The sequence below is a fragment of the Hylobates moloch genome, unplaced genomic scaffold, assembly GCF_009828535.3.
Source record: "Hylobates moloch isolate HMO894 unplaced genomic scaffold, HMol_V3 SCAFFOLD_23, whole genome shotgun sequence".
NCBI classification, from domain to species: domain Eukaryota; kingdom Metazoa; phylum Chordata; class Mammalia; order Primates; family Hylobatidae; genus Hylobates; species Hylobates moloch.
The window spans coordinates 21,064,160-21,208,338 of NW_026652298.1; the positions used below are offsets into that span (position 1 = coordinate 21,064,160).

Here is a 144,179-nt window from a genome sequence, read left to right on the forward strand (position 1 = left end):
CTGTTTTTGTTGTTTTTCACATTGTAAAAAATTTCAAACAAATACAAGAGTACATAAAAGAGTACAGGACTACCTCATTTGATTGGACTTCGCAGATTTTTTTTTTTTTTTTTTTTACAGATGAAAGGTTTGTGGCAATCCCATGTGCAGCAAGTCTCTTAGTGCCATTTTTCCTACGGCATGTTCTCACTTTGTGTGTCTACATCACATTTTAGTAATTTATTGCAAGATTTCAGTCTTTTTCATTGTGATTGTATCAGTTATGGTGATCTGCAATCCGTGATCTTTAATGTTACTGTTGTAAATGTTTTGGGGCACCATCAACCTTGCTCATATAAGATGATGAACTTACTTGATAAATGTGTGCACTCTGACTGCTCCACCCACTGGCCATTCTCCCGACTCTCTCCCTCTCCTTGGGCCTTCCTATTCCTTGAGACACAACAATACTGAAATTAGGCCAACTAATAACCCTACAATGGCCTTTAAGTGTTCAAGTATAAGGAAGAGTCACATGTCTCTCACTCAAAATCAAAAGCTCACTTGAAATTAAACTTAGTGAGGAAGGTGTGTTGAAAGCCCAGACAGGCTGAAAGCTAGGTTTCTTGTACCAAATAATTAGCCAGTTGTGAATGCAAAAGAAATGTTCATGAAGGAAATTAAAAGTGCTACTTCAGTGGATACACGAATAATAAGAAATTGAAACAGCCTTATTAGTGATGTGGAGAAAGTTTGAGTGGTCTGGATAGAAACCAGCTACAACATTCTCTTAAGCCAAAGCCTAATCCAGAGCAAGGCCCAAACTCTCTCCAATTCTATGAAGGCTGAGAGAAGTAAGGAAGCTTCAGAAGAAAAGCTGGACGCTAGCAGAGGTTGCTTCATGAGGTTTAAGGAAAGAAGCCATCTCCATAACATAAAAGTGCAAAGCGAAGCAGCAAGTGCTGATTTAGAAGCTACAGCAAGTTACTCAGAAGATCTGGCTAAGATCATTGATGGAGGTGGCTTTGCTAAACAACAGATTTTCACTGTAGATAAAACAGCCTTCTAGATGGAAGACCATCTAGTTCTTTCACAGCTAGAGAGGAGAAGTCAGTGCCTGGCTTCAAAGCTTCAAAGGACGGGCTGACTTTCTTGACTTAGGGGCTAAAGCAGTTGGTGGCTTGAAGCTGAAGCCAACGCTCATTGACCATTCAAAAAATCCCAAGGCCCTTAAGAATAATGCTAAATCTACTCTGACTGTGCTCTAGAAATGGAACAACAAACCTGCGCGAGAGCACATCTATTTATAGCATGGTTTCCTGATTATTCTAAGTTCACTGTTGACACCTGCTGCTCAGAAGGATCTCATTAAAAATATTACTGCTCATTGACCCAAGAGTTCTGAGGGAGATGTACAAGCAGATTAATGTTGTTTTCATGCTCACTAAGATAACATTCACTCTGCAGCCCATGGATAAAGGAATGATTTCTATTTTTAAGTCTTATTACTTAGGAAATGGATTTTGTAAGACTATAGCTGCCATAAATAGTGATTGCTCTGATGGATCTGGGAAAAGTAAATTGAAAACCTTCTGGAAAGGATTCATCATTCTAGATACCGTTAAGAACATTTGTGATTCGTAGGAGGAAGTAAAAACGGCAACGTTAACAGGTGTTTGGAAGAAGTTGATTCCAATCCTCTTGGATGACTTTGAGAGGCTCAAGACTTCAGTGGAGGAAGTAACTGCAGACATGAAGGAAACAGCAAGAGAACTAGATTTAGAAGTGGAGCCTGAAGTTGTGATTGAATTGCTCCAATCTCATGATCAAACTGGAATGAATGAGAAGTTGCTTCTTATGAATGAGCAAAGAAAATGGTTCCATGAGATGGAAACTACTCCTGATTAAGATGCTGTGAACATCGTTGATATAACAACAAAGAATTGAGAATATTTCATAAACTTAGTTGATAAGGCAGCAGCAGGGTTTGAGAGAATTGACTCCAATTTTGAAAGTTGACTTTTACTGTGGGTAAAATGCTGTCAAACATCATCTCATGCTACAGAGAAATCTTTCATGAAAGGAAGAGTTCAACTATGCAGCAAACCTCACTGTTGTCTTACTAAGAAATGACTACAGCCACCTTAACCTTCAGCAAACACCATATTGATTAGGCAGCAGGCATCAGCATCCAGGCAAGACCCTCCACCAGCAAAAAGATTATGACTTGCTGGAGGCTCGGATGATCACTAGCAGTTTTAAGCAGTAAGCAACAAAGTATTTTATAATTAAGGTATGCACATTGTTTTTAAGACATAATGCTACTGCACCCTTAATGGACAAGTATAGTGTAAATGTATTTTTGTTTTTTAGATGGAGTCTTGCTCTGTTGCCCAGGCTGAAGTGCAGTGGCATAATCTTGGCTCACTGCAACCTCTGCCTCCTGGGTTCAAACGATTCTTATGCTTCAGCCTCCCAAGTAGCTGGGATTATAGGCACCCACTACCATGCCCAGCTAATTTTTGTATTTTTAGTAGACACGGGATTTCACCATGTTGGCCAGGCTCGTCTTGAACTCCTGACCTCAAGTGATCCACTCACCTCAGCCTCCCAAAGTGCTGGGATTACAGGCGTGAACCACCACGCCTGGTCCATAAATATACTTTTATACGCATTGGGAAACAAAAAGATTTGTGTGACTCACTTTATTGCATTATTTGCTTTCTTGCAGTGGTCTGAAACTGAGCCCACAATGTCTCTAAGTATGCCTGTATATGAAACCCCATGTATCTTTCATCCAGCTTCAGTGATTATCTACTCATGGCCAATCTTGTTTAATTTATACCCCCCACTCACAATTCCCCCAGTTGGATTTTTTAAAAGCAAATTCAAGCCATCAAATAATTTCATCCTAAAATATTTTGTTGTGTATCTTTAAAAGATAAAGACTTGAAAGAATTAGAACACCATTATTATACCTTAAAAATTTACAATGATTTTTGAATGTCATCAAATACCTAATCAGTGTTCAAATTTCCCCTATTTTCCCCCATCTCACTCTCTCTTATTTTTTCTTCTTTGTTTGGTTTGAATCAGAATCCAAATAAGAATTACATTTTGCCAATTGCATCTTAAATTTCTAGCTGTTTCATACTACATTTTGAGAGGCAGATGGTTGGCAAACTATTCATGGTAGCAGATTCATAATTATTAAATTTTACTTTCCAAACAAATATGTTTTACAACATTTTTCTCCTTCTCTATTAGTTCCCTGAAGCCCTACTACTTCCCTGGTATTAAAAACTTATATTTTTCCTACTTTTAGAATACTATTAGGGATTTTTCTAAAACCAGACTTAGAAAAAAGGAGAGAGAGATATTTAAATGACTGTTTAGTTGAGAATTATCTGTTGCAGAATAATTTCAAGAGTATCGGGAAACCTTGGCAATCTTCAACATATTTGGCTTGGTCAGTAAAGCATTTTAGAAAAAAATTTTCCTTCAGGGATCATAAAAACTCCTTTGAACATCTCAAAAGCACGAACCAGTCTCCTCTTTCAGAAATACAAGAGCAAAGCCCCTTGCTTTACATTAAAATATTACCTGATATAATTTACCTCTCAGATGTTATTGACTGTGGGCCTCTTATCAATGAGCTCTCAATTTTTTGAATTAAAAACGAATATATTTTCTGGACATACCTACAGCTCTTCCTCTGAAGGTGGATATGAATAAGTGTATCTGTGTGTATTCACCTATACCCTTATTATGGAATGTGATTTACGAATTTCTTGCCCACTTACTGCTTGTAAATCATCAAGAGTTTTACGTCCCAAGCAGTCAGCAGTGGTTATAAAATCAACAGAGGGATGTACTAAATAAACCTTTACTGGATTGCTCCTAAGGAATTGATGACAAGTCAGAAAGTGCAGACAACTCCACCGAAATGATTCTCACCCGCCTCTGGGAAAGCACAAAGGTCTCAGTTGGGGAAATTTTTTTGTCTTGAGCTTTTAAGATTAATTACCAGATGATCCGGTAAGGAAATTAGTTTTCTAGGTTCCAGAAGTTTTCTATAACAAAAAAATTTGCCCTCTATCACAAAGCCTACACACGTGTAAATCATAGATGCAAACAAATATGTGCTCTGGAATTTGTGCTTATATACAAGGTATGAGAAGATAGAGATTTTCCTTTTCCAACCCTGCAATTCACTAGTTTAAAAGAACTAATTCAAAAGGGATATAGATACATATACACACATGTGTATACATATAATATATATCTATATGTGTGTGTATATACTCATTTTTTTCAAATATATGAAATATCTCTTGAAGAATACATAAGAACTAGTGATAATTATTTCTGGGGTGGAGGATGGGAGACTCATTTTTCACTTTACTTGATGGCAATTAATGATTTTTTTAAACCGTGTTCATATATTACCTGTTTATAAAATTATTTTTAGAATAAAGGAGGAAAAGAAGGAAATGATCTGTCTCTGTGTACTTCTGTTCATCTCATCTTCTTCAGTCCTGGCGTTTTCACTGCATCATCATGCCGCCGCTTACATATGTCATAGGTAAACACGCAAGACACATAGATACAAATGTGACATGTATGCATACATCTACGTGGACACAAATACATTGTAATATGAATAACACTTTTACATGGACACATATACACAAAGCCTCTTGGGAGGGAGCAGAGGTTCATGTACATGAACGGTATTTCACATATATATATGTTGTTGCTAAAGTCCTCTGCTAGCTAATGACAGTGTCACAGCAGCACACACACAGAATATCAGATCAGATTACCCCATGAGTCTTTCTTTGATAGATTTCCCAACCCAGCCCTCGCTACCACACCTAGAAAAACTGTTCATTCCCGGCAGACGGTAATTCATTTACGGGGAGCCACCACCTTTGTACCCTGAGAGGTGAAGCTGAAAATAACCTAAGTAATCTGATTCTTCAGCAGAAGGTGGAGCGCAGGGAGGAACTCTGCACGTCTCTCTCTCTCGGGGTGTGAGAGGCAGAATCAGTGGCCGCAGTAGCTGCACCTGCCCCCTGGCCCCCTGGTTCCTCTGGCTTGGACTTCTCCTCCTCTCTCTGGGGCTGGTTTGATCCCACCTCAGCCATGAGGGACACCCCGATCTCTCAACAGCCTGAACAGGACTCACGGAAACATGCTGGGCCTGTGGAACGCTGGGACCATGGTGAAGGCTCTTTGCCGGCCCAAGTTGCTCTCGTGCTCCCTTGCAGGTTTCCCATCCCTGATTCTCTTGGGCTCTGTTGGGCCCTGGCTCTTGCTCTCCTCCTTCCCGCTCTGGTTCCTCCCCAGAACTATGCATATCCTCATCATTTAGGGAGCTGTGTGGATCCCAGGTGAAGAACTCTTGTGGAAACCTCTTTTCCAAAGGGTGACGTAGTCCTGTGGCTTTACCTATCATTTGGGACTAGTGAGTCTTACATCTCCTTTTCCATTTCCCCCAAAGTGAACTCAGAAATTAATGGGCTCACTTTGAAGGAATGGAAAAGACTAGCCTCCCTTCCAGGCTGTTGAGGCAGAGAATTCTATTTGTATACCTAGCATCTATTCCCTGACATCAGCAGTTACCAAAGTGTGGTCCAGAAGTCCCTGGGACTCCCTGAGAACTTTGTTTGCTTTTGGCAGAGGGGTTTGGGGTGCATGTTATGCAAGGTCAAAACAAATTAAATAATAATTCTAAAACATTATTTACCTTCTTGATTGAATGGACATCTGCACTGATGGTATAAAAGCAATAGTGGCTCAAACTGCTGGTGTCTTAGCACCAATCACAGCAATAGCACTGTAGCAGACTGAAAAATGTACACCAACCAACCCCCCACCCCCCACCACAAAGATATCAGGACCTAATCTCTGGAACCTAGTAAATGTTGCTGTATTTGTAAAAAGGGTCTTTGCAGATGTGATTAATTTAAGGAGATGGGAGATGATCCTAGATCATCTGGGGGGGTCCCTAAATGCAACCACATGTATACCTATAAGGAGACAGAAGGAAACTTTACAGACAGAAGAAGAGAAGGCCATGTGAAAATAGAGGCAGAGATTGGAGTGATGTGGCCACAAGCCAAGGAATGCTGGCAGCCACAGAGGCTGGGAGAGGCAAGGAACAGACTCTCCCTGAGAGCCTCCAGATGGAGTGTGGCCTTGCTGACACCTTGACTTCAGACTTCTGACTTCCAGAGCTGTGAGAGAATAAATGTCTGTTGTTTTAAGCCACCTAGTTTGTAATAATTTGTTAGAGCAGGCACAGGAAACTAATACAAGCACCAAACTGTCTAGCAATAACTGTTCTTCATCACTGTGCACTCACAGTAAAAACAATGAGGTACAATGAAAATGGCCAGTTTCACTTTTAAATGCCCTTATTGAAGCAGTAAAAATTATTAATTTTGTTAAATCTCAACCCTTGAGTACATAGCTTTTTAACAGTCTGTGTGATGGAATGGGAGGTACACATAACATGCTTCTGCTGCCTGCATGACTATAATGGTTACTTGGAGGGAAAGCAGTTCTGTGAGTTTCAAGCTGAACTAGCCACATTTCTCATGGAACGCCATTTTTACTTGGAAGAGTGACTGCTGGATACACCATAGTTATTCAGATGGGTGTACTTGGTAGATATTTTTTCAAAACTGAACAAAGTGAGCCTGCCACTTCAAGAGAAATATCTGACAGTATGAGTTGACAATGATAACATTCAACCTTTCAAGTAAAAATTAGAATTTTTGAAAACTTATGTTTGTCATCATGAGCTTGACAACTTCTTGGAAGTGTTCTTTTCTTGTTAGATCAGTGGTAATATTTTAAAATGTGATTTAAAAATTATATAATGAAATGTGTCAGCATTTGAAAGGTCTGCATAATTCATTAAACAAACATTTTCCATATAACTATTATGTGATATTGCAATATCATGTGTGGTTAAAAATCCATTCACTATGCAAGATATCCCAGTGAATTTTAACAAAACAGAGTACAAAATATTCATTGATATGGTTTCAGATTCTACATTGCAACTAACCTTTAAATAACTACCACATGAATTATGGTATCGTACCAAAGAACAATATCCGCAATTACCTGAAAAAGTTTTAAAAACACTTTTATATTTTTCAGTTACATATCTGCATGAGGCCAGATTTTCTCCATATAATTCTAGCAAGATGTCATATTGCAACAGAGTCAGTGTAGAAGCAGATATAAAAGAGTCTGGCTGTCTGCTATTAAGTCAAACACTGAAGAAATTTGCAAAAATGTCAAACAATATCATTCTTTTCACTTTATTTTTTTTCCCTTGGAAAGTATATGTTATTTAACATGTAAAGGGCATACAAATATACTTTTTAAATGAATAAACAAATATTTTCAGATTTTTTGGCTTTAATTTCTAATATGGCAAATACTAATAGATATTACTCACATAAATAAAAGCTCTTTGGGGTCCTCAATAATTTTTTAGGGTATAAAAGATATCAACCTTTTTCAAGACCGAAAAGGTTGAGAACTGCAGTTCTATGTTACTGAGAAGGGGGGCAATGTGCCTATTTAAAAGACTACATTTTCCAGATGCCTTTGCAGCTAAATTTGGCCATGTGGTAAGTTCTGGGTAATCATATATAAGCAGAAGTTTGTAAAAAGGACTTCCTGAAAGCCTACATGGAGAACAAAAGGCTGGGAAAATTCCTTTTTTGACTTTCTGCTTTTTCTCATTCTCAGAGAATACATTTGTATATGATTGTGGAAGCCCTAGTAGCTACCTTGAACTATGAGGTGACCTTGAGGATAGAAGGTACTTGTAACCAAGGTGAAAAAAAGATTAAAAAAAAAAAAAGGCTGGATCCCCAATAACTATGATGTTGCCTGATTATCTACTCCAGGCTTCTTTTAAATGAGAGACAAAAAACCTTTTACATCTTGTTTAAGCCTCTATTATTTTTATTTTTCTGTTACATGTAGCAGAACCTAATCCTACTCTTTCCTTTAAATGTGACAATATGCTAAGACCAACCACCGAGGACCTAGTTTTAGGATGTGTATTATATAATGATTTCTTCTGTATTTTTAAAATGGGGTTTTCTTTCCATGTCTTAATGTGTGATACTGAACAAACATTATTCTTCAGGATTAGTAATAAAGGCACTCAGAAATGTGTTCAACTCTGAGCAACAAACACGTCGGGAGCTCATGCTATTGGCATGCAGTGAGCCAGGCTCTGAGCACATGTGTCCTCAGATCCCCGTGGGTCATGGGGGGAAATCACCTCCCTCCAGGGCCCAGCACTGTCTTCACAGCCCTGCTGCAGGCCCCACTATCGGGTAACACACTATTCTCAGCATGGAGAGAGAAGCATACCTCTTTGTCACTTAACTTGTGTTTCTGGGGTAGGACTTAAAATTCTTTTGAATAAATTTGTCATCCCCACTCCTTGAACCAGAATGGCCCAAATAAACAAAGAGGCTTCCCTCTTCAGAATTTTGATGGGCTGACATGTCTAATTTCCCTGATAAGCCATGTCATTTGTTCAGTGTTCTCCCATGCTACCATTGTCAATATAGTAACCAACTGAATTTGAAAGTACAGTTGCAGTAAGTCAACAGATCTTGTCCATGGACCCACCCTGTAACTAAAATCTTCAAAGCAAAGATAACTTTCTACAGAACGTCAGATGGTCTCTTTCCTTGTGTTACACAGAATCTATTGCCATTAACTGGGGGCATCATAGGTGATGGGTAGGTAAATGAGAGATATCCAAAAGCCTTACTCACAAAAACCAGGCAGATTCTGTAAGGGGCAACATGTTTAGAGTAAGCAAATCTCTACCACACTCCTTGGGTTCAGGATGAATTCAGGCTAGACCTAACCACTGCACAGCCTGGTGAGGCTAAAACATGATAATATATGATCAAAAACTGTACAAATTCTGCAGAGCTGTATGTCAGCTATAGTTATTAACTTGTGCTCTCTTGATAGGGAAAGAAAATTCAGTTAAAAGTATAGGCTGAATTAGAACTTTGCCACTTGTTTGCTGGGTCACTTTAGGCAAGTTGCTTCACCTTGCTGAGCACAAGAAATAATTAGGTACAGTCCAGGGGTATCCAATCTTTTGGCTTCCCTGGGTCACATTGAAAGAAGAATAATTGTCTTGGGCCACACATAAAATACACTAACACTAGGATAGCTGATGAGCTAACACACACACACCACATACACAATCTCATAATGTTTTAAGAAAGTTCACGAATTTGTCTTGGGCCGCATTCAAAGCCATCCTGGGCCAAATGCAGCCTGTGGGCCACAGGTTGGACAAGCTTGATGTACACCTTTTCAAATAATGATGCTCATTTTAGCAGATGGACTAACATGGGTAAAAAGGTGCTAACAGGGTTTGAAAAATGACTTTTTAAAAAAATCAATTTTACCCTAATATAACATTTAGGGTTAGATTTGTTTTCTTTTCTTTCTTTCTTTCTTTTTAAGATGATGTCTTGTTCTGTCACCCAGGCTGGAGTGCAATGGCACGATTTCAGCTCACTGCAAGCTCCGCCTCCCAGGTTAAGCGATTCTCCTGCCTCATCCTATCGAGTAGTGGTATTTCTGGTGTGCGCCACCATACCTGGCTAATTTTGAGTTGAGACTGGGGTTTCCCCATGTTGGCCAGGCTGGTCTCGAACTCCTGACCTCAAGTGATCTGCCTGCCTCAGCCTCCCAAAGTGCTGGGATTAGAGGCGTGAGCCACAGCACCCGACCTAGATTTGTTCTCATATAACTAAAAACTCCGCATAACTTTAACTTAAAGAAGATCAGTTTACTTCTCTGTCACATAAAGAAAGTCTAGAGGTCAGTATTAAAGCACTGCTCCCTCTGTCCTCAGTGGCCTAGGCGCCTATCTTCCTCCTGTGCCATCTTCCTTCAGCATGTGGCTTTCCTCTTGAAAGTCACCTCATGGTCTAAGATGGCTGCTGAAGCTCCAGCATTATGTCCATGCTCGAGGCAGAAGGAAAGAGAAACAGACAGGAAAAAAAGAGCATACCTCACACCTGATTCAACTCTCTTAAAGAAACCCTTCCTGGAAGCTCCATGCTATACTTAACACTTCCACCTTCTGACCAGAATTTGGCCAGATGGCCACACTAAGCTGCACAGGAGTCTGGGAAATGTAGTCTTCTTGGTTGCTGTTCTGTTATAAAGGAAAAAGGGCAGAATAGCTTTTAGGTAGGCAACTAGCAGCCTGTTCCATACTTGGTTTTCTCTCTGTGTCCCTGTTTCTCTCTCTCTCTTTTCCTTCTGTCTGGATTCAAATACCTGCTCAAGAATTTGGAATTTAAGAAAAAATGTTGTTTTGAATCCTTCTGCTGAACCAAAAATATTAACTTTGAAATGCCGAGTATAAATACACATGACAGATGCAAGGTTTTGGCTAGAGAAGTTTGTTTTGTAACTTTAGAATAACAGATGCACTTACCAGCAGGAGAGCCGTCAATGAGTTACAGAGCATCTGAGCTGTAAAACAGGCAAGCTTTAACTAAACCATGACACCAAGGACTTGTTTGTATCACATATTTATCTCATATGGCTGGATTTTTGTGGGATTTTTTTTGATCCCCCATCTTCCCACTTGAAGGACATCAGTTGTTATGGACACAGTGACATTAAATTCATATGGCAAGATTTGACATAAAGTAAAGTAAATTCATTCCAGAGGCTGTGACTTAATAAGCTTGAATTTTCCAGAATTTAACCTGGTCCCTGAGTTTGGTGGGGACAGGATGGCAGGGAGGAACAGTAGGAAGCCAGACACCTTTAGGAGCTGCTACGAGTTCTTTGGGAGCATTAGAGCTATATTTGGTGCAATTAAGTTGCTAATTCAGTAAAAACTACACAGTTCCCTTGAGGCCTGGGAAAATAAAATGCAGCTGCTAAAGGTGGCTGATTTACAAGCTGGGAATGGCCGAGGTACCAGGGGAAATGAGCCAGATTCTTCCAAAAGCCTAAATCACTCTCTTAGGCGATCAAAACAGCATGCTCACTCTGGGCAGAGCACCAGAGTTGGGCAGCCTCCAAAACTGGTCTTGAAAAAAATCCCAATTTTTCAGCAGGATTAGACCCTTGCCTCTCCTTCATTCCTCAGAAGGATGCAGGAAGTGTAAGGGATTCCTTAAAGGATCAGAGTTCAGTACCTACACTTTCCCAAACCCCAATCCCGACCCAAGGGAAAACAACATAAAAGGCAGAGAGGTATGTATTTAGTCTGTGATCTGTTCCACTAGCAAGTTCAGGTCATTGGGGATTGCATCAGGCCAATTGGGGTGGGCAGGGCTCATCTGAAGGGCTATGCAGATTACGTACCACACATCCTCAGTGGGCACCATTCACAGCATAGTCTAATTAACTGGTTCTCAAACATGGTGGGTGCATATTAGAGTCACTTGGGCATTTAAAAAAATCCCAAGCCAGGCTGCAACTCAGAACAATTAAATCAGACAACCTGGAGGAGGGACTAAGACATCAATAATGTTTAAATCTCCTCCAAATGTTTCCAACATGCAGCTGAGTTTAAGGCCCAGTGGTCTCATTCATGTACTTTGATGTGAATGGCACTCCCTGTAGCTGTGCTGAGTGTGACCTGCAAAGACATATTTCATAGTCCTGGGTGGAGGTGGAGATGCAAAGAGTTAGCGGAGGACAATAGGGAGATGGGGGTGCCTTCTAGGGCAAAAAAAGACATGCCAAAAGGAAATCTAGAAAGTGGCCCTCACACCAGCCTCCTGTGACTAGGGTTGCCTGTAGACTGGGTAAAAAAAAAAATAAGGCATTCTATTATCTGGGGCTCCTGAACAGTTTACATGATCCCGGATTTCTCTCCTCTTAATCTGCTGTAGTTCCTAATCTTCATTTCTTGGATATTGTCTAAGATATGTATTTTATGTAATTAAAATAGCAACCAACAAACACTCATGCATCACTTCAGAGTTTGCAAAGCAGTGTTTCAATGCCCATTATCCTCAGTGGGATGACTCATAAAATCTCTGCCCCCTGTCTGTGGAGTCCAAGTCCCTTTCCTTCTCAGATCCAGGTACCATTAGAACTGGAAGATTGGTTTTTCACCAGCTTCTACACAGACGTTTGCCACCTACGGTGTCTGCTGGGTATTTTTTTTCTTTGCTGAATTTTTAATTACTATGGAACAACTTGGAGCATGAGTTTATGGGCAAAATCAGCATTTCCAATGTGGCCTCATCCTTGCTCAAGGTAGGGCCCCAGGTCAAATGGCCGTCTGATCTCCACTAAAGGCCCAGTGTTAGGCACAAAGGAGACACTCAGCAGCACTTTGTGGAACAAATGCAGAGTGGATGCTGCGTTGGCAAAGCATGCAGGCAGCCACCGGTCAAGAGGAAGTCTCTGGGTGCTGAGGGGGAGACTTAGGGCCACAGAAAAGAATGGAATATTCCAAGCTTAAGTAGTTTTAAATTTGATTGAGGATTCTGGTCTTAGCCCATCTTCAGCCTTGTCAAAGGCAATAGTCAAAGGGGGCTCCCGAAACTGTCCTGGTGAGCCAGCATGCAGGCTGAGTTCACAGTCTGGGTCCTCGGGTGGCCTAACACTCATGTGCAGTCACCAGGTCTCTGGTCCACAGGCAGTAGGAGCAGAGCAGCCAACTTCCTGTAGCCAAAAGACTTGGCCCCTGACTGGCTGAGTGGCTGTGAACATGTCTCTGAAAATTTTCATGCCTCTGTCTCTTTGATCCAACAAGTGGGGTTAATAGTCCCAGCCTCTTAATGTTGCTGTGAGACTCAGCTATTGTTTAACACGGCGCTCCATAAATGGTGGCAGTGGTATTATTGCAGGCTCCAGTCTATCTCCGATTTTACTGCCTTCACCAGTGAAAACCAGCAGGTGGAGCCTGGTCTCCTTCCTGTTCCCCACGGCCTGATCTGACGGGCCCTCTATCACCGGGCCATGATGTGTGCTTGTTTCATGGATCAGGAGATAACTAACACTTTTAGCAGAATATATTTGAACTGTAAGGTTCCAGTTCAGTCCTTTTCTTTAAGGACCTAGAATAGTGATTAAGAAAATAGGTTCTGGAGTCAAAATGGGCTCAAAGTTTTGCTCTACCACTGTGCTGTATATATAGCCTTGATGATACGGTTTGGCTGCATCCCCACCCAAACCTTACCTTGAATTATAATCCCCATAATCCCCACGTGCTGTGGGAGGAAACTGGTGGGAGGTAATTGAATCATGGAGGCAGTTTCTCCCATGCTGTTCTAGAGCTAATGAGTGAGTTCTCATGAGATCTGATGGTTTTATAAGCGTCTGGCATTTCCTTTGCTGGCACTCATTCTCTCTCCTGCTGCACTGTGAAAAGGCACCTTCTGTCATGATTGTAAGTTTCCTGAGGCCTCCCCAGCCATGTGGAACTGTGAGTCAATTAAACGTCTTTTCTTTATAAATTACCCAGTCTCAAGTATTTCTTCATAGCAGTAGGAGAATGGACTAATACATTTGGGCAAGGTTCTTGCCCTCCGTAAAGTGTCAATGTCCACATCTGTGAAATGAAATTGATGCTACTGTTTATGGCATAGGTTTATTGGGAGAATCAAAGGATGTAATGCCTGGGACATAACTGGCATGTGATATGGGCAGTCCTGTTTATATCTCCCCTCCCAGTGATCTAGGACTAAAGGCTCTCTTAGTAAATTCTCCCATGGTTTCCCATGGCAGTTCTGGCCAGCTTCAGCTCTGTTCAACTCCAAGGATGCCGGGAAAGCCCTATTTTCCAGGAGTTTTCATTCCAACGTGTCCTCACTTGATGGAAATTTCTTAACTCCAAAAAGAGCTCTTAGGGCCAGACACAGTAGCTCACATCTATTATCTCAGCATTTTGGGAGGCTGAGGCAGGTGGATCACTTGAGGCCAGGAGTGTGAGACCAGCCTGGCCAACATGGTGAAACCCTGTCTCTACTAAAAATACAAAAATTAGCCGGGCATGGTGGTGAGCGTCTGTAATCCCAGCTACTCAGGAGGCTGAGGCCGAGAATTGCTTGAACCTGGGAGATGGAGGTTGCAGAGAGCCAAGATCACACCAGTGTACTCTAGCCTGAGCAACACAGCGAGACTCTGTCTCAAAAACCAAAAACTAACCAAACAAAAAAACCTTACCAGTTTTCACACAGGTACACACAGGTAGTAAGTAATAGAGCTGGATTTCAATCCAGGCAATCTCCTTATATAATCAGCATGATGTGGGGGTGGACAGAGGGAGGTGGCATTAAGCAGTTTAAAATTTGACTTGATAAGGCTGGGGATACCATGCTTAGCCTGTGGTGAAAGTATAGAAAGGATGAAACTAGTTCTGGAGGGTTCTTGCTTTCTAGGGCAATAGCCATCCTTGAAATTATTCTAACATTTGATCACTTGTCTTAGTGTGCCACTTCAAGTCACCTCTCTCTTCTTCTCCCATTGTTCCTGCAGGTAGATCATGTCCTGTTTCAGTAGGGATGATATACCTGTCCCAATTCACCTGTGCTATTTAGAACAGACACTTTCTGCCAAGTGTACCACCCCACACCTTGCCAGACTGCTCCACCCAAAAAGCAGGGCCTGGGGTGGGTGACCCGCATAAGCTGGCAACTCCTAAACCTACTAATAACTCCTACCCTGTGGGGTGAACTATTTTGTGTTCATTCATGGCCCCAAGCCCCACCCCATCAATTTGACATCACTTTTTCCACAGCAAATAGTAATCTTCAAATGCAATAAGGCAGGAGCTGTGAGTCCCGCAAGAGGCAGCCAGATGAGACCAACATGTTCCTTAAACAATGGACACAGTGGTGTGGTGCACTGCAAGCCTGTGTCTTATGTTCCAGATGACTTCCATGTCTCAACCTGTGGTTCCTCCACTAACAAGGAATGAGAAAACCTTGCCACTACGAAAACGTGGCAATATACCACAACATCACATGTCCTAAGACAGTAGGTATTTATATAGATAGACATAACTCGCATTGTAAAGTTAAGATGTATTAATGCAACCCCGCATCTGGAGCACGTGCTCATCCTCAACATTTCAAAGTAAGTATTTGGACTTTAGTTCTCTTTGGAATTTACAATAGACTCTGGAGTGTTGCTCTCATTTGTTGTAGGCAGCTCTCACTGGGCACCCAGGATCAGTTTCCTGGGCCACCTACATGTGCATTGAGATGCTGAATACAAGCTCCTTAAGGTCGGGGCCCTGTATTGTAACAAGTGCATGGGGTCTTACACATAGTAGGTGGCTATGTGTATAGATGAACAGGATGACATAGTGCTACTTAAGGGAGAATGGAATCCACAGGATAGGTTCTATCTAAACACATTTAAGGGCATTCTATTCCTGGAAGTCCTAAAAGGATATTAACGTATCCTTGACTTCACATCTCAAAGTGTGATCTCCTGACCAACAGCAGGACATCACCAGGAGCCTGTTAGAAATGCAGAATCTGCCTCCACTCCAGGCCTTTTGAGTCAGTGCCTTCATTTGAACAAGATGTCTAGGTTGGCTGGGCATGGGCCTGTAATCCCAACACTTTGGGAGGCCAAGCGGGGTGGATCACTTGAGGTCAGGAGTTTGAGACCAGCCTGGCCAACATGGTGAAACCCCGTCTCTACTAAAAGTACAAAAATTAGCCGGGCGTGGTGGCACACGCCTGTAATCACAGCTGCTCGGGAGGTTGAGGCAGAAGAATTGCTTGAACCTGGGAGGCAGATGTTGCAGTGAGCCAAGATCACGCTACTGCACCCCAGCCTGGGCAACAGAGCAAGACTCCATATCAACAAAACAATAAAAAAAGATCTCCAGGTCATTTGTTTGCACGTCAACATTTGAGAAATCCTGGTTGGTCTATGACAACACTGTCATGTGGATGGCTGAGAGCAGTGTTCAAATAACGTTCTGGGGGTGTGTGAGAGAGAAGGAGAGAAAGAGAGAGAGAGAGAGAGCAAGAGAGAGGGAGAGGTGCCACTATTAATAACTAAGATGTGTTGTGTGCTTCCCATGTGGGAGGTGTCTCGCATACACTATCCCATTGAATCCTCACAGGGAGCCTGAGAGGCAGGTACTACCACTGTCCCATGTGACTAGCTAGCAAGCTGTGGAGACAGAATCAAACCTTCCGATTACGTCCTCTTAGCCATTATGTTATATATACTAGAAGCTGTAGAAATTAATGAAGTTCGCTATTTCTGTAATACCTTGAGAGAATTCTAACTTACAGTCAGATACTGCTTCATACTGAACCATCTTACACACTGGTGAGACTCAGAGCAAAAATCCTCTAAAAAAATGTTATCGGAGTAATATATGCTTACTGTACAACAATTAGAAAATGCAAATGAGCACAAAGAAGGAAAAAAAACCACCCTATAATGACAAGATAGCTAAAATTGTGTTATACATTCCTCCTTCCATCATTCTATATATATAATACGAGTGTCTGTATGCATGTGTATATATTCACTTACACTTTTAACAAAAAAGGAATCATAGTAGCCATACTATTTTGTGACTCCTCTATTTCAAACTGCCTTTAGAATTTTAGGTTTCTCTGGTCTAAACCTTCTCCTCTTCTCTGAACGTGTTTTAATTCCCACCTATCCTTGAAGGCTCAGCCCCAGGTACACCTCCTTTCAGGAGCCTCTCCTGATCACCCAGCCCACGGGTGCCTGGTGTTGGTGGCCACCTCTGCCTGAGTGTTGGTATAACCCACATTCCCCAGCCAAAACCACTCAGAACAGGGTCTGAACAATGTTCACAGGACATTGGTCTGAGCCTCCAGCTCCTGCTCAAGGAAATGCAGCAGCCACAGACAGTTCTTTCCTTTAGGTTCAAGAGCTCTTTGGGGTGGCTCGTGCATATGTGCCCTATCTGTCCTCTGCTCTGATCCAGTGTCTCTGCCCTCCCCATGTGGGCTACTCCTGCACTTACCTAAGACCACTGTGCCAACCCACCTTGTCCCGGATACAGCCGAATGCTCTGCTGCCAACCAGGGTGAACTAGAATGAACAAATGAAACTGCCAATATTCTACTGTTTATGACCTATCTCATTGGCAATTTCATGATGTTCACATTCTACCTCCTCTCATGCATTGGGATGTGACCACTCCTAGGTTTAGCTCCGAGAGTTGTTCCAGTCAATTGGAGGAAAGACTCTGTCCTCATCTGCCTTAAAACTCCACCATTAGGGCACAAAGCAGAGCAAACTCTCCTCTTGGTTTCCTTCAAGCTTCTGAAAGAGTAGGTCTTTCACGGACTTTCTTTCCGTTGTTAGCACCTTCTCCTTTAGAAGCACACCTAGTGGCCCTGGATGGGCTGGACAATCTGAGTCACCTGTTCTGGGCAGACTCAGAATGGTGCCTCTTCATTGACTGCTCACCTGTGTCCTTGACTGGCTTGGTTACCAAAGGGCCCCAACCTTATCTGGCCACTCCTTGGGAGATTAGGAGTGCCCATGCTTCCCTGCCTTTAGGGGATGGTTTTAGGCCTCATTACCGTCTTCCATGAGGCTGCTGCCCCCAAGCTCCCTTCATGTCTAAACATCCCACATTTCTCAGTGGGTGTCAGGATGTACCCTTGTTTGGGGCCCTTGCTGTAATGAGCTTTCTTTCCCGCCACCTTTCTAGATAGCACGAGTGGGATTATACTGCTGGACTCAGCCTGGTTTTGAGTTCTGGCTCCAACGCTTGCTAGCCAGAGTGAATTTCTTTGGCTTTTCAGTGTTGTATTTTTCTCATCTGTTAAAAGGGAATAATAGGAATGCCCACTTCCATGGGTCATTTTGAGGATTAAACAGAATCATCCATGAGAGATGCTTAGAACAGTGACTGGTACACAGAAAAAACTTAACAATATCTTCCTGCTGCTGTTAACTGTTGCTGTGATAAGTTCCTTGAAGGCACCCACAGCAGCTCCCTTCTCTCAGCCCTTTGCTCTGTGCCTGAACACATACTTACTGGGTGAGGGATGAGCGATGAACAATACCTCTAAGAAAATAGAGGCAGTGATGCCTGTGTGAATTATAGAGAAAGAACACTGCAGTTGAGGGAGGGGAAGTGAGCGTGTGGGGAAATAGAGTCCGTGTTGGGGAGAGGCTGTGCCCCAGTCTCTTAGCTCCTGGTCACACCTGCAAACGCCAAACCCCGCACTCCCCGGGTGCACTTGCAGGCAGCAGGTCCACACACTCAGGCACCTGTAGGGCACTTCTGGAAGCCTCAGGCTGGAGCAGTGTGAGTTTCAGAACCTTGAGAAAAAGTGGCTTCACTCCATAAAGGGATCTTTTCAAGCCCCAAGAACCTGGGAACAAACTGCAGAGAAATTATAAAGGTCAGGATCTGACAGCCTCAAAAGCAAATTATTCAGTCCCAAATACATACAAAGACTCCAGAGTGATTTATAACTTCTGAAGATCTATGCAAATGAAAGGCCAAGGAACATGAAGGGGCTGCATCTGCAGAGAGAAACACTCCAAGCTGTCAGCACTAGGCGAGGGCTGGTTGCTTCGAGGTAGCTGGGCACGCTGTGATGCATGTATTACTGCTCAGGGCCCTCTTGCACTTTGGAGCCCTCTCCATTGGAATTCACCCAGAAATATCCCCCTCAGCAGCTTTGTTTCATTTCAGCTACCCCTTCTATGTGCCACCGTGGTTTTCATATTTAGCTTTATAATAATACATATTAAGTTTATATTTGGTTCTATTTTCATGAAAATGATGTTTGTAACCACCCCCTTCATCAAAGGAGTATTACAGAAATAGGATAGCACGAGCAAACATGAGGTGGTCATGATGCATGTAACAGTGTAGTGGGCTTGGCTGTGGTTAACCTTCTCATCAATTGCTCAAGCTTGCTTAGTGAGGATTTCCCCTAAAGGTATGAGGCTCTTGAAAATTCTGCCACATGGGGATGGTGGAGGCATGCATTTTAGCAGGACTAGCCACATAATTTGCACATAAGTGCAAAGTGAACATGTAGCGTTCCTTGTTCAAAAGTTATTAAGAGTTTCAAGGTGGTGACAGCAGACCAGTAAACCAGTGTGGGCTCTTTTAAGTGTGGGACTCTGTGTGATGGCACAGGCCTCGTGACCACGTAGTCAACCACATCCTTGAAAGCACAATATAAAATTTAAAAAAGTGACATTCCTTTAGTTCCCCGAAACAAAATTTAGCCTCCAAAAAATCAGAGTACTCCTTTCCCCAATCCGGGGAGCCTGTGGGAATTCTAGGCTTGTGTGAGGCTAGAACATGGGAGGGAAAGGGGCACAGCCTTCGGCCTTGGGGTTGCTGCCTTTACCATTGTGCCTCTGGCGGACCCCAGGCCTCCCTGCCTGTCTGTCAGGCACTGCTAGGGGGCTCAGAGAGGCCCTCACAGCTGTCCTCCTCTCACTGACTCCAGGCTTGGCATCTACTAGCTGCCAAATCTCAACTTCCTCATATTCCCTGGCCCTCTGTTCCCCTCTCTAAGTCTGGGAGAAGTCAGAACCCTCTCTGAGGATCGGGCTACTCCCTCAGCTCAAGGCATGTTCCCTCCCCTCCCTTCCATGATATTTCCACATTAAACCCTCACAGACTTTAGGAAGTCACAGCCTTCAGGAGGACACTGCTGCCCTCTTTCCTGAGGTAGGGGAAAGCAGATGCCCACCTCAGTAGGGCAGATTTTTTTCTATTCTTGCCCCTTTCGGCATCATCAAGGTTGTGGTGGGACCTGGGCTTCATGTCTCCTGAGTCTTCCAATCCCTTTCACCCTTTGCATCCCACAAAGGACTGGGTGGGGAGCCCAGAAGGAGATGGGCAGTGGGAAGGAGGTAAAGAATGCAGAGTAAGCCAGAGACCTCGCCGAATTGACTCTATGGCTCTCATTGCTGTGACCTGAATTTCCTTGTCTGTGCAATGATCAGTAGCACTTGCCTCCCATGATGACTGGGATGAAGAAATCAGACTGAGAATGTAGGGGGTTGGCAAACTGCCTATACCAAAAAAGGAAACCTAGGGAACAAAGAGAAGTGAGTATATCAGGGTAGGCCAAGTTTTGCTACAGTAACAAATAACTCTTCAATCTCACTTTGTTTTCATTCGTGCAGTCCATTGCGATCCAGGTGACTGTCCAGGCATCTGTCCTCCACTTAGTGACTTAGCCTGTGTTCATCCTGTGACTCCACCATTTCCATGTAAGGCCTCCACGTTAGCTGCAGCAGGGGAGGAGGAACCTGGAAAACCACACAGGGGTTTTCACTGCCTCAGTCCAGAAGCAATGTGTGACATTTCCATCCACATTACTGAACAGAACTAGCCGCATGTCTCTGCCCAACTACAAGGGATCTGAGAAGTCGATGCCAGTGCACGCCCAGGAAGCAGGAGAGATGAGGATATTGCTAAACACTAGTCATGCCTCCTGCAGGGAGGACCCTAAAGGAATTGCTCTTGTCAGCCTAGGCTGTCGGGGTTTAAGACACTCTCCCCATGTTCAACTCTGAGAAGCTCCACCTTGACTTCCTTGTTCTGAGCTGGGTTTTCTCACTTCTAAGATGAGGAACTGTTCCTACATTTGATACAGAGTGGATGTTCCTTGAAATGGCCATATATGCAAAGCAACCCCCAAATGCCGAAGGAGCCAAGAAACTCAAGAATGAGGCAGACAACCATAAGGCTGAGATAGATCTCCACACTGCAACTGCCCACAGACCCAGGGCTTTTATCTTGGGGAAAGTATGTGCACTCTGGAAGAATACATAGGTGGCTACAGGCATCACATCCTATGACTTCTGCAACAGCATCAAGGATTGTTTTGGAGGAAACTTGAGAGTGAACAGATGTTCCTACATAAAGAGTAATACAACTTGACATTTTGGAGGCATTCCCAGAGTCGGGGTTAGTCAGGCGGATTAGCATTTAAAATAAAGTAACTCTTGTCCCCACAGTGGACATCCAAGGAAATGTAATGAAAAAATATCAGCTGAGTCCCTTCTGAGAAACACAGGGGAGACACACCAGGGAAGTTACATGGGCCTTGAGGCGATTGTCACTTATACACCAGGTGATGGCTTTATTTGCTTTGAAACTCCCACAAACCAGAAAGAAAAATCTGTTGACATTTGGGCCTATGTTGAGATCTAATCAGTTATCATTCCCAGAGCTCAGAGCCCCTATGCTCAAGGGCATTTCTTGAGTTCTGGAATGATAAGACACAGTGCTGGAGTGCTTAAGAGCGAGAACCTGGGAGTAAGAGGGGCTGGATCTCAAACTTGGTTCTGCTGTCTACTGGCTCAGTGACTTTAGGCATTATACTCTTGCCTCATTTCCCTCATCTCTAAGTAGTATAATAGTCTTTCTTCTTCAAAGTGTTGCTTTGGGATTAAATCTGTTAATGTATATAGTTTAGAACAGGGCCCGACAAGCCAGAAACACTCAGTGTTGCTACCACAGTGATTATAGAAGACTCCAGCACATATCCCATTTCTGAGCAAAACTTACAAGAGAAGAGGATTGAAGATGACTGCATCATTTTTTTTTTTTTTTTGAGTTGTTCTGGACGAGACAGGATGGAGTTTGGTTTTTTTACCAGTCAATACAAAAGCATATAATTAAAACACCATACTTGTGAGGACTAAGGAAGTTCCATGCAAAATGGAGAATGAAATCCAGCAGTAAAGTTTTGTCAATTAAAATAACAGCATTTTTAAATGAGAATAGAGCTAAATGTACCTTTATATTGCTATTGTTCTTCAAAAGTGGTCATATGCAGCTTTGTCTCAACATGGGAAATCAGACATGCAGCATGTTTTCAATTGTTTTTTAAAATGGGTTATAAGATCTTACAATAATTTCTGAGTCTGTTTAGTAAGCTCATTTTTATGCAAAGAAATTATATTTGGGGCTGGGTGTGGTGGCTCATGCCTATAATCCCAGCAATTTGGGAGGCTGAGCCGGGCAGATCACTTGAAGTCAGGAGTTTGAGACCAGCCTGGCCAACATGGTGAAATACTTTCTCTACTAAAAATACAAAATTAGCTGGGCATGGTGGCGTGCACCTGTAGTCCCAGCTACTCGGGAGGCTGAGGCACAAGAATCCCTTGAACCCAGGAGGCGGAGGTTGCAGTTAGCCGAGATGGTGCCATTGCACTCCAGCTTGGGCAAAAAGAATGAAACTCCGTCTCTCTCTCTCTCTCTCTCTCTCTCTCCATATATATATATATATATATAATATTTGGAAACAGAAAACCATCTTATTTACCTAAGAAATCATTTCACGATACCAGATCGTGGTGATGTGCATTTCTGAAACTCATAGCAAACTGGACCACTATGGGAAATAGATATCTGATTCCACTCTTCCTTCTAATTACACATAAACTTCTTTCTATGTTAATTCCTGCTATTCCTGAAAAGTAAAGGTCCATTCCAGCCAGCACATTTCATATTTCTGCCCACACCTAACATTCACATTACAGAGTCACTCTTGGCCTTGTCTTCTTATGATTGACTTTCACCTGCATATATCTGCAAGTTGCCCTCGAGTTGCTGAAATCCCTTCCCAATTTCAAGAATCTAAGCCTCACATTATGATGCCATGTCCTGGGACCAGAGCAAAAAGATCGGGACCTCCCTAGCTGAAAAAAGCAGGTGCTCCTCAGAACCTGCACCCTCTTCAGAGAGAATATGGTGACAGGCTCGCAGGGGACCCTGCCCGCAGCACCCATCTTTTAGGGAGCTACTAGGGCGTTCGGCAGGAAGCACAGTTGAGACGACTCACGCAGCGAGGCAGGACTCACGCCTTTGTTGCCTTTGCCCATCAGACCTGGTGGATTCTTTTGGTTCTGCAGGTGGAGCCACCAAAGCCCAGTCACCCTGCTGCAAAATCAGGGTCCCTCTCCGCCTCGTCTTTCCCTCTCCCGTAGCCCTAGGGCTGGACAGTCCTCCTCTGTAGAAGTCCGCCCTTTCCTGGCCCCTGCCCAGGCTCTCCTCTCGCTGGCCCATGTGATCCTTTCCGGCCAGTCTCCCCTGGCTCCAGCTTCCTCCACACCCAGGTCTCTGCCCTCCGCCGGTCCTACCTCCCGCGAAACTGCAGCGGCTCCCCCTACAGGACAAAGGAGGAAACGCGAGCGGGGCCCCAGAGCCCTCTCCAAGGGGACCCAAAGGGACACATCCCGGCACAGACCCTCCCCACACTAAGGCAGAGCCTTTCGCAGGGCCTATCACAGGGCGGAGGGAGGGACGGAGGGCGGCAGGAGGGCTGCTGGCCTGAAACTCTGCTTTCACAAAGAGGTTACACTTCGAAGTTAGACCTCATCTGCAAATGAGGTTATGGACACGGTCCCAGAGAAGCTGACAGAGGTTGTGACTTTATCTCTGGCCCTGCTTTATCTCTGGCCCTACATTGATTGTGGGGAACTGAGTTAATATTTTTTGTAAATTCTGTAATATTTTTTCAGAATAGAACAATTATATAGCATGTTTTGTGTTTCAATAATTTAATTGTTCAACGTAAACATATTTTTTAAAGACTACAGGTGGGCGTGGTGACTCACATCTGTAATCCCAGCACTTTGGGAGGTTGAGGCCAGTGGATCGCTTTTAACCCAGGAGTTTGAGACCATCCTGGCCAACATGATTTCCACTCCGTCTCTACCAAAAATACAAAAATTTGTCAGGGGGCTGAGGCAGAATAATCACTTGAACCTGGGCGGCGGAGGTTGCAGTGAACGGAGATCACACCACTGCACTCCAACCTGGGTGACAGAGCAAGACTCAAAAAAAAAAAAAAAAAATGAACTAAAAAGGCTACAAAAGTTTTCACCCCGTTTGAACATTTAAAAAATAGTTTTCTTATTCTGCTCTCGTTTCCTTTTAAAAAACTTCCGTATGCAGAATCCCTTAAAACCAAACCAAATGACCAGGCTTTTTTCCTTGTCTCTGCCCTGCGAGTGGTTCTCCTGTCCTCCCCAAAACCGTCCTCTCCTTTGAGATGCTGTTCACTAGCTGGGCGTGGTAGCTCAGGCTTGCAATCCCAGCATTTTGGGAGGCCTAGGCGGGTGGATCACCTGACGTCAGGAGTTTGAGACCAGCCTGACCAACATGGAGAAACTCCATTTCTACTAAAAATACTAAAATTAGCTGGGCATGGTGACAGGTGCCTATAATCCCAGCTACTCGGGAGACTGAGGCAGGAGAATCACTTGAACCCAGGAGGCAGAGGTTGCAGTAGGCTGAGATTGTGCCATTGTACTTCAGAGTGACAAGAGCAAAACTCCATCTCAAAAAAAAAAAAAAAAAAAAGAGATGCTGTTCACCAAGCCCCCACTGCCCAGAATTCTCTCCTGCCTGCTGAGCTCAGGTCAGGCCTCACCTCCCAACCCCTCAGCCCTCCTACCAAGGCCACAGTGCATGAGCCCTTACCGCCCCGAGCTGCAGGGCTTGTTGGCCCCTGTTGTTTAGGACTTGGCATAAACTATCTTGAATTTCATATTATCTCTCTTTCTGTTCAGTTGAGTCTTTCCAGCTCACTGCATGTCATCTTCACTTCTGTGCCCACAGCATGTCTCAATGTGCTCTGCACACGCAGATGCTCCGGAAGCCCTTCCTCAGGCTGCTACGGATCAAGCTTACTGTGCCTGTTGGTGGCCTGCCCTGAGAGAATGTCCTTCAGGATGACCATTCTTAATCAAGCATTCTTGGATGGGCTTCAGGGGGCTGCATGAACCCTCCAACACTGCAAAATCTTCCGTGCATGTGCAGTTTTATGGTGAGAGGGTTTATAGCTTTCACTAGAGTCTCAAAAGGTTTCATGGCCTCAAAAACATGGTGAACTCCTGCTTTGAGGTATTTCAGTACACAGCAGAGAAATGAATGAAAGAGCTCAGTTACCTCATTTGGAAAATGGGAATCACGGTGGGTGCCTGTATGTGAGGAGGGCTCAGTAAATACCAATTATTAGTATCCCTGACCTGGTCCCAGAAATGCCTCACAGATAAGACTGCATCACCTCGCCCCCACTACCATGCCTTAGATCAAGGGTTCCCAAACTTGGGTAAGCATTAGAATCATGTGGGGAGCTTAAAAATACAGATTCCTGGGTTCACTCCTAGAGCACAGGAATGATGATTGCTGGGAGAGGACCTAGAGCTCTGTATCTTTATCGAGTCTTCCCCTTGGTGGTTCTGACGCTGAGCAAGGTCAGGGCTGGGGCCAGGGGTCTTGCACAATGCCCGGCCTCCAAGAGGCATTCTCACGCCCTGCCTTTACTCGTTCTGGGAGGTACATGTGTTAAAGGAAACTGCCCAAGCCTTTGAGGGAATAGTGGGCTGCAAAAATCTTTCAGAACAAAGAATTAAGTATCTTTATAATTATATCCAGGCCTATATTTAGGCCATGGCTCATGTGGCCTCTTGAACTTTAAATAAATACCTATTCTGTTCCTTGTTTAAACAGGTGCAACAATATCGGTGGAGACTAGATTTATCCAGGCAGGAAGGCGGCTCCCACAGCTGTCAGAAGCACACGGCCTTTTCATTCCTCACAAGAGGGGGATCTAATTATACTGTGGTAGAGCAAAAGAAATTTACAACTTCTACCCCTTAGCTCAATGAACCACTCAGGGTAAACTCTTCCCTGAGCTGCTCTCTGGCAGGATTCAGGGCCCACTCAGGAGGCACATGCCCTCAAAAGGCTTAGAGGCCACTGCAGTGGGGCGATTCTGGGCTGGCAAGATCTGCTCTCTCCAGAGTGTCTGTGCTCTCACACTCACACACACATATGCACACACTCACCCACCACTCACACATGTGCACACACACTCTCAGACATGTATATACTCCCACACACTAATGCATACTCACACACACATACAATACTCGCACACTCTCAGATTCACACACAAAATCTCTCATGTACTCTCTCACACACACAACTCATACTCTCACACACATGCACACACTTGCACAAGTCACACACCCATGCACACACACACAATCTCACACACTCACACATGCACAAGTGGGTGCAGATGCGCACACATACACCCACATGCACATACTGGTGCAACACACACACACTCTCATGCTCACACACACACACACCCTTTCTCTGATGCAGGGTGCTACCATCTAACCATGACAGTTTATTCCTGGGGACCTCAGACTTGCAGTTCCCTGTCAAAATGCCTGAGAGTTTTCTGATTTTAGCACTTTAAAGTCTCCCATCCTGAGAACACATCCTTTGCCCTCAAAGCCCTGGGCGAATGAGGATGCTGGTCACGTCAAAATGCACCCTTCCTGGGAGAGGTCTGTTGTGCTTTACCAGCCACTAGCATCCTGTGAATGAGGCTCTCACGTGCTCTTCTGTGAGGGGCACTCAGGGACTCCTGTAGTTCCTGTGGTTTCTGAGCCAACAGGCTGGCACATCCAGATAAGCACACACTCTGGCAGCAGGCATCTACCGCCTGGGGAGATGGAATAGTCCCTTGGGGCCCAGGCCCCACTCTACAGGGTGGGGTTTAACTGGCTGGGGTGGGGCATGGCCACGTGCATGTGTCTCCAGCTTCTGAGATGATTGCAATGTGCAGCTGGGGTTGAGATTCACTGGATCCAGGCAAAGAGGACATCAGCCAAGTCTTCTCTGCTGCCTTCCTTACTCCTCACCAAGGAAAGTGGGGCTTCTGTGTAGCCAGCACAGGGCTGAGTTGCTGCTGGTCGTAGACACTGAATCTCCTCCATCCTGGGCTTTAAAATTGATATTTTATCGTATAAAGCAATGCACAGTTCTGTGCATTAACTGAATCTAAGTCCAGTTTACCAATAAAGAATTTCTGATTATGCCACTGAGGAAAATTTAACCCAAATCTTATTTGCAACCAAAAAGGGCTTTCCAACCAGTGGTTTTGACTGTGGCTCACTACCTACAATGGCAGGAATCCCCACGAAAAGGCAGTTCTCTGACTGAGCCAGCATTGCCGTGGCTGCTCTCTGAGAAGGGGTGGAGGAAGCAGTAAAGGCTTTGGAATCCACTGAAGTTGAGTTTGTATCCTTTCTCTCCACCTATCAGCTATTAATATTTAGCCTTGGGGAATTTACTTATCTATTCTGAGCCTGTTTCCTCCTCTATAAAAAGTGCAAAAGAACACTTAACTCAAAATGTTCTTGCTAATATATCCATAACTAGCACACGTCCTGGCATAACATAGGCAGTGGACAAATGACAAATGACAGCTAAATAAAAAATAATAAGTCGGGATGCTGTTTTATTCTTCATGTTGTACCAGAGGGTCCCCATCAAATCCAAAAGGTGTTCTTTTCTCAACTTCTAGAGGCTTCCTACATTCCTTGACTCACCATCTCCCTTCATCTTCAAAGCCAGCAGCTTAGCATCTTCAAATCTTTCTCTGACCCTAACTCTCCTGCCTCCCTCTTCCACTTATAAAGAGGCTTATGATTACATAGGGCCTATCCAGCTAATCCAGGATAATCTCCCCATCTCAAGATCTATAACTTAATCACATCTGCAAAGTCCTTCTTGCCTTGTGAGGTAACTTATTCACAGGTTATGGGGATTAGGAAGCGGACACTTGGGGGAGGCCATTATTCTGTGTGGAGTGCTTTGTTGATTTCAAATTCGTTATCTTCCAAAAGATTTTCTCCAACCTATGACACCTGCTTCCACGTGCCTGATAGCAAATGTTGGTGGAAGGCAAAAAAGAAGAAAAAAGAGGGCTGGCGAGATGGCCAAATAGGAACAGGTCTGGTCTGCAGCTTCCAGTGACATCAATGCAGGAGGCGGGTGATTTCTGCATTTCCAACTGAGGTACCAGGCTCATCTCATTGGCACTGGTTAGACTGTGAGTGGGTGCAGCTCACAGAGGGTGGGCAGAAGCAGGGTGGGCTGTTGCCTCACCCGGGAAGCACAGGGGGTCGGGGAACTCCCTCCCCTAGCCAAGGGAAGCCATAAGGGACTGTACCATGAGGAATGGTGCATTCTGGCCCAGATACTACGTTTTTCCCATGGTCTTTGCAACCCACAGGCCAGGAAATTCCCTCGGGTGCCTACACCACTAGGGCCCTGGGTTTCAAGCACAGAACAGGGCAGCCATTTGGGCAGACACCAGGCTAGCTGCAGGAGTCTTTTTTTCATACCCTAGTGGCACCTGGAACGCCAGTGAGACAGAAACGTTAACTCCCCTGAAAAGGGGGCTGAAGCCAGGAAGCCAAGTGGTCTAGCTCACTGGATCCCACCCCCATGGAGCACAGCAAGCTAAGATCCACTGGCTTGAAATTCTCGCTGCCAGCACAGCAGTCTGAAGTCGACCTGGGATGCTTGAGCTTGGTGGGGGGAGGGGCGTCCACCATTACTGAGGCTTGAGTAGGTGGTTTTCCCCTCACAGTGTAAACAAACCCACCAGGAAATTCAAACTGGGTGGAGCCTACTGCAGCTTGGCAAAGCCGCTGTAGCCACACTGCCTCTCTAGATTCTTCCTCTCTGGGCAGGGCATCTCTGAAAGAAAGATAGCAGCCCCAGTCAGAGGTTTATAGATCAAACTCCCATCTCCCTGGGACAGAGCACCTGGGGTAAGGGGCAGCTGTGGGTGCACCTTCAGCAGACTTAAACGTTCCTGCCTGCCAGCTCTGAAGAGAGCAGCAGATCTCCCAGCACAGCACTTGAGCTCTGCTAAGGGACAGACTGCCTCATCAAGTGGGTCCCTGACCCATGTGCCTTCTGACTGGGAGATACCTCCCAGCAGGGGTTGACAGACATTTCATAAAGGAGAGCCCCAACTGGCATCTGGCAGGTGCCCCTCTGGGATGAAGCTTCCAGAGGAAGGAACAGGTAGCAACCTTTGCCGTTCTGCAGCCTCCATGGGTGATACCCAGGCAAACACAGTCTGGAGTGGACCTCTAGCAAACTCTAGCAGACCTGCAGCAGAGAGGCCTGACTATTAGAAGGAAAACTAACAAACAGAAAGGAATAGCATGAACTTCAACAAAAAGGATGTCCACACAAAAACCCCATCCGAAGCTCATCAACATCAAAGACCAAAGGTAGATAAATCCACAAAGATGAGGAAAAACCACCACAAAAAAAGCTGAAAATTGCAAAACCCGGAATGCCTCTTCTCCTCCAAAGGATCACAACTCCTCACCAGCAAGGGAACAAAACTGGACAGAGAATGAGTCTGACGAATTGACAGAAGTAGACTTCAGAAAGTGGGTAATAACAAACTCCTATGAGCTAGAGGAGCATGTTCTAACCCAATGCAAGGAAGCTAATAACCTTGAAAAAAGGTTAGAGGAATTGTTAACTAGAATAACCAGTTTAGAGAAGAACACAGATGACCTGATGGAGCTGAAAAACACAGCATGAGAACTTCCTGAAGCATACACAAGTATCAATAGCCAAATTGATCAAGCAGAAGAAAGGATATCAGAGATTGAAGATCAACTTAATGAAATAAAGCATGAAGACAAGATTAGAGAAAAAAGAATGAAAAGGAATGAACAAAGCCTCCAAGACATATGGGACTATGTGAAAAGACCAAACCTATGTTTGATCGGTGTACCTGAAAGTGATGGGGAGAATGGAACCAACTAGGAAAACACTCTTCAGGATATTATCCAGGAGAACTTCCCCAGCCTAGCAAGACAGGCCAACATTGAAATTCAGGAAATAAAGAGAACACCACAAAGATACTCCCTGAGAAGAGTAATCCCAAGACACATAATTGTCAGATTCACCAAGGTTGAAATGAAGGAAAAAGAGCAGCCAGAGAGAAAGGTTGGGTTACCCACAAAGGGAAGCCCATCAGACTAACAGCAGATCTCTTGGCAGAAACCCTACAAGCCAGAAGAGGGTGGGGGGCCAATATTCAACATTCCTAAAGAAAATGATTTTAAACCCAGAATTTCATATCCAGCCAAACTAAGCTTCATAAGTGAAGGAGAAATAAAATCCTTTACAGACAAACAAATGCTGAAAGATTTTGTCACCACCAGGCCTGCCTTACAAGAGCTCCTGAAGTAAGCACTAAATATGGAAAGGAAAAACCCGTACCAGCCACTACAAAAACATGCCAAATTGTAAAGACTATTGCACCACAAGCAGTGGGGAAAGGATTCCCTATTTAATAAATGGTATTGGGAAAACTGGCTAACCATATGCAGAAAACTGAAATTGGACCCCTTCCTTATACCTTATGCAAAAATTAACTCAAGATGGATTAAAGACTTAAACGTAAAACCTAAAACCATAAAAACCCTAGAAGAAAACCTAGGCAATACCATTCAGGACATAGGCATGGGCAAAGACTTCGTGACTAAAACTCCAAAAGCAATGGCAACAAAAGACAAAATTGACAAATGGGATCTAATTAAACTAAAGAGCTTCTGCATAGCAAAAGAAGCTATCATCAGAGTGAACAGGCAACCTACAGAATGGGAGAAAATTTTTACAATCTATCCATCTGATAAAGGGCTAATATCCAGAATCTACAGGGAACTTAAGCAAATTTACAAGAAAAAAATAAACAACCCCATCAAAAAGTGGGTGAAGGATATAAACAGACACTTCTCAAAAGAAGACATTTACGTGGCCAACAAACATATGAAAAGAAAAGCTCATCATCACTGGTCATTAGAGAAATGCAAATCAAAACCACAGTGAGATACCATCTCACACCAGTTAGAATGGCAATCATTAAAAAGTCAGGAAACAACAGATGCTGGAGAGAATGTGGAGAAATTGGAATGCTTTTACACTGTTGGTGGGAGCATAAATTAGTTCAACCATTGTGGAAGACAGTGTGGTGATTCCTCAAGGATCTAGAACCAGAAATACCATTTGACTCAGCAATCCCATTACTGGCTATATACCCAAAGGATTATAAATCATCCTACTACAAAGACACATGCACAGGTATGTTTATTGCAGCACTGTTCACAACAGCAAAGACTTGGAACCAACCCAAATGCACATCAATGATAGACTGGATGAAGAAAATGTGGCACATACACACCATGGAATACTATGCAGCCATAAAAAAGGATGAGTTCATGTCCTTTGCAGGGACATGGATGAAGCTGGAAACCATTATTCTCAGCAAACTAACACAGGAACGGAAAACCAAACACCGCATATTCCACTCATAAGTGGGAGCTGAACAATGAGAACACATGGACACAGGGAGGGGAACATCACACACCGGGGCCTGCTGGGGTTGAGGGGCTAGGGGAGGGATAACATTAGGAGAAATATTTAATGTAGATGACGGGTTGATGGGTGTAGCAAACCACCATGCCACTTGTATACCTATGTAACAAACCTGCACATTCTCCATATGTTTCCCAGAACTTAAAGTATAATTAAAAAAAAAAAGAAGAAGAAGAAGAAGAAAGAAGGAGGAGGAGGAGATTATTGAAAAAATTGGCCTCACCAGAACATTCAGAAACTGCCAGTCTGCCAATCGGGGAATTCAGTAGTTTCCTTTGTGCTTGTAATTGTGTGTGAACCTGTTTGCTTGTGGTTGTGATTTTACAGTAGATGACATAACAGGGTCATAGTTTTTGCTTGTAAAATTGTTCCTAGGACATTTGAGGGGACTAATTGGTTACACGGTGCCCTGCAGAGATGACTGTGACTTTGCAGGTACTTGATCTCTGACTAGTCTGAGGATCACCCCCGGGGGCTGCCAGGCTTGGAACTTTACAAGATTCCCCTTCCCCGGAGAGGGAGACCACTGGCAACCTGAGCAGAGAAGAAAAGACTTGAATATGCAGCAAGCTCAGAGTATGTGATTTTTTAATGTTCTTGAAATGAGTCAAGAACTCAAATCTGGAGTTTGAACAGGAAACTGGAACACAGTGGGAGGTCTGCTAGGGTGGAGGTTGGGGTGCTTCCAGGATTTCAAAACACAAAACAGGTGGTTTTCAGTGTTGTTGGCTGGCTGGGGGAAAGATGGAGAGGGGAGGGGTGAATAGAAAGTAGGCAGGCTTCTGGGTGGATGGGGCCCAGCACCGACAGCCTAGGCTGGCTGCCTGAGAGTAGAGAGTGACAGGTAAGGGCTCTGAACCTTCCTGCGTGCTGCCCAAGGAGCGCCTAGAGCTACCAAGAGGCCCGGGAAGGAACTTTGGGACCTGACTGGGAAAGGCTTTTCTTCTGCAAAAGGACCACTGCTCAGGCTCAGAGGCCATGGGGTGAAGTGCACACAAAAGTGGGCATCCAGCCATCCTCTAAGCCCCTCGAAGATGAAGACCAGGGAGCAGCTTCCTCCAATGAAGCAGCAGCAATCAGAGGACCAGGAGGCTGAAGCCCTGAGCCCAGCCAGAGGCAGGATCAGCCAAGTCTGGGACAGGCTTCAATTATTTTAGGGTAAGAAATCTGTGCTTTGTAAATATGCCAGATATCTTTGCTTTGGTATATTTTAATTTTTTGTTTGTTTTACATTTTGTTGTTGTTGGTGTTGTTGGTTTAGAAAAACTCGAAGTAAGAAAAAGGTAATGGGATCCTTGTTCATGTCTGGGAAGGCCCAGTGAGAGAGTCAAGGAATCCTCCAGCCGCTGAGGCCCCTGGTGAAGTGAATGATGGAAATGTGACAAATCACAACCCCAGAAGAGGCTGCTCTGGAGCCCCCTGGGAAGTCTTTAATGAACTCTTTAACACATTGCATGAATGAAGAAAATGGTGATTTTAGTGACATTTTAGGTATTAGGGACAGAAAGGGAAGCATCTTCCTGGCAGACATCAAAATGGACAATTTAGACATGCCCCATCCTGTTCATACAGGAGGATGGACAAAAATACTTTCTAAGCAGCTGGGACATAATTCGAAATGCCTCTTGGCTCACCCAAGGGTCTTGGCTGCCCAATTTCCCTTTACCCTCTCTAGCCCTTATGCAAAGAACAAAATAAATAGAAGTCTATAGTCTTCGGTCTTTGCAAACAGACCTGCCTGACATCAATTAGCACTAACCTCTGGCAAGTGGCAATCCTCAAAAAAAGCTCCAGGATGTTTTCAACATGAGGATTTTAATGTGTTCTCTAAATGAGGATTCCAATGACCATTTCCCTGACAAAGCAACCAGGCTTGAGACAGTACATGGTGACACTCTTTAAGTGGTTCTGTGAGTGAGGGATAAACTTGTGAACGGAATAAGGTCCACGGGCCCCCATTCCCTGCCTATTCCATTAGCCATTGGAAATCTCCAGTCAGCCACGGCTGCAAATGGCTGTCCCAGGGCTGGCAATTGACTGATAAGTCCCAGAGCCCTCATTCCAAGCTATTGTTCAGAAAACATCCCCACTGTTCATATTTGAGGAGGGCGGGGGAGTGGCAGCAAAGAGAAGGGGCAGGTAATTTATTCAGGAGCTGGAAGCTGAGAAACGGATTTGGTAAGCAAATACTTCAAAGCTCACTAGAGAACTCCCATAAAACAGACCTTCTGCAGCAACCAGGGAGTGATTTAAATCCAGTTGGAATTTCTAGGGAGAAGGAGTAAGACTTATCAACTCAGTTCAGAGCCTCATGAATAATTTCACCTGACACGGGACACTGAACCAGCAGAAATCTGGGATGTCCAAAGAAAAATAGATTTCAAACTAATCTTTGTTCCTCAAGTTTTATTCCTAAGTGGGGAACCGGGGTGGGAGAGGGGAGCCCAGACAGGAAGCTCGCCATTTTTAGACACGTTATATTTTGTCCTTGTGTGAGAAATGTTGGATGGGAAACACATTTTCTGGCAGCTGAAACCTCGCTGGCTGGGCTGGCTAAGGGAAAGGCCACGAACCCACGTACTACCAGGATGTGGAAGTCATTTGTAACTCCCTCTAGGCTAGTACAGGCAGTGAAAGGGGGAACTTAAAATGAAATAAACACCTAAGCCCGGAGCTGCAAAGCTGGGACTACGTTGGTTACTCGTGGTGCCTTAAACCCCAAGCTTTATCCGCCCCATCTCCCACCTCCTCACTGCAGACACCCTGCCCTCCGTCCGTGCATAACCACGTTCTCGTTCACGAAGCGGCCAGCCTCGCGGCGCTGGGGAGGTTTCCTCCTTGTCCTCACTTCTGGGCCAACAGCCTTAGATGGGGGCGGGCGGTGCGGAGCTGCCGAAACCTTCTCGGAGATCTCAAGGAGTCTCTGTCCCGCAGAATCAGCACCATCCTCCTCGGAGCGCAGCTTTTCTTCCCCGCCCAAGTGCGGTGCACCCGCGCACCACCCAAGTGCCCAGCATCGAGGGCGCAGCGGCCGCGGCCAGGGCGGCCAGGGCCCTCGAGCGCCCGCCTGTTTTCCCCCGATGGCCGCAGGGGGGCAGGAGAGAGGAGCCGTGGCGCAGAGCACGCGGAGAGGGACCCGGAGCGCGGGAGCCAGGACTGCGCAGGCAGCGGCGGAGGCCGCGGGGCTCCCCAGAGAGTGGAGTGCCCAAGAATTGGCCGGGGTTGGAGAGGTCCGCGGGAGACGATCCCCGACCTCCGGGAACAGGCCTGCGGTGGGCCGCCTTGGCACCCGGGCTCTGCTGCCCCCAGGCGACTCGGATCGAGACCTGGAAGTGGCCGCAAGGGACGCGAGGGAGAGCAGAGCTGTGAACCAGCCAGAAAGTCACTCCAACCCCAGGGAATTCCGCTCCGGGAAGAAAGGGGGCGAGCTTCTCCCTGCGTTCCCCTCCACCCCCAGCCTCTGAATGCACCTTCCCTGGGCTGGCGACCAGCTGTCACCCCCATTTTGCAGCTACTGAGACTTGAGACGTTGGGAGCCTAAAAGACGTCATTTAGAACATAAAGTAATTATGGTGATTCTGAGCTCTGTGGTCAGAAAGTTTAACTTCAGGAGACAGACATATATATTTGAATGGCCACCTTTTCTTTTTCTATTTTTTCCACGTCAGATCTTTCATCTCTTAGTAGAGACTTCTACACCTTTCTGTCATTCCACCCCAAGAAGTTATGGTCACCTGGTTCTCTTTTCTTCACCAAATCGTCTCCATTTTTCTTCTCCCTGCTTCCAAATTTAATTCTCTCTCTCTCTCTCTCCCACACCCCCCCCACAAGATATGTTCTCACTTTGTCACCCAGGCTGGCGATCTCAGCTCACCCCAGCCTCAACCTCCTTGGTTTAAGTGATCCTCCTGCCTCAGCCTCCAGAGTAGTTGGGATTACAAGCGTGCACCACTACACTCAGCTAATTTTTGTATTTTTAGTAGAGACAGGGTTTCGCCATGTTGTCCAGGCTAGTCTCAAACTCCTAGGCTCAAGCCGACTGCCTGCCTGGGCCTCCCAAAGTGCTGGGACTACAGGCGTGAGGTACTATGCCTGGCCCAAATTTAATTCTTAACTCATTTGAACCAAAACTAGCCAAAAGTTCCAGAGGGTTCCAACCCAAATGAAAATGGCCCAGGAAAAGGAGGAGGGGAAGAAATACACCTACCAAAGATCAAATAACATCTTGTGGGTCCTTACCAAGAGTAGATGTGAAATTGTCTCATCAAATAGTCTCTGGTCTTTTGAAAAATCTTTGCTCCAAAATGACTTGCATTGATTTTTTCACTGATGATATTTATTTGGAAACTTCACATAACTTACAGATCAGGTAAAAGTTTTGCGTTCATTAAATCTAGACCTGGGTTCAAAAAGATTGTGAAACTGCAGTGCTGATGTTAATAAACCATCAAGTTAGAAAAAATGAAAAGCACTAAGAGGGAGCAACACTAAAGCAAAGGCTTGTGGGATTTATAGAGTCATCCCCAAAACAAAGTCTTTGTCTTCCTCTTTCTTTCCTCATCCTATTAGTCAACTGAGGACAGCACTTGGACCATCCCTGGACTGGTCCTTATCTGGCGCTTTGAGATGGGAGAGGAGGCTCCAGGTTACAGTTCTGTTGCACCACCTTCCAAGAATGAAGCTAGTCAAACTGGACAGAACACTATGGTGTAAGTGTGACGGTACAGAAAGTTGGGACAGTGCTGCGCCTTCTGGAAATGGTAGCCCAGCTGCTCAGGCGTGGGCACGTGCTTTGCTCCTTTATGATAGGAATCGTGCCTTCCAGTTCCTCAGCATCTGCTTTTCTAGCTGGGTAGTGGCCCAGGCCCCTGAGTTTCCACTTTCTTTTTTTGCTAGCTTTTTTTGTTGTCGTTGGAAGTCTGGCAATTCATTACCATCTCCACCAGAGGTTGGGCAGGAGAAAGGAATGCTGGGAACTCCAGTCTACCTTGCATTTCTTAGTAGTTAGTACTTCTAGTACTAGCTGGGTTTGGTGGGAAAAGAGCTGTACTGCTGGCTAAAATGAGATTTTGTGATTATCTGTGAATTTAATCTGGTCTCCTCACATCTACCATTTCCACAAATAATTAGAGATTATTAGACACATTCAGAAGTTGCATTAGCCTCAAAGAATTTAGAGAAAATCTAAATAGGCTTAAATACCCTCTTGGAATCCAGAATGTTAAGCTCTATGCTCCAGATAATTAACATTTTTAGGGCCCCTTTTCTCCCCATGGGGCTAAAATAACTCCTGGGTAACTATTAACTGAACACATTCTAAGTCTAATATATTTTGCAGAAAGGAATGAGCTGAGCAGAAAAACAGATGATGCACTACTGTTGCTTTAAAAGAGAATAGGCCATGCAGCATTGGAGGTTTGGCACTTCTCTGTTCTCTTAAGATGTATTCTGATTCTTGAGGTATTGAGAAGAGCCTTTGCTCTTTTCCCACCAAACCGAGCTAGTACTAGAAGTACTAACTACTAAGAAACGCAAGGTGGACTAGAGTTCCCAGCTTTCCTTTCTCCTGCGCACCCTCTGGTGGAGATGTTAATGAACTGCCAAACTTTCAACAACAGAAAACAGACTTTATATTTTCAAAATAAATCTTATCAGTTGGCACTCATGAGAGCCCCTCAGGTAGAGGGTGATTCATTGAGAGAGCAATGCCTGCTCCATGAGCACAAGTGTGCTGACCCCTTTTCCTGGAGAACATTCTGGACATAGAGTGTCCATCAGGAGCAGAGGATGATGTGTAGAGAGGGCCACAGCCCTTCCTCAATGCCCAGAGGGCTCCTTCCGGAGAACTTGAGTGGAGTACCACCGTGGGGTTCTTTTGATTACTTTCCTCCCAGTGGGAGCCCTACGTTAGCACTGACATGCAGTGGCACCCCATTATTGCAGGATGGCTGAGAATATGATGATAAGAGTATCTTGTGCTTCTGCAATATTTAACAGTTTTCAAGGCAATTTTATATATGTTATCTTTTTTGTTTTTTGAGACGGAGTCTCACTCTGTCGCCTAGCTGGAGTGCAGTGGCACCATCTTGGCTCACTGTAACCTCTGCCTCTCGGGTTAAAGCTATTCTCCTGCCTCAGCCTCTTGAGTAGCTGGGACTGCAGGAATGCACCACACGGACACCACAACGCGCACCACCACACCTGGCTAATTTTTGTATTTTTAGTAGGGATGATGTTTCACCATGTTGGCCAGGCTGGTCTTGAACTCCTGACCTCAAGTGATCTGCCTCCCAAAGTGCTGGGATTACAGGCATGAGCCACCACATCCTGCCTTTCTATATGCTATTTTATTTGATCTTCATAATAGCTGTGAGGTAAGCAGTACAGATATTATCTCCATTGCTTCCTGGTGAAGGACTTAGCCACAGTCAGATAGCTAGTAAGAGCAGAGCAGAATTCGAATTGGAGCCTTCTGGTCCCCCTCCTCTGCATGACTTTCAAGTTCTGTAATAAAACATCATAGTCTCTTATTTGACTACATTGTCATGTCTGTTATATGTTCTTTAAATGGCCACTACACTCATGCATGCTAATTTTACAATGTTTTAATTATGCAAAGTCTATTAAAAAATTCAAAGTATCATTTCTAACACTATATTTCCTTTGGAATTACATTATTGCAGTTCTACGTATTAGTTGCATTTCCCCTCTTTAATAATCAGCAAGGTTTTAATCTAATTGTGTTGGACAATTTCCCAAAGCCACTTAGAAAATATCACCTAGCATTCGCTTTATCCCACAGATCTTCTTTTTCATTACTAGACAGGTGGTTATTAAGTTATGCCCCAAAGAAATAAGATCACAACTTGCAAAAAAAAAAAAGCCCAAGCACATAAAATGTTTAGTAGATACAATAACTGTAAATTATTATAACCATAGATATTTTTATAAAGATTGATTAAAAAGTACTCTGACATACTCTACATGCTAATAGTTCAATTCATGCTTGAAAAACACATTTTATCCTTTTCCATCAGCACCATTCACATTTTAGAAGACCGACTTCATAGGGGGCTCCCCAAAGTATCTCCTTAAACCACTGCCAACCTGGGGGGCGGTGGATAGTGGCAATATTACATCAATATCTGTATCGGGTTCTTAGACAGAGCTGCACAATGGCCATATATGGTGAAAGGTAGATTTTCCCCTGAGACTTTATTCTTGGAATATGTTAAAATGCACATGTCTCTATTTCTGCTCCCAAGAAGCTGGTGTACAGATGTTAAGTATTCGGGTGGTAGGATCGCTGCTGTCTACAGTTTACATGATGTCTAATAGGCCTCTAGAATGTGTTTAAAAGGCAGTGTTCAAAATTAGGCCCCTAACCTTCTTTGATGCAATTGTCTTTCTTTGGAGTTACATCTTGAAAGAAAGGATGAAGATTTGGAAAGGGAATTAATTTTCCTGATCGGACTTATTATTTTCCCCCTGTACTTTATAGTAATCCTTTAAACTCAAAAAATTCAGCTAATTATGGATTTCTACCTGAATAATGCTGCCATTTGAGTGGCTGCATGTCACTGTTTCTGGTTTCTGACCCCCTGTCAGGCCAATTCTGCCTGATTTCACTCATGTGCTGCTGCTTTTTATAATCTGAACATTATTTCCACTCAAATGTTTCCAGCTTTGCCCAAAACCTAAGAATCTGAAAAGGGGGAAAACGTTCTTCATAACTAGTATTTGAGTAATTATCACTTTGCATTATTCTGATCTTTTGCAAAACGTATACTCCAAGAAGAACACTTGAAAAAAGTTAGAAGTCTTAGTTGATTTTCTAATTTACATTTAAAAGTAGAACGTAGGCAGTCTCTCTTGTCATTAAAATATGATTTTTCCTCTATTTTCTATGCTCCATAAACTCTATTACAATATATTTTTGAAATGTAGGACATTTAATTGAGAACATTAAACAAAGAAATTCAAAGGCTTTGAGGGGAATTTTAAAGATCCAGTTTCCCAATATGTAGACTGGAAACTGGAAAGACTTCATGATGTCTAATATGTTTTTTCCCTATCTCCTAAACGCAATAATCTCTAACTGCCACTTGATCATTAGAGATTTATATTCACTATAATTTATGTCAACTTATATCTGGGACTTTTTTTTTTTTTTACAACATTTGGCAGCCAATTGCTGGTAGAAATGTAGAATGTTTCACATTAGTCAGCAGCCCTCTTAAATTATTTCTATGAAATAATTTACTGTGGATTACAAATTCTTATATGGCATTTAAATTTAATGATTAGGCAGAGAGATATATCAAAAATATGATTAGTCACATATGTATCTGACTTGCATGGTTCTAGCTCTATGTGTGTTTTATAAGAATTGCTTTGTAAAAAGATATTTTGAGACTTACACGTTTTTACAATGAAAAACAACACATGTTTAAAGGAAAGGAGAAATGGATGCACACACTCTTATAAACTCTCTTCTCTAATTAAATGTCCATAAAAATATTTTCTATTTCATGATAGACATTTTTGGCATAGGTACTGGTGTGTGGTCTGAAACTATAAGAACTGACAGTGGTAAAGATCTGTTGCCTCATAATTTGAGGTAAAGATGTAGAAATCCTAACAAAATATGAGATTGTCAGTGAAAAATGTAACGTCCCTTTTTCATGGAAAGGAATTAGTAGTGAAGTGATATACTTCTAGCAGAACAAGAAATGAAATGAAACTGAATTCCTCATTCAAATCTCAGAGTGAGCTACCTCCTAACTAATTTTCATTTCTCTTCATAGTTATGGTTAAGACTTTTAGACATTTATCATTCTATTTCACTTATCACTCAGGAAAGAAAGACATAGAAAAACAGCCATGAAAGTTTAATTAAAATTTTATTTACATGAAAGGGACTCCTAGAGCATTTCTTTTGTATCTTAGACAGATTATTTCTTTTTTATTCCATTTCTCTCTCTCTTCCCATTTAACAGTGATTTTCTTAACTCAGCTATTTATGATTCATTTCATGAAAGGCTAGGTTTTCTCAGAGGGTACTAAAAAGTCTTAAAGTGGTTTTAGAGACTAGCAGCAACAAGGAACTATTTTCCTTCATGTTGTAAAATAAAGTCATTGTCAAAAGCCTACAACCTGCAATAAACTATTAAAAAAGGAATTTATGATGGTTGGTTATTATCCTCCTGAAATAATGTTGTTACAAGTCTGCTGTTGTCAGTCATCCACAGGAATCACATGCTGAATTGCAAACAAAGGGAGGGTCTGGATCCACACAGAGGTTCATGGCAGATTACCCATGGATGGCGGGCCTGATAGTCCCTTGTGCCATTCATCACCTTTTTCAAAGAAACAGAATAATAGCCACACGTGCAGATTGCACTAAAAGGCACCTGTTTGCAAGGTGGAGTTTGAATTGTGAATTACAAAAATACGTGCGTGGCTAGTAACAGCACATTATGTGGGAGTGCCCTGGATGGGTTGGGAAAGTAGCAAGCAGGATGCTTCAGAAAGACAACTAGAAGCATCCTACACACACCTAAAGCTGCAACTCAACTCTTCTTGGTTTTACTGTTATTATAAGTCTTAAGAAGTCCTCCCTCTTTCTCTTCTTGCCCTGTAAGCATGTTCCTTTGCTAAAGCCGGGTCTGTCTGGAAAGCTTCTTGGGGAATTTTCTTTGGGTTCAGCAGAGAAAAGAAGGAGGGAATGCATCCTACCCTTCTGCTGCTTGTGGTGGGTCAGGGAGGAGGAGGCGGAGCCAGTGGAGGAAGGAACAGAGTTTTTCACCAGTGGCTGAGGAACCAGAAAGGGTCTGCTGATGCTGGAAGATTACTGAAGTTAGAGGATCTGCCTAGAATAGAGAGCTACAGAGAATGGCTTTCAGGGAAGAATAATGAAATTGTGTATGGTTGGGGAAGGATGTGAGATCCACAGAGAGGAAGATGAGAAGGAGGATTAAAAATGAGACAAAGGCCAAAAATGGCTTGATTAGATTCGAAGAGTTGAAGGCGTAAGATTTCATGTTCCAAACCTTTACAACATAAATAATCGCTTCCTGAAGAAACTAATATAATTTTTCGGCTAGAAAATGGTGTTCTTTGTTTTTAAAAAATTGTGTTACACCTCCAAATGTAAGAAAAAAGAAAGCTCTCCAAGATTTGGGAGATTTGGATGATTATTGCATGGTATTAAATGCTAAAGCAAAGAAAACTGGCTTTAAAAAAAGAATAAAAATTAAGAACCATTACTTCTTGGATATTAATTTAAATAAGCATGCTCTAACATACTGTGCCATTCATTACTAGTTTCAGAAAGTTATCAGAAGCATATGTTGGGCATGTTTAGAAAGCCAGCTTGCTTAGTTCAGTGAAGCAATGTCTGGCGTTAGTGCCTATAAGAAAACAGAAGAGCATACACACTACTTTAATTCCATTGTTTTAAAAACTTGGAGAGACTTTTTTTTTTTTTTTTTTGAGACCAAGTCTCTCACTGTCGCCTGGGCTGAAGTGCGATGGCGCAATCTTGGCTCACTGCATCCTCCACCTCCCAGTTCAAGCGATTCTCCTGCCTCAGCCTCCCGAGTAGCTGGGATTACCGGTGCCCCCCACTAATTTTTTGTATTTTTAGTAGGACGTGGTTTCACTGTGTTGGCCAGGCTGGTCTCAAACTCCTGACCTCGTGATCTGCCCGCCTCGGCCTCCCAAAATGCTAGGATTACAGGCGTGAGCCACCACACCTGGCCAAAACTTGGAAAGACTTTAATATCATCTGAATTGATTGATTAACTTATTTTGTGTACTTAGACAAGCACTAAGAGTTAGGAGAAAAATGATGTTTATTTAAAATTTGAAACTCAAAATCTAGAATTAAAACGGTCATTTAATACAAAGCTCTGATTTGTAATTGTTTTCTCAGAACAGTTAACATAGCTTTTATCATTCCCTCAGGATTATTTCTACAGTTTAACAAGGGATTTCTAAAGCTCATCTCTAACAGGAAATCTAAAATCTACTAAAATATTGTTACAACAATTTGAAAAATTAAAGGCAATAGAAATAGATGTAACAAAACATTAAGTACTATCTGCCAAAATAATGTTAATTTACATTAACAACATGTCTCACTTTTTTATACAAAATTTCAGAGCAGCCGCAATCCACTAACAGTTATGGAATGATGGCCTGTGTTAATGTCTGCCCCTCACTGAATCACCCAGTATGTCCAAAGCTGGAATGTTTTCAGCAACATTTTTCAGTGGTCATTTTTAAGTGATTGAAACTGTCAATGATAGCCTTTGAGTAGACGATCCACTTTTGGTCAAAATATACTAGAAAAGTCATCACCCTTTGAAGTGCCATATATTATATCTGCAATCATGTTGTCAAAATAAAATGCATTTAAGACAGGTAAGGAAGAGAATTTCTTACTTAAATGCAAAAACAAAAAAAACAAAAAAAAACCCCACCCAAGACAAATGTTCATTCTTGTAACAGAGTCCTAGTTCATGATTACCTATAAATAACCAGAGCATTGGAGACTCAAATCAGCTTTCTGGTCAACAATGGAAACTCTGATATATTTAGCAACTGAAAACTTAAGAGAATTTGTCACCGTACTAGAAAAATACAATCTGATAGAAAAGATAGCATTCTAAAATATTTTTCTAATGATCACCTTGGCTTTCTGTGGTTCTGCACATACAAATAAATAGAGAGCTAAGTCTTTCATTTCTTCCCAACTTCAAATTTAGCTACAAACACTCTTAAATGAAAACACAGTTTTCTGGAGTTCTGAGATGTCAGGAGTGGTAACGAACAGAGATGCAAGAACTTCCAGGAAGGTCTGTGAAAAGCTGCAGAAGATTTAGGGAGCCATTTGGGGTGTGCTGGAGAATACTCCTTAGTCTCAGATGGTCTCCTCCTCCCCATGACCTTGTCACCACTCTTTGCTAAAAGACTATTTTAGAGAAGTGGAGCTACTAACGTTGGGTTCAAAGGACTTCATGTCTAAAACACCAAAAGCAATGGCAACAAAAGCCAAAATTGACAAATGGGATCTAATTAAACTAAAGAGCTTCTGCACAGCAAAGGAAACTACCATCAGAGTGAACAGGCAACCTACAGAATGGGAGAAAATTTTTGCAACCTACTCATCTGACAAAGGGCTAATATCCAGAATCTACAATGAACTCAAACAAATTTACAAGAAAAAAACAAACAACCCCATCAAAAAGTGGGCAAAGGACATGAACAGACACTTCTCAAAAGAAGACATTTATGCAGCCAAAAAACACATGCAAAAATGCTCATCATCACTGGCCATCAGAGAAATGCAAATCAAAACCACAGTGAGATACCATCTCACACCAGTTAGAATGGCCATCATTAAAAAGTCAGGAAACAACAGGTGCTGGAGAGGATGTGGAGAAATAGGAACACTTTTACACTGTTGGTAGGACTGTAAACTAGTTCAACCATTGTGGAAGTCAGTGTGGCAATTCCTCAGGGATCTAGAACTAGAAATACCATTTGACCCAGCCATCCCATTACTGGGTATATACCCAAAGGACTATAAATCATGCTGCTATAAAGACACATGCACACATATGTTTATTGCGGCACTATTCACAATAGCAAAGAATTGGAACCAACCCAAATATCCAACAACGATAGACTGGATTAAGAAAATGTGGCACATATACACCATGGAATACTATGCAGCCATACAAAATGATGAGTTCATGTCCTTTGTAGGGACATGGATGAAACTGGAAAACATCATTCTCAGTAAACTATCGCAAGGACAAAAAACGAAACACCGCATGTTCTCACTCATAGGTGGGAATTGAACAATGAGAACTCATGGACACAGGAAGGGGAACATCACACTCTGGGGACTGTTGTGGGGTGGGGGGAGGGGGGAGGGACGAGGGACAGCATTAGGAGATATACCTAATGCTAAATGACGAGTTAATGGGTGCAGCAAAACAACATGGCACATGGATACATATGTAACAAACCTGCACATTGTGCACATGTACCCTAAAACCTAAAGTATAATAAAAAAAAAAAAAAAAAGAAAACACCAAACCAGCTATTACCAATTCTGCTGTTACTCCTTGGTTTCAAGTGAATGCTGAAGTGAGCAGTTGTTGGATCATAAAATGTTAATGCTGCAAGGGGCCCTTAAAAGTTGCCTCTCTGGGTAAAATTTTTAGCTGACTACGGGCTACCCTGGGACTAGGATAACTCTTGACTCTCAGTCCACAGCTATTTAATATGTAAATATCAGAAATTGGTTTAGCCAAGGGATTATAGATTAGAACATATTTTGTTAGATTTATACCTAAATATTTCATGTTTTTAAATAACATACATTTGAGTCCAGCTCCTTAGAATCCCAAATTTGTCCCATCTGAGCCACAGAGACAGACCAGTGCTGTCCAGTAGAAATATAATGGGAACCACACATGTAAGTAAAATGTTCTAGTAGCCATATCTTAAAAAGTGTAAAGAAACTGGTAAAATTAAATTTTGTAATAGTGAATTTATTATTTATTGCTGCATAACAAATTGTCCCAAAATTGTAGCTTAAAACACACATTTATTATTTTACCATTGTGTTGGGTCAGCAATGCATGATGGCTTTGAGATAGAGAGGTAGAGGCGGGGCAAGCTGATGAGTGAGAGAGGGAGCACCCAAGATAGAAGCCGGTCTTTTTGTAATCTCACCTTGGAAGCTGCAGCCCATCACTTCTGTCATAGTCATTTGTTAGTATTGAAATACTAAGCCTAGCCTAGAGTCTAGGGAAGGGAATTATACATGGGCATGAATACTGGGAGGCTGAGCTCAGCAGGGGCCATCTTAGAGGCTACCTACCACAAATATGTGTGTACATATATTAATGTCTATTTATATACATTTAAAAAAATTTTAGACAGAGGTGGTACATGTGCAAGCTTATTACATGGGTATATTGCATAATGCTGAAGTGTTTTGGCTTCTAGTGAACCATCACCAAAATAGTAAACTACCCAATAGGTAGTTCTTCAGCCTTCATCCCCCCACACCTTTAGAGTCCCCAGTGTCTATTACTTCCATTTTTAGATCCATGCATACTCATTGCTTAACTCCTACTTATGAATGAGAACATGTGGTATTTGATTTTCTGATTCTGAGTTGTTACACTTAGGATAATTGTCTCCAGCTCCCTCCATGTTGCTGTGAAGAACATGATTTCATTCTTTTTTGCGGCTGCATGATATTCTGTGGTGTATAAGTACCACATTTTCTTTATCCAGTCAACTGTTGATGGACACTTAGGTTGATTCCATGACTTTGCTCTCATGAATAGTGCTGCAATAGCATACAAGTGCAGGTGTCATTTTTGTATAACAATTTCTTTTCCTTTGGGTAGGTACACAGTAATAAGATTGCTAGGTTGAATGGTAGCCCTACTTTTAGTTCTTTGAGAAGTCTCCATACTATTTTCCATAGAGGTTTTATTGATTTACATGCCCACCAACAGTGTATAAGTGTTCACTTTCCTCTGTAGCCTTGTCAGCCAACATCTGTTATTTTTTGATTTTTTAATAATAGCCATTCTGACTGATATGAGGTGGTATCTTATTGTGGTTTTAATTTGCATTTCTCTGAATGATTAATGATGTTGAGTATTTTTTCATATGTTTACTGGCTGCTTGTATGTCTTCTTTTGAAAAGTGTCTTTTCATGTCCTTTGGCTATTTTTTAATGGGGTTATTTTTTTCTTGTTGATTCGTTTGAGTTCCTTATAGATTCTAGATATTCATCCTTTGTTAGATGCATAATTTGGAAATACTTTCTCCCATTCTATAGGTTGTCTGTTGATTGATTCTTTTGCTGTGCAGAAGCTGTTTAGTTTAATTTAGTCCCATTAGTCTATTTTTGTCTTTGTTGCATTTGCTTTTGAGGTCTTACTAATAAAATATTTGCCTAAGTCAATATCCAGAAGAGTTTTTCTAGGTTTTTAATAGGATTTTTGTAGTTTGATGTCTTACATTTAAGTCTTTAATTTATCTTCGTTAATTTTTGTATATGGTGAGAGATAGGGTTCCAGTTTCATTCTTCAGCATATGCCCAGCCATTATTTATTGAATAGCGTGTCCTTCCCCCATTGTTTATTTTTTGTTGGCTTCCACAAATATATTTTATCTAACCCAATATACCCAAAGTATTATTCAATATATAACTAATGTAAAATTATTAATGAGACTTTTGCATTCTGATTTTATAATCTCCTTGCTGTGGACTGAATGCTTGCACTGCCCCCAAAATTACTGTGTTGAAGCCCTAATCCCCAATGTCATGACACTAGAAAGTGAAACCTTTGCATGGTAGCTAGGTTTAGATGAAGTCAGAAGGATGGAGTTCCCATAATGGGATTAATGCCCTTATAAGTAAAGGAAGAGACATGAGATATCTCTCCCTCCTCGAGTCCACCCCCACACCACCCCCTCTTGTGAGCACCAGGGAAAGGCCATGTGGGGATGTAAACAGGAAGAGGGTCCTCAACAAGAACCCAACCATTCTGGCACCCTAATCTTGAACTTTCAGCTTCCGGAAATGTGAGAAATCAATGTTGCTGAAGCAACCCAGTCTATGATAATTTGTCATAGCAGCCTAGACTTACTAAGACAACCTACAAAGTCCAGAATGTATTTTACACTTATGGCCTACATCAATTTGGACTAGATACATTTCAAGCATCAATTGCCACCTGTGGCTAGAGGCCACTGTGGCACTGAAGCCATCTGAAGATCCAAAGACCCTAACTAAGTGGTCTTCTTCACCAGCAACCTAAATGATTTATGTGATTTATCAGACTTATCAAGTGCTTACCATGTACCAGACATTTTGCTGAATGTAAGGAACCTCAAGCTAATAAATAATAGTGCCTGCCCTAAAGGAACTCAGACAAGTAAGAGGTTAACTTCAGATTCTAGACCAGCCATGCAGGGCCTACCTCAGAGAGCTCTACACTGTGATGGGTTCTTGTGTAAGGCAAAGCTCAGTCCCTCCATGGTCCATGGGAAGGTGGGTGACCCAAGTCTGCCTGGCCCAGCCAGAGTCTCTGACAATGACCATACACATCATTTACTCCCAGGCCTAACCTGAGGCCTGGGCCTCAGGCCCTGAACTGGAACCCATATGTTGGCCTGAAATCTGATTTACCTTGGACGTGGAACAAGTTAAATATTTGTCTAACTCAGTACGTTGCATTTTCCACTATTCTTCACAAGAATGTCCTGTAAAAGAAGGGAGATGTAGGGGCTACCTTAATATTTCAGGCTCCTTGGGTGCTTTATAGGGGTTTCTGCAGAAGTATTGGTACATGCCACAGTTGCACCAAGCTTCAAGCATATGTGACTAAATTTATGTGGAAGAAAATGTCCTTAATTATCTTACCAGCTATGAATGAATTTAGCACCAAGGAGATATGTTTTTAGTCCATTCTCTGTCCTAACTCTGATCATGCAAATGCCTTTGCTTTTTGTCTCACGACGTATGTCCTGAATCGTATTTGTTGTAAGTTATAAGCATCTTGAGAGTATAACTATATGTATCGAGTACATCTAGGGCGTAGCAGAGGAGCCCTCCCACCTCTCCCAAAATGTACTTAAACACTATTAATAGTGATACACCTGGCAGTCCAGTTAAATAATTCTAAGTTTCATTTGGCAGTCCAGTTCATAATTCTAAGTATACTTTTCATTAACAGTAGAGGAAAACAGCTTTCGGAGTGGTCTCTCTACCAATGTAAATAGTAGTCATTTATTTTAAAGTTAGAGGAAAATCTATGCCTGTCCTAATGGAAAGAAGTTAGCTTCATTCATATGGTGTCTGGAAAAATGATCTTGAATGGCTTCTTGATTAATTTTTGTCTTCATAAACATATTATTTAGAAAAAATAAACAACTGTGAAGACAGTTGCAAGTAAAGGACTACAAATAAAACAATATTTCTTTCTAATATGTAAAACCCATCTCCAAATTGTTATTTCATCACATAGACATGCATTGTCTCATTAATGTCACAGTAGCTGCATCTTTAAAATGACTTTGTTTCACAATGTGGACACAATAAAAAATATGAGGACATAGATCTCATTTCTGTGCCTAATAATGTGGTGATTCTGGTTGAGCTGCTGTAGGCTGGAACTCAACCACACAACCTGGAAAAACATTCAGGGAGTCTGGAACATAGAAAAGTCCCCAATGCTGTTTGGCTGGAATTTGAAGGGTGAAATGAAAGCTTCTGTTCTGTGTAAATCTGTCCAGATTTAGTGTTTTACAGCATCAGGCAATGCTATTGGTGCCAAGAACTGGCTCTGCCTAGAGGCCCCACCAAGAAGTGAAATCCCTTTGCTCAGAAGTCAGGTTACATTACAGAAAGAAATGAATTTTAAACATTCCATTGTAAATACAATTTATGCATGTCATCTTTCACATGTAGAGTGGTTTCATTTTAAAAGTAAAGCTTGCTCCTGTTTTGGAGGTTCTAAATAAAAATGAAAAGAAAATAGCATTTTAGTTGGCCTTTTAAAAGATCATGTGTGACCAAGCTTGGCATTTGTGGTTGTGACATAAAACTGTATTTTTGCAGTTTTAGAATGTAAATTTAAACCTACAGTATACACTCAAGCAAATCAACAAATATCTATCTATAAACATATAAATAGATACACAGGCCTAGAGACATATATATGCATACACACATTGTGCACAGCAACACTGGTATAAAGATCTTTACTTCTTTTTTATTATAGCTTTCATTGTCACTTATTGTAACATTTTCCACAAAACACATGTTTCGTTGCTGTAGTAGTTCAGGCAGTTGTGAAGGATGGAGGGGAAGGCGAGGGGGATGTGCACATCTTTGGACAAAGAGGGAGACCCGAGGGTGGGCAACATCTTTTAGCTTTTTCCATCTGAATTTTAATTTGCTCCCTAAAAGGAGAAGCTGAGTCCATCAAGCTAAACAGTGAAGCCTGAGATTTGCTTTAAAACTCGAACTCATTCTCTTTGGTTTGGACAGGCGACTGCTAGCCCTCGCCCTCTGTCCTGTTCTCAAGAGGGTTTGCGCGGCCTGTTTACCAAGCCTGGGTCGGCCAGACAGGCAGATTCCCAAGGTTGATTAGATCTTATTAACTGCCCTCTTCCCCAACCCCGGGGCCACCTCTGAGGCATGAACCCAGAGACGCGCGCCCTGGTCTGGGAAAGCGGGACCGCTGCGCCCAGCGCCTCAGGGGTAGAGGCGGGAACAGGCCCGCGGTGGCTTTGCTGGTGGGAAGGGCGATCTGGCGATCAGGGAGTTGCGCCCTTCTCTCTGGGCCTCGTGAGGGAACAGAGCAATTACAGCGCTGGGCCGGCCGCGTAGTCCTGGGGCTAGGTGGGCCCAATGCTCCCGGGTCGTGGGGCTGCAGCGTGGAGGCTGGAGAGGAGGACCCGCTGCGGCCCCAGGCCTCCTGGCTGGAGGCGCTCACGCCCGGGACTCCCCATCAGACCTTTGAGGGGGAGCTTCTCAAAAAGCCCTAAACTCCTCGAGGACATTCTCCGAGTGCTTCTCCGTACCCAAGCGCTGCGTCCAGACTCCACGCCTCTAGAACTAGCTGGCGTCCACGGTCGGCCAGAGCAGTTAGGGGGCTGCTCTAGCAGGGACATGTGGGGCAAAAGAGACATATTTTAAAACCCCCAAACAAACGTGCTCTGAAACTTACGGAGTCTGAGTTTCTGGCTTCCTCGCTTGCACTGCCCCTTCCGAAGCCCTGCGACGGGCGCTAGTAATCCTGGATTCCGAATTGTGGGTTCTCGGTTTTAAAGGGTTGCCCCCGCCCCAGCCCCCTTCCCAACGGTCTAATCTCAGGCCCGCAACTTCGGCGTCCGCCAAACGCCGGCCTTGCCGCAGGTCCGGGACCCGCCCGACTCCTGCAATGTGCTCTGGGATTACCAGTGTGTTTGGGGTGCGGCCTGCAGGCGTAACCATGGAGTAACTTCGGGAGCCAGATTGACTTTTGCGGGGCACGGAATCAGACTTCCTGCGTCATTTTCACACCTCCTTTTTCGGTTTGTCTCGCCTATTTTGAGCCCATCAAGGAAACAGGCCCACACAGCAGCTTAAGCAAAAATGTGATAATGCTGGTGAGGTATGGATTCGATGGAAGTTCTCACTTTCCTAAATATCATTTTTTTCTTGGTATAATAATTTCATCTCTTAGCCAAGGCTCTGAAACGAATGTCAAATTTCATGGCTTTTACGTGTTGTTGAAACCCGTGTGGCGTGCTGAAATATATGCAGTACTAAATCTCAAAAACAAAACAAAACCAAAACCCCAAACCAAAGCCCTCTCTTTAGGGCAGGATGATTAAGCAGCTGGAGAGAGAAGAGGGAGGATTGCGGAATCACGGGAAAGCAGCAGGAAGGTCTCTCTTGCTGTCATCAGAATATTCTCCTTCCCACCCCCTGTCTTCTAGGACAAATAAATAAAGCATTGATTACCTCTAGACCTCAGACCTAATCTGAGAAGTGTGATGCAGGACACATATTCAGATACCATCACCCATTTCTGCACAAACAAAAAGTTCGCTACTTCAAAAATCCACATTTTATGATTTCTTGAATTTTATACTTTTTATACTTTTTACTTTTTATACCTTTCCTCATTTAGAATATTCCCAACTATTCTCTGGTGAAGGAAATTAGTAGGAGTTTACAATTTAAAAAACAAAACAAACCCCAAACAAACAAAAAATCCACCTACAATTATACACTCTATTTTGTATGTTAATCCTTGACAGTCTGAGAGTATTTTAACAACAGCGGCAATCAAAAGTCAAATGAAAATAAATAGACGTTCACTAAATAGCATTCTTTCTCTATTTAGTGGCAATGTTGCTGTCATGGGTTTTCCCCAAAATCATGGGGGTGGCAGGAAGGAGAGAAAAACATGGGCATGTTTGAGTTTTGCCTAAGTCTGAAACTTTCGATCTCAAATCTTCCTCTCCATCACAGTCACGTCTGGTGAACTCAAGCTGGCTTTACTTCACTTACTAACCTGGACTCCTGCTGTATAGACTCAGAAACCCCGGAGAGTTTAGGAGACCGCCGAGGAGAGCGCTTTTCTCTAACCATTGCGTGCTGCAGTCAGGAAGCCCAGGTGGCTGCTGCCGCCCTTAGGAGACCAGAGATCATCCCAGCCTCCTCCCTGCCCAGCACCGGGCCGAACTGGAAAACTCTTAACTTTGGGCTTTATTTAAAACACTTGGGTTTCGAAAGCCGGGTCCCCTCCGCAGGCCAGGAGGCCTCAGTGAGCATCCTGTGCTGCGTGGGGAGGGCCTGGCAGCTGGCGGATCCGTCTGGGCTGCAGCTGCAGGGTCGGGATCTCTTCTTGGACTCGGCTCCTTTCAGAAAACTCTCTTCTTGTCGGATGTGGTTTCCCTTTAATTAATCACTCATGCCCGCGTGTCCGCCGCGCCGCTTCCCCACTCTTCCTCCAGCCCCGCATATGATCTGTATTTGGAAGCAGGAGAGCTGGTGGAGCATCTGGGGTTGCCGCGGAGGTGGTTCTGCCCACCGCTGGGCTTCGGGCCGCCGCCCAGGCAGGGCGATATCCTCCCAGATAGGCCTTCTGGAAGATTCACTGCCCTTTCCGGACTGTCTGGCCTGTTGGCCATGCTGGCCTCGAGGCTCGGCAGTTCCAGGACTCAGCCTGGGTGGTCCAGGTGTTCAGGGTGGTCTCGAAGTCCATATTTCCTTCAGGTTTCCTCCCTTCTCTGCCCTCCTCCCCATCCCCGCTTAGGCGCTGGCATCCCGTTGACACCAGCCAACTTTTGCACCCCTATCAAGGATCTCTCAAAGAATGGCTTGGCCACCTCGGGCACTGTGACTTCCTGGAGTTCGCATGACACAGGGCAAATAGCCAAGCTCCCAGGCAGTTGGACCCCCGGAGGTTGGAGGCCTTGGCCTGTGCAGGCTCCTTTCCGGAAAGCCCTGGCCCCAAACCCCAACACCAAGCCACTCTCAGGATTGCGGGGCAGTGGGCGAGACCTGATCCAGAGGGTGTGCATTAAGCCGTTGCCCTCGTTGCGTTTAATTCTCCCGTCACTCCCCAGTCACTAAGGGAGGCCTACTCCCGCCTCAGCTTCAAAGGCGGATGTGGCTGGGACCACCCTGGGACTCGGGTGTCTCCAAATGTGGCTCAGGCCGCCCCACGCCGAACGAGGTGGGATCAGATATTCCCGCTTGTGAGGGTTGGTGGGGCTGAAGAGCTCACACGCGTCGGGGTGTGGAACTTTGAGGGGTGTCACGGCCAGGGCTTCGCGGCCCCAGACGTCCCAGCGGCTCGCAGGGGGCGCCAGGTTCGCGCTTCCCCTTGGGACTTCAAGCCGCGTGTGCGCAGGACGCTGGCCTCTGTTGCCCAAAGCCCGCACGAGGCTCCTGGGCTTCCGCGGGCTTCCGCAGGCCGCAGGCGCGGGGCGGGGACGCCACCCGCACGCTCCCGAGCGCAGGGATGGCTGTCGCCGAAGCAGTGACCCACGCGTGGATCCCGCCCGTGCTGAGCCAGGCCGGTCCCCTGCCCACCCGCAGCCCGGTTCGGCCGCGTTCCCAGCAGCCGGGAGCGCTTCCTCCCTCGGTCACCGATCCAGGCCGCTGGTCCAGCTGTCAAAACAGGGGGTGTCTCTTTCATTCTGGCTCACAAAGTCCCAAAGGGGAACAGGGGGCCTTAATGCTTGTGTTTGGACACAAGCAATTATCCCTAATTATTCTTTTTCTTTTGAGCTTGCCCGTCCCGCCGGCGAGCCCGCCTCGGAACAGGCCCCGTAATCCTCCCCGGTCGGCGGATCTCAGTGGGCTCTGTGCGGCCCGAGGCTCGGGCGCTTTCATGTCACTGCTGGTTTAGAGCTGATTCAAACTCATTGCGATGGGGGAATTAACCCCGGGGCCCAGGCTTTCAGGGGCCTCTGATAAGAGATTATACGTGTTGATGGCAAGCTTTTCTTGGCAAAATGTTTTCAAAGGGCTTGGAGTTGTTAAATCAAAGCGCCATTGAATTGCTCGGGACCACCCCCTCCCCCTCCTCCTGCCCTTCCCCCACCTCCATCTTTTTCCCTTCATTCCTCCGCCCCCATCACCGCCCAGAACTGCCCACGGCGAGAGGCTCAGCCTCCGGGAGTGGCGAGTCACCTTCCTTGGTACGAATTTCCTCCGGTGCCTCGCGCGGGGAGGATTGTTTTTGTAGGTGCTCCTGCTGTTGGGCACTTTGGTACCCCTTCCCTTCCCCGCCCCTCCCCGCCCCTTCACACACACTTGCTCTGGTAAAGAAAACATGTCCCAGATGAAAGACGTTTTTTTCAAACGTACATGTGTTTTGTAGAAAACGGAGGTGACAGGGTGGGATAACGAGGAGAAAGGAAGGGTGGCTTTCCTGCCTCCCCCACCCCCGAAAGGTCATCGGAGTCAGAGGGGTAACCATCGGGTTAAAAAGTGTTGTGGGCAGAGTTCAGATGTCCGGTGAATCTCACGGTTCTGCCCTGGGGGAGATCTGCCTTCCACCCCCACCCCGGCCGAATGACAGAAAGAGTTGGGAGGACCGTGGGGATGTAGATTCTGCACTGTGGAAAGTCTTTATTCAGGGAACTGGGTTCAATTATAAACTGCAAAGGATTATTGGGTACTGTGCTGGGCCCTGCCTGGGTGCGGTGGGAAATGCAAAATTTGGACAAGGGTTTACAAAGTCTTACAGGCGCTAGGTAAACACCTCCCTTTGAAATAAAACAAGATATTTTAAGTGCCAAATATGTGAAACTGGTAACAAGGTTGTGCCTGTCATCTTCCCCACCCCCCACCCCGCCCTTCGCCCAATATATATCACATATACCACACTAAACTGGTCAATTTCCACAGCTAGACTTCCTGGCTATCCAGACCTTGATCCCCTCTTCACCTCTCCCCATCCCTGGGATTGGAACCCTGCCCTCTACCCCTATTTGGATGTTCTGACACCCTGCCCGATTCCTGCCAATCCCTGGAAGTGGCAGAGAGGTGGAACAGTATCCTGTTCTTTTTTTTTGAGATGGAGTCTCACTCTGTTGCCAGGCTGGAGTGCAGTGGCACGATCTTGGCTCACTGCAACCTCCGCCTCCCGAGTTCAAGCGATTCTCCTGCCTCAGCCTCCCAAGTAGCTGGGATTACAGGCATGGGCCACCACGCCTGGCTAATTTTTCTATTTTTAGTAGAGATGGGGTTTCACCATGTTGGCCAGGATGGTCTCAATCTCTTGACCTCGTGATCTGCCCACCTCGGCCTCCCAAAGTGCTGGGATTACAGGCATGAGCCACTGCGCCTGGCCTATCCTGTTCTTTTTACCTTGGCCAGTGGTTGGGTCCCTGCTAGGAATAGATTGGTTATTAGGAGAGCTGACTGCCTGACTCAATACCCACACCCTGTACAGGATTGGACCCCAGGGCACACCACCTGCTGCCCAGGGTCACTAGAATCCTGCACTGCACCAAGCTTCTAGGCTAGGAGCTTCTCACCCCACTATCTGTTTACCTTTTCCTTCCCACTCCTGCTACTCTAAGGCCCAGCATGCTTGCCCTGTGAACCTGCTCAAGTTATAACAAAATTTGGTGCCACGTTGGTACCCAGTTTTGTTTTCTGGCTTCCTGAAGGATAAAGTGGTTCCTTGATTTATTTTCTGCTTCTTTCATAGTTAATGAGCTATGATGGGCCCTGCGGGAGGCAAAGTTCAGTTATGACTTTTTGTTTTACATTGCCATGGAATCCTTGGCCCGGTGTCTCCCAGTAACTGTCTAATATGTAGCTTTGTCTTTTTAAGCTTGTATTATCTCTCCAAGATACGGAAGGTTTTTGTGATCTTAATCTATTTCATTGGTAATATCTTATTTAAATGTTTGAGTCTCATAGCCAATGAAAGCAAAAATAGACAAAAGGGATTGCAACAAACTAGAAAACTTCTGCACAGCAGAAGGGAAACAACAGAATGAAGAGACAACTCACAGATTGGGAGAAAATATTTGCAAATCATACATCAGATAAGGGGCTAATATCCAAAATATATAAGGAACTCAAACTACCCATAAGAAGAAAACAAATCACCCTGTCAAAAAATGGGCAGAGGACCTAAATAGACATTTTTCAAAAGAAGACATACAAATGGCCAACATATATATTTTTAAAATGCTCAACGTCTCTAGTGATCAGAAAAATGCAAATGAAAACCACAATGAGATATCACCTCACACCTGTTAGATTGCTATTATCAAAAAGATCAATGATAACAAGTCTTAGTGAGGGTGTGGAGAAATATAGAACCTGTACAGTCACTTTGGAAAACAGTGTGGAGGTTCCTCAAAAAATAAAAAACAGGATTACTATACCATCCAGCAATCCCCACTCTGAGTATATATACAAAAGAATTAAAATCAGTATGTTGAAGACATGTCTGCACATGTTCATTGCAACATTATTCACAATAGTCAAGATACAGGAACGGCTGGGCATAGTGGCTCATGCCTGTAATCCCAAAACTTAGGGAGGCAGAGGCAGGCAGGTTGCTAGGGCAACATGACGAAATCCTGTCTCTACAAAAACAAAACAAAACAAACAAACAAAAAAAAACACAAAAATTAGCCGGGCATGGTGGTGCATACCTGTAGTCCCAGCTACTCGGGAGGCTGAGGTGAGAGGATCCCTTGAGGCCAGGAGGCAGAGGTGGCAGTGAGCCGAGATCACACCACTGCACTGCAGCCTGGGTGAGAGAACCAGACCCTTCTCAAGCAAACAAACAAAAATATGGAAACAACTGAAGTGCTCGTCAATGGACAAATGGGTTTAAAAAAGTGGTATATATATACAATGGAATACTATTCAACTTCTAAAAAACAGGAAATTCTGTAATTTTCAGCAACATGGATACACCTAGAGGACATTATGCTAAGTGAAATAAGCCAGACACAGAGAGACAAATAATATAATCTCACTTATAAGTGGAATGTAAAACATCAAATTCGTAGAAGTACAGAGTAGAATGATAGTTCCCAGAGGCTGGGAGCAGGGGAGAGGGGAAGATGGGGAAAGGGGAAACATTGGTTAAAGGTACAAAGTTGCAATGAGACAGGAGGCATAAGTTCTGGAAATCTACTGCCTAGTATGGCAAATATAGCTAATAGTTATATATACTTCAAAATTTCAAAAAGAGAGGATTTTAAGTGTTCTCAATATAAATAAATGATAAATATCTGTGGTAATGGGTATGTTAATTAGCCTGATTTGATTATTCCACAATGTATACGTGTATAGAAACATCACATTGTGCCATATATATATAGTACCATATATATAGTACCATATATATATAGTACCATATATATATATAATTTGTGAATAAAAACATAACTTAAAAAATATAAATATATTTTTGAGGCTGATAAACAGAACTCACTTATACTTCCTTTTCTCATGCTGTTGTCTGGTTTTGGTATCAGTTATGCTAAACTCATTCCATTTCAATCCACAATTTTTTTTTTTTTTTTTGAGACCAGGTCTTGCTCTGTCACCCAGGCTGGCAGTAGTGGCGAGGCCTCAAAATCCTGGGCTCAAGGGATCCACCCAGCTCAGCCATCTGAGTAACTGGGCTTATCAATCTACAAATATTTATTGACTGCTTCCTGTGTTCTAGGCACTTTCAAGAGTGAACAAAACAGATTTTAAAAAGCAAAAATTTCTGCCTTCCTTGAGTTTACATTGCAGTAGAGAGAGACATAAGATTTTTAAAGATAGGAAATAAAAGCATATTATAGCATGTTGGAAAGTAATAAGTGCTATTGTAAATTAAAGCAGGCAGCAAAAAGATCAATAACAAGTGTTGGCAGGGATATGAAGGGATTGGAACCTTCATATACTGCAGGTGGAAATGCAAAATGGTATAGCCACTTTGGAAAACAGTATGGTAGTTCCTAAATAGAGTTAACCATATGACCTAGTAATTCTACTCCTAGCTATATATTCAAGAAAAATAAAAACATCTGTCCACAAAAAAGCTTGTACACAAATGTTTATAGTAATATTATTCATGATAGTCAGAAAGTGGAAACAACCCAAATGTTTCCATTTCAATTCACCCATTCAAAGTATAAAATCCAGTGGTTTTTAGCCAAATTTCTATTGGTGAATGGAGAAAAAAAATGTGGCAAATCCATACAATGAAATGTCATTCAGTCATAAAAAGAATCATGTCATTCTGTATGTATTCATACTGCTGATTCATGTAGATACATGCTACATTGATGAACTTTGAAGACATAATGTTAAGTGAAAGAAACCAGTCACAAAGGGCCACGTAGTATATGACTTCGTTTAGATCAAATGTACAGAACAGGCAAATCCATAGACATGAAAAATAGATTGGTGTTTGCCTAGGGCCAGAGAGGAGGGATTTGGGGAAATGGGGATTGATAACAATGTGGTTTCTTTTAGGGGTGACAAAAATGTCCTAAAGTTGATTGTGGTGATAGTTGCACAACTCTGTGAATATACTAAATACCATTGGATTGTATACTTTAAATGGGTGAACTGCGTAGTGTGTGAATAAATGAAGGTTGGGTTTCGTGATTAGGAGCATGGCAGTGGTGGTGCTGGGGTTACTTGAGATTTTTTCATAGAGAAGGCCTATTTGAGAACATGACATTTAGGTAAAAATCTGGATTGAGGGCATTACCCAGGCAGCTGTCTGGAGCAGAGAACTCCAAGCAGAGGAGGCAGCCCGCAGCAAAGACTCTGGGTATCTAACACACAGTGGGTAGGCTGGCAAGGCTGGAGGAGGTAACAGATGAGGTCAGAGGTGAAATGGAGGGGGTGCTTTGGAGGGGGCATGTGAGTGGTACACACCTTCTGCCTCATGGGTCTGTGAAGGTTTCAGTAGAGGAAAAGCATGACCCAACCAGCTTTTTAAAGGACTTCTGATTGCAGAAGGGTAAGAATGGAGACCAGCCAGGAAGGCTACTGCAGGACTCCAGGCAAGAGATAGAAGCTTAGTCCCGGGTGCTAGCATTAGAAGTGAAGTGGGATGCTTTTTCCCTGAGGCTGTCCTGGGGAGGTGATCCTCTATTCCTGGTTTACAAGACCAGAGAAATAAATTATACTACAAGGGCATCTTCATTTAAGTAGTTTGTTTTCAATTAGGCTGATAAGTGGCATAACGGGGAGGATAAGTGGTCAGATTTTAGACATACCTTGAAGGTGAAGCCAACAGAATTTCCTGATGGATTGGATGTGGAGTATAGGAGAAGAAAATTTTAGACTATAAGGCTTTGGAGTTGAGCTACTAGAAATACACTGTGATCATTTGGGCTGGGGAGAACTAGCATGGCATATGTGGGGAAAGATTAGTAGTTCAGTTTTGGACAGGTTAAGTTTCAGGTTGCAACTGACTATCCAAGTGGAGATTTCTATCAGGCAGTTGGATACACGAGTATGGGGCACAGCAGAGAGATATGGCTGGAAATAGAAAGTTGGCAATTGGGCCAGGCATGGTTGTTCATACCTGTAATCCCAGCACTTTGGGAAACCGAGGTGGGCAGATCGCTTGAGCTCAGGAGTTCGAGACCAGCCTGGGCAACATGGTGAAACCCTATCTCTACAAAAAATACAAAAATTAGCTGGATGTGGTGGCATGCACCTGTGATTCCAGCTGCCCAGGAGACTGAGGTGGGACGATCACTTGAGCCCAGGAGGTTGATGCTGCAGTGAGCCGAGATTGCTGCTCTGCACTCTAGCTTGGTGACAGAATGAGATTCTGTCTAAAAAAAAAAAAAGGAAAAGAATAAAAGAAAGAAATTTGGCAATTGTTGCATATTGGTAAGAGGTAAAGCCATGTGACTAAGTGATAAGAACAAAAGAATGAGTATGGATAGAGAAGAGGATGAAGAGCTGAGTGCTGGTGGCACTCCAATGTTGAGAAGTCAGGGAGGAGATGACAAACTAGCTAAGGAGACTGAGGACTGCATAGTGAGGTAAGAGGAAACCAGGACAGTGCAGTGTCCTGACAGCCAAGTGAAGAAAGGGTATCAAGGATGAGGGAATAGTTGACTATGTTTAAATGCTGCTAAGAGAGCAGGTACAAGTTCATGAAATTAGCAATGTGGAAGACTTGAAGAAGAGGGGATTTCAATGGGGTGTTGTAGAATGAACACCTGATGGGAATGCTTATTTCACAGAGAGTGGGAGGAAAGGATTGAAGTGAGTGCAGACCATGCTTTGAAGGATTTTTGCCACAAAGGTGAGCAGAGAAATTTGGTAGAGCTGGTGGGAGACATGGGGACAGGAGAAAGTTTCTTTTAAGATGGCAGAAACAACCATATGTTTATGTGCTAATGGAAATTTGGAAATTTCCCATCCAGTAGAATGGGAAAGTTAATGATATCAGAGAGAGAGAGAGAGAGAGAGAGAGAAATTGCTGGAGAGCTGTCCTTTACTAGCCCTGAGATAAGTAAAAGGAAATAATATCTAGTTCCACATAAGTAATAGGAAATAATATCTAGTTCCACCAAAGTGGGGAGATTGACTTCAGATGGGAGCATGAGTGGCTCATACACTTGGAGTAGCTGCTAAGAAGACAACATGGAGGCCCATCAGCTAGGAGGAGGGCAGAGGTGGTGATAGGAATTTATTAAATTCTCTTCTGATTGCTCCAGTTTCCTCAGTGTGATGGGAAGCAAGGTTTTCCATGAGTGAGAATGTGGGAAGCGGTACCAAAAATGTGGGAATAAACAAAAAGTTGGACAGTAGGAGATAAATGGATTAGGAAATACAGTACATCTGCCAGGGAGCATTAGGGCTCACTTGAGGTTTGTGATCCTGAATTTAAGACGAGCCCGTTAGATTGATGGCATGTTTTTCTTCTGTAGGCTCAGGGTAGATGGAAAGTTGCATTAAATAGGATCATAGTTTGGCCGAGTAAGTATAACTAAGGGAAAGAGGGGCAAGAGTACTGAGGACATTCACCTGGGATCAGTGTCAAGATAGAACATCAGGGCATGATGGGTGCTGAAAAGGTGGTAGGAGGAAGGGAATGGAAGGGAATGGTAGGTCAAAGGGTTTACTAAATTCAGAGTGCTGAAATAATGAGCTGGAAAGATAAGAGGAGGTGGTGGTCAGTGAGCGGATACATGAAGTTGAGGTTGTGGAGAATGCCAGTTATGGAAGTGAGTGGCTGAGACGCGGTGGAAGATAATGTATTGGAGGCGAGGAGCTTAAGGCACTGAGGGTTTAGGCTACTGGAAGGGTCGCTGAGTGTATGTTGGAATCACCAAGAATTAAGAGAGGAGTAATACTGGAAAGAGTGATAGTGAGGAGGGAGCTAAAATAGCCAAGAAGTGAGAGTGAGCACAAGAGTCCATAGAGAAAATAACGGGACATTTTCTCTTCTTTTTGGAACAGTTTGTGTAATAGTTGGGTTATCGGTTCCTTGAATGATTGGAAGTTTTTAAACCATTGATATTTTTTTTAATAGTTAATAAGCTATTCAGGTATTTAGTTTCACCTATAGCTTGGAAAAGGTATATTTTTCGGGGGTTAATGACCCTTTCCTTGTAGCTTTCAAATTTAGTGGCATAAGCTTGTTAAACATTATCATACAATTTAAAAATATTCTCTTTACCTTTATGTATGCCCCTTTTAATTCACAATTTTTCTGTATTTGTACATTTTATTCTTCTTAGGTTAATCTTAAGTCTTAAAACTATTTTTTTTTCAAAAAACCTATTCTTAGCTTTGATAATTCTTTTTAAGTTTGACTTTCTATTTCTTTCATCTATTTCTCCTTTTGTCTTATTTCCTTCTTTCTGCTTTCTTTGGATTTATTCAGTGAAGGTGGAATAATGATAAATTATCTCCAACTTTAAGAAGATATTTATTTCACCCTGACTTTTGACCTGATAGTTTAGCTGGTGGTAGGGCTCTGGTTGCCAGCACTTTGCATATATGATTCCATTGTCTTTTAGCTTCTATTTTGCTGCTGAGAAGTCTGCTAGACTAATCACCATTAAAAATAGATTATCTGTCTTTCTTTCTGGTAGCTTTTAAGATCTTTTCTATATCTCAAGAGTTTTTCTCTTTCACTGTGATACACCTAGGGATGACTTCATTTTGATTTATATTGTAATTTCTGAAAAAATCAGTAATTTGTATTACTTCTGAAAAGTTTCTAGCTATTTTTAAAAATCTCTTTATTGAGATGTATTTTACATACCATAAAATTCAACCATTTAAAGTATTCAACCATTTAAAGTTTTAGTACATTCACAGAGTTGTGCAACCTTCGCCACATTATCTTTAGAATATTGTTTTTCCTTCATCCATTTTATTTTCTCTTTCTGGAAATCCTTTTAAACGTGTTAGACTATTGGAGTTTGAGTGACTAATATGTAACACCCCTTTTCCCCCACTGAAAGCCAGAGTTAATTAAGAGATAGGCAAGGAAATTAGACAGATGGAAATAAAAAGAACAGCTTTATCAGTAATAAATACTGGATTTGAGGGTGTGGCTTACATGAGTGACAACCGTAGATCTTTCAACACCAAACCCTAGAGTTTGAATTACCAACACCCTCTGCCCAGGCAGCACTGAATCATCATGTGCTCTCCACATGGAGGTTGCCCCTGTGAAACGTATGGTGAGAGTTATAGCTCAGAAAGCATGTTCTCTGTGGGCAGGCTGGCTCCCAGGAAGAGGCAAGAAGGCAGGGCCTGTTCTATCCCAAACTCACCAGTAAGATAGGTTACTTTGGCAGAAGGAAGCTGCAGCTGTCACACTGACTGATGTCCCTCTACACACCTGCAAAGCTACACAGATTATTGTATAAAGCAAACCCAATTCTGATACCAAACCCAATCAATAGAAATAAACAAGAACTACAGGCATTTCAAAAATGCAAAAATCAGAGAAACAGAATTGAACATTATATTTTGAATACAAAGAACAATTACATAAAATATATTGATCTAAAAATCCAGGGGTCTTAAAATTTAGAGAAATGTATTAAATACAGTGACATAAATGTGTATTAATAAGAGTCACTAACAGAGAATATGATCATTTTCATAGATGCTCAGATAAAAACATTACAGGATGACAGAAAAGAAGGATACTTCCGGCTGGGCACAGTGGCTCACACCTGTAATCCCAGCACTTTGGGAGGCCGAGGCAGGCAGATCACCTGAGGTCAGGAGTTTGAGACCAGCTTGGCCAACATGGTGAAACCTCGTTTCTACTAAAAATACAAAAATTAGCCAGGGATGGTGACACATGCCTGTAATCCCAGCTACTCAGGAGGCTGAGGCAGGAGAATGGCTTGAACCTGGGAGACGGAGGTGGCAGGTGAGCCGAGATCATGCCACTGCACTCCAGCCTGGGTGACAGAGCAAGATTCCATCTGAAAAAAAAAAAAAAAAAAAAAAAGAAGGATACTTCCGTAAGCCAGTATCCAAAAGTATACAAAGATACGTTTGTCACATTCATTTGAAAAATCCGGAACAACGTTGGCCTCAATAACATTAATATTATTTTGGAAATTTTGGGTAGTACAAAGTAAGAAATAAAAATGAAATTAATAAATATTTCAAATAATCAATCAAAACGTCATTTTTGGTAGATGACTGTATATAAAGAAAAGACAAAGAAGACAACTGGAAACTGTTTTGGAATGAAGGGTAAACAGAGTCAAATGTAAACTCTCTCCAAATTAATGTGCAGTTTTAACACAATCCCAATTGAAAAATTCAACACAATTTTCCCTGAAATGCTATAAAACTTTAATAACATTGATAAGAAATATAAGTGACTATGAATATCAAATAAAATTTTGAAAAAGAGAAATTATGGGGACTATCAGCTCTGAAAATGTTTTCTAAAACAACAATAATTAAAATAGTATCCAAATACTGAAGTAACATAGATATCAATGAAACAGAATGGAAAGTCCAAAAATAAATTTATCATATATAACAATGCAAAATGTAATTTGTGATAAATTATAACCGAGGAATATATAATTGAATAAACCCTGTTAGGATAGCATATGGAGGAAGAGGATTTATGTGTGTGTTTCTACCCACCCCACAATTTTAAGAGTAGCTAAATAATTAAATTTAAAAGTTTAATTCTTTAGAAAGAAAAATCTCAATCACATCTATTAAGTTAATAAAAAAAGTTATAAGAAAAAGCATTGTCCCATATAGTCCAGAAATTACTATGATGTTTTAAAATATATATATGACATACAGAATCTGACATTTTTGGAGTGGAATGTATGACTATCTAGTGTAAAAATTTTGAGCAATGTTTGAAGTTTTTCACTTGCCATTTTCTTTTCTGTTTTTATTTTGAGATAGAGTCTTGCTCTGTTGTCCAGGCTGGAGTGCAATGGCGTGATCTCACCTCACTGCAACCTCCACCTCCCGGGTTCAAGCGATTCTCCTGCCTCAGACTCCTGAGTAGCTGGGATTACAGTGGTGTACCACCACACCCAGCTAAATTTTGTATCTTTAGTAGAGATGGGGTTTCACCATGTTGGTCAGGCTGGTCTTGAACTCCTGACCTAGTGATCCTCCCGCCTCGCCTCCCAAAGTGCCTACACTCATCACCACTCTTGCATCTCAGAAAAAGTACAAGAAAATATGAATGAATACTTGTTAGCTCTTTGGAGGAGTGAACACATTATATGCTTTGAAGCAACAGAAGAAATCACAGAGAACAAGTAACAGATTTAACTCTATAAAAAACTTTACACTTCTGTACAAAAATAAAATAAGAAGACATAGGGAAATATGTTTATAGTATGTGTGCACATATACACACACACCAACCAGAAATAGAGTGAATATATGTAATTACATAATGGATTCCCTCAGAGTGGAAAAATAATTTATGTTATATTCATATAGTGGAATTTAGTTTAGCCACTGAAATGAATAAAATGGATCTTAAAATTTGTCAAAATGAGTTTTTAAAAAGCAAGTGGCAGGATGCTAAGTCTAGCATATTATCAGTCATATAAAGTTTGAAAACTAACGAATGTGTGTGTATGTTTTTGTGTGTGTGAGAAAAAGAGAGAGCGAAATATATAGAGAGATGACCAAGGACTAAAACTATTAAAATGTGGAAGGGAAAGATGTAAAGCAACTGTAAGTGGTAAATTACCTCTGGAGGAGAGGGTGAGAAATGGTATCTGTGAAGGTTACAAAGGAAGTTTTAAATATATCTGTTACTTTTCCGTATGTCTGAAATATTCTGTAATTAAAAAAACAGGACTTACAAGTTGCTAAGGAAGAACTCCTAAAATTCCAAAATATGTATGTGAAAACAACATGACCAAACAATTTATAGGAAAGGAAATATACACATAGAAAAATGTATAGCCTCCTTAGTAATCAAAGAAGATTAAAATGAGACACCAATCATATCTATTAAATTAGTTTTAAAAGTTTTTTACAAGAAAAAACATTGTCTCATGTAGTCCAGAAATTAGTATGATGTTTTAAATATATATACAAGATATAGAATCTTATATTTTCAGAATGGAATGTATGACTATCTAGTGTAAAAATTTCAAGCAATGTTTGAGATTTTTCACTTTTTTCTTTCCTTTACAGTTAAGACCACACTCATCACCACCCTTGAATCTCAGGAACAAATATTTCTTTTAAAGAACTTCAAACTTTCTCGAAAGAAAGGAGACTTGTGAAAGTAGCTAAGGACAGAGTCTAAATGTTTACCGGATAACCAACTCAGTACTTAAATGCTCCTCAAATAAAACTTCTAATTCTCAAATATCCACCAAATCCTCAAACTTTTCCCAAAACATTCAAGACAATTCATAATCCTGCAAATCAAATCCAGACTGTGCAGAGCCCCACCCCCAATTCATCCATTAGCATTAGCATGTATCAGCGTGCACATGCGTGCGCATACACACACACACACACACACACACACACACACACCCCAGAATTTACTCTTGCTTTTGTTTTTAAGGGCATGTCAGTCAAGAAAAAGCTCATCTTTTGTGAAACAGCAGGCCTCTTCTACAACAGGGCCTTACTCTAACCCCCCAGCGACTGTCATCAACACTTCACTTTTTCCATTGTTTTTCAAAAGAATGGTCGGGGCATCAGTGGAATAGAGATGTCGAGGCAGCGGGAGGCATTTTTATTTTTGTTTTTGTGTTTTCACAAGGGAGCCCTAAATATATTAAATTTCTGGCTCTCCTCAGTTCCTGAAGCTGTTTCTTTGGGACTCCATTCTTCTGTGAAGTTCTTCATTCTCCAGCTCCTCCCAGGTGGCCAAAGAGAGAGAGAGCAAAGAAAAAGTTGCACTTCCTTTTAGAATCTAAATATTTGAGTTCCTGAGTAAACGGAGGCATGTTTGTGTGACAGTTCTCACCAGTTCATTCCTAGTGGTGATTTCAAGCTAAAATAAAAGAGAAGTTAGCGGTTTGCAGGTTCAAAGATGTCTAAAAGAGAATGGCCAGAATGTATATATGGATTTAATAGGAGTATTCAGGATACCAGAGGGTGAGTAAGGAAGATCTAAGGTGCGCTGAAGCTGAGCCAAGAGCTCAATGCAGTGCTTCAGTTGAAAAACCCTTGCAGCTCAAGTGAGGAACAATGGACGGGATAATAACAGCCAGCTCTCCCAGAGGCTGTGCCATGGGCCAGACACTACACCAATAACTTTACATGGATTCATTCATTTAGTCTTCCCAAAAACCTATGATGAAAATAGCATGATCACTCCCATTTTACAGATAAAGGGACTGAGGTCCAGGGAAATTACACAACTAGCGCAGGACTGCAGAGCAGGAAAGCAACACGGCAGGGCTTTCACCAGGCACTAGGCATTTCAGTTAGAAGCTGTGCTCTAAGTTCCTGTGCTGGAATCTTCTGTACTTGACCAGAAACCAGATGGGAAGAGGAGAAAAGAGAGTTAAGCTGAATGTTCTTGGCGAATCACTCCCCAGTATCTTTTAGTTCAGAGCACCGGTTCAACACTACGGCATTTACTCTGTGCCCTCGTTATAAGGAGCTTTGGGGATGTACCGGTGAGGAAAGCTTGCACTATGCTCTCCAGGGCTGTGCATGCCAGAGAGATGGACAGATATATAGATATATAGATATCTATATCTATATATATATAGATATAGATATCTATATATAGAGAGAGATATATATATAATTTTTTTTTTTTTTTTGAGACAGAGTCTCGCTCTGTCGCCCAGGCTGGAGTGCAGTGGCGCAATCTCGGCTCACTGCAACCTCTGCCTCCTGGGTTCACGTAATTCTCCTGTCTCAGCCTCATGAGTAGCTGGGATTACAGGTGCACACCACCACACCCGGCTAATTTTTGGTATTTTTAGTAGAGACGGAGTTTCACTATGTTGGCCAGACTGTTCTCGAACTTCTGACCTCGTGATCCACCTGCCTCAGCCTCCCAAAGTGCTGGGATTACAGGAGTGAGCCACTGCGCCCGGCCATATTCAGAATATTTTTAGCATACATTTAAAATTTTAGAACAGTTTTAGATTTACAGAAAAATGGCTGTAGTTCCCATATGCTTTGCATCCAGTTTCCCCTATGATTAATAACTCACATTAGTGTGATATATTTGCTACAATTAATGAACCCATGATACATTATTATTAACATTATTATTAATTAAAGTCCATAGTAAATTTTATTCAGTATACTTTATTTCCTAGTTTTTACCTAGTGCCCTTTTTCTGTTCGAGAACTCCATCCTGGGTAGCACTTTACATTTAGTTGTCATTTCTCCTTCGGCTCCTCTTGGCTGTGACTGTTTCTCAGCCTTAAATTATTTTTGATGACCTTGACAGTTTTCAGGCATATTAGTTAGTATTTTGTAGAATTCCCCTCAATTGAGATTTGTATGTTTTTCTCATGGTTAGTGATATGTTTGGTTGTGTCCCCACCCAAATCTCATCTTGAATTATAATCCCCATTATCCCCACATGTTGTGGGAGGGATCCAATAGGAAGTGATTGGATCATGGGGGCAGTTCCCCCATGCTCTTCTCATGATAGTGAGCTCTCACAAGATCTGATGGTCTTTTCTTTTCTTCTCTTTTCTTTTTTTTTTTGAGACGGAGTCTCTCTCTGTCACCCAGGTTGGAGTGCAGTGGTGCGATCTTGGCTCACTGTAACCTCTGCCTCCCGGGTTCAAGTGATTCTCCTGCCTCAGCCTCCTGAGTAGCTGGGATTACAGGCACCCGCTACAGCTAAATTTTGTATTTTTAGTAGAGATGGAGTTTCACCAGGTTGGCCAGGCTGGTCTCGAACTCCTGACCTCAAGTGATCAATCTGCCTCGGCCTCCCAAAGTGTTGGGATTACAGGCGTGAGCCACTTCGCCCAGTGACTTGATGGTTTTATAAGGGGCTCTTCCTCCTTTGCTCAGCACTTCTTCCTGTGCCTTGTGAAGAAGGTGGCTTGCTCCTCCTTTGCCTTCTGCCATGATTGTGTTTCCTGAGGCTTCCCCAGCCATGCTGAACTGTGAATCAATTAAATTTCTTTCCTTTATAAATTGCCCAGTCTCAGGCAGTTCTTTATAGCAGTGTGAAAACAGATTAATACAGTTAGACTAGGGTTATATGTTTTTGGGGAGGAAGACCTCAGAGGTAAAGCGCCATTGTCATCTCATCATGTCAGGGTACACACTACCAACATGACTTGCCACTGTTGATGTTAATCTTGATCACCTGGCTAAGGTAGTCTCTGTTAGGTTTCCTCACTGTAAATTTACTTTTTATTCCCTGTGTTTCCACACTGTACTCTTTGGAAGGAAGTCATTAAGTGACTTCTCACACTTAGGGAGAATAATCAGGAATTTTGTTAGCCAATTGTTAAATCTTTGGTAGCTTGAAGTCAGCCATGGTGGGAATATTTACATCATGGCAATCAGCAAACTCTGCAAATCTGGGCTTGTTCTGGGGAGCTGGTTTCCTAGCCCACCACTGCATGTGTGGCTTGGGCTGAGTCTCAGGAGATGATAGGTGGGCAGGTAGAGAGGCATTTGGATCAAGTGGCTCACATGGTATAAGTGAACTCTTGGAGGCAAGAGGGAGGGTGCTGTGCTTACAGGACATGGATTGGGATTAGAAGAGGTTTGGCACAGACATACAGCCACCTGGGAACCACACAGAAACCATAATCCAAAGGGTTTTAATGTAAATAGGGTTGGAACCTTAAAGGGCCTACCTTTGTTTTTTTCTTTTCATAGTAGTAATAACTACCATTTATTGAGTGCCTACTATGTACAGGTGCTTTTTAATATATAAAATTCCTTTCTATCACCACAAACCTATGGAGTGGATATTGTTATCCCATTTTACAAATAAGAAAACTAGAGTAAAGTGGCTTATTCGAGAATACAACCAGCAGTCAGCAAAACTGAGATTCAAACCTCCTGTGTAACTCCAGCCACGCTGTTCTCTCTGCTTAATTTACTTCCTTCTTCCAGGAGCATTGGGTTACTAGTAGGATCTGTTTCAAGATGGTGGAATGGCTATTGATGGTGAGATTCCAGGACTTGATTAGTGATGAGAGTGCCATTTGCTGTTCAGGAAATTCTATCACAGTTCATGCTCATGGAAGTGCATGACAACCGGGACAAGCACCACTCTGTAGACTCCAGAGGTTTCACCTTGGGTCAGCCAAACTGTATTGACATTGTAATTTCTAGTCTTTCAGACAAACTATCCATCTTAGTAATGTTTTATTTTTCTTGTGGGTGTATCATTAAGGGAGCAGAAATTATGATACCCCAAAACTTTGTATCTTAATTGAACTCTGTGGTATCTTTATGTTTTAATTTAATAGGTGACTTCAGCCATTCTTTTCCAAGGCAATTTTTAAGAAGCAGACTTATAGAAACTCTGGACTACAATTCTTCATTAGAGTTTTGGTTAACTCTACAAAACTGTATGAGCTACACACATACTGAACAAACACATACAAAATGCAATATATTTCACTTTAAAAGCTTAAACGTAAGAATCACTTAGAGTTCATGTCATATTTAAGGCACATGAAATGCTACTTGATCTGTTTCCATTTGAGTCATTCAGGGAGTTTAAAGCTATTTTAGGATAAATAATCTTGAAGAAGCTGTAGAAGGTTTGAATGGGATTTGCTTAAATAATAGAGAATATTATATTGCTTTAGTAAACTTTAGTTACTATTTTTAACTAAGACTTCCTTGGTCTTATTAAGGTCTGGGTAATATTAGAAACTGTTGTTAAATGATGGTAATGCTATTTTGACTCTCTCCCTCTCACATCATTGAGGCTCTTTAAACTGTACAATTAGTGGTGGGGTGGTGCAAAAGTTACATTCAAGGGAATTTTGTTTTATTTGGTCTACTTCCCTTAACTTCCCTGTCCCCAGTTCCAGCTGCCTCTTTTACTCAGAGATCTGGCCTGAGATGATTGGACCAAGAACAAACACCTGCCCCAGTGAGGAGTCCATTTATAGACCAGCTGAGCTAATCTTCCTCCCCAGAGCATTTATGTTTGGAGAAAGAGAGACTGGGTCAGCCTGCTGATGGATGGTGATGGACCAAATAAAGGTCATATGGAGTCAGGGTTGGAGTCAGTCCATAAGCAAGTTGAAGTCATGAGGGGGTAGACCACGGGAAGCAGGAGAAACTGCTCTGTGCAGAGAAATGGAAGAACAGAGAAAGAGCCCCAGTTCAGGTCTCTGTGGCCAGATGTCACTGGCTTTCTGGCCCTGGATGCCTGTGAGATTGCTTGTTATCCATTGTATTAAGCTCTCTAGGTGGGTTTCTCTCACTTACAACCCAAGTGATTCCAGACTAAGACAGCCCCATACACCAAATGGCAAATACAGGCTACCAAATAGTTCCCCACCTCTTCGGTATCACTACCAAGTCACCCAGACTTCAGAGGTCTATGGGGCAACATAGGGACACATGGAGGAATAGGCAGGATGGAGGAAATGAGTATACAGGACACTTTTCCATATGTTTTATGGTTTATAAATGCCCAACTCGCAATTTGTCATTTTCTGTTAGCATTTTCCATGTGTCTTTTTCACCTGCAATCTTGTGAGCTAATCGGTACATTCTGCCCAGATCAGGGTTCAACGTCCTCAACATGCCACTGCCAAGTCATGGGCCCAAGTCTTGAATGTTACACTCCAGCAGGGCAGTCTCCTCCTCTGCTTTAGACAGGTGATGCCTGAAATAGAGTTTTATTTATTCGATACATATTTACTGGCTGCCTGCTATGGCTAGATACTGTGCAAGGTGCCAGGGACACGGCAATGAGCTAATGGCATATCTCTTACTTGCATGGACTTATATTGGTGGGGAGGGAGTACACTCACAATGGACACTATGAAAAGTATAAGCAGGACAGTTTGTGATAGTAGGGGTCAATGAGGATCCTACTTAGATGGGTTGGTCAAGAAAGGCCTCTCGAGGATGAGAAAGAGCCAATCATGAACAAATTTAAAAATAGAAGAAATGACATGCACAAAGACCCTTTCACAGGAATGAGCTTGGAGACATCAAGGGATTGAGAGAAGTGAGAGAAGGCAGAGTGGCTGGCACATGTGGTCTCTCCGATACACACCACTTTGGTGCCTGCTGTCCCATACAATTTTCCTCTTTGCCTGAGGTATTAGTCTTATCGAGATATTTGTCCCCATGTCTGTTGGCTGGACCTGCACGATCTCTCTCCTGTTCCACCTCTCTTCTCCTGTCCTGTGGCTGCTGGTCTGCTCAGGCTTCCTACTCACTCACCTAGTCTATTGCAACTGCCTTCTAACTATGTGGGCAGTGACTTTGTCCTGTTCACTCTTGCAGCTCAGCATCAACTGTCTGTCATTAGTAGGTGCCTAAAAAGTATTTGCTGAATGAATGAATGAAATGTCTTGTCCAGTCTTCACCCCTGTGTCCCGCATCTCCATTCTGCATCCCTGTCTTGCATGCTACTGTCAGGATTATTGCTCTAAGTTAGAGATCCAATTATCTCACTTACCAACCTTCTGGTGGTTGGCCCCCATTGTCACATGACTAAAACTCTCCATATTGCCTTCATAGGTCTTCAGAATTTGATCTCAATCTGCCTTTAAGGCTCATTTCCCAAACACTAAACCCAGCCACTCTGAAATACTATCTCTTGGTAACACCATGAACTCCCTCTGCTTACAGTTTGTTCCCCCTACGGGGTTTGTCCACCTGCCATTCTTCAAGCTTCAGCTCAAAAGTCACCTGCCTTTCATGTCCCTAGTTCCACTTTTTCCCACTGGAGACAACTCACCATCTCTACTAAGCTCAGAACAGTTTGTTCCTATTGCTCCTACAACCTGGATTAGCCATGAGTTTGCACTGGTCTTTCTCTCCCGAGAGATGGCAAACTCTCTCAGGGCCCAGGAGCTGCATCTTACTCATCTTCGTGACCGCACTTCTTAACACAGAGCACGTGTGAAATTAATAATGACAGCAAAAAATCTACTGAGTGCTCGCAACATGCCAGCCTATTTTACAAAATTAGCTCTCTAATCCTCAAAATAATCTTAGGAGGCAGGTCATATTGCGGCTTCTATTTTAGAACTGAGGAAACTGAGGCTTAGAAAAGTTAGAGAAATTGCCTGGAGTTGAACAGGTAGCAAGCAACGGCAGAGCCGGATTTAAACACAGATAGTCTGACTGCAAAGCCCACAAGGCGAACATGACAAGGTGCTGTATGCCACAGTGGCCCCTGACTGCTTCTTAGAATCACCTGAGGAACTCTGAAAACTCATCCATGTCCCAGCTCCATCCCACAACAACAACTGAACTACTGGACTACGAAATCACTAAACTGGGGCATAGACAGTTTCGAACCCTGACCATAAGTATGACCTGGAGCATTAGTTAAATGTGTAGATCACCACACCTCTCCTCCAGATAATGCCGTTTCAGCAGATTATGGTTGAAGCTCGGCAACTTGTGCTTGATGAGGTACCCCAGGTAATTCATATCTTAAGGGAAGTTAGGGAAATAAAGCTAGAGAGTAGGTTGCAAAGTCATTTAAGTAGGTCTCTAAACATTCATCTGTCTATGATGGTAGAAAGACCCTGTGGAGGATTTTTGACTGTTTCATCATGGGGCTGAGCTGAAGATGATGAATAACACAGTAAATTGGCACGGCTCTTTGGGACCCCTAAGCTGAAATAGCTAATAGCACTGCCCAAGTATACATCTTCAAAACCATCCACTGATAATGCTGCAACCAAAAATCAGTATTTTGATGATACTTCTTTGTCTTGAGCATTCTATATATTTTAGCCAAAAACTGGAAGAGAGGCCTCATGATCCTTTAAGAAGTGTGGAGGGGGATAATACAGCCCCAGGGAAGTATAGGCAGAGGCCTTTTCCACCTTCTTTCCTGAGGCCTCCTGAACTCCACCTGCCAACACACATACACATGAACACATGTACATACCTACATCTACCCACACACACAGGTGGCAAAGCAGATCACTTCCTTGATTTCGTTAAATATAGACTTAGTAAGCACCACGTGGGATACAGCCACATTGCCTGTCCTTGCCTCCCAGGGTTGACTCTATGTTCCCTTTCTGATATGGTTTGGCTCTGTGTCCCCACCCAAATTTCATCTTGAATTGTACTCCTATAATTCCCACATATTGTGGGAGGGACCCAGTGGGAGATAATTTGAATCAAGGGGGCGGTTTCCCCCATGCTGTTCTCATGTTAGTGAGTAAGTCTCATGAGATCTGATGGGTTTATCAGGGGTTTCCGCTTTTGCATCTCCCTCATTTTTTCTTGCTGCTGCCATGTAAGAAGTGCCTTTCACCTCCTGCCGTGATTCTGAGGCCTTCCCAGCCATGTGGAACTGTAGTCCAATTAAACCTCTTTTTCTTCCCAGTCTTGGGTATGTCTTTATCAGCAGTGTGAAAATGGACTAATACACTTTCCGTGGTCTCCTGCCTTATCACTGGCTCTCTGAAGTCCTGATCAGCTTGTTTCTAAGCTATTTCATGATCATCATTTTGATGCACTCCATTTTCTGCCTTCTGACTGTTCTGTTTACTGACCTTTACCAAGATTGAAAAGAAAATGCCTGATCTTTTACATGCAATGCATAGAACTGGACTCCTGAATCCAAGAAAAATAGCTTCCTTGGTGCTCTCTTCTCTTTCCTCCATTCTCACCCCAAGAGAAGCCCTGAATCTATTTATGAATAACATTCAGGTTCTACAACTTGCCCTGCCAGAATAATCTTCCTAATGGGAAATACAATGGGGCCTCCCACTGACAAAGAAGACCACCCCATCTGCAGCTAGGGACAAGAGACACTCCCAGCCCAGATGTAAAGAAATGCAGCAGATCGTGGTTTTGTGTCTATTCATTGCTTATTTAATATTTGATCATCTTTTTCTAAAGATATTTCTATTGAACTCACTTGTGGTGTCACCATCTGGAAAATATCAAGCCTCACCCCACGGAGGTAAACCCCTATTGCGTATTTTTTCCCTTTTATGTGAGCCCAGTGGGCATGGAGTGTGTATCTCTATGTTTAGCACAGTTCCTCGCCAAGGCAGCTCTCAAGCACATGACACTCTCTAAATAAATCAGTGTTGTGTAGACCCATTAGCAAGCCCTTCCCAATTGATGCTAACAGAACGTTTCAATGGGGCTCTCAGGAGCCTCCATGACTTCTTGATGTGAAGTCCTTTTACATTTTAAAGTGACAGATTAGAGTTTTAAGAGAGAGTAAGCTGCTAAGAACTCATTGATTTCATTACAACCAGTTTTTAAATTGGGCCAAATCTTGTCCCAGGGTCTAAAATCAGACTTCTGTCTAAGCCCACAAATAAAGGGTTTAGTCAGCTCTCAAGGACGCAAGCCAACAGGGCAAGCAGTGTGCCACAGACAGTTCAACTAACGGAAATCTAAATCCAGCCGTGTTAGGCAAGAGGGTTGGTTAAGATGAAAATTTGTATTCGGGTGGAGAGAATACTCAGATTTTGTTCAGTGGGTTTATTATCCTTGTGTTTTGAAAGGTGTTAGTAAAATTAATTTCCATTCTCTGGGTGTTCATAAATGGCTGGTGCAGAGAAGTATCTAGGATATGGTCTAGTTGGCAGATGGAAGATGAGTCTTCATTGCAGATAAGGCAAAAGTGAATAATATTTAACTATCCAAAAATTTTTACAACTTTGTGCCAGGGCATATGGTTACTAGAGAGAATACAACACCCCAACCTTCCTCACAGGAACATACTACCCAGCATGTTGAGTTAGCCTCAGGTAGAGATGATATAGGGCAACTTACTATGTCTTACAATAATGTGTTTCTGGCTATTGTTTTAAAATTACCCATTCATTTGGTGATAAACTCATTTCCCCACTATGCTTAATAAGGACTACATAGAGGCACTGAAAAAAGTGATTCTAGGTAAAAAGGACAAAAGTGAGATTGAGTTAGGGAGGAGGAAAGGAGATGAACCCGCTCCACTTTTGACCTGAATTATCACAGAGAGGCGATTGTGAAGCTGTTATGGAATGGCTTACTCTCACAAGAATGATCCTCCTGCAGGCATTCTCTTCCCTCTCTACCAGCACAGCCTTAAATTTCAAAGGCAAAGCCTCATGTGAATATAATAGACAGGTTTGCCTACTCAGATCCCCCGCCGGGACAGGGGTCAGTGCACAAAGTTGTTAGGTAGCGCCCTTACATGTCCATTCTCGTCACCCCACACCTCCCCACAGACCTCACCGTGGTGCATTTCCAGCTCCCTTTGAGAGCCCCTTCCATATTATCACATCCTCATTATTCCTGCCATTTGCAGCGGCACATTGCTCTTTTTCAGGCCATTTGGCAGTTCATCTGGTATGGAACCTGGCAACAATTTACCATACAGCAGGAGATGATATCAAAAACCATTCTGTTGACATAGGACTGAGACAATGTTAAAATCCAGATATGATATTATCTGTTCATCATATATAAATTGAGGGGATGAATTATGCTGGTTTGCTTGCTGTCCCTAAGATAATTAGATATGTCAATTTTAAAAAGTATTGTCCAGCCTGGGCAACACAGTGAAACCCCATCTCTACAAAAAATACAAAAATTAGCCAAGTGTGGTGGCGGCACCTGTAGTTCCAGCTACTGGGGAGTGGGAAGGGTAGGAGCTGAGGTAGGAAGATTGCTTGAGCCTGGGTTGTCGAGGCTGCAGTGAACCAGGATCATGCCACTGCACTCCAGCCTGGGTGACAAGGCAAGATCCTGTCTCAGAAAATAAAATAAAATACAATAAAATACAACAAAATACAATACAATACAATACAATACAATACAATACAATACAATACAATACAATAAAACAAAACAAAACAAAACAAAATAAAATAAAAAGTATTGTCCTAGCACAGATTTTGGACATTCCAGAATATTGAAGTAAAATAACATTTCTCAAAAGGGAAGTGACCCAAGTGAGGATATCATATGCATTTCCTCTTTTCTTTAACAAAAAGAGCTTTTGTGGGGAAAACAGCAGCTGAAATGAGATTTTTCGCCAGGAGACCTTTAGGAGTAGCCCACTCTGTTCATAAGCACACACTAAACAAGTACTTCAGGGTTTGTATGTGCTAAGGAAGGTGTTGGGTGCCTGAACAGAGACAGGTCTGAGCCACACTTGCCCCTTCTCAAGGATCTGGAAGAACAGTGTAGATGACTGACAAGCCAGCAAGTCATGACCTCACAGTGTAGACAGTGCTGGAACAGAGGTGTGTGCAAGTGCACTGGAGGGCCTGAGGAGGAGTGACTAAGGCTGCCTGACAGGAAGCAGGGAATAATGAAAGATGAGGCATTTAACCTTGTGTCCTGCAACCCTGTTATACTGGCTTAATAGTTCCAGAAGTTTTACATTGATTCTATGGAATTTTCTAGGTACATAATCATGTCATATGGAAAGACAGTTTTATTTCTTCTTTCCCAATCCGTATACTTATAATTTCTTTTTCTTGTCTTACTGCATTAGCTAGGACTTCTAGTACAATGTTGAAAAGAGTAATGCGCGGGAACATCCTTGCCTTGTTCCTGATCTTACGGGGAAAGTTTCTAGTTTCTAACCATTATACATGACGTTAGCCGTAGGCTTTTTTTGTAAATGTTCTTTTTCAAGTTGAGGAAGTTACCCTCTCTTCCTAGTTTGCTGAGTTTTTATTATGAATAGGCATTGGATTTTGTCAGATGCATTTTATGCATCTATTAATACAATGTGATATTTTCTCTTTAGCCTCTTTATGTGGTTGTACACATCAACTGATTTTTATATATCGAATAAGCCTTGTTTACTTAGATTAAATCTCACTTGATCATGATGTATAATTCTTTTCATATATTGTTGGATTTGGATTGCTAATCTTTTTTTTTTTTTTTTGAGATGGAGTCTCGCTCTGTCGCCCAGGCTGGAGTGCAGTGGCGCAATCTCGGCTCACTGCAAGCTCCGCCTTCCAGGTTCATGCCATTCTCCTGCCTCAGCCTCTCCGAGTAGCTGGGACTACAGGCGCCCGCCACCACGCCCGGCTAATTTTTTGTACTTTTAGTAGAGACGGGGTTTCACCGTGGTCTCGATCTCCTGACCTTGTGATCCGCCCACCTCGGCCTCCCAAAGTGCTGGGATTACAAGCGTGAGCCACCGCGCCCGGCCTAACTGTTTTCTTCTCTCTCTAAATGGAACCACCCTCTATTTGGTGAAGGCACAGCATGTTCTAATGAAATGAGTCTCCATGATTTTCTTAGCAACTTTTATGGCAGGGTTGGGTAAATACCTGCTTTCTATTCTCACTCTTGGTTTTAGTTTGCCTCCTGTTGCACTGTCTCCCCAGCAGGCATGGAGCAGCTCCATTTGGGGCAGGCCTTGCTCTGAGCCTGGTTGTTTTCACTGTACCAAAGTCAAAATCAAAGGGGTATTTTCACTTACAAAGTAGCCATGTGTACCATAGCTTTCTAAATCTCCAACTGGAGGCCTATTGCATGCCTGAACGGAGTAGAATAAGGTTTAGAAGAGTGGCCCAGGGCCTACTTATGCAATACCACAATTTCCACTTCTCTTCCCAAACAGACCTGACTAGAATGTGTCACAAGGATAGTATTGCTTTGGATACAACAGCTTTCAGAAAGGCTGTGAGAAAACTATTGATTCATTCCAGAAATGAACTCTGGTGGCCATTAGACCATATTTTGAGAGGCATCAGTTTTGAAAGGATTCTAAGGAATGGCGCCCAAGCAGCATTGACTTTATCCAACTCCTTCTCTTGTATTGTCCTTCTTTTTGTTTTTGTTTCTCTGTGAAATGAAAGTAATAGCATGAGCCACCCTTCTCACTCTGAGTAACGAGAACAAATGAAGAGCCGTAACATTAGGCCTGCAATACACTGGTGGAACTGAGTGGAAAATGCTGTTTGAGACCTTGCCAGAATTTTCCCACTTGCCATTTTCTTTTTGGTTGTGTGTCATCTTTTGGGATATTAGCCCAGCTGATGATGACGCTTGTTACTGAGTCCTCTGATGAGACCTACAAGGCTGGGCTCCTGGTAACCATGGGTTTATGGAACAGAATTCTGGCCCCTACCTCCCACCCCATAGGGATCTTCTTCATTCCTTTGTGTAATCCCAAGCATGTAACAGTGCCTGGAATATACTAGGTGTGCAAGAAATATTTATTAAATTGATGATATCAAGGATTGAGACTAACAGTTTTCTCCTGTGCTTGAGGCTGGAACTCTCACATGTGGACTCTGGAGGTGTGGAGAGCTTCATCCCATCATGGAGCCTGGGGAGCAGGGGAAGCCAGTCTTCGGACACCAAGGAGTCTTGGAGGGAGGGATCTGCAGAGGGAGAGCTTGGGCTGGCTCCCACTGATTCTCTACTTTCTGCTTCCAGGATTTTTCCCAGGCCAAGCTGCAAACTTCTTTATCTTTGAATAAGTTCCTTTCTCTGTGCTTAAACTAGCTTCAGGGGGTTAGTCCAAGGCAACACAGAAAATTTGGGAGTTGACAAGGTGTGACTAATAGGAAGGGCCACTTACTGCCAGTGGAGCTAAGACAGGTTGTGACCTATGAGAAATCCTCAGTGAACTGGCTACAACCCACCCCTTTCTCTCCCACTCATCTGAACTCACAGGTGTGTTCTGACAGTGATATATGGTCACTGGCTTAACACAGAGGGGGGCATGAGATGGTTAAACCATAAAACCGCGGTTCCACAGAAATGTTTGATAATGTTACACAGGAAATATCATGGAGCCCATGGTAGAGCACTAAAACCATGGTCTGAAATGGGAATTTTTTTTCTCCCATCACAAAATAGCAGCAAGTAAACACCCTTTCTCACCGCCATAGCCTTATGGAGACATGTAAGACAGATTACCACATGTTTGGAGCAGAAAATCAGACAAGAAGCTGCAATACAACACACATAGATTGTGGTCCTGCTAATCAGTCATTGGTGGCAGGTCCCTCTGCAAGGTATATTGGAAGTGGGGCAGGGGGACATCCTAGTTTCAATGTTATTAAGAATTAACTTCTAGAGATACAGCTGATGAATTAAGTTTTTACATTTCAACTCTGAGCATTTTCAAGACTACTCATAATTTTCTGCAGTTAATATTAAATATGCCATTAAAAGGAAGCACATTCTGATGTGTGGAACAGAAAGAATTCATATGCAAAAGAAAATTCCAGACTGAACCAGGACGAAGACATTTCCCGTAGCGACGCCCAGCCTAGTATTTCACCAGTACTAATGAGAAGCTGTAACAGCCAGCTGGTTTTGCTAAGTTAGGCTGCAGTATCAGACAACCCTACAGTCTCAGGAACTTACAGCAGCAAAGGTTTATTTCTCACCCCAGACTGCTGTAGCTTAACCCCCAACTGCCCCAAGTCTCCCCACTTGGATCAAGACTAAAGGAGCAGTTCCTATCTGGAACACACTGTTCTCATGGCAGAGGGAAGAGAGAGGGCAGAACCACAGCATGGCCCTTAAAGCTTCTGATCACAGCAGCAGCCCCACTTTCCACTCACATTTCATTGGACACAACAAGTCACAGGGCTGAACCCACCTTCAATGGGCAGGAAGTTCAATCTCCCAGGACAGACTGCTAGGATTGGGGCCAAGCCAGGAGGGGCAGGAATATTTGGATGTAATATAATACAGCAGGGATTAGGCTGTATTTCCAGAACCACACCATCTACTAACAGCAGTCTGATCTATATAATTATGCTTACATTAATTGTATAGTGAACAGTTTATAGTCAAAATGTGAGGTCAGTCATTTCTAATTATTCTTTTTGTGGCTCTCAAAAATTTGGGTATTGGAGATGCCCTCAAGTATTAATATAAACCACAGGATGGACTGGATGAACTCTATCTGGCAGCGGCAGGCAGGATTCTGGAAGCAGGTAAATGATTTCAATGTTATCCCTGGGCAAGGGTTGCGGGCGGGGGCGGTGGCGGGGAGCGTGTTTCTCAAGTTGTAGTCCACATTCTGTCTGTAGCAGAATGACCTGAAATTCAGATTTAATGTGCAGATTTCTAGGATCCACCCTAGTTATACCGAATCTGAGTTTCTAGGGGGTGGGGGCTGGGAATGCATTTTTTTTAGCTTTCCAGGCAATTCTGATGTAGATTAACTATTGAGAAGTGCCACCTCAGAAAATCTACCCTTACCAGGGTACACTCCTGTCACAGAGGGTGATGCTAGACGCTTAAGCCATCTGTCACTGTCTGCAGCTCTGGTTCCCAGGACTGGCCTTAAGTAGGGACTGGAGTGCACTCATATCTGGGTGCTGTGGGTCCAGCCGGGATTTGGAATTTCCTGGGAAGTCAGAGAGAAGGCATTGCTTTCTTTTTATGGAATGGTTTATAATGAGGGCCTCTATCCCTCCTTCAAATACATTTCAGTTTATATAGTTCACTATTTTTCTTGTAAATCAACATCTGTGAATCATTTTGTTATTTGTCTATTTTTAGAAATAAAATGTGACTACATTGAACAATGTACTCATAAAAAGTCCTCTTATAATAGTAACAATTGTTTTAAAACTTATATTTTAACTGCTTTTCCTCAACAATGTACATTTGGAAACAAATCTAGGATGAAAACTTAACTGTAAGTTTCCAAACCTGATTTCTGTGAGGTTTGCATTTCATTAAATATTTCAATTATTGATTCCTAAAATGAAAAATGAAATTTAAAAGTTTGCATTCTGACTGGGCTCTGCCTCTGATTTTCCAGGGCTGCTTTTAAAGAGAAAGAGAGCAGTGTTCCATGTGGGAGGATTTCATTTTAGAGTTCTGTTGCAGTGACCTCTGCTGCTGCCTGGGTCATTAAATTCAACACACTTATGCTTCCAGCTAAAAGTTTCCTGGCCTGCTTGTGCCTTAACAGGGCCTGGGCTAGCACCCCGGTGATATAAGCTGCCCAGAAGCTGCCAGCTCATTTCAGGACAGTTCCAGCCTCTTTCGGCGCATGCCCTGAGGAGGAACACGTAATGAGAGGAAGGAATGCTTTCCATGGGGTGATACTGACCTTGCCTTCGTAGCCATTTAAACACCCTCAGCTTGCACATTTTTGTTAGGCTGGTGTGTTCTGCTTCCACATGGGTACTAACACCATCACTCTATTCTGGGGGCTGGACAATTAGTACAGACTCTTTCAAGGTCTATTCTGTGTCTAATCCACACCTCATATATGAATTACCTTCTAAATTGGGTTGTGTTCATGATATTAAGCTCTTAAATGTTATTTTCAAGTTCTTTCTGCCTTTTTAAAGTCATGACTACAGCGAAAGTAAGGAGGAGACAATTTACTACAAAGTTCAGCTGCAAGCAAGGCAGGGAGAGGAGAAGAGAAAGAAGGAAGGAAAGAAAAGGACAAACGAAGGAAGGAAGGAAGGGAAGGAGGGAAATAAAACTCTTTTGCTTTGTCTGCTTTGCCTCTGCTTTGTTTCATTTTGCTGAGCTGACCCGGCCTCATCGTACCTCTCAGCTGAATCCAAACATTCACATTGCTGTTCCTCCAATACTGGGCTTTCTTTCCTGTGACTCCTAAATTCTGCAAGTTTAGCGCAGCCAGATACATGTCATAAGATGCAAACCATTATGCCCAGGGAGCTTCTGGATCTTTAGGAGGTTGGCATAGAAAGGACAGAGGGCGGCGTGAAGTCTAAACTCAGCCATTATTGTCATGAAATTGTCGTGAGGCTCCCTCACTGAAAGGATGTGTTCCCTTTCATACTGACTGCAAGCGACAGCTCGTTAACGTGGCATCACGGCTAACCATGCGAGTAGCAGAGACCCCGTGCCAACACGGCATGCCGGTTTATATACCGCTAATGCAGACTTCATTTAGTTTCTTGGGATTCGAATGTTTCAATATTGCCTTATAAAAATATTCCATTCTGGTTCTTGGTCAGAGCGTTAGTTCAGAAAAGCTGCAAGGCTTTAGCTGCCAGTTTCTCCTGCATTCCTGTTATTGTCTGTAATTTCTAAAGACTGGTAAGTAGACGTGGCACTTTACAAATACACAAAGACAAGGGCCTGGACTTCGGTCAGAAAAACGCAACTGAAATGAAAATAATCCAAGCAGAAGCAGTAACAGAGTTTTCGGGGAGGGCATCAGCTTTGGAAAGAGAAGTTTAAAGTATTTCCGTTTTTGTTTTGAAATGGGAGTGATTGGAAGAGAGAGGAGGTGACCGCGTCCTGAGGTTTGCTCTGCGTTTAATCTTACCAGGCTTGTGGGCTCAGAAGGTCACTCAATTCAAAAGCAAAGTTGTTCAAACTGACCCCTTCTCCCCCACCAAAGAAACTGCTTTCTATGGCAGACAGCTCCTTCTTTCCAATGCTTTGTGGCTGACCTCAGCTCCCCAGACAAGTGTAGGCTTAAATAAGATAATTGCTTTCTAAGGCATTATGCCTCCTTGTAGGAAAACTTCTTGGACAGAGAGCACAACACCTCCATTGGAAGGAGACCACACCTGAAGTCACATCCCTAATTGGTCGTTTCATTTGCCTTCATCAGAAAGTTCTACTGACAGCATCAAGCAAATGTCAGGCATTTTACTTCTTAGAAACAAGCCAGCTACCCAGCACTGTGGCATAGTCAGTTAATCCAAGACACATTTTTATAAAAACCTCAAGTTATAACCCACATATGGTGGCAGATCATTATCCTAAGACTCTAAATTGAATCAGTTATACAGTTGGAGGCGGATCTATCATAATCTGGAAAACTTTTCTTTTTACTAGTCTATTTTAACAAGTGTAGGGAGGAAATAAAACTCAAAAAGCATAAACTGTTTTACATTTTGAATTGAACTTTGATAAAAATGGAAAAACTCCAAAATAAAGGCATACTGGCAAAGGAGGAAGGAAAGATGCAGACAGAAATAAAGGAGGAAAATGTGGAAATAAAAAGGTTCTGTTACTGCTTTTACATTTCCTGGTTTAAGTGAAAAAGGCAGGATACACAATTGCACAGAGATATGGTCCCTAATGGGAGACAGCAAGAGAGACAGGGATAGAAATACAGACAGAGGTAAAACACTAAAATGAAATGGATCCAAATAGGTCATTTCTGGGAATTGGGCTTGCACATCACAGTTATTTTCTTTTGGGGCCTTTTTGTATTCTCCAAATTCCCTACAATGAGGATGTTTTTCTTTGACAATAAAAATCAATAAAATATTTTAAAAATGATTTCTCATTCAAAATGCAACTATCGTTACCTCTGAGTCTGAGCACATAAGCTGACAGAGTTCAGGGTGGTTAAAGGTAGAGTTTCTATGTGTATTACTGAACTTCCAGGCCCAAGGGAACAGGAAGTACACACATACAGTCTCACAGATTTTGTATGAGCTCACAAATAGGTATAAAGACTTTAGTCTAAACATGTTTTAACAGTTCCAATGCCCCAGGCTGTAGTAACAGATGATAAAATAAGGTGTTCTGACCTATTGCAAATTGTTACCATCACCATCGGTAGACACCATCTGCAAGATCCATTCCAGTTGTAGATGATGCATTGCTTTACACCTTGTGTGTTACACCACGTGAGTTAACACAGTGGAGGCTGGTGTGCTGTGGAGGAGGCCAGGCTGACCCTGGCTGTGAGCTTTAACTGTATTGGTTGTTCCAGGAGCCACGATCTCTAGATGATGGGCCATTCCAGGTCCTGGAGCAGCTAGAGCTGGGAGAGCATGCAGAACTTTGCTCTGAGATCTCGTTCCATCTAGATAATGAAGCTGGCTGCACAGTGCCTTCCCTGCACCTGAAGGTCTGCAGACCTTCCTGTTTTATTTGCATTTGTCTTTTAGATCACCGTGTGGATAAAAGGTACCCCCAGAGGCAGACTCCAGATAGTTATCCTGGCCACTGCCCAGAACTATTCACTCCATCTGTTCCTCTGTTGAAACCCTTGAATTAGAGGTTTATTTAGGTTAACATGATTCTTTCCACAGAAATACAAATGCCTCAATAGGGTTATGAGACATTGGTCTAACTTCCCTTCTGACACTCAGGCAGCCAGGTTGAAAAATGGAAATGCTGATGATACAGAAAGGGAGCTAGGTGGTAGGTGGAGACAAAAGGGTACAGCTTGAAGATTAAGGCAGCAGGGGAGCACTTGGACCCTAGGGGGCTGAAGAAAGCTGCACACAGAGATGTTTGAAGAGAGAGCAGTCCTCTTTGCCCCTCAGGTCTCAGATCCTCCCTCTCCCCCTCACTCTTAAAGGACACTTTGCCTTCCTTCACACAGAGAAAACCCATAAGAACTTCCTCAGTTTCCTATTCCCAACTCCACCAACTCTCCAAAACAACCTGCAAGCACCCATCTTTCCACCGTCCTTCCGTCTGGGCTGAATCCTCCTCCCATACCGGATCCCACCTGCTACTGCCCTCTCTCAGTGACCTTACTTTAGTTCTTTCCTCTTTGCCTCCAGTATCTTCAGTTGCTTTATCTTTACTGCCTCCCTCCGTCTGTTCTGCCATCTAAGCAAACAAGCAAAAATGTCCTCTCCCTAAACTCCCGCTCCACCCCGGCATTGCCCCCTCTCTCAGCGAGGGTTTTGGAAGAGTCGTTTGCCTTGTGTGTGCTCCAGGTCCTCACCTTCCACTCTAGCTCCAACCCACTTCATCTGCCTTCTGCCTATTTTCCTGCTATGAAACTGCTCTTGCTCAAATCTCCAGTGATGTTATGATGAAATACAATGAAAACTTCCATTCTGGACTTACATGACCTCCCCAAAGCCCTGATCCTGGTGACTTCTGCCTACTTCTTGATTCTCTATTTTCTTGGCTTCTTGGGTCCCATCCCCATCCACTCCCACTGTCTTCATACTGATGACTCCCATGTCTGTACTCTCCACCCAGACTTCCCTCCTGAGCTGCACATCCCTGTACCCAACTGTCTACAGGACAATCTACACCTCACAGACACATCAATCAACACCTCCAAAATAGAACCCATCACAGTGTCTCCCTACCCCACCAGCCCAATGCCTCATGTCCTGGGGACTTTTCACAGCCTGCTTTCCAGCCTGAAAAGCATTCCTCTTCCCCTTGCCCCTCTGACCCCTTCATTGGGCTATTATCTTTTAAGCCTTAGGTTAGATGTTGCTTCTTCTAGGGAGCCTTTCTTGATTCACCAAATCTAAGTCAGATGCTTCTGTCATCTCATAAGCTTTTGCTTGTAATTCTTTTCATTGTTGTTGTTGAGACGGAGTCTCACTCTGTCACCCAGGCTGGAGTGCAGTGACATCATCTCGGCTCACTGCAACCTCCACCTCCCAGGTTCAAGCAATTCTTGTGCCTCAGCCTCCCAAGTAGCTGGGATTACAGGTGCGTGCCACCATACCTGGCTATTTTTTCATTGTATTTTTAGTAGAGATGGGGTTTCACCATATTGGACAGACTGGTCTTGAACTTCTGATCTCTGGTGATCTGCCCACCTTGGCCTCCCAAAGTGCTGGGTTTACAGGCATGAGCCACTGTGCCTGGCCATAATTCTCTCTTTTAATTTTTTTTGTTTCTTGTAATTCTTTATTAAATTGTCTCGTTCACACTTAAATTATTTGCTCCTTAAGGGGAAGGATCTTTCAGTCTTTCTCATTACATCCCATGGCCCAGCATAATATCTGGCACATAGGATACTCAATAAAAATGCACTTATTTGACCCTGGGCAACATAGTGAGACCTCACCCCTACAAAAAATTAAAAAATTAGCCAAGCATGGTCAGCACACATCTGTAGTCCCAGCTACTTGGGAGGCTGAGGCAGGATTGCTTGAACCCATGAGTTTGAGGCTGCAGTGAGCTATGACCTCATCACTGCTCTCCAGCCTGGGCAAGAGAGTGAGACCCTGTCTCTAAAATAAATAAAAAAAAATTAAAGAAATATTTTAAAATGTATTTATTTGAAAAAATAAATAAATAAAACAACCTATTTTCAACACTCAGGTATCCAGGAAAGGATGGGGGAAGGCTGGGGAAGAGGTTTCATTCCCCTTCCTAGTCTTCCTTCCCACTACAGAACCCTGTTCATGAGACACCGGCTTCATTCACTCAGGTGAACACCCTTTGCTTCACTATCCAACTTAATCACAGGCTGTGGAGCCTGTGTGTGTCCATCCTGGCACTTTTCTACCACGTTCAATGGCTTTTTAAATGAGAAAACGTATTCTTAGTTCTTAACGCCAACTTGAAAATGGGCTTTTGTAATTATTTTTAAGTTGAGGACCATCTCTACCATATGTAAATATGGAGCACTCACCACAAATACATTCCAGGTTGGTTCTTCAAAGTAAAACAATTTTGCCACAGGATCATTCTTTTGTTTTGTTTTGTTTTTGTTTTTGTTTTGAGATGGAGTTTCACTCTTGTTGCCCAGGCTGGAGTGCAGTGGCGCAATCTCGGCTCACCGCAACCTCCGCCTCCCGGGTTCAAGCAATTCTCCTGCCTCAGCCTCTCGAGCAGCTGGGATTACAGGCATGTGCCACCACGCCCAGCTAATTTTGTATTTTTAGTACAGATGCGGTTTCTCCATGTTGGTCAGGCTAATCGTGAACTCCTGACCTCAGGTGATCCGCCCTCCTCGGCCTCCCAAAGTGCTAGGATTACAGGCGTGAGCCACCGTGCCCGGCCACCACAGGATCATTCTTAAAAGCAATTCACTTTACGTCTTAGTTTTTATTTTCCTTTTTGGAGTTTAGCTTTGCTAAAGAAAATGTACAACTCCAATATGGCCATTTCGAAAATGCATTTTTAAAGTTCCAAGTGTTCAATAGCTTTTCCTTTTGCTTTGGCTGGTTATGAAGATTTTATAGGTCCAAATCCACATTTGATGCTTTAATTAACACTTGTGGCTAAATTATGGAAGAAAGAAAGTATTTCAACACATTTACAGGAGTGAGTCATATGATTTTCCCGACTGAAGCCACAACACCCTGCCCTGTATGACATCTGTTTGTCTCTTTCAAATGGTTTAGAACAGAATTTTAACAGCAAATTTGAAAACAACATGGCTACATTTACCACCATATTGGCAAAGAGACACTACATCAAAAGATGATAGCTGTTTTTGAGATCCTGTCAAGCTGTACATACTTTTTAAACCAATGATGCGGGAAGGGGAACATTCCGGCATCTCTTCTGCCAAAGAAAGGTGTTCATTGTGAAAATAAGAGCAGTATAAAGAAAATAGGGTGAGTGGTCTGTGACTAGACAAATTATTGAATCTGTAACCATGGGCCAGATTCACTCTTGACATCAAATGGACATTCTTCCCACAACAGAACTTTCAAGAACATGCCTCATCCCACTGCTCAGATAACCATGGACTGCTAGCCCCAACATTGAGGATGCTGTATGAGCACTTTTGGACTCTCTCTCATTTTTCATGCTCATTTTGCTAGGACTTCCTCTTGATCTGAACTTGCTTTTCATCTTCACGTTGTTCTCTGTACTTCACGTTGTTCTCTGACAACTATATGGAAGCTGGGTCAGAGATGGGTACCCTGCCCTAGTGCTCCATGTTCCTGGGACTTCCCTCCTCCATCTTCTGCAGATTCAGATCTGAGATTTCTCTTTAATCCATGCCACCCATCAATTGTGGAAGAGGACACCCTGTCCTGGTTATTCTATTGAGGAGCTTTTCCCCGTCTTCTGTAGCCCCCCTGCACCATGACCAAGATGTATTAAGTGTCCTATCAATATTTAAGATAGTGCTCAATGTTGTTCAGGGACTGGCAGTATTAGTCTCAGTTGAGAGCTTGTTAGAAATGAAAATTTTCAGGCCTCATGCTAAACCCACTGAGTCAGGATTTCTGAGAGTTAAGGTCCAGAAATCTGTGTTTTAACAAGTTCTCCAGGTGATTCCTATCTAGCATGAGACTTGCTGTCTCAACTCACCACTGTAGGAATGAAGTGGCAGTGATGGAAGAGTATCATGCTCCTTCCAGTTCTATGAAACCAAACACCCTGGCAGCAGGTTACAAGGTTCTCCTGGCCAATAGGCAGCAATTCTGCCTGTGGTCCTAAACAGAACATTTTCTGAAATCAGCAGCAAGGATTAAGGGGTGCTTACCAGCTGAGAGGTCACTCTCGAAAGTCCAAAGTTTACGTTCTCTTCTCCCACTGCACCCAGTCCCCTATAAACACTTTGCGGCAGCCAGTCTGATCTCCTCGTTGCTTGCCAATGCTACACCCTCGTCTTTGCCCTGCTCCTTTACGAATTCCTGGATGTGCAGGAATCTAGAACAGAACCACACCCCTTCCAAGGGTTGGCTCTATTTGTTGACAATGAACAAACAGCTATTGAGCACTTGCTGTGTGGAAGGTATCTTGAACTGTCCCCTCCCTGTGAAATCTGCTTGCTCACTGCTGCCCACTTTCATGTGGCATTCCTGTCTCGGTGATTGCCTGACCCACAGCACGTGCCTGGTCCCAGAACCTTCATGATAGCTGAGGCCCCTTTGCAGTCTCTGCTCTACTGATTGTCGAATATTTTAATAATATAACCATATTAGAACAGTTACACAGATAATTAGACAAAGCAGTGCTATTACATTTTATTAGTGCTAATACATTTTGAAGTTAAAATGAAGGTAAATTGTAGGCTAGTCACTGAGGTAATAAGGCTATTTTGTTGACCCCCAAAAAGTGAAGTTAGATGGATAAGAGGGGTCAGGTCTGCCTCTATGCCCTGCTTATTTCTGGAATGCTTCGTTGTGCAATATGGAGAAAATCCTTATTCAGATAACTAGTTGCACATGGTAACTTTTTTTCTTTCTATTTTTCAAAGATAGCTTTCCTTGCAACCCCAGATACTCTTCTATTAAACAGATGGCAGGAAAACTTCATTCCAAGGTTTACCCACAAGTAGGTGTTTACACAGCATTATAATGAACACATTGGCAGTCTTCAGTGGGTTAAAATTTGGCCCATGTCATTTTTGATTATCTCCTTTTTTTTAACATTGTTGAAACATTTTAATTCAAATTTAATCAAATAATGTCTGTGGAAACTCTAAAAAACCTTTGCAGCCCCTCGGGGATCCACAAAGCCCAGCATCACTTTACCGACAGACCAAAACAGAGAGGCGAAGTCACTTACTCAGGTCGCATGGCTTTTTGGGGTCAGAGCCGGCTGCATCTCATGTCTCCTGCCTCCTTATGTTTATGTTTCACAGGGACATTCGAGCCCCCCATGTCGATTCCAAGTGCCTTTTGCTCAGGGCTGGATCTTCCAGAGCAGGAGCTCTGTTTATCCTGCTTAAATGAATTATGGAATGGAATTTCCCCAGAGCCATCTCGCATCCTCAGCAGGAGGGTGCTGGGCCGGGAGAGCAGGGCAAGAATGAAGATCCTGCTAAGCGACTCTGCCTCTTCCTGGTGTCTCACCACCGCCTGGCACACCCCATCCTCTGAAAATAATACTGCCTTCCTTTCAGCAGCCAGGGCTTTGCAGGCTTATGGAGCTCTCCTCGGATCCTCCTTCATCAGGCCTATTCCCAGAAAGTACTTGCTCATTTAGATGAACGGCTTCTGGCATGTGCTCACATTTAGCTAACAAAGATATCATTCTAGCAATGTGGAGGGCAGGGAGACGGGGGCAGAGAGATGGCAGGGGCTTGGCAGAAAAGCAAATCTATCGTGGCATCTGCAGATAGCCTCAGCTATCGTGGGGTGCAGCTCACAGACCCTTTCCCCTAGTAGCATGCTGTTTCGAGACCAGCCCCCTAGGGAGAAAACTTGAACAGGATGAGGGCAGAGGAGCCTTGGAGAAAATGGAACAGCTGTAGCTGGGTTACTGCTTAATGAAGGAAGGTTGGGAAACCTTTTCTCTACTTCAGCAGTTTGGCTTCTCTTTCTACCTCAGAGAACTGGCAGCAGCTCTTCCCTGCAGAAGTTGCTGCGGCCTGGTGATGGGGAATCTCCCTGTGTTTGCTCAGAGCTGAAATTCCACCCACTTCCAACCAACTTTGGAGACCGAACAGGTTTCAGGCGCATCTGTCATCAGGAAAGAGAAATTCAGGCCCCAGATGGCTCACCCAGTAAGGTCCCTTAGGTCTCCTAGCAACTTGCTGAGCTTGGATTTTTCCAACTATTTTTGCAAGGTGAAATTTACTTTTAAAATATAAGGGCCTGTCATTAAAACTGAAAGGACTGGAATACAGAGGTTTAGCTGACACTGATCCCTCTAACTGACCTACTTTATGAGGAAAACCAGCCTGGGACTGATTGTGATTTATTCTTTACTTCCTGTTAGAATTAAATGGATTGCTTTAATATTTTTGCCTCTTACAAAGAGACGTATTAAATCTCAGAAGCCTGCCTGCCATTATGCTTAGGCCTAATCTTTCTCATATAATCACCCTGTAGAAGATACCACTGGTTGCTTCCCTAGGGTCTGTTTCCTTCTTCCTTCTCAGAAGAAATGGTTGGCAACATGCTCAGGAGAAAATATTCCCATCTCCAGATATTCCGACACATGACAGTAGCCATGCCACCCAGGTGTGGCCAATGATGTGTAAGCAAAGTCTAGGGGGTAGAGTTTCTTATGGAAATGGAAAAAAACAGATAATATGAACATTTTGCACATCCTCCTTTGATCTGTCTTCCTGACTGGAATGTAAACATGATGGTTGGTGGCAGAGCAGCAACCTTGCAACCACAAGGAGGAAATCTTCAAAGAATGGTGGATCCGCAGCTTAAGGGGGTGTGAGTCCTTGCTGACTACCTTGACCAGTTGTAACAACACTTTGACTGCCGGCCTCAACATTTCTTCTCAGCTGAGCAAAATAAAATCCATTTGGTTAAGTCTTTTGTATTGGGGTTTCTCTTAAATGCAGCTAAATGTGATCCTAACCAATACCTTTCCGAAACACAAAGTTCACATCACTTTAAGCCAAAGAATGCTCCTGCCCAGGTGGTAAACAGACAAGAATCTCCTTTCTTATTTCACGGCATGAGGAAGTTGAGACAGTGGAAAGCATAACATACTCACCTCTTGCTGAATTAATAATACCTCTCAGCCCTTGACTTATCAAACTTCTCAGCAGCATTTGGGCGAGTGGCTACTTTTTCCTCCTTGAAACTTCTTCCTTCCTTCCTTCTGTGTTACTACTTTTTCATGCTTCTCCCTCATCTTTTTGGCCCATTTTCGAGTCTCTCATGGGTCTCTCTTCTTCTGCCTGCCCCTTAAATGCAGATGTCACCAGTGTTCTCCCATAGTCCTTTGGGTAGTGATCTTATGTCTACCCACAACAATTACTGTCACTTAGAACTAGACACCAAAATGGTATCTATCGACATTGGGAAAAGATGTCTGAAGTGTACTGCTAAGAGAAAAACAGCTCATAAGATAAGATGTGCTGTTTGATCTCATTAATGCAAAATGGGAGAAAGAAAAAAATACGTATATAAAAAGAAATCTAAAAGGATCTACAAACAAGATGTTAACAGTGGATGGATAATGAAGTTAAGGATTTAAAATCTTTCGTTCAAATGTCAGATTAGCCTTTTAATCCACAAGGATGAAGAGGAAGTAGAAATTGCTTCAGTGGGTTTTCAGGCATTTCCAAATTATTTTCTCATTTTTATTCTTGGTACTTTCTTGTCCTACAGACATTCACTTACTCAAGGAGTTCTTCTATGACACCTATGTGCCAGGTACTATGTGAGACTCTGGAGACAAAGCATTGTAAAAGCAAAGTCACTAACCCTAAGAATAAGGTGCTTTCATTTGAAATAACTGGGTATAGGTGGTTTCATTTTTAAATTGACAGAGAGAGGTTGTAATTTAAATGCTCACATTTAAGAGATTTTCCAGGTAGAACAACAATAGGTGTCATGCAGCAGCTCCGCTGTCATCTTTCCTGGCTGAGCACCAGACAGCACACCCAGGCCCAGGCTGAAATTGCTCCTCTATGGCCCCTAAAGACTTTGCTGAACCAAGGGCTCTGCCTCCGGGATCTGCTAGACCTGTCATCTCTGGGCACTGCATGAGTAACATCTCCAGGGTGTCTTCCAGCTTCTCTGATTAACTCTAAGCACTCCAAAGTGAAAAGTTTGGAAAAATATCAAAAACATCATACAAATACAAGAGACTCCTGTCATACAGCCTTGCTCCATTCAGGATCGTGACCACTCACCATCGTTCTCTTTCCCCTTGTTCAGCTCCAATTCCGAAAGTCTGAGTGCTTGCAAAAATACTTAGGTGATATATGCCAGCTCTTGCCTACACACAAAATTCGAACAGCATGGGTGAGCAGCTCAGAATCCAAACCTATAAGCCCAATTGCAGCCGGGTCCTACCCTCCTATGACAGGGAAAGAGGCTGCTTCCTCTGTTCATGACCAACCCCTCCACTTGTTCTCTGAATTCTTGCTTCTTGCCTCTTTCCCAATCTCTCTTCCTTTCCCATATCTTCTACCTCTCTCTGTATATACTAGTTCTTTCTCTTTGGCATTTAAACCCACTAAAAGCCTCTTCCAATTGGGGAAACAGACGCCATGGATTGATTGTGTTATAAATTTTGCATGAGGACGGAGCTCCATGCTGCATCCTGTGCATCTAACAAAGTGCTGGGCCTTCTGGGGGTTGTAGGCCCATTAGGAGATGGCATCTTCACTGAAACCTGTTAGACATTCTGCAACATTTCTTTCAATTCTGAGCTCTCCCTTCAGTTACTGGGCCCCAGGCCCCTCCCTCGGTGGATAGGCATTGTTTCTCCGGAAAGGCCTCTGATTCCTCGTGTGTAGAATATTGTTGGTCTTCTGCCACTGAGCAGTTGCTGGCCGGGTAGAATGATGGTGGGGAAGGCCACAGGAAGGCACTGGGCCCAGCACACCGTTTAGCCACCTGGGTGTCTCCTGGAACATGAATCTTCAAGACACACTGTCTCCATGCACCACCAGTCCTTCAATGGTGAGGTTCTGTGTATCTCGTTCCTTCATATGGGGGCTACCTAAATGTGTGCTTTATGTTGAAAGAACTAGAACACATCCTCGGTTCGTCAGTGGGAAGTATTTGGAAAACTGACTGGAATTTTATAAAGGTTATTTCCATTCTCCAAATATAAATGTCCATTAGCATTTTTCAACCATCCTTCAGAATTAAAGGACTAATTCTTCCACTTGAGTCAGTGTAAGAGAAATTTGATTCATTTCCCTAAAACTTCCCTCACTTACCTAGAAAGGTAGTTGCAACAGGGTTGAAATTCATCAGCTGTTGAACAGTGTAAAACCCCACATCTGAGGAGTGCCTCACTCAGGTGACCTTCTTGGAACGTCCAAGTGAGCAGGTAGGTTGGAAGGTGGCCAAACCACAGGGTTTTTAAGAATCTAGCATGACGTCAATTTGCCAGGGGCTGTTGTCAATTCTTATCTGAAAGCCAGAAATTCTCCTAACTGTTGAGCTTCCCATCTGCCATCATCACGGGCTGTCCCACAAACAGCTTGCCTCAGCACGAGGCCGGGCCGCCACCTTCCACTGAGACTTTTTGTGAATTTGGTTCCTGAGGTCGGCTGTAAGCTTTTTTTGAGGCACAGATGTTTTCCAAGGTGCTGGTGCTCATGCCCCAACTCCCTCATCCCCACAGGCCCACCCCCATCTCTTCACCCACCCTATGCACCTCTTCTGGGCACCACTTCCCTTCCTCCCCCAATCCATGGTCTTGGCATATCCTGGCTGAGCTGAGCTGTTAATGTGTTGAATTGTGTTGAAAGTAAAAACAGAGGTCTGAGAAAACAATTAGCCCTGAAACACACCAGGAGAGGCCCAAGAGAAGATCCCTGCAGTCTGTTACAGAGAGAGGTGACAGCTCCAGGCAGCATGCTTGTTTATCCGTGTCTCGGGTGAGTGTGTGCATGTGTGTGTGTCTGTGTGTGATCTCGTCCCCTTCCCTTCTGCCTTTGCCCAGATGTGAGCATGGGCTTTGTTAATAACAAGTGATTTTGACTTTTAGGGGTGTCATGTGTGCCTAACCTCTGGTGTATATGTGTCTACGTTAAAAGGACACATGTCTGTGTCTGGTCACATACGTTATCTGGGCCCTCCCCTGTGCAGCTCTGCTGGTTAGGAAGGGAGAAAACCTCCCTGAATGATGTGTTGTGTGTGACTTTTCCTGTGCGCTCTTCTCACCCCTCCTCAGTCCTCTCCTACTTGCCATCTCTGGGCCATCCACTCCCTTCAGGATTTTTCTCTTCTAGATCAAACTGCCAAAGTCCACTTTAATTTTGACTCCAACTTTGAGATCGACTTAAGTTTTAACAGTAAGAAACTCTTTTGGTGCTAGTACTCCCTAGCTCTTGTTTCCCAGATGAACATTTCTTGGGGCAGAAAGAAAAAAAAAGAATTAGACTCCTTTTGCTACATAAATAGATGTGACATTCAAACCCAGCGTTAAATGGAATTTCTCAAACATTAGTAGGCTTGTGCAATGACCTATGAAGTCAAAGTCACTAAAGTTTTCTGATTAATTAGTTGCATGTAGTAACTTTAGTGCTCTAAAAGAAATGAAAGAAAGAAATAAATAAAATACTTTGCAATACTGGCTACCTACTAAGATTTACTAAGATTCTAGAGAGGTTTACTTTCCTCTGATGATATTGAGGGCTTTTCTTTGTAGGGAGCTGCTGGCAACCAAGGATTTTGCAAACAGAATTCAGAAGGGAGGGAAATACTTCATGATGGCGTGACTCTGGGCCAAGCATAGCATTCACTAAAAGGCTGCCCAGTCAGGTCAGCTTCAAGACAGAGGGGTGGCATTTATGAAATCTGAAAACAGGGCCAGAGGGTTCCAACGCGATGGAGACAGACACCATCGCCAGTCTTTGCAAGTGACAGCCACCCTGCAAATATTAGGTGGCAAGTGGGATGCTCTAGAGCTGAAGTAGTAATGATGTGAGGGAACATAAGAGTGGCCGAGAGCGTGGGACATTCCAGGAGAGGGTTAGGAAGGGTTTTTTGCAGAACCACAGGTCCTAACCCAGTCCTGCTGGTTTAGACAACAAGTGGAGTTTCTGTATAGGCTGGCCATCTGGGCTGGGAGAAAACAGAGAACAGAAACCTTAGCACAAAAGGGTTTCTGACCTAGATGCCTTCAGTCCAGAGGAGCTACAGAGCTGGGGTGGCGGCGGAGGGGGTGGGGGAGCATGTGGGGGCCCTGAAATGAGACACTGCCCAGTGGTCACAGCCTGGGTGGAACCGAAGAAGTCATGAATGGTTTTTCTTCCTGCCTGTCACACCAAGGGGATTCTCTTCCTATGTAACGTAATAAATTCCCCTGTAATCTCAAGATGCAGGTAACAGCTTGGCCCTGGTGAGAAATGGCTGGCTTCATGTTTCCCCCAGTATGATTTCCTGTACATACAGTGAGGGGACCTGCCCACTCTCCTGCAGAGCTCGGGAGCCGAGCCTAGAAGGGAAAAACAAGGCTGATTCATGTTTGTGATTAACTTCTCACCTAACGCTGTAATCCCATACATGGAACTGGCCTGGCTTGTCGCTGCTTGGCTGGGAACTCGGTTATTGGAAGAAGGGTAGGTGGCCGCCGATTCTGCACCAACACTGCCAGTGCCACCCTTGCCACCCTCTGTGGGCGGTGCCTCCAATCCCTGCTTTGGGATGCCTTTTTCTGTCTTTCCCCCTGTGTGGCCCCATGGCATTTTATTTGCACCTCTTTCAGGGCGTTTGCCTTTTCTTCACTTGCAGTTATTGATGAGCTCCCTGAGGTGGGGGGTGGGGTGGGGGTGTGGTGCAACCATGTTCTCCTTCTCTTTAAACCTTCTCAAGTGCCAAGCCCAATGCCAGGCACAGGTTTAGTGCTCAGCAAATCACGGTGAAATGAACTGAACAGCAGAGGATGACCTCCCTGGAACAACTGCCCTGGATAAAAAAGAAGCTCAAATCAAATTCCAGCCCCTGGACAGCAGGGCAGATGCGACCTCCCTCTGCTTTTCTCGACAATAATCCTGGCCCCTTGTTATGATAAACTACTTGCTCCTTGCTTGGCAGTACATTCAGGAACTGGACTGCTGCCAATGAAAACACAGGAGTGATGGTAGGACTATTGAAATAAATTAATGGCCTATGACAAATACAGGAAAAACAGTGCTGGTTAATAAGCTCAAAAGCCAACGAAATCACATGTTATTTAAGAGGAGGAGGAGTTTTACATAAATGTGTGTGATTTTAAGTAATAAGAATGATTTTTAAAAACCCAAGTAATTCATAACCTTTTTAGCCAAGTAAATGCTAGCCCTTTAAAGTTGATATCAATACTTTGGGAAGCTGCAATTGCCTAAAACAACTATACTATTCTTTTTGGCAGCCTTCAGGGCTGGTTCAGGAGGAAAATTAAATCTATTACTTGATAATTATGCTTTTTGGTGTAAGTCCCAAATGGTATCACCCAATATGATCACTGGCCTGACCCACCAGATTTGGCTCTAAATTATTTTTGATAGTTTCCAAAAATCAAATGCACCCTCAATTAAACCAAGTCTTCGCTATTCCTCAGGCATGCAAAAGAAGGTACTGTAAATTCTGGAGTTCCAAAGAGAGATTCCAAAACTGTTTCATGAACAAGAAAAACGTCAGTGTCGACCTCGCAGGTGAACACTGCAAATATGCAAGTTCGGATTTCTTTGTTTGAAGATCTGTCATGTCATCTTAGAATCAGTGTTCATACTTACTCATTCTGGGCAGACTGTCATCAGGTTCGGTTTGCACAAAACAGTTGACCCGAATCAAGGAATTTAAACTTTGAATACTAGACCAGCTGTGACATTCGGATCAGTGGGAGCCTTTGCAAATCAATATGAAAACTCAAGCAGCCCACACGGGTGTTTCACCAGCTGGCCACCCTGCAGGAGGCACATGCAGTGAAATAACTAAAAGCAGCCTCCTTTACTTCTAACCTGGCATAAATCACTCTGGTTCGATTTCGAGGGGGTGGGATGTGCAAGAGTGCCTGTGACAAGCCCCAGCCCTAAGTGGCTGATCGAGACCCTTGGTGTTCTCAATGTGGTATTTAGGGCTGGTTTACTTTCCTGATGGTAGAATGCTATGACCCACTTACAGATGAGAGTAAACACACTCCAAGCACTAGCTTTATGCTTCATGCAAATTGAGCCCCAAAGAGGCCTGGGTGGTAGAGGAAAAGCTCTGCTGTGCTGCACCTTGGGAAAAATGAGCTGGTCAGAAATCTGTTATCCAAGATCTAATTCATGTCATCCCAGTAGGTCTATCTGCTTTTTCTCTCTCTTCCTCACCCTTCTAAGAACTATAAGTGAATGCAAGAGCAGTAATTGACTGTGTAAATTAACCCATTTGTTTGTGAAGCTAAAGATCTACTTCCTCCACCCCCACCTAAGTCAGTGGGAATAGTAACTCCCAGTTCCCCCACAACCCCAGGACACTTCCAACCTGTAAAACTCACTTGCTCTGTCACTGTCAGCTTCTGGTGTCTACTTCCTAGACTGAAGGCAATACTGGAAAGGTCAGATTCAAGGGCTTTCAGGTTAGTAAAACTCCAGCTGGCATGGCTTCCACCATCTCATTAATGAAGAACAAACACACACTAACACTCCTTGGGAAAAGTGCTTGCTGGCTTTCTTCCCTTATTACTGGGAATAAATCAGCAGAGATCCACACAAAGGGGAAGGCTAGGAAGAGAAGATCTCCAAGACATGATCTACACCCAAAGGCATCCTTGACCATAATCCCATAAAGGGATATCAAAAAGAGCTAATACTTTTTGAAACCCAGGTGGCCCCTGACCTAAGCTATAACATCCTCAGGTATAGGCAGGTCTGGGTCAGCTATCCTATTGCCCACTGTTCTTCAAAGGATGTTACTGAGATTCTTACTCAGTGTGCGGGGGTCCACAGATTGGTGGGAAGGAGGCGAAAGTGTGACCTTTCAGGGGCTTCCATTCCACTTGGGATGATTAAGAACATAGATTCTGAAGCCAGACTACCTGAGTTTGATTCTGGGCCCTACCACTTACTAACTGTGTGACTTTGGGCAACCTACTTAACACTTCTGTGTCTCAATTTCTATTTCTGTAGAAAGGTTATAATAATAGTACCCTCCATGTAGGGTGACTGTGAAGATTAATGAGATCAAATATATATCTAGGTCTAGAACAGTGTTGGACACATAGACTGTGCTATATGAGGGTTAGCTGTAAGGATTTGGAGAAATATATTATATGTCAAAAGTCATGACCAGTTAGAACAAAGCCATATACAAGAATGCATAGGAAGAATACTTTGGAATTAGAGAAAAAAGAGAAATCTATGGGATTGAAGTAGGCAGAATGGACTTCTCAGGAGAGGTGGGGCCTGAATCCAGGACTTTCAGGGATGGGATGGACATGGGCTACTCAGACCCTTTTTCTCTAACCTAGATTGACCACCCATGAATATGGGGCTGCCACCCCTAAGGAGGACCTCAGGCATCTTTTCCCCAGCAAATGTTCTGGATCTGCCCACTCTGTGGCTCCCTCCCCAACTGGCCTTTTGGCTTCATCTTTGATTCCTGGCTCTTACCCATGTGCTATTGGATCAGGTGAGAGACTTCAGTTCAGGTTAACATACTTTAGGACGGGTCTATGCTGAGTGAGGAACTGGGGCTAAAAAGGTGAGCACCTAACAATATCAAATATCACTCTCAAGAAGCTCCTAGTTGGTGTTGACAGAGGAGGGAACAGTTTTATAATTCACTGTGTTGGGAGTGGTTGCTATGGGAGCAGAGAAGGGGAGGGCTTGGCCCAAGGGCAGACAGAGAGATCAGTGACTCTTCAAGGGTGACAGGGACAAGCCAGGGCCAGGGGCCATGATGAGCATATGGGGGAATGGCAGTCCAGACAGGAGGAAGTGCTTGAAGTTTAGTTTGGACTCCAACACTCTCTGGGAACACGGGGTGGTGCTTTCCTTTTATCTCTCACTGCCTTCAGCCCCTCTGAAAGCTCCAGTTGGCCAGGGTTGACGAGCATCTGTGCTGGGCTGGCCACAGGCCTCCTAATGAGCCAGCTCCAGACTGGGCAGGGTGAAGGGCTGGCGGGGGTGGTGAGGACTCTCCAGGCAGGAGGTACGCCGTAAGGAAAGGCTGCAACAGGAAGGTCCAGTGGAGTTGTAGGCACAACACCAACGTTAAAACCCGATCCCTCCCATCAGTTAGCTCTGTTATCTGGAGCAAGTTACTTTGCTTCTCTGGAATCTTGATTATAAAATAGGTGAAATAATACTTGGAGGAGTGGTCATGGGGCTTGAGTGAGATACATGAGGAACATCCAATAAGCACCTACTACTATGTGCTGGGCTGGAAGGGGTTGGCCAGGTCCCAGTCCCACTCTGTCATTCTGCTGTCTGCATTCACAATACTAAATGGCACTTAGATCATTAGCTGTCAAAACAAATCAGGGAACTCAGGACACTTCTCTTTGAAATGGCTTTTAAACAGCTAGTGTTTGATAAAGATTAGGCAGTGAGAGTGTTGGTCTTTACCCCAGGAAGAGCCCAGTCAGGTTGCAACTGTGTTAGACTCTCCCAGAGAGCCCTACTGAGCTGGGAGGGCTGGTGCCTGGCCTGGAGGAAGAGTCTGCAGGCTGCAGAGTTGCACATCCTGCTCAGCCTAAGGAGGTGGCTAATTAGGGCTGATTGTGAAGAGGGTTTGATGACGTGGACACCTACATGGGAAACTTTGTATGCAGACCACCACGTCATTTCAGGCAGGTCATGAAACAGCTGTTGGACAAGAGCATTCACTCACTCACTTTAGATGGCCTAGGTGAAATGCTCCCTATGCCAGCACCAAACCTAAGCTATCTATTTTCCCTATTCCTGCAACTTGAATCAGCCTAGTCAAAAATACAGAAGTTTGGCCTGAAAATTGCCCAAGGAGAAGAGCGAAAAAGAAGGAAGACGAATGCTCTTTTCATAGGGCTGTGGCATCGTTTACAGTGTTCCCAATGTTTGAACTACTTGAGATTGAATAATAAGTAGTTCATCATACAAACAAAGCTGTGAAGAAGCAACCTCATACGTTGCTGGTAGGGGTAAAAATTGATGTAAGTCAGTTTGGCAATATCTATCACAATCTCACACTTTGACAAATGAACACTTTATGAAGTAGTTCCACTTCAAAGAATTTATTCTACAAGTATTCTCACTTGTGTAAAATGACAAATGTACCGTGTTACTTTTCAATTGTAGAATTATTTGCAAAAGATTGTAAACAATTTAAATATCAATCAATAGAGAACTTGACAAATAAATTACAGAGTAGAATACTATGCAGATATGTAGATGGTGTATATATGCATGTGATGGTTAATTTTTTTTTTTTTTTTTGACATGGATTCTCGCTCTTTCACCCGGGCTGGAGTGCAGTGGCACTATCTCAGCTCACTGCAACCTCCACCTCCCGGGTTCAAGCGATTCTCCTGCCTCAGCCTCCTGAGTAGTTGGGACTACAGGCATGTGCCACCAGGCCCAGCTAATTTTTTGTAGTTTTAGTAGAGATGGGGTTTCACTGTGTTAGCCAAGATGGTCTCGATCTCCTGACCTCGTGATCCGCCCCCCTTGGCCTCTCAAAGTGCTGAGATTACAGGCATCAGCCACCTCGCCCAGCTGTGATGGTTAATTTTATATGTCAACTTGACTGGGCTAAGCAATACCCAGCTGACTGATAAAACATTATGTCTGGGTGTGTCTGTGAGGGTGTTTCCAGAAGAGACTAGCATTTGAGAAGGTAGGCTGAGTAAAGAAAATCCACCCTCCCTAATGTGGGTGGGCATAATCCAATCTGTTGAGGGACTGCCTCAAACATAAAGGCTAAACAAGGGCAAATTTGTTCTCTCTGCTTGAGCAGGGACATCCATCTTCTGTCTTCAAACATCAGAGCTTCTGGTTCCTGGGCCTTCAGACTTGGACTAGAACTTCACTACCAGCTTTCCTGGGTCTCCAGCTTGTAGAGAGCAGATCGCAGAACTTCTTAGTCTCCATAACCACGTGAGCCAATCCCTCATAATAAATCTCCTTGTGTGTTTGTGTGTGTGTGTGTGTTTGTACAGATAGGTTTTGTATCTTATTGGTTCTGTTTCTCTGGAGAACCCTGACTAATACAATGTACATGTCTGTATACATTCTATGCATGTATATATCTCCAAGAAATGTTAAGTCAAAAAAGCAAGTTGCAAAACAGCATGTATAGTATGCTACCATTTGTACATGTGTGTAAACAATTCTGGAAGGATCTTCAGGAAACAAATTACATTGGTGGCTTATGAAGAAAGAAGCTAGGTGGCTGTTGGGGCAGAAGAGAGACTCAACATTTACTTTTCTGTACTATTTGAATTTTGAACCATGTGAATGTGTAACCCATACAAAACATTAAATTTTAAAAAGTGACCTTAAAAACAAATGAATACTGTCCACTGACAGACGAATGGATAAGCAAAGTGTAGTATATGAATACAATGGGATATTGTTCAGCCTTTAAAAGGAAGGAAATTCTGACTCATGCTACAACATGGATGAACTTTGAAGATATACTAAGTGAAATAAGCCAGTCACAAAGGGATAAATATTGTATGATTCTAGTTATATGTGGTACCTAGAATAGTCAAATTCATAAAGACAGAAAGTAGAAGGGCAGTTGCCAAGAGTTTGGTGAGGGGGTAGGAATGGGGGAGTTATTGTTTAATGGGTACAGTTTCAGCTTTGCAAGATCAAAAGAATTTTGGAGATGGCGTGCACAACGAGTGAATGTACTAAAACTACTTGATATGGTTTGGCTGTGTCCCCACCCAAATCTCATCTTGAATTGCAGTTCCCATAATCCCCACATGTCGTTGGGGGTACTGGTGGGAGGTAATTGAATCATGGGAGCAGTTACCCTCATGCTGTTTTCGTGATAGTGAATGAGTTCTCACAAGATCCAATGGTTTTATAAGGGGCTTTCCCCCACCCTTCATTCTCATTCTTCTCTCTCCTAACTCCATGTGAAGAAGGATGTGTTTGCTTCCCCTTCCACCATGGCTGTAAGTTTCCTGAGGCCTCCCCAGTCCTGCGAAACTGTGAGTCAATTAAACCTCTTTCCTTTAAAAATCACCCAGTCTCAGGTATTTCTTCATAGCAGTGTGAGAATGAACTAATACACTACTAAACTGCACATCTTGACTATACATGGTTAAGATGGAGGCCAGACACAGTGGCTCATGGCTGTAATCCCAACACTTTGGGAGTCTGAGGCAGGAGGATTGCTTAAGGCCAGGAGTTTGAGATCAGCCTGGGCAACAAAGCGAGACCCTGTCTTTACCAAAAAAAAAAGTATATATATATATATATATATATATATATATATATATATATATATATAAAATAAAATAAAATAAAAAAATTGCCAGGCATGGTGGTGTGCACCTATAGTCCCAGCTACTTGGGGAGCTAAGGTGGGAGGATGGCTTGAGCCCTGGAGGTTGAGGCTGCAGTGAGCTCTAATTGCACCATTGCACTCCGGCCTGGGCAAGAAGTGAGATGCTCTTTTTCTCTCAAAATAATAATAATAATAATAATGGTTAAGATGGCAAATTTTATGTTATATGTATTTTACTACTGTTAAAAATACGAAAACTGTAAAATAAATTTTTAACAAAGAACACTTGGTTACATTAATTTAGTCATCCCACCGATTAATGTTCTGATTGCAGCCACCTAGTGTGATGTGTTAGAGGACTTCAGGGGCCTACTTCTCTGCCTAACCTTTCCCTCAGCTTTAGCAAGGCCAGATTATCTGATTGCTCTCTGCTTTTGTTTTTTAATCTGAAAAGTAGGAACATGATTTTCCTACCCTGATACTTTAATTGGATTATTGCATACTGATGTTTTTCTACTCAGGTTCGTAGCCATTATGATAACATCAACCTGCAGGAATTGTCTAACCTTATTTTGTGACTTTCCCCTTATCCAGGCTTTGAAGAAGACCACTGCATTGGTATTTGTGAAATGTTTTGAGCCTCTAGATTTAAATAAGGTGAAATATAAAGTATCCTTTCCACTACTGGGCACGCCTAACTGCATGTCTTCTGAACACTGCTTGTGATGGTCACTCATACCAAAGGACGCAAACAGAAAGCACAGATCACAAAATCCTCTGGCCAAATGGGGAATCTGACCCTGAAACGAAGCAGCAGTGTCAATGTCCTGAGCCCCACTGCCAGCCTCAGCTCTATGAGAAAGGTGGCAGGGAGGTGGCAAGGAGGCACGCACAAAAGTCTGGTGTTTGTCCTCTCCCTGCTTCTGCCAAATCTTACAACCTCCGCCCCAGACTGGCAAGCCAAATAGTAGCGCCATCCCTACAGGTTACATTATACTCTGAAATTAACATTACAAATCAAACTGCTTAGTTTCAAAGTGCTTTTCACAAGCCTACTAACTTAATCCCTGACTAGTGCTATGGGGGTTGTTAATAGGTTCTCACATCTCCCCAAAACAGCCCTATTTAAGACCCCTCCTCCATTACCCACCCACCAGCCTGCCTTCCTCACTCAGGGTGAGGACCCAGAGTGAACGACAGTAGTATTCTCCTCTCCCTTCTGTTGACTTAGATTGACCTGAGTGGGAGTTTTAAGACTGATCTCTCTTCTCTCTTCTCATACCAAGTCTAAATTCCATTGCTGGGCTTTCCCTGCCTGCTGTGATTTGACTCTACCTTTCCATACAGCCAACTTCTTACCACCCACAAGCTCACCTCTGCCTCAGTCCTTGGGCCTGGAAAGGCCCTTTGAATCTTCCTTTATGCCTCTCCTGCAGATCCAGGCACAAGTCCAACCCTCCACCAGCCTAAATCCATCTTTTCCTCCTCTGAATTCCTATGGCATTTATAGTTAGCACCCTACAATTTACTGAACCACTTAATTATATGCTCTCTGGCATTGCCCAGTGATTATGTCTTGCTTTTAGTCTGGCCTCCTGAGTAGATATTGAATCCCAGTGGGGCAGAAACTATACTTTATAAATTTTTATTATATCCTTAAGAGCACCTAGTATTAATAATGGCCATCATTTAGCACTTAGTGTTTATGACACACAGTACTTTATGTATGCTATCTATTTAATACCACAGTATCTCTAATAAGGCATCATCATGCCTATATTTCAGATGGAAAACCAAAGCTCAGGGAGGGTTAAATGGGCAGGCAGCTGGTGAGGGCTGAGATTGGAGCCAGGCCAGTGGTCTTCAAAGGCTTTAGTCAAACTTTTTGACAGATATAAGAAAACTGAACTAAGGAAAATACTTTCCTGGGATCATCCCTATATGAAGTGGCAGACCTGGAATTGCTCCCTGTTTCAAAACATGTAAGCTCCTCAAGAACAGGAACTTTTGTCTATTTGTTCATTATTGTATCTCCAATCCTTAGAACTATGCCTGACTCAAAGTAGGTGCTCAATAAAATATCTGCTGAATGAACAAATGCAATCTAATCACCAAACCTACTCTGAATGCTCACCAAGTGTGAGGCACTGCTCCTATGAGAAAAGTAATGTAAAAGACATTCTAGTTTGTTTGACTAAACCTCACTCACCACAGAATACTCACAAAGGGCTGTCCAGAAACAGAAATGTGATAAAAGCCTGCATCCCTAACTTGGTGCCAAATTTGTCCTTTTAGACTTGAGAGGGTATGGGACTTCCTATTCCCTGCCTGTTCCTCTCCTTCAGTCCTCCCTGCATAGAAATAATCAGCCACCACAGCCCAGGAAGAAAGGGAAGCAGTCCCACACCCCAGGAGCAGGCTGGCCTGTGATATCACATCCCACTCCTGGGATCCCAGAGAGAAAGGAGTCCCTGAGGCCCTGCAAGTCCACCTACGGGGGCTCTAGAGCTGGAGAGCTGGGGCTTGGATATTAAAATAACACATGCATATCCACAGGCAGGGGGCGTGGGCCCCGCTCCTTCTGTAGGTTCTTTTAAACATTTATCTTCAGAAGCCTTTATTTGTGCTAAGTCGCTTAGATCAAAACAAAAACACTTATTTTTGTGTTTGCTTAAACAATGTAGATCGTTTCTTCAGTTATCTCCTGGCTATATATGTGGACACAACATCTTAGATCCACAGACTAAGAAAAGTATTTTCTTTCTCTCATGTACTTTCTGCACATTTGTAACCTGTGTTCATAACAAAGGTAATCAATTTCCCGACAAGTAGTTATTCAAGCTAGGTGAGATGAATAAAGGAGATAAAGAAGTTGCACGATTTAAACAAACAAAAGGAACAGTCAGCCACCAAACCAAGCCCACAGTTCCAACGTAATTATTTGAAATAGTCTTGATCTTTTTTGGTAGGGGATGGGGCCAGGTCATAACCATGTAAAAGTAATGAAAACAAACCAAGACTATGGGGCCCTAATTACTGTCAAGTTGTCATTCTCTCCAATTGCCTTGAAGGTTTGTTTCTTTTTAAAATTCAGTGTAACCTTACAGGAGGCAATAAGGGCTGGCGAAAGGCGGTGACAGTGGAAACTAGCTGGGTGGATGCAGCAACTTTGGGAATAGTGGGATGCAGGGGTGGAAGGCAGGCTGAGGGCAAAGGGGCTGCCGGGGCTTCTGAGGAGGCTCCCAGGAGACTGCTAAGATCACGAGGGGATCGGAGAAGTTTGAGGGTCCAGTAACATGTGCAGGAAAGGTGATGAACCCCAGGTTTTTATACTTGTTCATGAGGTGCCAGCCTCATGCTTAGTTTGTTTCTGAAGCATATCACCCTCACTGTAACTCCTATCTAGAATATTCTTCTCCCAGATCTTCCCGTAGCTGGCTCAGCTTCCATGTCACCTCTTCAGAAAGGCCTCCCTGACCACCAACCTGAAGTCACAACCTAGTTAGTCTCTTGCCCCTTTTCCACGCTTTTTTTTTTCCTTCATGGCTCTTGGCACTACCTGAACATTTCTTGTTTGTCAGTATGTGTCCTCTGCCCCCCATAGCATGGTGTAAGCCCCAGGAGAGCAGAAACTTCCTTTGTCTACCCGACAGTGCTGAAGCCTCAGAGCCTGGATCAGTGTCAGGTACGGAGAAGGTGCTCTGGTGGAAACCTTAGTGGCAACGTTCAGCTCACAGCGGGAAACTCGGGCCTTCAGACCAGGGAAGGGGGCGGTTTGAAGATGTGAGTCTGGAGTGTGACTGATGAAGCCAAAAGCAGCCACAAACTCTCTTTTTATGACCAACTTTGGATAATGAGCTCAAGCCATGTATAAAACGTTCCCCAAAAAAGTACTTTTCTAGATGAAAGGGAGAAAAATAGCTAAAGTGATCCATCTTCCTTTCTTTGAGGAAGGGTGGCACCGCTTCTGTTGCTTCCAGGAAGATTGCGTACACATATAAAACTGGAAAAACGTTAATGAAGAGAAAAACTAAAAAGTAGGAGGGTGTACTCAAATATCAAGTTCTCCCCCCATGTAGTAGCTGCCCAGCCTTCATTAACAGAACCATTGAGATCCTTGTTGCTCCCTGTGCAACAATATGAAGGGAGCTCAGGATATAGACTTAAATCAAAACGGAGGACACAGAACAGTGGAAGCCAGCAGTGTCCAACATTTTGGCTTCCCTGCGCCACATTGGAAGAAGAAAAATTGTCTTGGGCCACACATAAAATACACTAACGATAGCTGACAAGCTAAAAAACATCACTAAAACAACTCATAATATTTTAAGAAAGTTCACGAATTTGTGTTGGGACTCATTCAAAGCCATCCTGGGGTGCATGCGGTCCGTGGGCCATGGGTTGGACAAGCTAAGTATAAGCCATATGTTACCTTTTGCATTAAAAAGGTGGGGTAGAATAAAAAATACACTTACATTTACATGAACACTGGGGGGATATTGAAGAAGCAAATATAACTGGCTATACGCTTCAAGGCCAGTGAAGTGGAGAGCAGGCACCAGTATAGGAACGAGATGTTTTGATTCATACTTTCCATGTTGTCATGATTCTTCAACCATGTGAATGTATTAACTGTTTTTTAAATAAAAAAATGTAATGATCCTTGTATATAATTAATAGTAATTGGAGCCTTGCAGCTCAATGATTATCTTGCCAAAGTTTGGTGCAGGTAATATTGACAATTCAGGCTGAGAGAGCTACTGTCAGCGCCTTAAAGAATATGAATGAAAGAGGGCACATTATTACACCAATGTTTTCACAAACAGAATCAGAGACTGAGGTGTTTCCAATTCTGGAGGTGGACTCCTGATTTAGTTTGCTTCTTAGTAATCACACTAAAATTGTGTGTTTTATACAATTTCATACTAAAATTGTGTGAAAAATATGGCACCAGGCTGGGTGCAGTGGCTTATGCCTGTAATTCCAGTACTTTGGGAGGCCGAGGCAGGCAGATTGCTTGAGGCCAGGAGTTCGAGAAGGGGGCAAGACAAGCTTCTGGAATGCTGGAAATGTCCTGTTTCTTGATCTGGCTGCTGGTAACGTAGGTGTGTTCACTTTGTGAAAATTCATTGCACCACACATGTGTGATTTGTGCACTTTCCTATGTGTATGTTTGACATCAAAAAAGAAAAAAGAAAAGGAAAAATGTAACGCAAATCTATATGCATTGTCAAGGAAAGATGTGCAGGCCCTGTCATGTGGAGGAGCCCATGTGATACAGCCCATTCATGTGATGCTATAGATATCAAGCTATAAGTACCTCCATGCCTAGAGAGTTACTCTGGAAGATGGTTCTCATAAATGTTAGTCATGCTTAGTTCTGGGTAGGATTTTGAGTTGTTTGGGGTTTTTTTTTACTCTTTCTTCTTTGTGCTTTTTCGTATTTGCACATTTTTTTGCACAATGCGTGTGTCTTTTATATTCAGAAAGTGGGCTATTTTTTTAAAACCCCTCATTAATTAAAAAGAAAATTTAAAACCTGCTTTTTATTTTCTATAGAGGCAAACCAGTAAATACCCAATGCCTATCAGCCACGGACATGATGTATGTTGTGTGCATCGAATACACTTTGCAGTTGTCCCTGTTTCTAAGTATTTCCAAGGCTGGTTCTGAACAGAGTAGCCACCATCTTTCCCACCAACAGATAACACACACCTGTTGTAAAATCTGAGGGTGGGTCAAGGGAAGAGGTCTGAGTCCCCAAAAAGAGTTCAGGGTAAATGCTGTAGACACTGTAGGCTGGCTGTTCTTCCTGTCTTTGAAGCAGAGAGCAGACCGGTCCATTCATTAAACCAAGGTAGGCCGGGCTTGGCGGGTCACGCCTGTAATCGCAGCACTCTGGGAGGCTGAGGCAGGTGGATCACCTGAGATCAGGAGTTCGAGACCAGCCTGGCCAAGATGGTGAAACCCCATCTCTACAAAAAATACAAGATTAGCCAGGCATGGTGGAACACACCTGTAATCCCAGCTACTCAGGAGACTGAGACAGGAGAATCACTTGAACCTGGGAAGCGGAGGCTGCAATGAGCCGAGGTCGTGCCATTGCACTCCAGCCCGGGCAAAAAGAGCGAAACTCCATCTGAATAAATAAATAAAACAATAAACCAAGGTACTCTCCCTACCGTTTCTCTTTCTTCCATCTCTAGTTTCACCAGTTTATTCCCAGCCCTGCACTATCTAACTTAGAGAGTTTCCTGTTTCTCTTTCAAATCCTTTTCCACCAAAAGCCTCCTCTTGTTCACATACTGGAAAATATTTAAATAGGGATAAATTACTTTCTTCTACCATCAAAGCCCAAGCTTAAAAGATAAATAACCCTGGGTGAGTTAACATAGGACCTTAAAATTCACACTAAGGCGTAAATGTCTAATAGGTATGATTTCTAAAGAGCACAATTTGGTTGGGGGATGGGAAGGGGAAAGGGAGGCATGGATCTTGCACAGAGTTGGCCAGCTTGCTGGTGTTACCTGCTTTTCCTCCACCACAGCTCCCGCCCCCACCCAGGCCTGCTCAGAAGAACCCAAGCCACCCAGAAGCAGGAGGCAGCCTTCACCCCAACCAGATCCATATCCATTCCAGACTCAGGATTACAACAATTTGGGAGAGGGTCAACCAAGTCAGAGTCCCACATGGCAGAAGAGCTGCTTTAGCTTAAGACTCTTAACTCTTTTTCCTCGGGGCAGAAAAGGTTTGAGCCAATGAAGGATGAGGCTTTCCAGGCCCAGGACACAACCTTGATCCAAGGCCTAGTTGTGGCTTTGATTTTTGTAAATCAAGCATCAAGTTTTTCTTCACTCTTTTAGCCGAAGATATGTTTCCCAGGATGCATGAAAAAAATAAATAAAATGTACCAAATTAGAGACCGTGAGACATGTATGTCACTTAAACCCTTTATAGGCAAGCAGGAATCACTGATTCACTAAATTCTTTCCTAAGTTTTTTTTTTCTCCTAACCATTGTCTTCATAAGATCATCCCATACTTGGAAAACATTTGTCTAATTATCATCACACACAATGGGCCCACTGCCAGCTGTTTTTTATTTTAACTTCAGATTCTTTCCAGGGTGTTTGTTTTTTTTTTTCTTGGGGGTGGGGAGTAGGAGAGAGGAGTGTGTGCGTCTGTTTTTGCTATTACACAGAACTGATCAGATTTCCTTTTATAATCACAATTAAACTTCCAGACCCGATCATCTGAATATTTCATCTTTAGAAGATCTGGGTGCACATTGACTTAGTCAGTCTCAGAAACCTTCCAAGAGAGGAGGTGAGAAACTGATGGGTGAGGTCAAGTAAATCATTCTAGAAACATGAAGAGCATAGATGGACTAGAGGAGCTCAAGGCTGACTCTGAGCTCAGTGTTCTCTCCATCAGCTGAGACTGGATACCATGAGGTTAAGCCCAAAATACATTACTGTAGTCCCTCTAACAGGAAGAGAAGTCCTAAGAAAGCAGGGCCTTTGTACATCTTGTCCACAGCAGCCCCCACACAGCAGTGGACAAGATGCCTCATCCCCAGCACCTGCTTGGTGTTTGATGTTGTAGTTGGGGAGCAGCAAGTACTAGTAGAAAATGAATTACCTTTGTCACTCTGCCCCCTACAGTAGCGGAAGTGGAGATTCATAAAATCTCTCTACAAAACAGGACTGTCAAAGGACTGTCAAGCATTTAAAACCTGGTCAGACCAGTGGCAGCTCTCAAAGGGGCTTAAGGACAGCAATGTGGCTGATGGGAAACATGTTGGGGCTTATGGATGCACTGGCACAGCCAACATAGTTTTACTTCCATTACATTTTATTTCGGGTTTCCTGATAGAGTCTACGAGGAGGGGCTCAAACTTCTTCTCCACTCCTTGGCATCACAGTGGTTCAGACCAAAATAGGCTAGGGATGTGAAGCTGTGCTCATGAAAATTGGAGGACAAAAAAAAAAAAAAAAAAAAAGACCAAAAGATGCAGGGGTCTTGGGAGAGGCTTCTCTCTGCTGCAGAGTCGGCCTCCCTATCCCTGAAGAGCAGGGAGTACGAGGAGGAATGTTTATGAAATGAAATCTGGGTAGTCGCCCAGACCTTCAGCGATAGATAATACGTAGGACATTCTGAAGGGACAGCATTTTCATCAGGCATCTAAAACCTGTCAGAAATGGAGCCCTAAGTTACCATTCACTCTTCCACTGCGGTGAACAACAGCCCATGTGGCCCACCTCACCTCCCTGACTAAAGTGGAGATGGCTTAAAATAACCAGTTCTCTTTAAATGCACGTGCATTCTAAAGGGGCTAATCCTGTAAATAAGGCATGCCTCCGTGAGATTTACTTTTGTAAGAATCTAACAAATAATATTAACGAGTATTTAGATTTAGGAAAGAGAAAAGTACTTCAGTATTTATTGGACTTTTCTTGCTTTCTTTTTTTGGAGGGGTGGAGAAAAGAGGATTAGTGAGGGGGATGCTATTAAGTTAAAAAAAAAACATTATTGCTTGCTTTGTACGCGCTAGGAATTAAGTTTACAATCTAGGAGAGGAAACAGGGCAAACGCCGGAATGACTCTGAAACACATCTACATCAATGGTAGCAAACAAATTACTGTGACAGTCAGGGGACGGAAGGGTTTTGCAAAGCCTTGGAGGATTTTGACCAGCGGAGATGGGAAAAGGGGATGCCAGGCATGAGAAGGTTCAAGAGAAGGTCTGGGGGCAGGAGAGCCAGAGGAATCAGACTGCTGGAGAAGGTGAGACAGACAAGTGCTCACAGGAGAGGTGGGCAAGAGAACTGACATGGGAGCCAAGGTCATCCCAGGGAGGTCCGAGTCAGACAGGCTCGGGGCCATGACTTCTGCAGTGGATCTGGTGGGATCTTGTTTAATCAGCAGGCTGCAGCCTGGTGACTCAGAGGCAGGGAAAGTCACAGAGGCTTTTGGTGAGATAAGGGACATCAAGTTGGCCTTAGACAATCGCTGTGGTGGTGAGTGTTGGGTGGGCTGGAGGGAAGGGAATGGAAGAACGAGAGGCTGGCTGGCAGGCTGTCCCAGTGATCCAAATGAGGAGGAATGGAGGACTGGCCTGCAGAAGGGACAGAGGACATGGAGGAAAAAAGACAGGAGAGGCAAAGCATGGACTTGGAAAATAGCAGGGAGAGGGGACTGGTGTGCACCTTTACCCGAAGGAGTCCTTTTGAGCTATGCTGAGTTTGACAAGCTAGCAGGCCTCAAGGGCACTACTAGGAAAAAGGGGACACACACATGTCAGCCTCTAAGGAGGTGGAGGCCCTCTTGGAGGCTTTAAAGAGTCAAATGAACAGGGGGTACCAGAGGGTGGAAGCAGAGCAAGGAAAGAAGCGGGGTAAGCCCTTTGCAAAAGCTTTCAATTTTCTCTAGAACAATTTACAAGAACCCACTAGGGAGGGGAATTGGGAGCCACGGTTTTATATCTTTCAAATTTTGAACTTCTTGCATATACAGTCCTACCTGTTGCAACTCAATTTTAAAGGGTTGGGATCCAGAGCCCTGGTGGCTGCTTGTTGTAGCAGACACCCTGCTTTTCACCCATGTGAAGCTCTGGTGGCCAGCCCGGGAGAGGTGTTCAGAAACCTCAGTGTTTCACTCTTTTCTACCCTCTATCTCCCAGCTAGTTGAAGGTTTTTTTCTGTTTGGGATTCCACTTCATTATCTCCACCGAAAAAACATAACAAAGTTCTCGGTTTCACCCGAGACGCCTACAGGTCAAGGACGTTTTGGCTAGGCCACCTCTCAGCTGGCATCAGTGCCAAAATCCTGCGAAAGAGAAGAGAGTCTGAGAGAGTAGGGAAAGAGGTTGGTGGTGGCTGATTAGGAAACTGTGGAAAAAAGTCCTTGTCATTGCCCCAGGTAGGGCCGACCTGGGAAGCAGCATCATCATTGGATTATCTCGGTCATTCCCGCTCACTTAGGCCAAGCAGGCGATGGGTGTCTGGGTTCTGCCTGGAACTGCCGTTTTTTCGGAGGGTAGGCCGCACCCTGCAGTGCGTCCAACTCTCCCGGCTGCCTAGGTGTTCCTTGGGCTTGGGACAAAGCCCCCACAGCTTCCAGGTGGGCCCGGGGCGCACCCTAGCCCGGGATGGGGTGGCCAGCTTGCTCCCCGCCCCTCTCATCGGTTGCCCATTCGTCCTTAATCTGTCCGGCAGATTCCACCAGGACTCCTTTACCATGGATTGTCCCACCGGGGGCCCCTGTGCCTTTCCGTCGCTGGCACCGAACTGCGTGGCGAGAGCTGGGACAAAACGCCGGAGCGGCCCGGCGGGGGACGCATAGGCGAGTCTCAGGGCCCCGCCCTCTCCCGTGTCCCCCTGTTCTGCGCGGGCGGGCTGTGCGGGCCTGGCCAGGAGCCGGGTCGGAACTCGGTGCAGCGATGGCAGCTCGGGCGCGCGCCTTGAGCCGGTGGAGTGCTGGGGGACGGAGAAGGCCCCAGGGTCCGGGGTGCGCGCTTTGCTGCCGCTGGAAGCGCGCCCCAATTGTCGCGCCGCGTGGTTCGCTCGGTTAAGCCCCGACCCGAGGGTTAGCGAGCTGCTTCCGCCCAGTGGATACGAACCCGGACTGTCCTGAGTGCATTTTTTTCCTCCCTTATAGTCTGTTAAATTGACTAATAAACCCAACACAGCGTTCTCTGTGCGGCTTCAAAAAACTCAGTAATTTCGTTAGAAAACGTTGAAATCCAACCCCAAAGTATTCAGCCCAAATGTTTAGTTAAAGTAACCCCGTGGGTTAATAAACTAAACAAAGGCAACCCATGCAAAACCGGAGCAATGAAAACCAGGCTACATAAACGAAGGGAAGTTTATAAGAACTCTTTAGGAGGAAAAAAAGAGAAAAGGCACCGGGCACGGAGGTTTAATGTGAAGCATGTGAGCCGGGCTCAGTTTACAGGTACGCGGGCCGACGGCTAAGAGCGCTGTCAAGCGGCCTCGAGGATTTCGGGGGGTTTGCGCCGCCGAGGAAACCCTACCCGGACGAGGCGAGCAGCCTGGTGGCGCTGGCGGCCGCGAGCTCCCGGCTCCACCGCTAGGCGCCCCCGCCCGGCCCGCCGGCGCTCCGAGGGCAAACCCGGGCGGCACAGCCGTACGCCCTGGGCTCCGCGCGCCCAAGGAAAGGGCTTCCCAGTCACCCTGCGGCGACGCTTCTCCCTCCCGGGAAGGACAGCGTCGCTCGCTTTCACACAGCCGAGCCGTTGGAGAGGCAGAAACGGTGGGTCCCGCGCCCGCAGAAGTTCCCACTCCCGCCCCTCTAGCCCTCGGGCGTTGGCAGTGGAGTAACAAAGACGCTGCCGCGCCGTTGACCCCGAAGAAGCTCTGATGAAAAGGAGGGCGGGCCGCGGGATAGGAGTTTCTACAATTAGTTTCTTTTGCCTTTACGTTCCCAAGAAGAAGCCGAGGAAGTAGAAAGGAGAGAGATCTGGGAAAGGCAAGATCCAGAAATCAGGAGCCATTATGTTTCTCATTTTGGAGAAAAGCTGTAAAACAGCTCGGCCTCTTGTCCACCTTGCCCGGAAAGCAAGTCTGGATATGAAAAGAAAAAGGCGGGCGAAGGAGGAGATTTATTTTTCATTTTAACTTTCCTCTCCCAGGCTTCCTCACCCCCCGCCCCCTTCGATTCCTAGGAGGGGCGGCCCCAGCCCTCGGAGCCGATTCTGGGCGCTGCGCTAGGAGATCAGAGGCGACACAGGTTCGATGTTAAATGAACCTTCAGGCCGCAGGACAATGGCGCAGACCTCACACGGGGGCGCCGTGCCTTCCCCCAGCCGTGCTCGGCTCCCGCCGCTTCTTTATTTCACGTGGTGGAATCCTCCGCTTCTCCTACCGCCGCCGAACCAATGGGCCGACCGGGGAGAGCGGGACGCGCAGGAGAGGGTTTGAAAGGGACGTGTGGGTTTTAATTTTTAAAGAGCATAATTGGACTGAGGAGGGTTATTTTTTCCTTGGCCACGGGAAAAAAAGAGGAAGAAGGGGAAAAAAAAGTCAGGCGAAACACAACACATTTATCTATCAACCGCTAGACAAGACAAAGAGGTTTTAACAACAGTTTGAAAAGAGCGGCCTGTGAATGGTTACTATTCAATTTGTATTTTATTCCCCGCTGGTCATGGAATTGAGATCAGAAGAAAAAGTGAAAACACATGGCTGAGGTCAGGGGATCAGAGAACCACCACATACAGCAAAGGGAAGGGAAAGCAATGGGAACTCGTGTGAAGAAATGGATTATATAAACAGAGCTTACCATCGCCTGCGCCCCATTATCCTATAATTTACCCTGCATGGGAGCATAGAAATATATTAAACTAGTGATAGGTTTTACCATTTCTTTACAACCCGGCCTCGTGCCAATCAAGCCTACTATATACTTTGAGACATGTTTAGAATTCTTGGACTAATGTGTTTATTTTAAATATCACAGGGAAATTATTACATCACCAGAAAATAATGCCAGAGCGGGGGTCTGCCGCCCTTTTGAAGTCCTGCTGCAACGAAACATGATTTTAATTACATAATCACTTTGAAACTATAATTATACAATAAACGATGAGGATTAAGCGGGAAGTATAGAGTACATTAAAAATTGCTTAGGTCTTGAAAAAACAAACTGAACATGCAGGGGGAAAAGAAAGAGATGAAATCCGAGGTCCTGGGAGGGGGGTTGATAAATCCGGCAATCGCTTTGCTCTGAGCTGCGGCGGGAATCGGAGCCTGGGGCTTCGTTTGCCCGGGCCAAGGGAGCGCGGGGGCGATGGCTTGAGTCGTGTAGCCGAGGAGAAGCCCGTAAATCTGAGACGGAATCAAAGAGAAGCGCGAAGGATGGCTTCGGGTTCGTTAGCTAACCTTTCTACACGGAAACAAGTAAACAGAGTTGTTGCCTTGGCATTTACTAAATTCATTTACATTGAAAACCACATGTATGACACGGAGAGGTTGAGCGTTGCCAAGGACTGCTTTGTTTGCTCTTCTCTTCCACGAGGAAGGGAACGAACGACACGAACGGCGTCGTGGGTACCCTGATGCCCGCAGTTTATAAATAACTGCGCTTAGGTGGCGCGGGCATCCCACCGCTTCTGCGAACACCCCTGGGCACGCCTTGTTCCCCAGGCGCACACGCCTAGCGCGCACTCGGTTTCGCACCAGCTTTCTCTCCCTAAGCTCCTTTCCAGAAAGTTGCTCCGCTGCTTAATTTTGCTCCTGTGTTTGTCTTCAGGTGAGGCAAAGGGCAGGTACATGGTTCTCCCTTCAAAATATAGAAACTTGGCTAGGCCCAGAGTTCACCGACGTGCATCTCCCTCCCCTCAGCTTCCATGAGAACTTCCCAGAACTTCTACAGAGCCTGGGGGTGCAGAAACCGGGCCCTGGACGCTGGTCCTCCTTGCCTTCAGATCCTGATGGGAGTTAGAGGGGGTTGCACTGGAGCCCCGTGGATGAAGAGTTCTAGTCCTGAACACAGAGTCCCGAAAGATTTTGGAAGCACCCTGGAGACAGAAATCCCACAGGTAGAGGCTAGTGACTCTTTCCAGTGGCACCTACTTTCCCAAGTGGGCTTTGCCAGGCCAGAGCGCACTGGAGAGGGAGAGGGCGTGCAATTCCTGGTTAGGGACTCATCTTTAAAAGGCTGGTTTTATGAGCCTGGCGTCACCAGCATTCCCTCCAAGGATAGCCTCTGCTCGCCTTCAATATTTTATAGCAGGTGCTCTGGGTGAGGGGGTTGGAATCCCAGTGTCTGGCCCATAAACGTCTCACATATAAAGAGTTATACGCTCCCATTTCAACCGCGGCACAGAGGGGAATCCCGGTGCAAGAGGACACTCCAGCTTTTGGCTCAAGCAGAAAATTCTGATTGAAAGAAGAAGCTGCGATGTTTAAATTCCCCGCAATCTGGAAGATGTTTTGCCCGGGAACTCAGACATGAGGTATTGGGAGAAAGGAGAGAAGGTGACACTAAGAATCTTTCCTTGCCTTCACTCGGGCCTCATGATCGCTCCCAACCCTGCCCAGTCGCCCCACCAGCACGAGGCAAATGACTGTCTTCAGCTCCGAACATTAATATTAAGACATCAGCATCGCATTAGTCTGCAGTGGACCATCAACGATCAAGAAAAAAATACAAAAGAGAAATGAAATAGTTCATCCGAAAAGTCCTACTGTCATCGTGTTTATTTTTTGCTTTGCTAAGTCCAAGATATAATTTGCTCACTGCTCTCTTGCAAACAAAAAGGCCGTGCTAGCCTGGCAATGTTGAAGAGCCCCTCTCAAAATCCCCAAGGAAATTACAACTGGGCAGGAATTCAGGAGCCGTTTTTATACCAAGCCCGAAGGGCCAACTTGCACAGTTCCTTCCCAGGATGAACACTGAAGAGGCCAAGATTTTAAAAAACGAAGGAAGAAAGGAGACTCTCGAGGAGTAATAATAATAAGTATTATTTATCTGCCTCCTACTTAATACAAGCAATTTACCTACCTTACCTCATTTCATACTTACAGCAAAGCTGTAGGGTTGGCTGGGCATGGTGGCTCAAGCCTGTAATTCCAGCACTTTGGGAGGCCAAGGCGGATCATTTGAGGTCAGGAGCTTCAGACCAGCTTAACCAATGTGGTGAAAACCCGTCTGTAGTATAAAAAAAAAAAAAGCTGTAAGGTAAACATTGTAATACCTACTTTATTGATACTATAAAATACTTATACGATATTTATTATATGCCTAGCACTATGGTGTTTTACATTCATTTATGCCTTACAACATCGCCGTATAGGGAGGAATATTATCCCCATTTTACAGAAGAGGAACAGAAGCACACAGAGATTATCTAATCTGTCTCAGGTCACGCGGCCATAAATGGCCAGGGATGGATTGGAATCCAGACTTGTGATATCTTGAGACACTATACCACCAAAGGAAGTGACGGGCTGGGAGAAGTTGGGGCTTATCCGAGGTTCCAGGGAGGACGCCAAGGAGCCGGGACTGGAGCCCGTATCTTGTGAGTAGGGATTTTGGTGCGCCGCCGGTACTCAAGGAGCCACCTGCACGCAAAGTGGAAGGGCGGCGAGTCGCCCTCGGGGCCCACAGCGCCGCCGGGCAAAGAACCAGAGGTGTGGAGCGAGTGCAGCGCCCGGGAGTCAGGGCTGTTAGTGGCGTGGCCCGCCGGGCATTGAGCTGTTTCCTCCAAGGCCTGGTCCCCCCCGCGGCCTAGGCCCAGTGTTTGCTTTTGCAGATACGTCAGAGGGAACATTCAGGAGGGGCGGGGCTCCCAGGCTCCCAGGAGACCGCCCGGAGCCTCCGGAGCGCGAGGAGGAGCGGGGCCTCGGGGATCTGGCCTGCCAGATAGAGAGGGGAGGGGAGGGGACCTGGCCCAGCAGCTGGACAGGCGCGCAGTGCCCGCAGCCCGCGGGTGGGCGCCCAGCTGCCTTTGCAGGGGTGAGGGGCTCAGCCTGCGCTTCCCTCCTGCACCCCGACCGCCGAGCGCGTCCCGGCTGGCTTCAGAGTGCGCTTCTCGTGGACGTGCTGCGCGCACCCTAGGGAGATGCGCGGCGTCCGCGGGGGTCAGCGCCCCAGTACCACTCCCCAGTGTACGCTTCCCTTGAGCGGCGAGTTTTTTGTTTGTTTGTTTGCTTTCTTTATTATTATTATTATACTTTAAGTTTTAGGGTACATGTGCACAATGTGCAGGTTTGTTACATATGTATCCATGTGCCATGTTGGTGTGCTGCACCCATTAACTCGTCATTTAGCATTAGGTATATCTCCTAATGCTGTCCCTCTCCCCTCCCCCCACCCCACAACAGTCCCCGGAGTGTGATGTTCCCCTTCCTGTGTCCATGAGTTCTCATTGTTCAATTCCCACCTATGAGTGAGAACATGCATGTTTGGTTTTTTGTCCTTGCGATAGTTTACTGAGAATGATGGTTTCCAGTTTCATCCATGTCCCTACAAAGGACATGAACTCATCATTTTTTATGGCTGCATAGTATTCCACAGTGTATATGTGCCACATTTTCTTAATCTAGTCTATCGTCGTTGGACATTGGGGTTGGTTCCAAGTCTTTGCTATTGTGAATAGTGCTGCAATAAACATACGCGTGCATGTGTCTTTATAGCAGCATGATTTATAGTCCTTTGGGTATATACCCAGTAATGGGATGGCTGGGTCAAATGGTATTTCTAGTTCTAGATCCCTGAGGAATCGCCACACTGACTTCCACAATGGTTGAACTAGTTTACAGTCCCACCAACAGTGTAAAAGTGTTCCTATTTCTCCACATCCTCTCCGGCATCTGTTGTTTCCTGACTTTTTAATGATCGCCATTCTGAACTCAGGTCAGAACGGAGCTGAGCGGTGGGCGGAGTGGAGAAAGGTCCCGGAAATTGGCCAGGAGGGGGCGGTTTCGAGGTAGTGCCTTAGAAGTGTTGTCCAGACCAGCAGGGAGGGTCGCCTCCACCTGCAGGGCCTCCTCCAGCTCCACAAGGTAGCGTCGTAGGGACTTGCAGATCTGCCAGACGTAGCAGTGAGACCACTGCTCCCACTGAATGGCGCCGCCTGCGGGCTGGCCCAGGCTCTGTGCACCGGCTTTGTCTCATTTTCTTCTCACCGTTAATAACTGGCAAGGCAGTGTGATCACCCTACTTAGAGAAGACATCCTGTTCTATTCGCTTAGCACAGCGCCCAGTACTTCTAGGGGAGTAACACATTCCATTTCCTCCCATTTTATAGGAGGAAGGCACCGAGAGGGTAAACAGCCTCAATAGACACAACCAGTAGGTGCCTGAGTGTCCACTGGAATGGGTCCGCGGACAGTCACCTGATGTCTGGACCCCTTTTACTTCCCCCACTGAACTTTGGGAGGCCAGTGTTTCAGAAAAACTCGGGGTGGGAGCTGTGGGTAGAACTGGGAGGATGGAGGGGGAGGAAAGTCCTTCGCAGAAAATCGGAAAGGCAGGAGGTCCATTAGAAGGCTGTGAAGTTCTAGTTGGGCAGGGAGCTTTGAATCATTACTATACTCAAATGAGAAGCACTTGGGTGCCAACCACTTGTCCAGTGCTGTGCTGGGCCCTTCACAGATGAGCTGTGTTTTCCATCTTGGCTGCACGTGGGGATTGTTTGGGGAATTTTAAAAATCTGATGCCCAGAGCAACTAAATCATCATTTCTAGGAGTAGGACCAAAGCATCATTTTTTTAAAGCTTCCCAAGTAATTCCAATATGCAACCATGCTTGAGGACTTCTGCCTTGGGGAAATTATCTTAATCCTCACAACTCCTCCACATAGCAGATACCATTACGTTGCCCATTTCATCAGTAAGAAAAGCCAAGGCTTAGAGAGGACCTGTATTTGGTCCGAGTCAGCCCAGAGACTAGCACAGGTTAATCTGGCATGACACAGCAGACATCCAGCCTGTCTGGGCTGAGTCCCCTTCTAACTTTCACCCCCAGAAGTTTACTGTGCTGGAGAGACACCCTGAGATCATAGCAGGAAGAGGTAGGAAGGCTTCTGAAGTTTCACAGCTTCAGGCAGAGAGCTATATTCAGGGTCTTCAGTACAGAGGGAGGCAGGATGGGAAGAAAGGAAAAGTAATAGCTTTGGTTTTCTTTGGGAAAAAGTAGGTTAGGTTCCCAGATGACCCTGCACTCCAGAGTGCCCTGCCTGGGTCTGTTACTTGAAAAGGTGGCATGTGATGACTCAAGCCCAGCCACATGGATGAAGAATCACCCCTTAGGAAGCCTGGAGTAGTGAAATGAGCACTGGACTAGGAGTCAGGAAATCGAAAACCTATCCTAGCTGAGCCATTGGCTGGCAGCATCACCTTGAGCAAGTCATAACCTCTGAGCCTGTTTTCTCTCCTGTAAAATAAAGTGGTTGGATAGCATTTCCACTAAGGCATTTCCTCTAAGGTTGCTTCCTGCTCATACATTTATGGTTATTTCTGGCCCTGGTGTGAATAAACTTAAGTCTGGATTCAAGTTGGAAATACAAATGACGATAGTTTAGCATCTTCATGATCTCAATTGCTTTTCAGATCTTCTCTAAAAGAAGGACTTGCTAGTTCCATTTTGACAATTAGGGAAACTGAGGATCCAAGTTATTCTTATTCTCCTAGTAGATTCTACTTCTACTCCTGGTAACGTGTCTCCTCTCAACCCATCTGTTCAGGTCTTGTAGGTCATTCTGTGGTTGGAGAACCTCGGCACATTCAGAGAAGTAGGGCGCTGGACAGAACAGGGCAGACAGCTTAAAGCCTTAAAAACACCCTAAATAAGCTGCAGAATTTAAGCAAGGTCAGGGCAAATTTTGTCTGTGGGAAGGGAGTTGGCGGATGGAGAACTAGTCTTCTGAATCAGAGACTTTTCTCAAAGTCTTGTGTTTTTTTTTTTGTTTTTGTTTTTCATCAATCCTGATTCCTAGGTAATGCCTTCAAAGAAAGGTCTTTAAAAGTATAAGGGCTAGAGTCATGATTCATTATCCTGAAGAAGGGCCCAGTGTGGGCATGTAAAGGCATTCTTGTCCAAAGCACTTTAGCTCTCTACGTATATGTGTCTTGTGCCTCAGTGTCCTAATTTCCAGATGTTCATTAGAATTAGCCAGGGAGATTTCAAAATAACCATGTCCAGGTCCTATCCAGATAATTAAATCAACAGCTCTCGTGGTAAAGCCCACACATGGATTTTTTTTAAGCTGCCATGATTCTAATATGCAGCTGGGGTTGAGAGAAATTGCTTTAAATGCTATAGAAAGGCCATGGAGAGGCCAGTGGTCAGGCTAGAGCTCTAAGAAGACAAGTCTGGCTGTGGTTCCAGCTGTGAGGCTGAAGCCATCAGTGTGCATGTGATTGCCTAGGGAAAGGGTAGAGTCAGAGAGCGCTGAGGACTGAACCTTAGGAAAGCCCGACACCAGCGAGGCAAGAAGAAGTGGGAGGGACTCTGAATGAGACTGAAGTGGATGAACTTGAGATGCCAGAGAAAAGCCTGGGCTGCTCTCCTGGCAGCCAAGAGAGAAGCCATGGTGGTCAGAGAGGTCAACAGTGCTAATGCCACCAAGAGGCTGATTTAAGATTAGGACTGAAAAGTCTTCATTGGACGTGACGTCCAGGAAGTCTTGGGTGGCCTTAGGGGAGCATGGTGGGGCCAGGGAAGCTGAAATGCAGTGGGTTGAGAAGTAAATGGAGGTGAGCCAAGAGAGACAATGAAACTCCTTTCAGCAAGCCAAGGATGCAGTTATAACTGGGCCGGATCATCTCCCCTGAGACAGTAAGCATCTTCACCACCCCACGGAAAACATAAAAAGAATTTGGCTGTTATTTTTGATGCCCCAAGTGGGATTCTCCCATGTAGGTACAGACATCTACCAGCACTATATACCAAAGAGAAGCCATGTCCAAACTCTGAGCCAGAATATGAAGCCTATTTAAAACCTGCTTGATTATTCTCAGAAACAGTGGCTAACTCGGGGGTAAAATAGGCCACTGCAGCCAGGTGGCAAACTGAGCAGAAGCAGCCACGACTCCTGGCCACAAAAATCAGTGTCAAAGCTGCCAAGCCTTCGAGGCCTGACTTTGTTGCCTAACAGGAAACCCATGGAGCAAAACAACCTATACTCCTCCCCCAGAATGGTTGACCACTATAAGGAAACTCAGAGAGCCTACAATGAGAGAAAACCCACAAAAACACCAAAAAAGAAACAGAAGAACCCTATGTGAACAGCCTAATGCTGTCAACTATGACCAACAACCTTGACACTATGAGGGGACTTTGCTGTCTTATCTCTGCTAGCCTTCCTCAGGGCAGAGACCAGCTCTGCAGCAGGACAGGAGGGGGACAGGGCCAGTGCACGGTGTTGTGTCTTTCTCCCCTCCTCCTCTCTTCAAGGGGCTGCCCACTCCTCCTCTCCCAATCTGACCCTGTCAAGATCCACTTGCACCAGAGGAGGTACTGAGCTAGGTAGGACCCAGCAGGCCACCAGGCCCAGCCTTCAGCAACTGAGCTATGGGAATAACCTGGATAAACTTCAAAACTTTGTCTCCTCCTTGGTTGCCACTTGGCTTACATCAAAAAGACAAGGACGCATCAGAATAGCTCTTCCCCCTGGGCTAGGGGTGACAGGAGGGGACACAAAGGGGCACTCTCTTTCTTGATCTGGGTGTAGGGTATTGGATATGTTCCAATAAAAGTTCCTTGAGCCTTTATGATTTGTGTACTTTTCTGTTTGTGTACCGTACTGCAAAAAAAGTTGTTGCTGCTGTTTTTTTTTAAGGCAATGATGAACATGTCCAGTGGCTCACTGTCTCCAGGCCCCAAAATACCACTCTGCTATTTCTCTCTCTCTTCAGGCAATGGCCTGCAATTTTCCTTTTGCCCTGCAGCCACCACCATGTAATTTGCACCTCGCTAATTTCCTGGCTGAGTCTTAATGCTGTCTGGTCACTGCTCCACCCTCCTGGAAAACATCGACCTGTTGCAGGTCCTGCCCAGCAGTTTGTTGTGTGGGTTGTAGAGGCTGCATCTGATTGGCCACCTGGGACTTGGAATACTTATTAGAAATTCAGCTTTGAAAAAAATCGCTCAGAGGGGCAGATGGTCTGGTGACACAAAATCACTGTATTGCAGCTTCCTCAAAACCTGTGGTATGAATGGAGCTGAGATGTTTTTAGACTTGTTCTGAGCAAGCAAAGTATTACATTTTGCTAGGTTTGAGGGGGTGTTACTTGGCAGGGCTGACTGATTGTCGTTTTTGCTCTCCAATTTTCTGCTCGCTGAAGCATTAAAGTGGCAACCCTGAAGTCATTATAAAGCCAAAGACCTGGGCACAGAGCACTTAATTCCAATCTGCAAATAAAAAGCTTTTATTAGATCTTCTTTCCTTCTCATTTTGCCTTAGATCTCAAATTGTCTTTCACAGGGTCTCGCCACAAATGTAACTGTAGTGGATCACGAAGTACTTTTGCAGGTGGCAATTAAAACAGTTGAGTTCTTCTCCCTCCATAATGAAGGGTTAGGAAGACTATATATGTGCTGAGTAAACACCTCCAATTCTTTATTTAAGCTTCCTGATTCTTAAGGGAGAGTGGTTTAGTGGAAAATTTCACTTGGGTTAGATGTCAGAAGAGCTGGGTTCTGGTACAGATTAGCTGTGTGACCTCAAATAACTTATTTAGACTCTTTGAGCCTCAGCTTTCTAATCTATCAAATGAGAGGGTTGGACCAGATAATAGCCAAGGGTTACTTTGTTGTCTAATGTTCTATGAATCCATGATATTCTTGCATAGCTAAATATATGTTCATCCTCCTTAATTAGATGTGTTATAGTTAGCAATAAAAAAATCCTGTCTACTTGTGAATGAGTATTCATGAAATAAGCAAATATTTATTTAACGAAGTCTATGCTGGTCACACTGGCGTCTCTGTGAAAGACACAAATATTTCTGTGAAGACACAAAGATGAATACAACTAAATTTTTATTAAGTATTTGAGAATATCCAGATATTAGAGGTAGCATGTATCTCCTTGGAAAGACAATGATAGTAATGAACATGTAAACTCTCTGATCAGATGATGGACAAGGCATAAACTCCTGCCTAAATGACCATCCTGACTCAGAGGTATGCCCTGATTCTCCATCATATTCTGTTTAAAAGTCACCTCTGGAAAGTTTTCAAAGTTGTAATATCTTATTAGCGTCTTCCAATGAATTGATTTAGGAAATTTGCTCAGTTTTGAAACGTATATAAGTTGACATTTAGTTCACTCTTTATTTTTAGAGACAAGCTATCCTATTTTTAGCTAGATATTCTCACCCAGGCTAGAGTGTAGTGGCATGATTATAGCTCACTGTAACCTTGAACTCCTGGGCTCAAGGGATCCTTCTGCCTCAGCCTCCCAAGTAGATAGGGCTATAGTTGTGCACCACCATGCCCAGCTAATTTTTTAAATTTTTTTGTGGAGATGGGGGTCTTGCTGTGTTGCTCAAGCTGGTCTTGAACTCCCAGCCTCAAGTAATCCTTCCACCTCGGCTCCCAAAGCACCAAGATTACAGGTGAGAGCTACCACACCCAGCCTTGGTTCACTATTGATCTTAAATTGCTTAAAGTCTCTGGCCACTTTAAGATTTTCTCTCTCTCTGTCTCTCTCTCTGTCTCTCTCTCTCTCTCTCTGTGTGTGTGTGTGTGTGTGTGTGTGTGTGTGTTGTATGTGTGTGTTTGGGTTCACATACACGTGTGTGCCGGCCCACATTTGATAATATGTATTTTGTGCTTTTTGTTAAGGAAAAGTTCCCTACCTAAGAGTTACTAGTATATTTTCACTGTTAAATGCTTGCACATCCATATATTTAGCCACGTCCACACACCCCATGGATCTCTTGCCTTGCAGTCTGGGGAGCTAGAATCTGTGGCACTGTACCCTTGCCAGATCTGTCCCCACTAGCTCCTGATCCAAGTAGCTGGCAAGGCCCCCTGCTGGGACTGACTACATAATTTGCAGGGCCCAGTGCAAAATGCAAATGCAGGGCCCCTTGTTAAAACAATTTTTTAAAATTTCAAGACAGCAACAGTGGAACATTAAACCAAATGTGGGGCCCTTCCAAGATCACACTTCTATGAAGCCAGCCCTCCCGTCTGATTTGCCTGTCTGTGCTGCTGGAAAAGGGCATGCATCAGAGTGAAGGACTGCCAGTGTCTGAGATCCCCCAGCACTGCTGTGCCTTCTAGGTGGTTCTACCAGAGGCATCAGCTCATCATCACTTCTCACCAACCCTGCCTCTACAGCTTGACAAAAGATGGAAAAACAGGAGAGACTGGCAGAACAGGGTGCACGAAGGATAACTCACACTTATCAGAGAATGTCTTCAAAGTCTGTCAGAGATCATCTCATTCAGCCTTTTGCTTTACAGATGTGGAAACTAAGACATTGAGAGGAGCCATGGTTCTACCAAGGCTACAGAGCTAGTTACAGCCAAATCTGAAGCCAAATCCCTGGCTTGCCTGCTAGCCAATACTAACTGCTAACACATACATGATCACACCTGGATTAAACAGTCCTCTGGGAATGCAGCCCATCTGTAAGGAAGGGCCAGTTTTTAGAATGTTCTTAAGTTTTGGGAAAAGCTTCTATTTTTTCTCTTTTGGTGGAAGGTGAGGAAGGAGGACCCAGGTGTGATACTGCAAAGTCTTCTAAGCTGTCTTTGGCATGCCCAGACCCTTTGTCACCATGGTGGCAGCACCTTCCCTCCCCAGCATTGACAATCCTCAAGTTCACCAAGCTCCACAGCTCTATATTCATCCAGTTTGAGGGGTTAGGTTATGGCTTTGGGTTTGAGTGGGTTTCAGTCAAAGAACAGGGTGATTTCCCAGCTGGCCGAAACCTCAGAGATCTCTGGAAAGCAGTGATGAGAATGAGATAACCAGAGGGAAGGAGGAGCTGGTGAGGAAACCCCCTTCTCTGGACCCAGGAGGCCTGTGCTCAGAGAATCTTGGAAGGCCAGATCCAGAAGGGATGGCAGATGCTGGGCTCAACCCATTCACTGTAACTGGTGTCAAAACCAAAGCTGACAGGTGACTTATCCAGAGTCAGAGACTAAAATCCATGGCTCCTGCCTTCCATCCCAGGCTCTTTCTACTTTGTCAGTCTGTTAATGGTCTAGCCACTCTTTTATTTTTAAAACCTTTAATTTGGGGATTTTTATCCTTTCAAGACATTTTTTAAACTGAGACAGAGTCTTTCTGTATCGCCCAGGATAGGGTACAGTGGCACAATCATAGCTCACTGTAACCTCAACCTCCCGACTCAAGCAATCCTCCTGCCTCAGCCTCCCCAGTAGCTAGGACTACAGGCGGGCACCGCCACCACACTCAGCTAATTTTCTTATTTTTTGTAGCCTGACCCTCTCTCTACAAAAACTAAGAAAATTAGCTGAGTGGCCCAGGCTGGTCTCAAACTCCTGGCCTCAAGCCATCCTCCTGCAGCCCTGGCCTCCCAAAGTGCTGGGATTACAGGCATGAGTCACCCCGCCAACCTCAAGGGATCTTTATTAAGCAAATGGCTGCCCTAGACAGCCTCAGGCCCCAGGGCGAGCGGTTGCCTGCACTTTGGCTGGAGGAGATCGTTCTGAGTGGCTCCGTTTGGCCTGCAGCCACTAAAATCTCCTAGGACCTGTCTCACTCCTGAAGGCAGGGTCTCTGTCCTCAGCTGCAGCTGAGCTGGGATGATTCCCCTTCCCCCGCTCCCCTCCTTTTCTTACCCCGCCCTCCGCCCGTGGACCCAGCACTCCCAAATACATCATTCCTGTTTTCTGGCGGGTTTGCTGTTAGCTGCATTCCTGTTTCATGATGTGCAGTGTCATCTCCTTCAGCGTGAGCCCTCGCTGCAGCACGTGGGACAAAGGCCGCCTGCCACTGGAACGCGGTCTCGCGGGTGTCGGGGTGCAGCGCAGGCCAGGCGGACAGGAGGTGCAGCTGTGAGCCGTCCCACAAGGACAATGGAACTTTTATTTCTGGCCTGTCTTGGTTGGCAGTCTCTCTCCCACTCTCTTTCTTGGTTGGGCTTTGGTTTAAAGTTACCCTTTCAGGATTAGGTTGGTGTTTTCTTTCCCATGCCACCTGGGAAGTTTCTGTTTCCGAAGTGGCTGAACACAGACGGGTCAGTCAGTCTCAGGCCTTTACCCGGCAGAGGCGCGCGGCCCAGGCTTCTCCAAATCACCCGACAGAGAGAGGCCCGCCAAACTTGCTTCTTGCCATGTGGGAAGGCGTGCTGCCCTGCAAGCCAATCTTTAAATTACTGTTTTCTATTGGGCACATGTAATTATAACCAAGCGTCCCTACCCTAACCCCCACGCCCGCGCCCCGTTTTTCACAGAAAATCTTGGAAACAAGAACTGCTTGAGAGTGGGATGGGGGTGGGGGTCTATGAAAGCAGCCTTGGCTCCTTGCTCCTCATTTTTATGCCTTCAGTCACCACGAAGGCTGGCCACCAAAGACAATCTCCTATTCTCTGAAATTCAATGCCAAAACAAATGAGACAACCAAAAAAAGTTTTGGGTTCCCCTTAACCCAGCTGAGATGAGACAACTTTTTAAAAGGAAACGCTAAAAACCACAGGAGAGAAGGGGTGGTCAGTGAAGCTCTTTAGGGACCCGGCAGCCCTTATCCTAAGATTGTCACTTCCTGGGGGGTTGCATGGCGTTGCCATAGCCTTCCCCCAGCCATTCTCAGGGCTAAATTGTTGGCTGCCTGTTACTTTCCACTTGGGGAAGCTGTGCCTCCGCAAACACAGCCCAGCTCAGATTAGGAGCCCACAGCCTCCACACACGGGAGTCTTCTAGAAGCTTGCCCCTTCCAAGCCCGAAGCATGATGTTAATTTAACCACATAACCACACGCAGCTAAACCCATGCCATAAATGTGAGCACACTAAGAACCAGGGAGACTTCTTTCAACTTCTCTCAGGGTATCACTATCTTATCTGGGACTAAGATAACGATATCTGCCGCTGCCTCCTCCTCCTCCGCCTCCTCCTCCTCCGCCTCCCCCTCCTCCTCTGCCTTCTGCCTCCTCCTCCTCCCCTTCCTTCTCCTCTTCTTCTCCTCCTCCTCCTTCCTGCTTCTCCTCCTCCTCCTCCTTCTTCCTCCTTCTCCTCCTCCTCTTCTCCCTCCTCCTTCTTCCTTCTCCTCCTCTTCTTCCCTCTCGTCCTCTTCTTCCTCTTCTTCCTCCTCCTCCTCCTCTTCCTCCTTCTTCCTCCTCCTTCTTCTTCCTCCTCCTCTTCTTCCTCCTCCTCTTCTTCTTCCTCCTCCTCCTCCTTCTTCTTTCTTCTTCTTCTTGCAAAGGCAATACCTATTTATGAGGAAGGCATACAGTAAACAAAACAAAACAAAACACGTTCCTCTCATCCCTCCCCTACAAATTCTACTCCATAGGAGTAATGATGACTAAACCATTTGGTGCATATCTTTTTAAATCTGACACTTGCCAAGACCCAAATACATACCCCATGGTCATGTTTTAGTTGTTGCTGTTTTTAGCTCTTGTTTTAAAATCAACGTTATTGAGAGAAATTTACACACAATAAAATATGCCCATTTTAAGTGTGCAGCTGGGTGAATTTTGATAAATGCGTGCATCCTCAGGACCACTTCCACAATCATGATATAGAACATTCTCATCAAGCAGAAATTCCCTTGTGCCCCTTTGCTGGCAATTCCCCACCCTGGCCCCAAGGAACCCCAATCTGCCCTCTGTCATTATAGGTTGGTTTTGCCTAATCTAGGATCTCATATAAATGGAATCATGCAGTATGTACTCTTTTGTATCTGTTTTTTTTAAAATAAATCAGCATGTTTTTGAGATTCACTTGTGTTGCTGTGTGTATCAGTAGTTAGTTCTTTTCTATTGCCGAGTAGTATTCCATTATATGAATGTACCATAATTTGCTCATCCACTCTTCTCTGGCTGGACATTAGAGTTGTTTCCAGTTTGGGGGTGATATGAATTGCCTGAAAAGCTGTTATGTTGTTTTTAATCATGAAAAAAGTAGAGAGAGTAAATTCAAATGTATCTCAGACCTATAATTCAGAGCTTACTAATTAGCAGGCATATTTCTAAAGCAAACATCTTTAGGTGAACAATAAGTCCAGATAAGCCATTTAATCTTGATTATAATGAAGATAATTATTAACACTGAATGCTCACGTGACACTTCCAATTTGCAAACGCTATTTTCAGACATGATCTCTGGCATTTTACTAATTCTATAAATGCCAGGCTCTTAATATCCTCTTTCTCAAACCCCACCTCCTCCTCCACATCCACACAGTTGGGACAAGGCTGGCTCCACTGGCATTCAGAAGACATGAGGAATTCTACTGATAGTTTTATGCATGAAACCCTGACCCATGTGCCTGTTCATGCAGATTATTTAAGTCCTGATTTAAATCGAGTTCCAGAGAATTTAATGAGAACTATTCCAAAAGGAGTGCTGTATACACGTCCATTAACTTAAAAGAATCCATTACAAAGAACCTTGAAAAAAATTAAAGTAGATATCACCACAACATGATTTGACTTATTTTGCTGACTACACGAGGTAATTTTGATGATGTAAGACATGCCACCCAAAAAGCAAAAGCATCTAGCAAAGTGGTAGAGTAAACCTATCCATCCAAGCCATGACTTTCATGCTTCTAGTCAGGAACGCAATTTTCCCCTCACTGGAATTATTCATTTCCTTTTTAATAGGTCATGTCTCATTTACCTTGATTTAGCTTTGGGCCAAATATAGTTATGTAGTTGGTGTGGGAAGAGAAGGAGAGAGACCGAGAGAGAACTTTATGGGAAATATGGTAGCTCTGTTCTTAAGATCCAAGTACATGCATGTCAGGAATTGTACCACATCTTCGGTTCTTTTTCTATTGTGAAGAGAGTAAAGGGTTTTTCTATGTTTATGTACTTGAAAGAATAACAAGAAGTATGCTTGAAAATATATGCTTGAAAATATGTTTGATGAATAGCGCTTTTACGTGTGTCGCTATGAGGAAGTATCATATTGCGCATTTCACCGCAAGGCCAAGGAGAATATTTAAAAAGAAAACTCCACTGTAATGTGAAAAATATACCGATACCTACATCTGTCTACAGGAAGAATAAATCACTAAACAAATATTTTAATGGCCTTAAAATACAATCGAGAAAGAGCAATTCTCGAAGGTGGTTAGTTTGAGCCCTCATTAGAAAGTGTATTTTCATTGAGTGTATGGATTGTTGTTTATCTACAATTGCAGTTATGATAAATTTACAGGAGAAACATCACATGACCACATCCTGTCACATGGGCATTCTACCCATGAGATGGAATGGAAATAAAGTACTGAGATGAACAATAAGCTGTAACAATCAGCCTTGGCGAGGAAATGCCATGGTCTGAGATTCCAAATCTGACAGGAATTGACTTTAAAAAATCCACATAGAACCCTGACTTCTTTCCACCGTATTACACTTTGTACTACAATCCCTGTTTTACAGAAAAGCCCATAAGGTAAGCATAGCACTCAATAAATATTGATTAATAAATATTGAACCTAATGAAGTTCTTAACATTCTACAAGCTTTTCAAAATAGCATTTTAGAAAATAACTTACCACTGGCCTGGTGCATAGAGATCCATTTGATCAGAAGTTAGGAAATTATCTTGACCTTCAGAAATGATGAACTGTTCTAAACTTTGGTTTCTCTTTTAATAAAAAGTTAACATTCTTTTCCATCAAATCACATATTAGAGAGTATTATTTAAGTGACGTCAGAAAAAAAACTTGATTTTCTAACCAATGAAAGTAATACAAACTTATTTTACCAGGTTAAACAATGCAGAAATGCATAAATTATGCAAAATGTGGTAGGACTCTTACCTAAGTCAGTGCCAGTCTTCAGAGGTAGCCGTGGTTAACAGTGCAAAGTGTAACCTTTCAGTAGCATTTTTTTCTGTGCACTTCTAAATGTATAGAGTTGGGGTTTCTTGTTGTTGTTGTTGTTTTGGAAACAGGGTCTTACTCTGTAGCCCATGCTTGAGTACAGTGGTAAGATCACAGCTCACTGAAGCCTCAAATTCTGTGAGCTCAAGTGATCCTCCCACCTCAGCCTCTCGAGTAGCTAGGACCACAGGTGTGCGCCACCATGCCTGGCTATTGTTTAAATTTTTGTGGAGATGGGGTTTCGCCATGTTGCCCAGGCTGATTTCCAACTCCTGGCCTCAAGAGATCCACCCACCTTAGCCTCCCAAAGTCCTGGGATTACAGGCATGATCCACTGTGCCAGGTGAGATTTTTTTCGTTAAGCAAAACATGTATCATATGATAAATATTATTTTTCAATTTGTTATTTTTCTTGGTGAGATTTTTACATTCATGTGCTAGAACAGTTTCTAGGCCAGCCTTCAAAGAAGAGGATGTCTTTTGCTCATTAATCCATTCAACAAACATTTACTGAGTCTTTACTGTATATCTGGCACTGTTCTGGGTGTCAGGAGGCAGCAGAAAAGGAGTCCCTGCCTACGTGGCTGACTTCCCTGCCTCAGTACTCAGTGTCTCATTGTCGGTGTCTGTTGCCTACCTCTTGAACCTTTGGGGAATGCACATTTTAGTTACTGGCTGAAACATCTGATTGCAAATCTTCCATGGGAGTAGTTTACACTAAATTCTAAAATTTAGTTAAATAAATATATTACCTAATAGGGCTTTACTACATACGTTTTTGAAACCAAAAGATGTTCTTATCTTTAAGTTTAGACTAGAATATATCTTGTTTCCTGTTGCTTTGTTTGAATATCATTGATATGTGAATACAATATAGATGTAGTTCTTTAATGTCTAGTGAGGGGATTTGTAATCTCCGTTATACCACCAAGTTATCCCTAAATCATACCACCAACCACCAGAAAAATCATTCCTTGGCAGGAAGGGAGCCTGTTCTCAAACACTGCGGAGAAACTGTTGTCCTGGCTTGGATAATATTCTGGAATAAGGGTCATCTTCAAATGGACTGTCTTAGAGTAAAATAAGAAATGCCTCTGGATCTTCTTTTTTCATATTTTTTCCATGCCAAGGGTTCATACACACATGCACACACTTAAGTCCTTTATTGCCTAGAATCTTAGCTCCCAGAGCCCTGGAATCAATGTCAATCACTGCTCAGGCCCCAGTAGCTTCCTCTTAGGAGTAAATTCAAATTCTGTACTAAAAGAAATATCCGGGAGGCTATTTCTTAATGCTATCTCCCTCCCTCACACCTGATTGGTTATGACAAAGAAGCTGAGCCTCAGTCCCTCCCCTGAGGCTGCTGATCTGGTTAATCTGTCCTCCAGGTCTCCCATGGGCACCTAGAGTTAAGCAACCAGCTGTACTGTACAAAGATTCTATTGAGGCTCAGCTCCAGTAACTTGCTGGCCTTGTCAGGGTGGCATTTATAAATGCATGCTGACCTTGCTTGGCCCACAGTAGACTGTGTGGGCATTTGTACAGCCCCATGTGGGAACATCTCTGTCTAATTCTCAACCTTGGGCAAGAACTTTTCAGGCTCTGGCAGCCAAAATGAACTGCTTGGAAGACAAAGAAGCATTTGCTGGGGTCTGAAAATGAACCTCTCCTAGGCGAATCAAGGCAGTTTCTCGAGCCTGGTAGGGCTAGGCTGAGGTTGGGAGAGCTGCCTGTGGGAAAAAGCAGCCCCATATGGGCCCCAGGCATCCCTGCACGTCCCTGCTGAGAGTGCCAAACTGCAAGACCTAGCAGTCTTCTCACCCTGAGCCTTTATTGCAGTTAGTCGTGTGGACCATTAAGCAGGTCAAGGTGACCATAGCATGACTACTATGTTGAACACTCACTCCCCAGTGGAGGGCAATTGAGTTGTTCACTGCATGATGTAAAAGGTGCTGAGTTCTTGGCCCTGGATTCCTTAGCTGTGGCATAATCCACTGTGTGCATGGTTGCCATCTGTGCCTATCATGTCTCCTGTGGAACTTGAGGATAGGGAATCACCTCTATTACTGATGTTCCTCCAGTTTGCTGTGTTGTGAGTAATAAACTGACTTGAGTCTCACTGTCTACTTTGGATACCTATAGAATTGCAGCAAGCCAACCTGCTGGCTTGCTGTACTAGTAGGACCCTATTGCTTCTGTAACAAATTACCACAAACTTAGTGGCTTAAACAACATAAATTTATTTTATAGTTCTGGAGGACAGAAGTCTGAAATGAATCTAAAATGCAGGTGTTTCAAAGAAATGGTAAGTGTTTATTACCAGGAGATATGTTGATTACTCTGATTTGATCATTACACATGGTATACATGGATAGAAATATCACTCTATATTCTGTAAATATGCACAATTCTTACATGTCAACTGAAAATAAAAGAAAAAGAAGAAAAATAAATAAAAAAATAAAATCAAGGTTTTGGTTGGCAGGCCTATATTCTCCAGAGAAGAATCTGGAATTTTCCAGCTTCTAGAAGCTATCTGCATTCCTTGGCTCATGGCCGTTTCCTCCATCTTCAAAGTGCATCATCACAACCTCTGCTTTCATCATCCCATCTCATCTTTCTTCGCTTAATCTTGCCTTCCTCTGCCTTGTGCTTACATTGAACTCACCTCACCATCTCAAGATCCTTAATCACAGCTGCAAAGCCCCGTTTGAGTACATAATCACAAACTCTGGGATTAGGACAAGAATATCTTTCACGGGTCATTATGCAGCCTGCCACACTTGCTTAGTCACATTCTTTGGGCTCTTGTCACTTCTTGCCATCCTCTATGATGTCACTTTTTGCCTGATACTCGAGAACCCAGTGCTAATAGCAGAACACCCTTTAGCTCACAGCAGGACAGAGCAGAGCAATCTGTCTCTCTTGATTTGACCTGATGATCTGGTAAGAGGGTACAACTTGCTACTCCCAGGGCAAACTCAGAGGCCTACCACCTCTAGAATGAAGCTCCATGAAGCCAGAGAATCTTGTCTGATTTATTTATCAGTAAGCTCCATGCCTGAAACTGTGCCTTCTGGAACATAGTAGGTGCTTAATAAATATTTGTTGAATGAACACATTTATTCAGCTTGCTTGTTGCTGGCTGCCTACTTCTACTCATACATGAATTTTTTAAATTACTCATGATAGGAAACCCTTTATCTATGTAATAGATTTGCTTTCTCCATCTTGAGTCTCAAAGTTAGATGCCTGATGTTGCCTTTATCAAAATAAGGAGTATGGGAGAAGGAGCGGGTTTCAGAGGGAATATACTTTCTGTTCTGTACATACTAAGTTTGAAGTGCTGACGAGTCAACCAGGCTGCGATGTCATGCAGGAAGTTGGAAATGTGGTAGAGAAAAAATGGCAAGGTTGGAAATACAAATTTAGGATTCAACCACATGAAAAATATAGATGAAGTCACAAGATTGATTAAAATGTCAAGGGAGAGGATGTGGAGAGAAAAGAGAAGAGCTCATGTGGTTAATTCTGCAGCATCTAAAATTAGCATGGGTGCCAACAACATATTTTGGTAATAATCATACATATTAATGATCATGCCCACTGACACATATATTTTTAGATTCAAAGGTTCTAGTAAGAACATATTTCTTACCTATGACACCCTATTTCCTGTCCTCTCCTAGCCTCAAGCCCTTCTTCCAGGATTGAGGTTTCTTGTATTTACTCACCCTCTTTCATTTAAAAAAAAAAAACAAAAAACCTCTCCTAAGGTTTCTGTCCCACCTGTGGGGCCCCTGAGCCGTGGTCCAGCAGTTTTCTTCTCCCTGTACACCCACCACATTTACCACCAGACCATTCCTACCACAGAGCTTGAAGCACCAGAACATGGGATTGATGGGCTCAGGCAGCTTCTGCACGGTAGTGCCTGCTTGAATTTATTGCCACCACCACCAGTCCCAACCAGACACCAGGATCTGAACTGCGTTGGACACCCAGTCCAGATTTCTATCTGAAACTCTTTTGGTATGGTCTTTTAATTGCAGGTTTTATGGAGGCAAAAAGAAATGGCTGACTTTAGCCTCATGATGAGAATGGTATTATGTATGGTTAACTTGAGCATATTGTAAGCAGTGATAGAGTTTCTGCTATCTGCTCATAATTTCCTCTTCTCCTCAAGAAGGAAGTAGTGAAAACTCATAGCCAGTGTGGGAGCCAGCTTTCAAGATGGCCTCTGGTGATGTTTACCTGCTGGTCTTCACAACTGTTGTATACTTCCCTTCCATGTTATAATAGAGTGATTCTGTACGGCCAATAGAATATGGCAGAAGTGTTGGTATGTCACTTTCAAGATTTGATTATAAAAGGTACAGATATATTAACCTATTAACCTATAAGTAGAGCAATCTATCTCTCTAATCATTCATTCTGGGAGAAGCCATCAGCCACATTGTGAAGCTGCTCTGTGGAGAGGCCCAGATGGTAAGGAAATGAGGCCTCCTGCCAACGGCCATGTGAGTTCGTCATCTTAGAAGTGGCTCCTCCAAGCCTCAGTCAAGCCTTCAGATGACCACAGCCCCAGCCAATATCTTCACTGAAACCTTCCAAGAGACTCCAAGACAGAAGCACTAGCTAAACTGCTCCTGAGTTTCTGACCTACAGAAACTGTGAGATAATAAATGTTTGTTGTTTGAAACCATTAAGTTTTAATGGTAGTTTGTTATGCAGCAAGATAACCAATATAACCAGGAATGGGGATCACCCCAGACTTATTCCTCCTCTGGATGTCCTAGCTCAGCTAAGCTTCTTCTTGGCCCTTTACCACTCTTGTCATCGGATGGTCTGCACTGAGATGAGAGCATCTTTGCCCATGAACTTGCATAATCAGCCTTAACCTCAGTTCATAGGCTAAATTAAAAATTGTTAATAAAGATGTGGAAAAATAATTATTTTAACTGGTATCTAAAGAAAAGCAAATTAATACAAATATGAAATTCTATTTTTTATTTATCAAAATAGTAAGGTTTTAAAAAACATTGATACTTAATGGTGAAAAGGTGGTTCAATCCTTCTGAAATGTATTAAGAACATTCAAAAATTTTGATCTTTGATGCAGAGTTGATTATACTTCTAGGAATAGATCTGATGAAAGTAATGAGAAATGCAGATAGAAATTTATAGCTAAAGATATTCACTGCAGCATTTACAGTAGCCAAACATTAGACACAACCTTTGGTCCAACAATAGGGGATTTGTTTTTTAAAAAAATTATGGGCTGAGCACGCTGGTTCATGCCTGTAATCCCAGCACTTTGGGAAGCCGAGGCAGTTGGATCATGAGGTTAAGGGATTGAAACCATCCTGGCCAACATGGTGAAACCCCGTCTCTACCAAAAATACAAAAATTAGCCAGGCGTGGTGGTGCATGCCTGTGGTCCCAGCTACTCAGGAGGCTGAGGCAGGAGAATCGCTTCAACCGTGAGGTGGAAGTTGCAGTGAGCTGAGATCATGCCACTGCACTCCAGCCTGGTGACAGAGCAAGATGCTGTCTAAAAAAAAAAAAAAAAAAAGGTACATTTATTTCGTTTGAAATTATGTAGCTATTGAAAACTAAGGTTATAAAGTTTTTTACTATGTGGAAAATGTTTCAGTAAAAATATAGGATACAGAATTATAAATGCAATATAGCCTTAGTTCTAGAAATGTAAATATGTGTGAATGGAAAACTGGGGAGAAATGTGCTAAAATATTAGCATCAATTATTGTTTGAATAATCCTCCCCGGCAATGATTTTGGACAATTATTTTCTCTTTATAGTCCTCAGAATTGTTAGAATTTTCACATTGGAGAGGTATTACTTTTAAATCAGAAAATAAAATGTTTAAAAATTGCATAGATGTAGGCAGTATAGCTTCTTAAAGTATCTAGTATTTGCCTTTGCCTTTTATCCTTGAACCACAATATTTTGGGTGATTCATGAATGATTCACATCAAAAGCCCTGGCCTATCTAAAATTTCATATTTCTTCTTGTTCTTTCAGGTAGGAGATTAATGAACATTCTAGAATGAGACTATGGCATGGGAAGGAAGTATGTAATGAACCCAGGAGGATGCCTAGGAGATGTGTCCATTGTAGCATTCTAGGTGTGACTATAAAGTGCCCAGCAAGTGGCATTCTGAAGAAGGCCCTGTGAGCTCAGCATTCTATTTCCTTTACTCAGAATGGAAGCAGGAAGATAGAATTCAATTGCAAAATGTTGGTCACTGACTCTGAAAAGGATTCAAATTACTGACAGCTTAAAGTAATCAATGCTATGAAAGCCATAATTATCCCAATACTGCAAAGGTTTGGAGGTTTAACAACAACAACAACAAAAACCAGTTCTCCCAATCTGTGTCTTTCTGCCTGCATCTCTGTGGTTACATAACTAGAAAAGGGCCGGCTCAGGAATGAATCACAGATGGCTCCACTCAGTGTTTGCTTTGAAGTCGGTTCAATTCGATTTATCTGGTCTGTGGTTTGAGGATGGGGTGGAAGGATCCAACTACACAACAGTGCCCAGACCCCAGAGTAGGGACAGAACATCTGCTTCCTGGGCACAAGTGCGTGAGGAAAGGATTTACCCTTCAAGAGTGTTGATTCTGATCCTGGCTACTTGTGGGAGAGGGGTGTGGGGTATTGCTTCCCGGCCTGCTCAGCCTGGGGTCTAGGGGGCTGCTTCTCACACTGCTGTGTGAAAGCCATGGCTGTAAGTCCCAGCCAAGCTTGGCCCCACGGGTCTCCTACACCCAGGAAGGTGTCAGACCATCTCAGCTGGGTAAGGTCAAGTGGGGCCCCGGGGTTCAGCCCTTCATTGTGGGTCTTGGTATGTATAGCTTCTCACTCTGTTCACTTCCTCTCAGGTGGTTAATTATATCATTTCTCTCTCCAGTTTTCTGAAAGGAATAATTGACTCAAGAGGCTGGCCTGTCAAATATTTGTGTAGGGCAGTGTGCAGTGACTGAGGAAGGCATGGGAAGTGCGACAGTGCCATTGAGAATGGCGGGACCACAGAAGGCCAGTGCCAGGAAGGCACTAATGTCATCTAGTTCCCAGGCTGCAGACCCAGATGGCTGCAGGGACAGAGCAGGTTCCCTAAAGGCGGGAACTGGGCTGGTATTGAGCAGAGGAACTGTAGGTTGGAGAGTGCGCACCCTTCCTAAAGATATGCAAATTAAAATGTTAATAATAATTTGTAGGCCAAAGAAAACACAACTGCAGGTTGGATTTGGCCCAAGGGTCAGCATTTGGACATTCTTGTGTGGTCCTGCACCTTCAATGTACAGACAATAAACAGGTCCAGGGACCTATCCAGTTGATGACTGGCCAAGCCTAGAACACTAGTCTTCCAGCTCCCTGGCCAGGGCACCTTCTGGTCTAGATCTCTGCTGAGAAACTGACGCCGTGACTGCCCCTCCACCCTGCACCCCATAATGACAGTTTGACAGAAAAAGAAAAAGCACTCTGTCAACCCCTACTTATTTCAGGAAATGACCAGCCACAGAAAAATGTCCACCCCTAACATGAAACGTCCCATACTGTTCACTTGCCCCCTTGCCAAAGGTCTGCCCAGCATCCTCGAAGACCAATCAGAAAGTCTCCCTGCTTCCAAAATTCCCACCCTAATAGAATGATTGCTGATCAGAGACCATCCCCACATTTCTCTTTCTACTCCATGAAGCATGTTGTCCTTTCTAACACCTTTCAACCCCTGCTGAAACCAGTGACCTGCAGATGCTTCCCTTGCCACAAGCTTATCAAGAGACACTGCACTCCCATATTTATTGCACAATAGCCAAGATTTGGAAGCAACCTAAGTGTCCACAACAGACGAATGATAAAGAAAATGTGGTACATACACACAATTCAGCCATAAAAAGAATAAGATATTGTCATTTGCAACATGGAAGAAACTGGAGGACATTATGTTTGTTAAGTGAAATAAGCCAGGCATGGAAAGACAAACTTCGCATTTTCTCACTGATTTGTGGGAGCTAAACATTAAAACAATTGGACTCATGGAGATAGAGTGGAATGATGGTTACCAGAGGCTGGGAAGGGTAGTGGGGTGGGGGTAGGGAGGTGCAGAAGGGGCAGATGGTTAATGGGTACAAAAATACAGTGGCATAGAATGAGTAAGATTTAGCATTTGATAGCATAACAGGGTGATTACAGTCAACAAAAATTTATTGTACATTTTTCAATAAGTAAAAGTGTAATTGGAGTATATATAACACAAAGAAATAATAAATGCTTGATGTGATGGATATCCCATTTACCCTGACGTGATTATTACACATTGCAAGCCTGTATCAAAATATCTCATGCATCCCATAAATATATACACCTACTATGTACCCACAAAAATTAAAAATTAGAAAAAGAGAGACAATCTGTGTTCATTTTGTCCTGAACATGGTTTTGGACACTGGCATGTGTCAGAAGACTGCAGCTCTCAGGGATTTTGGCCTGTATCTGCCAGTTCCTGGCAGAGTAGATACTATCTGTCTCCAGTCACCTGCAAACTGTAACTATCACTCTAAAGCACCCTGCATTCCTAGGATGCCCCCTGGGAATTTCTGCTCCTCCTGCCCTGGAGCTGCAGGAGAGGTGCATGAGCCCACAGGGATGGGCAACCCATCAGTCCACCTCTGGGCTGTGCACAGTAATTTCGGTGCAGGGTGTTCTCCAGAGTCCAACCATCCTTTGTCCCTCGGCATCCCCCAGTCCCGGCCCCACCTCCTGGCTTCCCAGTCCTAACTTGGGAATTCTGTTCCAGCAGTACCCATAACCTCTGCACTGCTGTTTTTTCTCAACTGTTTTTTCTGTCCTGAAGGAGAGCTCATCCAGTCAACACCTACTCACTCAACATTTTCTATGTGGCTCAAGTTCCAAAAGAAGCCTCAGTGAGCAAAAGCCCTCCCTCTCCCTCCCCTGTGAGAGTCTGCCTAATGCCATGATTACAATAGCTAGTATTTGTTGAACACTTACTATTTCCCAGGCACAGAGCTCCCTCTCCTTCACGTTACATTCTTCCTCTCTTTAATCCTCAGGAAAATGCTATGAAGTAGGCATTCTTATCCCCTTTTGTGCCGTGACAAAATTCAGAGAGATTAAGCAAGTTGCCCAGGGTCACACAGGAGCAGAATTTCAATTTGCATACAGATTTAAGCTGGACTCAATCCCCTCCCTCTGTGGCATATCTGCTTTCACTGGGAGCCCCCATTTCTCCCCCACCCCCATTCTGCAGCACTGACTCTGCCCCATGTCACTGTTCCTTGCTAAACTCACTGGTGTGAGTTTCTGGAGGATGAGTAGAGAGCAGCGCCAGCTGAAGTTCTCAGGTCCTAAGGCATCTAACTTTTACAAGCACCACCCACATGATGTCAATTGTATTAACATGCTCCAGCATCTGATTTTAACTATAAATGTTGAAAACATTTTGAAAAGAGTTTTATAACTTTGTTTTTGAAATTATTTTTTATTTCGTTTTGACCATTTTGTTTTCTTTTTTTGAAATCAATTTAATTTGTCATTCTGAAACATTTTATAGGCCCTTGAAAAGCCATAGACACTGGGCTTATAGTGCTTAAGTGATGGAAAAACAAAACAAATTGTGGCGATGGGGAAGAGTTATCTGCATGTGGTCCACACCTCATCAATATGCAAACCTTTGATTCAATTTCCATAAGTATCATTTTTGCCTCCTGCAGAAGATAGCACTATATCCTTCATGTGAGTACTTTCTAGGAGTTTCTGATCCCAAGTCTGATGTTTTGGTGCCAACATTTCCAGCTTGTTGGTGCTGTGAGATGCTAATGATTAAAAACAGAAGGGTGGCTTATGCTGTGCGTCACAAATTTCTCAATTCCTGAAGCCAGTGGGAACCCTCTTCCCAAGTGAGGGTCAAGGACGGGCAATGATGCACTTGGGAAGCATTAACGGTACCTTATCTCTGGGATGGTTGGTTTGCTAGGGCTGCCATGACAAAATACCATACACTGGGTGACTTAAACAACAGACATTTATTTTCTCACATTTCAGGAGGCTGAAAGTCCAAGATCAAAGTGTTGGCAGGGTTGGTTTCCTCAGAGGGCCGTGAGAAAAATCTGTTCCAGGCCTCTCTTCTTGGTTTGCAGATGGCCACCCTCTTGCTGCCTCTCCACAGGGTCGTCATCCTTCTGTGCACGTGTGCCCCTGCTATCTCTTTGTGTCCTAATCTCTCCTTCTTATAAGGACACCAATTAGATAGAATTAGACCCACCCTAACAGCCTGATTTTAATTTCATCACCTCTCTAAAGGTCCGATCTTCAAATACAGTGACATTCTCAAGGACTGAGGGTTAGGGCTTCAACATATGAATGGGGTGGGGAACACAAGTCAGCCCACAAAAGATGGGTTTTGCTTGAGATGCCTCGATAATGCTCAGAAGCCCTTCCTCCATCTTGCCTGAACTTCAGGAGAGAGCTTTGCCACATTCAGAGCGGAACTGGGATGAGGCATAATGAGTCCTCCTAGTGCTTCTGCTCTGTGGGTGCTTGTTAAACACTGCGCTAAATGCTTAACCAGCCTTAACTCAATATCCTGTGCTATAGTTATTCCCCAGTTTACACATCAGAAAACGGAGAGGCCAAACAATTTGCTTAAGGTTAGTCAGCTAATGAACGGCAGAACTGAGACATGAATTGAAGCAGTCTGTGCTCTTTGCCACCAAAATACACTGGTTTGCAAAAGGGTAGGAAGGGTAGCCTTTCAATTTCCAAAGGGAGGAAGGGTAGCCTTTCAATTTCCAAAGGGAGGAAGGGTAGCCTTTCAATTTCCAAAGGTGTTAGCCTTGGTTGCTTACCGTGTGTGTGTGTGTGTGTGTGTGTGTTGGGGAGGATGGTAAACAACTCCTTTGTGTTTTGTTTTGTGTAGGGGGACTCAGAGAATGCCTGGCAGATATCCCATAGTTAGGCCTTTGGTTCCAAAGATAAAGGCCCAGGGAGAGAAGCTGGCTGACAGACAGGGAATATGAGCTTGAGGTTAAGGTGAGAGGGCTGTCCTTAGCCTTGGAGAGATGGTCCCCCAAGTCTTGGAAGGTCTGGGCAAACAGCATTCCAGGAGTAGCTGAGGCCTGAGCCCACGTACACAGGGACTCCAAGGTGGCAGAATCAGGATGCCTGCCCCCGTGACTCTAGGACCCTGAATGACAGCCTCCAAGACCAAGCCTGGCACAGAGGGAAGAAGATGCTAAGGGACCCACCTTCTTTCAAATGGACAGTGGTGACAGGTAGATGAGAACAGAGGCCTGATGCCCAGCACATCCAAGGTTCCTTACATAAGGGGGGGGATGCAGACCCCAGTGACTGATCCTGAAATTCCTAATACCTACGAAAGTGGGTGGATGTACCAGCTTTATTTTTATGTAAAATATGAATGTGACATTTCTTGTAATTTGAGTGTCTTGGAGCAATTCATATCATACATTTAGTCTGTCTCCTTTCCCATTTTTTCAAGTTGTGGGATCCCAAATTGGGCATGACAGATTAGTCAAAAGTATACAGAAAAGGGCTCAGAATTCACCCCAGCCAACCCAGTCATTTCCTGGTCCCCTCACACACTATAGCTTGCATATAAGTGTCATGCGTGTATTTAGCAACCTCATCTGCATGTGGTCCATTTTTCCAAACTATGTATTAGGCTCCTCCTAAGTAGGAAACAAGTTTGTTGTTCTCTAATCCCCATATTGTAATGGTCAGCACAGAGCCCAATACCTGGAGAATGCTCATCAATGTGAAGACAAAGTGTATAAGATTGTAATGATCTTTGTGTACAGACTTATTTACTGGGTCTGTCCCTCCAATGACAGATTTGCCTCTACCATGGGCATTAATTGTGATTTGAGCACAAAGCTGGGATATTATGCCAGAAGCACTGTAATCAGAGATTGCCTGGCACTTCTCAGCAGGTGCTAGACAAGCAGTGCCCTAGAAGTTGTTGGCAACTTTCTACCTTCTCCTTACCTCATCAGATCCTCTATTGGCTCAGTGGAAAAAGGATTGCTTTAGAGTCCAAGAGACTTGGGTTTTGAATACTTACACTTAGGTAAATTCTGTGGGCAAATATCTTAGCCTCTCTTAACTTTATTTCTTGGTCTTTAAAAGGAGAAAAAGGGTATTTCCATTAAGAAATTTCTAAGAGGATTAAATCATATAACTTAAGAAAAGCCCCTAGCACAGAGAAAATGCCTAGTCATCGATGGCAACGCTACCTCATTTACCCCTTTCTCTGTCTATCCTCAGAGATAAAATCATCTAGAAATGTACCTGAGCAAAGGAAAGGAAGGACTAGAAAGCATTTCTTGAGTCACATAGCTTGGTGACTCTGATCTAGGCTGACTCACAGATTCACAAACCACATGCCAGAAAAGGAACACAAAGACTTGGGACACGGAATGCAGCCCATTTGAGAGACTATAAATTGTGTCCTCTTGGACCTTCCACTAAGAGCCCTGGATGCTGCTTTCTTCCACTAGAGAGCCATCTAGCTCTGGCAGAATGGCAAAGGCCTCAAATCTGAGTTTAAATTCTTGCTTTGCCACTTAGTACCTTATGACCTAGAACAAGTCATGTAACTTTTATGAGCATGTTTTATGATCTATAAAATAAATTGTATTAAACACCTTGCATGGTGCCTGGCACATAGTACTCAGAAGTATTATGTCATTATAATGTGGTAGTTAAAAGCATGGGCTTAGGAGCCTGGCTCTGCCACTTACTAACTCCTACTAACTTTTACTAACTAATCATCATCAAGTAAGCAGTCTGTCAATGCCACAGTTTCTTCATCTGCAAAATGGGACAGTAATATTTCCTACTGCTCTTGGTGTGGATGCCTACAGAAGTTGTGAGACAAGGACTTGCGAGCAAAGAGTTTGTTTGGAAGGTGCTCCTAGGAAACACTGATAGGAGAATAGGGAAGTGAAACAGCGAAAGGAAGGAAGCCAACAAAGAGCAAGTGGAGGTTCTGTACACTGGGGAACTCCATCCGAGAGGGTGTGTAGAACATACCCCAGGTATGCCAACTGAGGGGCAAGGAAGCTGGGGTACTTATCCTTCTAATCCCCACATGTCATTGGTGGAGAGCTGTTTCTGAGGATCCTAACCCTCAACACCCCCAGGGTCCTGCATCTAGGCTGAGTGTGCTCCTGCAGCCAGAAAAAAAAAAAAAAAAAAAAAAAGCTCTTCAGGCAGAGAACTTCAGGTACCCAACCTAATAGTCTGCAGTGTAGGACAGAGTGGGAAGGAGTATTG

The 144,179-nt window shown here is 43.9% G+C and overlaps 1 long non-coding RNA gene across 1 annotated transcript; it reads left to right on the forward strand.

Moving 5' to 3' along the window:
* The first annotated feature begins 32,115 nt into the window (after positions 1-32,115).
* LOC131382373 (uncharacterized) lies at positions 32,116-102,094 on the forward strand. The gene is made up of 3 exons (XR_009211790.1): positions 32,116-32,419; positions 100,830-100,969; positions 101,968-102,094. It is a non-coding gene; the product is annotated as an uncharacterized LOC131382373 (long non-coding RNA).
* Positions 102,095-144,179: the final 42,085 nt, after the last annotated feature.